General features: G+C 50.5%; 2 protein-coding genes across 3 annotated transcripts; both read left to right on the top strand.

The window, feature by feature from the left end:
• Positions 1 to 2,264: 2,264 nt before the first annotated feature.
• On the top strand, positions 2,265 to 62,733 carry LOC140404619 (profilin-1-like). 2 transcript variants are annotated; one of them, XM_072493223.1, is made up of 3 exons: positions 2,265 to 2,495; positions 38,795 to 38,964; positions 62,470 to 62,733. In XM_072493223.1, the coding sequence occupies exons 1-3, from the start codon at positions 2,370 to 2,372 to the stop codon at positions 62,498 to 62,500; spliced, it is 327 nt and encodes a 108-aa protein (XP_072349324.1). In that variant the 5' UTR covers positions 2,265 to 2,369; the 3' UTR covers positions 62,501 to 62,733. The 2 variants fall into 2 exon arrangements, with proteins under 2 accessions (XP_072349324.1, XP_072349323.1); XM_072493222.1 differs by having other exon boundaries at positions 2,271 to 2,495; positions 38,795 to 38,981.
• A 12,485-nt stretch (positions 62,734 to 75,218) lies between these two features.
• Positions 75,219 to 112,520, top strand: LOC140404794 (profilin-1-like). The gene is made up of 3 exons (XM_072493531.1): positions 75,219 to 75,475; positions 97,417 to 97,603; positions 112,164 to 112,520. Exons 1-3 carry the CDS (start codon positions 75,356 to 75,358, stop codon positions 112,262 to 112,264), a joined length of 408 nt encoding a protein of 135 aa, XP_072349632.1. The 5' UTR covers positions 75,219 to 75,355; the 3' UTR covers positions 112,265 to 112,520.
• Positions 112,521 to 115,729: the final 3,209 nt, after the last annotated feature.

Below are 115,729 nucleotides of genomic sequence, written 5' to 3'. Positions count from 1 at the left end.
CTCCCTAATCTTATTGAAACATCTATAACCAGGGACCTCCAACAACCATTTCTGCCCCTCTTCTATCCAAGTTTCCGTGATGGCCACCACATCGTAGTCCCAAGTACCGATCCATGCCTTAAGTTCACCCACCTTATTCCTGCTGCTTCTTGCGTTGAAGTATACACACTTCAACCCATCTCCGTGCCTGCAAGTACTCTCCTTTGTCAGTGTTCCCTTCCCCACTCCCTCATTACACGCTTTGGCGTCCTGAATATTGGCTACCTTAGTTGCTGGACTACAAATCCAGTTCCCATTCCCCTGCCAAATTAGTTTAAACCCTCCCGAAGAGTACTAGAAAACCTCCCTCCCAGGATATTGGTGCCCCTCTGGTTCAGATGCAACCCGTCCTGCTTGTACAGGTCCCACCTTCCCCAGAATGCGCTCCAATTATCCAAATACCTGAAGCCCTCCCTCCTACACCATTCCTGCAGCCACGTGTTCAACTGCACTCTCTCCCTATTCCTAACCTCACTATCACGTGGCACCGGCAACAAACCAGAGATGACAACTCTGTCTGTCCTGGCTTTTAACTTCCAGCCTAACTCCCTAAACTGGTTTATTACCTCCACACCCCTTTTCCTACCTATGTCGTTGGTACCAATGTGCACCACGACTTCTGGCTGCTCGCCCTCCCCCTTAAGGACCCTGAAGACACGATCCGAGACATCCCTGACCCTGGCACCCGGGAGGCAACATACCTTCCGGGAGTCTCGCTCGCGACCACAGAATCTCCTATCTATTCCCCTAACCATTGAATATCCTACAACTATTGCTTTTCTATTCTCCCCCCTTCCCTTCTGAGCCCCAGAGCCAGACTCAGTGCCAGAGACCTGGCCGCTAGGGCCTTCCCCCGGTAGGTCACACCCCCCAACAGCATCCAAAACGGTATACTTGTTTTGAAGGGGAATGGCCACGAGGGATCCCTGCACTGTCTGCCTGTTTGTTTTTTTCCCCCTGACGGTAACCCAGCTATTCTTGTCCTGTACCTTGGGTGTGGTTACCTCCCTGTAACTCTTCTCAATCACCCCCTCTGCCTCCCGGATGATCCGAAGTTCATCCATCTTCAGCTCCAGTTCCCTAACACGGTCTACAGACCCAGAGTCCTCAACCGTTCCTCATACGACAAGTTCTTCATTCCAGGGATCATTCTTGTGAACCTCCTCTGGACCCTTTCCAAGGCCAGCACATCCTTCCTGAGATATGGGCCCAAAACTGCTCACAATAATAATAATCTTTATTATTCTCACAAGTAGGCTTACATTAACACTGCAATGAAGTTACCGTGAAAAGCCCCTAGTCGCCACACTCCGGCGCCTGTTCGGGTACACAGAGGGAGAATTCAGAATGTCCAATTCACCCAACAAGCATGTCTTCCGGGACTTGTGGGAGGAAACCGGAGCACCCGGAGGAAACCCACGCAGACACGGGGAGAAGGTGCAGACTCCGCACAGACAGTGACCCAAGCCGGGACAGAGGGAAGATGAGAGACAGCTGGACCAGGGCTGTATCCAGGAGGGGCTCGGACTGGAATGTTCTGGGATGGTGATAATTGGCTTCCAACCATGTGTTCAACATGAGCCCAAAGGTTGGGGCGTTTATCATCGATTTGCCTTCTACCATCATCAGTTTTTTAGGCGAAAGGTGAGTTTTGAATCTCCCTTGTGGATTCAGTATTGAACCAAAATGTAGAAATGAACCTATTCCATTTCTACCAGGCTTTGCAAGAAAACTTTAAATTTGGAAAATCTCAGCTCCATCTTAAAGTGCAGCAGCACTTAAAAAAACAGCTTTGTTCCTTGTCTCCTCTTGGTTGTTTTTTGTTTAATTTTAATAATTTGCTCCCCAAAATCCTCCAAACTTTTATTTGAGGAATGAGCCGCGGGGAGGGTTTTTCCTGCCGAGACTTCTGTTGCCTTTTAAGGTAAAGAAGGAACTTTATTGGGGGTTTGGGGGGAGGAAGTCGCACCAAAACTTTGCCCCAGCAGAGGTTATGGCTCCGCTGCGGGAAGATAGTGCCAGGGTTGGGGAGGGGGATTAACAGGGGCCAGTGGCTGGGAGAGGGGCTGTGACCCGGCCAAGTTCAGGGAGCCGATCGTAAGCTGTTTGCTGGGGGGTGGGAGACTGGGGGTTGTTCTCGGGGGGAGGCTCGGGGGGGGGGGGGGGTGGATTGATACCAGGCTGAGTGCTGAAGACCCGCCCAGATTCCCAGCCTCTTCCTTGTTGAAATTGAGTTGAAATCGCTCAGCATCCTGACCCAGCAGTCACTCTGCGTGCCGGCTCTGCCTAGTGTGTCTCTGCGCTGCACAGAACTCTCGCTCTTACTCAGGATGTCTGGCTGGGATGGGTACATCGACAATATCATGGCCAGTTCCTGTGTGGCAGACGTCGCGATTTACGGGAAGGAGGGGAGCCTGTGGGTCGCTTTCAACGAAGGGGAGCTGAAAAACATTCCAGTAAGTGGCAGTCTCCAGCTACTCCGTCTAAACTCCAGCCTCACTCTCTGGGCACAGTAAGCAGTCTTACAGTCTTACAAGCAGGTTAAAGTGCAGCAGGTTTGTTTGGGATCTCTCTCTCTGTGTGGGGGAGCCCCACTCCCTGGGTTTAAACTTCCTGTGTCCACTCCCTCTTGAGGGAAAGGCAATTCCTTGATTCCTGGAGTTTCCGCCCTATCCAGAGGGTCTGACCCTCCTTTGGGGCAAATTCACCCCCCCCCCCCTCCTAGAAATTCCGTGTTAAGGGATTTTTAAAAATCTGCCTTCCAAATTTAGTGTAAAGTATTGAGAATCGCCCCTCCCCCTTCCCTCCTAATCGACATGTTGCTTTAGGGAGTGGCCCTGATGACTGAATCCACATTTCCATTCTGGCAACCTCCCTCCAACCTCCCAACAAATTAAAACTGCGCTGACCTGGGGGCAGCTTTGTTTAACCTTGTTCAGTCCCCCTCCCAGCCACTCTTCTGTTTTAAAAAAAAAACCCTTCCAGATGTGAGCCCAGTTTTAACTCCAGCTGTTTGAGCTGCTCTCTCTCTCTCTGAGGGGGGGGGGGGGGAGGGGAGAGGCAGCGAGTGTGGAGGAGGAGTGAGGGTTAAGGTTCAGTCAGGGCTTTCCAAGAGGAAATTGGATTAATATGTGTGTGAAGAATGTGCAGGATTACCTGGATAAGGCCAGGGAGTGGCATTCAGTGAATCTCTCTGAGGGAGAACTTGCCCAGACAGGAATTTGACGGGTGACTCTCCTCCTGACACCCCCCAAAATCCTGTCCGCCATCGACAAGGCACAAGTCAGGAGTGTGATGGAATACTCTCCACTTGCCTGGATGAGTGCAGCTCCAACAACACTCAAGAAGCTCGACACCATCCAGGACAAAGCAGCCCCGCTTGATTGCTCCCCCCCCCCTTCCACAAACATTCACTTCCCCCCACCACCGACGCACAGTGGCAGCCATGTGTACCATCTACAAGATGCACTGCACAAACTCTCCCAAGAATCCTTCAACAACACTTTTCGAACCCACTACCTTACCAGAACAGCAGACACCGGAACCATCATCACCCTAACTGGGAAATATATCTGCCGTTCCTTCACTGTCTCTGGGTCAAAAATTTTGAACGCCCTCCCTAACCGCATGGTGGGTGTACCTACACCACGTGGCTTGCAGCGGCTCAAGAAGGCAGCTCACCGCCACCTTAAGGGGCAGTTGGGGATGGATAATAGATTCAATTTAAAAAATGGACTGACTATCTTCTACTGTAATTGTTACTGTGTAGTTATCTATCAGTCTAATATCCACAAATGGGTGGCATGTGGCACAGTGGTTAGCACTGGGACTACGGCGCTGAGGACCCGAGTTCGATCCCGGCCCTGGGTCACCGTCCGTGTGGAGTTTGCACATTCTCCCCGTGTCTGCGTGGGTTTTGCCCCCACAACCCAATAGATGTGCTGGTTAGGTGGATTGGCCACGCTAAATTGCCCCTTAATTGGAAAAAGAAAAATAATTGGCTACTCTGAATTTTAAAAAAAATAATATCCCCAAGAGTTTTTGTGGGTTCAAAGAGAGAGGGAGTGGGATAGAAGCTTTGGGATGATGTGTTTTTGTGGGTGCAAAGAGAGGGAGTGGGATAGAAGCTTTGGGATGATGTGTTTTTGTGGGTGCAAAGAGAGGGAGTGGGATAGAAGCTTTGGGATGATGTGTTTTTGTGGGTGCAAAGAGAGGGAGTGGGATAGAAGCTTTGGGATGATGTGTTTTTGTGGGTGCAAAGAGAGGGAGTGGGATAGAAGCTTTGGGATGATGTGTTTTTGTGGGTGCAAAGAGAGGGAGTGGGATAGAAGCTTTGGGATGATGTGTTTTTGTGGGTGCAAAGAGAGGGAGTGGGATAGAAGCATTGGGATGATGTGTTTTCTTGATCATCAGAAACCCACTCGGGACTGAATCTATTGCTTGTCAGTTTGAGCTGGGATAGGAAGGCATTGGAATCTGTCTGGGTGGGGTGGGGAGGACTATGATGCAATCACTCGCCTGTCTCCCCGTCAGTATGATTTTCAAAGGCAGCTCCAGACTCGTGTGTTGAAATGATTGCAATGTGTAATTTAAAAAAAAAAAAAGTTTGCTCGAAGCTTTTCTCAAATTGTAGCTTTTTGCAATGTTTGACTGCAACCGAGCAATCCTCACATGGGGAACTCTGGCTCAATGCAGAGCTACATTCAGACTGAAATATATCGAACGTTGCGTTCTGCACCCTTAAATGTTGGATACAGGGCCAGCACGGGGGCGCAGTGGTTAGCACTGCGGTCTCACGACACTGAGGACCCGGGTTCGATCCCGGCTCCGGGTCACTGTCCGTGTGGAGTTTGCACATTCTCCCCGTGTCTGCGTGGGTTTCGCTCCCACAACCCAAAGATGTGCAGGGTGGGTAGGTTGGCCACACTAAATTGCCCCTTAATTGGAAAAAATGAATTGGGTACTCTAAATTTGAAAACAAAAAATATTGGATACAATTGGAATAAGAGAGACAGGAACATAGATACAATATTGCGTCAATAATGGGAAGGGGAGAGTAACGGTCGGTGGGTATGTTTCAGGCTGGAGGAAGGTTTGGAATGGTTGCCCCGGGGGGGGGGGGGGGGGGGGGTAATGCCACCCTTGCGTTATCTGATGATATATTAATGATCTAGATCTCGGTGTGCAGGGGACCATTTCCAAACTGGCAGGTGATACAAAACTTGGGACGTTTAGGAAAAAGCAGTTCCTGCTGATAAAAGGGATCTCAAACGAGACTTAGTGATTTACAAAAGAAGCAAATGTTATGTGAGGAAGAACGTTTTCGCAAGGAATGGTTGGGATCTGGAATGCACTTGCGGGAAGTGAGGTGGGGCAGGTTCAATCGAGGCATTCAAGGGGGTACTTGCTGATGTGACTGTTCATTCAATATGCAGCTGGCAAGGGAATAGCATTAAGTCTCAATGCTCATTTGGAGAGCTGCTGGGTGCCAATCCGATGGACTGAATGGCTTCCTCCTGTACCATAACAATTCTCCAGTGTGAAAGTAATAAAAACAGAAAATGTTGCAAATATTCCTCGGGTGTGGCAGACCTATGGTGGGAGACAGTCTTGAAAGGTGTGAGACCATAAGTTGGGCAACATGTGGTCTACTGGTTCGCACTGCGGCCTCACGGCGCTGAGGACCCGGGTTCGAATCCCGGCTCTGGGTCACTGTCTGTGTGGAGTTTGCACATTCTCCCCGTGTCTGCGTGGGTTTCACCCCCAAAACCCAAAGCTGAGCCGTGTAAGTGGATGGGCCATGCTAAATTGCCCCTTAATTGGAAAAAAAATAATTGGGTACTCTAAATTAAGAAAAATAAAATAAATAAGTTCAGAAGTTATGGGAGCAGAATTAGGCCACTCGGCCGATCGAGTCTGCTCCGTCATTCGATCATGGCTGATCTCATCCTGGACTTAACTCCACCGTCCTCCATGACCCTTCAACCCATTACCAATTAAAAATTTGTCTAACTTCTCCTTAAATTGACTCGCTGTCCCAGCATGCACCGCACTCTGGGGCAGCGAATTCCACAGATTCACAACCCTTTGGGAGAAGTAGTTTCTCCTCAAATCTATTTTAAATTTGCTACTCCGTATCCTGAGACTGTGACCTCTCGTTTTAGACCGCCCCACAAGAGGCAGCATCAGCTCCACGTCTACTTTTTCCGTACCTATTACCATCTTGTTTACCTCAATTTGATCTCCCCTCATTCTTCTAAACTCGAGAGAGTATCGGCCTAAACTGTTCAATCGCTCCTCGTACGACAAACCCCCTCATCTCGGGAATCAATCTAGTGAACCTCCTCTGAACTGCCTCCAATGCCACTCCATCTTTCCTCAAATAAGGGGACCAAAACTGTGCACCGTACTCTCGGTGTGGTCTCAGCAATGCCTTGTACAGTTGCAACAACACTTCCCTACCTTTACACTCTATTTCTTTAGCTATAAATGCCAACATTTCATTCACGTTTGGTATTATCTGCTGTACCTGCATGCTTGTTTTCTGTGGCTCATGCACACTTGCCCACATTAAACTCCATCTGTCACATTCATCCCATTTGACATTTTTGGGGTCCGTGGACCGAACCCTGGTGCACCCCACTAGTTACATCTTGCCATCCAGGAAAAGACCCATTTATTCCGACTCTGTCTCTTGTCCGTCAGCCAGTCTTCTGTCCAAGCTAATAAATTACCCCTAATCCCATGTGATCTAACCTTGTGTATTGTACAGGGCGTTGGTGAGGCCACACCTGGAGTATTGTGGGCCGTTTTGGGTCCTTATCTGAGGAAGGATGTTCTTGCTGTGGAGGGAGGACAGCGAAGGTTTACCCGGCTGATTCCTGGGATGGCGGGACTGTCAGACGAGGAGAGACTAAGTCGGTTAGGATTGTATTGATTGGAGTTTAGAAGAGTGAGAGGGGATCTCATAGAAACTTATCAAATTCTAACAGGATTAGACAGGGTGGATTCAGAAAGAATGTCCCCGATGGTCGGGGAGTCCAGAACTAGGGGTCATAGTTTGAGGATAAGGGGTAAACCTTTTAGGACCGAGGTGAGGAGAGATTTCTTCACCCAGAGAGCGGGGAATCTGTGGAATTCACTCCCACAGAAAGTAGTTGAGGCCAAAGCACTGTGTAATTTCAGGCAGGAATTAGATACAGCTCTTGGGGCTACAGGGATCGAGGGATATGGGGGGAGGGGGATCGGGGTATTGAACTGGATGATCAGCCATGATCATAATGAATGGGGGAGCAGGCTCGAAGGGCCGAATGGCCTCCTCTTATTTTCTATGTCTCTGTTAATCTTCTGTGCGGCCCCTTGTCAAATGCCTTCCGGAAGTCCAGATATACGACATCTACAGGATCCCCATGATCTACTTTGCTGGTTACATCTTCGAAGAAATGCATCAACATGATTTGCCTTCACAAATGCTGCCTCTCGTGGATAGAATTTATTTCCTTGAGAATTGATTTGAAGACTTCCGGTTGCGGCTACGCGGAGCTAAGCCGCACGAATCGGCAGCTCCCGCGAAGATGGTCTTTTGGGCTCGATAGAAGAGCCCCAACGGGACTTTTCACACAGCCAACCCGTGGGGAAGAGAGGAGAGAGGTTCCCCACTAACCTGTATGGACCGGACCCGCAGCGAAACGGCCAAAAAAACGGCACTGGGGCAGCGGGAGAAGAGGGGTAAAATAAACAAAATAGCGGCGGCCGGGGACAAAGAAGAGATGCAAGAATTCATCAAGCGCTGCTTCGAGGAGCTGCGCAAAGAAATGGTGGCGCCTATGCTGGCAATAATTGAATGACTTGGGGCAACCCAGAAAGCCCACGAGGTGAAGATCCAGGAGATCCAGGACAAAGTGAGTGAGAATGAGGACGAGCTCTTGGGCCTGGCGGTGACAGTGGAGCGGCACGAGGTGCTACACAAGACGTGGGCGGGAAGATTCGAAGACCTGGAGAACAGGTCGAGGAGAAACAATCTGAGGATCCTGGATCTCCCAGAAGGAGTGGAGGGGGCCGACGCCGCGGCATATGCGGGCACAATGATCGGGGCGCTGATGGGCGCAGAGGCCCCCCCGGGGTTGCTGGAAGGGGCGCAGCGGGTGCTGGCGAGGAAGCCCAAAGTAAACGAGCCGCCAAGGGAGATGGTGGTGAGATTTCACCGGTTCACGGACAGAGAGAGGGTCCTGAAATGGGCCAAGAAGGAACGGAGCAGCAAGTGGGACAATGCTGAGATTAGAATATACCCGGACTGGAGCACGGAGGTCGCTAAGCGGAGAGCGGGTTTCAACCGGGCCAAAGCGGTGCTGCATTGGAAAGGAGTGAAATTTGGAATGTTGCAGCCAGCGCGACTGTGGGTCACATATAACGGCCAACACCACTACTTCGAAACGCCCGAAGAGGCGTGAACCTTTATATTAACTGAAAAGTTGGACTCCAATTGAGGGTTTGTGAGGGTGGGGGGTATTTGAGGGTTGAAGTATGATGGTGGTTGTATATAGGGGGGCAAGCACGCACAGGGAATGTTATATGGGCTGGGGATGAGAGACAAGGCCGCAACTCTGGGGCAGCGAATTCCACAGATTCAGAACCCTTTGGGAGAAGTAGTTTCTCCTCAAATCTATTTTAGTCGGGGGGCGGGGCAGGCTCTGGAAAGCGCGGGGTTTTTCTCCCGCGCGCGGGAAGAAAGGTGGGAGGGGAAGCGTAGGAACGTCTACAGATGGGGAGATTCCCACACGAGGGGGGGGGGGGGGTCGTCAAAGGATGGCGGGGGAAGCCGGGGTCAGCTGACTTATGGGGGAGCAAAAAAGCTAGACCGGGATCTAGCGGGGGGAGGAGGGGAGAAACAGGGTTGCTGCTGCTGCACTGGCCGAAAGGGAATGGGACACAGAAGAGGTGGCCGGGACGGAGGTGAGGGGGAGATGGCTAGTCGGCGAGGGGGTGGGTGGGTGGGGGGGGTGGTGGTGTGTGAGGTGAGAGCCCCTCCAATCCGGCTGATAACTTGGAACGTGAGAGGCCTGAATGGGCCGGTGAAGCTGGCTCGAGTGTTCGCGCACATGAAGGGACTGAAGGCAGACGTGGTCATGCTCCAAGAGACACACCTGAAGGTGGCGGACCAGGTTAGGCTAAGAAAGGGATGGGTAGGACAGGTATTTCACTCGGGACTGGACGCGAAGAACGGGGGCGGCAATTCTGGTGGGAAAACATGTGTCATTTGAGGCCAAGACTATCGTAGCGGACAATGGAGGGAGATATGTGATGGTGAGTGGTAGGCTGCAAGGGACGTGGGTGGTGTTGTTAAATGTGTACGCCCCGAACTGGGATGATGCTGGATTTAGGAAGCGCATGTTGGGGCGCATCCCGGACCTGGAGGTAGGAGGACTGATAATGGGAGGGGACTTTAACACCGTGCTGGACCCAGCACTGGACCGTTCCAGATCAAGGACGGGAAAGAGGCCGGCGGCAGCCAGGGTGCTCGGGGTTTATGGATCAGATGGGGGGAGTGGACCCATGGAGGTTTGCAAGACCGCAGGCCAGGGAATTTTCTTTCTTCTCCCACGTGCACAAGGCTTACTCCCGGATAGATTTCTTTGTTCTGGGCAGGGCGCTCATCCCGAGGGTGGAGGGGACGGAGTATTCGGTCATAGGCGTTTCGGACCATGCCCCGCACTGGGTGGAAGTGGGGCTGGGAGAGGAGAGGGACCAACGCCCGCTGTGGCGGCTGGATGTGGGACTGTTGGCAGATGAGGTGGTGTGTGGTAAGGTAAGGGGGTGTGTTGAAAGGTACTTGGAGGCCAACGACAACGGGGAGGTGCGAGTGGGGGTGGTATGGGAGGCGGTGATCAGGGGCGAGCTAATCTCCATCTGGGCTCATAGGGAGAAGACAGAGGGCATGGAAAGGGAGAGGTTAGTGGGGGAGATTTTGAGAGTGGACAGGAGATACACGGAGGCCCCGGAGGAAAGATTACTTTGGGAGAAGCGACGGCTCCAGATGGAGTTTGACCTGTTGACCACGGGGAAGGCGGAGGCACAGTGGAGGAAGGCGCAGGGGGCGACCTAAGAGTATGGGGAAAAGGCCAGTTGGATGCTGGCACACCAGCTCCGTAAGAGGGCGGCAGCGAGGGAAATAGGGGGAGTCAAAGGTGGTGGGGGAGCCATGGCCCAGAGTGCAACGGAAATAAACAAGGTATTCAAGGCCTTCTATGAAGAGCTGTACAGATCCCAGCCCCCAGGAGGGGGGGGTGGGGGGGAGAGGAAGAAGAGGGGATGGGAAGATTCCTGGACCAACTGTGGTTCCCGAGGGTGGAGGAGCAAGAGGTGGCTGGTTTGGGGGCACCAATCGGGTTGGAGGAGCTGAGTAAGGGTTTGGGGAGCATGCAGGCGGGGAAGGCCCCGGGGCCGGACGGGTTCCCGGTGGAGTTCTACAGAAAGTACGTAGACCTGTTGGCCCCGCTACTAGTGAGGACCTTTAACGAGGCAAGAGAGGAGGGAACCCTGCCCCAGACTGTCGGAGGCAACAATTTCCTTGATCCTGAAGCGAGCCAAGGACCCACTGCAATGTGGATCGTCCAGGCCGATTTCGCTCCTTAATGTGGACGATAAGCTATTGGCAAAAGTGCTGGCCACGAGGATTGAGGATTGTGTCCCGGGGGTGATACATGAGGACAAGACGGGATTTGTAAAGGGCAGGCAATTAAACACTAATGTACGGCGGCTCTTAAACGTGATAATGATGCCATCGGAGGAGGGAGAGGCGGAGATAGTGGCAGCTATGGACGCGGAGAAGGCCTTTGACCGAGTAGAGTGGGAGTACCTCTGGGAAGTGTTGCGTAGGTTTGGGTTCGGGGGAGGGTTTATTAGCTGGGTTAAGCTCCTTTACAGAGCCCCGGTGGCGAGTGTAGTGACGAACCGGCGGAGGTCGGAGTACTTACGACTGTACCGAGGGACGAGGCAGGGGTGCCCTCTGTCCCCCCTGTTGTTTGCATTGGCGATCGAACCCTTGGCCGTATCACTGAGGGAGTCTAATAAATGGAGGGGGGTGGTCCGCGGGGGAGAAGAGCATCGGGTGTCGCTATACGCGGACGACCTGCTGCTGTACGTGGAGGACCCAATGGAGGGGATGGTGGAGGTCATGCAGACTTTGAGGGAGTTTGGGGAGTTTTCGGGCTATAAGCTCAATGCAGCGAAGAGCGAGCTTTTTATACTACAGGCAGGGGACCAAGAAAGAGGGATAGGGGACCTACCGCTGAGGAGGACGGAGGGGAGCTTTCGGTATCTAGGGATCCAGATAGCCAGGAGCTGGGGGGCCCTACACAAACTGAATCTGACGAGGTTGGTGGACCGAATGGAGGTGGACTTCAAAAGATGGGACATGTTGCCGCTCTCGTTGGCGGGTAGAGTGCAGTCGGTAAAAATGGTGGTCCTTCCGAGGTTTCTGTTTGTGTTTCAGAGCCTCCCCATCGTGATCACCAAGGGCTTTTTCAAGAGAGTAGGTAGGAGTATTATGGGGTTTGTGTGGGCGAACAAAACCCCGAGGGTAAGGAGAGGGTTCCCTGAGCGCAGTAGGGACCGAGGAGGGCTGGCGCTGCCAAACCTAGGGAGCTACTACTGGGCAGCAAACGTGGCGATGATCCGTAAGTGGGTTATGGAGGGAGAGGGGGCGGCATGGAAGAGGATGGAGATGGCGTCCTGCAAAGGAACGAGCCTGGGGGCGCTGGTGACGGCACCGTTGCCGCTCTCGCCATCAAAGTACACCACGAGCCCGGTGGTGGCGGCAACGTTAAGGATCTGGGGCCAGTGGAGACTGCATAGGGGTGCAGTGGGAGCCTCGGTGTGGTCCCCGATCAGGGGTAACCACCGGTTTGTTCCGGGGAAGATGGACGGGGGGTTCCAGGGCTGGCACCGGGCGGAGATTAGAACAATGGGGGACCTGTTCATCGACGGGACATTTGCGAGCCTAGGGGCACCGGAGGAGAAGTTTGAGCTACCCCCGGGAAATGCATTCAGATATATGCAGGTGAGGGCTTTTGTGAGGCGACGGGTCAGGGAATTCCCGCTGCTCCCGACACAGGAAATTCAAGACAGGGTGATCTCGGGTGTATGGGTCGGGGAGGGCAAGGTGTCGGAAATACACCAAGAGATGAAAGAAGAGGGGGAAGCGCTAGCAGAAGAGTTGAAGGGTAAATGGGAGGAGGAGTTGGGGGAGGAGATCGAGGAAGGTTTGTGGGCTGATGCCCTGGGTAGGGTCAATTCCTCCTCCTCATGTGCCAGGCTCAGCCTGATACAATTTAAGGTGGTCCACAGAGCGCACTTGATGGGGGCGAGGTTGAGTAGGTTCTTTGGGGTAGAGGACAGATGTGGAAGGTGTTCAGGGAGTCCGGCGAACCATGTCCATATGTTTTGGTCATGCCCGGCACTGGAGGGGTTCTGGAGAGGAGTGGCGGGAGCAATATCTCAGGTGGTGAAAGTCCGGGTCAAGCCAAGCTGGGGGCTAGCAATATTTGGAGTAGTGGACGAACCGGGAGTGCAGGAGGCGAAAGAGGCCGGCATTCTGGCCTTTGTGTCCCTGGTAGCCCGGCGAAGGATCTTGCTAATGTGGAAGGAGGCGAAGCCCCCCAGCCTGGAGGCCTGGATAAACGACATGGCTGGGTTCATAAAGTTGGATTAAGTTTGCCTTGAGAGGGTCTGCGCAGGGGTTCTACAGGCGGTGGCAACCGTTCCTAGACTATCTCGCGGAGCGTTAGAGGAAGGTCGGTCAGCAGCAGCAGCAACCCTGGGGGGGGGGGGAGGGGAGGGTGGGGGGGGGGGAAGGAACGAGAGATTGCTTGAGGGGACGGCCGAGCGGGGACAACATGGAGGGTGGGGGAAACTGGCATGAACGGGCGAGAGCCAGTGTATAAAGCTCTGTAAATATATCATCTTACCATGTATATATCTTAGGGCGATTTTGTGTTATTTTGTTACGGGGGGGGGGGGTTATTGTTTGTAAGGGGAAAAAATTGTTTTGTCTTGTTAAAAAACTTTAATTAATATATATTTTTAAAAAAGAGAATTGATTTTAACAATTTCCCAACAACAGATGTTAAACTAACTCGGTGTCATTTCCCACATTCTGCCTCCCTCCCTTTTTGAACCAGGGCGTTACCGTTGCATTTTCCCAATCCACTGGAACCTTTCCCGTGTCCAGGGAATCTTGGAATATTATAACCAATGGATCCACTATCTCCGCTGCCGCTTCCTTTAACATCCCAGGATGTCGGCCATCCGGGCCTGGGGACTTGTCTGCCCTCAATCCCAAGAGTTTGTTGAGGACCGTTTCCGTATTGATGCCGATTGTTCTCCGTTCCACCCTTTCTATTCCCTCTGAAATGCCCGTTCCTATCGGAATGGTACGAGTGTCTCCACCGTGAAAACTGAGGCAAAGTATTGATTTTGCATCGTTGCCATTTCTGTGTTCCCCACTTTTAACTCTCCAGTTTCATCTTCCAAGGGACCAACATCCAGGGCAGCACGGTATCATTGTGGATAGCACAATTGCTTCACAGCTCCAGGGTCCCAGGTTCGATTCCGGCTTGGGTCACTCTCTGTGCGGAGTCTGCACGTCCTCCCCGTGTCTGCGTGCGTTTCCTCCCGGCGCTCCGGTTTCCTCCCACAGTCCAAAGATGTGCGGGTTAGGTGGATTGGCCGCGATAAATTGCCCTTAGTGTCCAAAATTGCCCTTGGTGTTGGGTGGAGGTGTTGACCTTGGGTAGGGTGCTCTTTCCAAGAGCCGGTGCAGACTTGATGGGCCGAATGGCCTCCTTCACTGTAAATTCTATGAAACATTCACCTCAGCGACTCTCTTATCTTTTATGCACCTGTAGAAGCTTTTGCTATCTTTTTTATATTTTGCGCTTTTTTTTCATAATAATTATCATGACTTTTTTTTAATTACTTTTTTTATTATCCTTTGTTTAAGTTTGAAAATTTCCCAATCTTCCAGCCTGCCACTGGCCTTTGCAATTTGATATAACTTGGTTGTTGTCTTTATAATGTCCTTGACCTCCTCGTTTAGCCACGGATGTTTTTTCCCCTCTTCCCACCTTTTCTTCCTCACTGGGATATATTTTAGTTGTGAGGAATTGAGTATATCCTTAAACATCTGCCTCTGCTCATCAGCTGCCTTTCCTTTCAGCCTTCCTGCCCAGTCTGTACAGCCCAATCTGACCTCAAGCCTATGTAGTTTTCTTTGTTTAATTCCAGAACACTAGTGTGGGACTGCACTTTCTCACTCTCAAACCGTACAATGGTCACTACTCCCGAGTGGATCCTTAACGGCGAGGCCATCAAATGGCGGGAGAGGCCGGGGTCAGCAGGAGTCAACTGACTTACGGGGGGAGCAAAATGGCTAGTTGAGGATCTAGTGGGGGGGGGGGGGGGGGAGGGGGAGGTGGTGGGGAACTGGGTTGCTGCTGCATGGGCCAAAGGGGAGCTGGAAGTAGGAGAGGTTGTCGGGGCGGGGGTCCGCCGCCTGGGGGACTGGAGGGCGCGGGAGGTGCGGGCACGTGGCTGGCCTAGAAAAGGAGATGACTAGTCGGCGGGGGGGGGGGGGCGTGCGCGCGCGTGAGTAGCCCCCCCCCCCCCCCCCCCCCCCCCCCCCGATCCGGCTGATAACTTGGAATGTGAGGGGCCCGAACGGGCCGGTCAAGAAGGCCCGGGTGTTTGCGCACTTAAAGCAGACGTGGTTATGCTCCAGGAGACACACCTGAAGGTGGCAGGCCAGGTTAGGCTGAGAAAGGGATGGGTAGGACAGGTCTTTCATTCGGGGCTGGATGCGAAGAACAGAGAGGTTGCAATGCTGGTGGGGAAGCGGGTGTCGTTCGAGACACTGAATATTGTAGTGGATAATGGAGGTTGATACGTGATGGTGAGCGGTAGGTTGCAGGGGGTGCGGGTGGTACTGGTGAACGTATATGCCCCGAATTGGGATGATGCCGGATTTATGAAACGCATGCTGGGTCGGATTCCGGATCTGGAGGTAGGAAGCTTGATAATGGGGGGGGACTTCAACACGGTGCTGGACCCAGCACTGGACCGTCTAGGTCCAGGATGGGTAAGAGGCCGGCTGCGGCCAAGGTGCTCAGGGTGTTTATGGACCAGATGTGGGGGGGGGGGGAGTGGATCCATGGAGGTTTGCCAGGCCACAGGCCAGGGAATTTTCCTTCTTTTCCCACGTCCATAGAGCCTACTCCCGGATAGATTTTTTCATTTTGAGTAGGGCGCTAATCCCGAAAGTGGGGGGAACGGAATATTCGGCCATAGCCACCTCGGACCACGCCCCGCATTGGGTGGAGCTGGAGTTGGGGGAGGAGAGGGACCAGCGCCCGCTGTGGCGCCTCGATGTGGGACTGTTGGCGGATGAGGGGGTGTGCGGGCGGGTGCGGGGGTGTATTGAAAGATATTTGGAGGCCAACGAGAATGGGGAGGCCCAGGTGGGGATGGTCTGGGAGGCGTTGAAGGCAGTGGTCAGGGGAGAGCTAATCTCCATTAGGGCCCACAGGGTGAAGAGAGAGGGGAGGGAGAGGTTGGTGGGGGAGATTTTAAGGGTGGACAGGAGTTATGCAGAGGCCCCCGAGGAGGGGCTACTCAGGGAGTGACGGAACCTCCAGACAGAGTTCAACCTGTTGACCACAGGGAAAACAGAGGCACAGTAGAGGAAAGCGCAGGGGACGACGTATGAGTATGGGGAGAAGGCGAGTCGGATGCTGGCACATCAGCTTCGTAAGAGGGAGGCGGCAGCGAGGGAGATTGGTGGAGTTGGGGATAGAGGGGCGAATACGGTGCGGAGTGCGGTGAGAATAAACGAGGTATTTAGGGACTTCTATGGGGATCTGTACAGGTCTGAGCCCCCAGCGGGGGGGGGGAGGGGATGCGACGATTCCTAGATCAGCTGAGGTTCCCAAGGGTGGAGGAGGAGGAGGTGGCTGGTTTGCGGGCGCCGATTGGGCTGGAGGAGCTGGTTAAAGGATTGGGGAGCATGCAGGCGGGGAAGGCCCCGGGGCCGGATGGGTTCCCGGTTGAATTCTACAGGAAATACGTGGACCTGCTGGGCCCGTTGCTAGTGAGGACTTTTAATAAGGCGAGGGAGGGGGGGACCTTGCCCCCGGCAATGTCCAGGGCGCTGATTTCTTTGATTTTGAAGCGGGACAAGGATCCATTGCAATGTTGGTCGTATAGACCGATCTCGCTCCTCAATGTTGACGCTAAGGTGCTGGCTACGAGAATTGAGGACTGTGTCCCGGGGGTGATTCATGAGGACCAGACGGGATTTGTGAAGGGTAGGCAGCTAAATACAAATGTGCGGAGGCTCCTCAATATGATTATGATGCCCTCGGCGGAGGGGGAAGTGGAGGTGGTGGCAGCTAGGGACGCGGAGAAGGCCTTTGATCGGGTGGAGTGGGAGTATCTTTGGGAAGTGTTGCGGATGTTTGGGTTCGGGGAGGGGTTCATCAGTTGGGTCAGGCTGCTATATAGAGCCCCAGTGGCGAATGTGGCTATGAATCGGCGGAGGTCGGAGTACTTTCGGCTGTACCGGGGGACGAGGCAGGGGTGCCCCCTGTCCCCCTTGTTGTTTGCACTGGCAATTGAGCCTTTGGCCATGGCACTGAGGGAGTCCAGGAAGTGGAGGGGACTGGTCCGGGGGGGGAGAGGAACACCGGGTGTCGTTGTATGTCGACGACCTGTTGTTGTATGTGGTGGATTCAGTGGAGGGGATGGCGGAGGTCATGCGGATCCTTAGGGAGTTTGGGGTCTTTTCGGGGTATAAACTCAACATAGGGAAGAGTGAGCTCTTTGTGGTGCATTCAGGGGACCAGGGGAGGGGGATAGACGAGCTACCGCTGAAGAGGGCGGAAAGGAGCTTTCGGTACCTAGGGATCCAAGTAGCTAGGAGTTGGGGGGGCCCTGCACAAGCTCAGTTTGATGCGGTTGGTGGAGCAGGTGGAGGAGGATTTTAAAAGATGGGATATGCTGCCACTCTCTCTCTAGTGGGTAGGGTGCAGTTGGTCAAAATGACGGTCCTCCCGAGGTTTCTCTTTGTGTTCCAGTGCCTTCCCATTATGATCCCCAAGGCCTTTGTCAAACGGGTAAGCAGGAGCGTCATGGGATTTGTGTGGGCGAATAAGACCCCGAGGGTGAAGAGTTTTCTGGAGCGTAGCGGGGACAGGGGGGGCTGGCGCTGCCGAATTTGTGTGGCTAATATTGGGCAGCCAATGTGGCGATGATCTGTAAGTGGGTAATGAAGGGAGAGGGGGCGGTGTGGAAGAGGCTAGAGATGGCGTCCTGTGTGGGCACGAGCCTGAGGGCGCTGGTGACGGCACCGCTGCCGCTCTCGCCGACAAGGTACACCACGAGTCCGGTGGTGGTGGTGACGCTGAAGATCTGGGGGCAGTGGAGGCGACACAGGGGCGAGGTGGGAGCCTCGGTTTGGTCCCCGATTCGGGAGAATCATCGGTTTGACCCGGGAAGGATGGATGGGGGGTTTCGGAGCTGGCATCGGGCAGGGATTAGAAGAATGGGGGACCTGTTCATCGATGGGATGTTTGCAAGCCTAGGGGCGCTGGAGGAGAAGTTTGGGTTACCCCCCGGAAATGCTTTCAGGTACATGCAAGTGAGGGCGTTTGTGAGGCGGCAGGTGAGGGAATTCCCATTGCTCCCAGCACAGAGGATTCAGGACAGGGTGATTTTGGGTGTATGGGTTGGAGAAGGCAAGGTTTCGGCGATTTACCAGGAGCTGAAGGAAGAGGAGGAGGCCTCGGTGGAGGAGTTAAAGGGCAAGTGGGAGGAGGAGCTTGGGGAGGAGATAGATGAGGGTCTGTGGGCTGATGCCCTGAGTAGGGTTAATTCTTCCTCCTCTTGCGCCAGGCTCCGCCGAATACAGTTTAAAGTTACTCACAGAGCGCATATGACAGGGGTGAGGTTGAGTAGGTTCTTTGGGGTGGAGGACCGATGTGGGAGGTGCTCAGGGAGCCCGGCGAACCATGTCCATATGTTCTGGTCGTGCCCGGCACTGGATGGGTTTGAGGGGTTTTGCGAGGACTATGTCCAAGGTGGTGAACGCCCGGGTCAGGCCGAGCTGGGGATTGGCATTATTTGGGGTATTGGATGAGCCGGGAGTGCAGGAGGCGAAAGAGGCCGGTATTCTGGCCTTTGCGTCCCTGGTAGCCTGGCGGAGGATTTTGCTACTATGGAAAGATGCGAAGCCCCCAGTGTGGAAGCTTGGATCAATGACATGGGCAGGGTTCATCAAGCTGGAGAGGATAAAGTTTGCCTTGAGAGGGTCTGTGCAGGGGTGCACCTCAGGCGGTGGTAACCGTTCCTAGACTATCTCGCGGAGCGTTAGGAGGAGGTCAGCAGCAGCAGCGGGGGGCGGAAGGGGGGTGTTTCTTTTGGGGAGGTGTTTGGGTGAAGGTGTTTTTTTTCCCCCTATTTGTGTTTTTAAATGTTATATGGGGGTTATTGTATATGGGGGAAATCCAGTGTATTGTTGTGGTCTCGTTTCTTTCTTTTTGTTGGGGGGGGGGGTTTTGTTGAAAATTTGTCTAAAAATTTGAATAAATATATTTATTTAAAAAAAACTTGAGGCCATCAATTAATCCCTCATTGCACAACACCAAATCCAGAGTATCCTCCTCCCTGGTTAATTCCACAGGAAATGGTCTATAATGCATCCAAGAAACTCTGCATGCAGACTCCCCTTGCTAATTTGATTCCTCCAGTCTATGTGCATGTTAAAATCGTCCATCACGTTGCCGTACCTTTCTTACAAGCCCCCAGTATTTCCTGGTTTATGTTGTGCCCGCTGTTGCGCTGTATGGGGACCTGTAGATTACTCCTACCAAGGAGTTTTCCCTTTGCTATTTCTTACTTTTGCCCAGATTGATTCGACACCTTGATCTCTGGTGCTTCTGTCATTTCCCATTCCAACGCTGATCCCCTTCCTCACCAGCAGGGCGACACCAGCTCCTCCTCCTTTCAGTCTACCTTTCCGAAATACTGCATACCCTTGGATATTGAATTCGCAGACCTGGTCTCCCTGTAACCACGTTTCCGTAATCCCCACCAAGTCATACCCTATTGTTTCTATTTTCACTGTTCACTCATGCTAAGAAATATATAAATTTAGAGTACCTAATTCATTTTTTTGCAATTTAGCGCGGCCAATCCGCCTGCCCTGCACACTTTTTGGGTTGTGGGGGTGAGACCCACGCAGACACGGGGAGAATGTGCAAACTCCACACGGACAGTGACCCAGGGCTGGGATTGAACCCGGGTCCTCGGTGCCGTGAGGCAGCAGTGCTAACCACTGTGCCACCGTGCCGTTAACTCATCGCTTGTTCTGAGTGGTTCGTGTATTTAGATGCAAAGTTTTTAAATTTCCCTACTCTTCTATAATTCCTTGGTGCATAAAGACATTCGCCCGTTGTGTCCCTCCCCTTTTAGTTTCTGATAATCATCCTCATCGCTAAGCCAATTCCAAACCCAACTCCACTGGGCCGGTGCGTAGGATATCAGAGACCTGGGGCGGGATTCTCCGATCCCCCTCCGGGTCGGAGAATCGCCGGAGGCTGGCGTGGATCCTGCCTCTGCCGGTTGCCGAATTCTCCGGCACCGGATATTCGGCCGGGGTGGGAATCGCGCCGGTTGACCCCGCCCCCCCGGCTGGAATGCCTGTCCCGCCGGCGAGAATCAAACCACCTCTTTTACCGGCGGGACAAGGCAGCGCGGGTGGGCTCCGGGATCCTGGGGGGGGGGGGGGGGGCGCGGGGCGATCTGGCCCCGGGGGGTGCCCCCACGGTGGCCTGGCCCGCGATCGGGGCCCACCGATCCGCGGGCGGGCCTGTGCCGTGGGGGCACTCTCTTCCTTCCGCCTTCGCCACGGTCTCCACCATGGCGGAGGCGGAAGAGACCCCCTCCACTGTGCATGCGCGGGGATAATTTTAAACTCTCATCGGTTGTTGCCTTTGAAATTTTATTTATTTATTTATTCAACATAAATTTAAGAGTACCCAATTATTTTTTTCCCCCCAATTAAAAGTGGCAATTTAGCGCGGCCAATCCACCTGCCCTGCGCATCTTTGGGTTGTGAGGGTGAAACCCACGCAGACACGGGGAGAATGTGCAAACCCCACAGTGATCCAGAGCTGGGAATGAACCCGGGTCCTCAGTGGCGTAGGCAGCAGTGCTAACCACTGCGCCACTGTGCCGACCGCTTTGAAATTTCTATCCACATGGTGTTCCATCTCAGTCAACCGGGGTTCCCCATTGAATCCACTCCCACCCCATACCAGGAAACCCACAACGGGGAATCTCAATAAAACCCCACCACCATCTTTGGGTTGTGGGGGCGAGACCCACACAGACACGGGGAGAATGTGCAAACTCCACACGGACAGTGACCTGGGGCCGGGATCGAACCCGGGACCTCGGTGCCGTGAGGCGGCAGTTTTCTTGATGAGGAGAAAATTCTGACATGAGCGAGGCAGACGAAGTGGGAGGGGAGCCAGCGGAGGATATACCAGGACCAGGGAGTGGAGCTGGCCGAGCGGTGGGCTGCCTCCAACCGTACAAGGCTGCCATCCACCAGGAGGGGCTGCAGTTTGAGTTGATGTATCCTGCTTGTCTGTGGAATGTGTGGGGGCTAAAGGAAGCTGAGCGATTGGACGAGGCTGAGGAAGGGGGTGGGGTGGGCAGGTGTTCCATTCGGGGGGTGACTGGGCTGGTCAACAAGAGGGTGGTGGTTGAGGTCGGCTGTATCGAAGCTTACCCTGGGGGCAGGTACCCTGGGGGCAGTTTTGTGATGGTTAGCAGGAAGTTCAAGGGGACCCCTGTGGTGCGAGTGAATGTTTGTCCCAAACTGGGATGGGTGGATTTTTTTGAGGTGGGTTTTAAAAAAAAAAATAAAAAAAATTTTTATTCTCCTTTTTCACATTTTTCCAAATTTACACCCAACAATAATCAGTAACAATATGTCAATCCCCATGTCCATAACAAGTATCACATCCTCCCACCAAACCCCAAACATTAGCCCGCATGTTCACATAAACAAAAAGGAATCCGGAGTCACCCAGAGTCACCATTAACACACACAGCCCCCGCCCCCCTGTAATATTCGATGTGATCCAATTCTCGAAATTGAATATGGGGAAAAGCGAGGTGTTCCCGATAAACGCCAGGGGGCGGGAAAGGAGGCTGGGGGAGTTGTGGTTCCGGGCGGTGGGGGTGAGTTTCTGCTACCTCTGGGTACAGGTGACACGGAGTGGGGGCAAAACTGCATAAGTTGAACTTGGTGCACTTGGTGGAGGGAATGAAGGTGGACGTCACGAGGTGGGATGTGCTGCCCTCGTCTTTGGCAGGGTGGGTACAGGCGGTGCTGCCCGTGTCTTTGGCAGGGTGGGTACAGGCGGTGCTGCCCGTGTCTTTGGCAGGGTGGGTACAGGCGGTGCTGCCCGTGTCTTTGGCAGGATGGGTACAGGGTGGGCACAGGGCTGGTACAGGCGGTGCTGCCCAGGTTTCTGTTCATATTTCAGAACCTTCCCATCTGTGTTCCCGAGTCCTTTAGAAAGGTCAATGGGGTGTTTTTGAGGTCTGTGTGGGCGGGGAAGGCCCTGCGGGTGAGGGTGTTTCTGGAAAGGGATCGATTGAGGGGGGGGCTGGCTTTGCCGAGCCTATCGAATTACTTCTGGGCAGCAAACACCGCAATGGTTAGGAAATGGGCGGTGGAGGAGGGGTCAGACTGGGGGCGGTGGAGGGGGCGTCGTGTAGGGGGACCAGTTTGAGGGCACTGTTCTTGGCGTTCTCGCCATTCCCGCCGGTCCGATACTCCGTGAGCACGGTGGTGGTATCAGTGTTAACGGTTTGGAACCAGTGTCGGCAGCACGTCGGACTGGAAGGCAAGTCTCTGTGGGCGGCGATATGTGACGCCTGTAGGTTAGCGCCTGCGGGGCTGGACGCAGGGGGTCCCGGGGGTGACGACAGGTGAGGATAGAGCACTTCAGGGACTTGTTTGTGTGGGAGGAAAGTTTGCCGGCCTGGAGGAGCTCAAGGAGGTGAGAGTTTGCCGGCCTGGAGGAGCTTGAGGAGGGGGAGCTTGAGGAGGGGGAGCTTGAGGAGGGGGAGCTTGAGGAGGGGGAGCTTGAGGAGGGGGAGCTTGAGGAGGGGGAGCTTGAGGAGGGGGAGCTTGAGGAGGGGGAGCTTGAGGAGGGGGAGCTTGAGGAGGGGGAGCTTGAGGAGGGGGAGCTTGAGGAGGGGGAGCTTGAGGAGGGGGAGCTTGAGGAGGGGGAGCTTGAGGAGGGGGAGCTTGAGGAGGGGGAGCTTGAGGAGGGGGAGCTTGAGGAGGGGGAGCTTGAGGAGGGGGAGCTTGAGGAGGGGGAGCTTGAGGAGGGGGAGCTTGAGGAGGGGGAGCTTGAGGAGGTGAAAGTTTGCCGCCTGGAGGAGCTCGAGGAGGTGAAAGTTTGCCGCCTGGAGGAGCTCGAGGAGGTGAAAGTTTGCCGCCTGGAGGAGCTCGAGGAGGAGGAGCTCGAGGAGGGGGAGCTCGAGGAGGGGGAGCGTGAGGAGGTGTACCAGTTGCTGAAGGGAAAGAGGTTCAGGTAGCTGCAGGTGAGGGACTTTGTTAGGAAAGAGGTGCCGTCCTTTTCGGAGCTGCCACCTCCAATGCTGCAGGACAAGCTGTTGTCCGAGGGTGGCATTGGGGAGGGGAGGGTGGTGGATATATATGGAGAGCTGGTGGATAGGGAGGGAGCTCCTGTGGAGGAGGTCGGAGGCAAATGGGAGGAGGAGTTAGGGTTGAGGATGGAAGCCCTGCGGAGGGTGAATGTTTCCTCGTCGTGAGCGAGATTAAACCTCATCCAATTCATGGGGGACATGATGGTCCAGAGGGTGAGCCGGTTCTTTTTGAGGGGGGTGGAGTAGTGGTGTGGACGGTGTGCTGGAGGGGGGGCGGCAGGGAGAGAGGGGGCACTATGTGCATATGTTTTGGGCGTGTCTGAGGTTGAGGGGGTTTTGGACTCGGATTCAGATGTAATGTCTGAAATTCTCTGCACGGGTGGCTCCGAGTGCGGAGGTGGCGATACTCGGCGTGGCGGAAGACCCCCGAGTTCAGGCGAGCAGAGAGGCCCATGTCCTGGCCTTTGCCTGTCTGATAGCTCAGATAGTCAGCGGGACCCGGTGCAGCGAGGGTGTGAGTGAGTGGCAGAATCTTTGCACCTGGAGAAAGTTATTGATGGGTGGAAGTGGGGTTCACCCCGAGGTGGAAGCCTCGGGGACAGTTCCTGCAGATTGGAGAGTGGCTAATGTAACTCCACGATTTAAACAAGGGCAGAAATGCTGGAAAAGCTCAGCAGGTGGCAGCATCTGTAGGGAGAGGAAAGAGCTGACGTTTCGCGTCCTGGTGACCCTTTGTCAAAGCTGAGGCCCTCTCGACTTGAAACGTCAGCTCTATTCTCTCCCTACAGATGCTGCCACCTGCTGAGATTTTCCAGCATTTTCTCTTCGGTTTCAGATTCCCACATCTGCAGTAATTTGCTTTTATTTTAAAAGAGAGGTAGAGAGAAAACAGGGAATTATAGACCAGTCAGCCTGACATCGGCAGTGGGGAAAATTCTTGAATCCATTATCAAAGATTTTATAGCCGCGCACTTAGAAAGCAGTGGCAGGATCGAACAGTCAGCTTGGATTCATGAAGGGGAAACCTTCCTGAAACCTACTGGAATTCTTTGAGGATGTAACTAGTACAGTTGACAAGAGGGAGCTATTTGGACTTTAAGAAGGCTTTTGAAAAAGTCCCGCATAAAGAGATTATTACGTAAAATTAAAGGGCGTGGGATTGGGGGAAAATGTATTGAGATGGATAGAAAACTGGTTGGCAGAGAGGAAACAAAGAAGAGGAATTAATGGGTCATAAGAACATAAGAACTAGGAGCAAGAGTTTGCCATCTGGCCCCTCGAGCCTGCTCCACCATTCAATGAGATCATGGCTGATCTTTTGTGGACTCAGCTCCACTTTCCGGCCCGAACACCATAACCCTTAATCCCTTTATATCTTCAAAAAACTATCTATCTTTATCTTAAAAACATTTAATGAAGGAGCCTCAACTGCTTCACTGGGCAAGGAATTCCATAGATTCACAACCCTTTGGGTGAAGAAGTTCCTCCTAAACTCAGTCCTAAATCTACTTCCCCTTACTTTGAGGCTATGCCCCCTAGTTCTGCTTTCACCTGCCAGTGGAAACAACCTGCCCGCATCTATCCTATCTATTCCCTTCATAATTTTATGTTTCTATAAGATCCCCCCCCTCATCCTTCTAAATTCCAACGAGTACAGTCCCAGTCTACTCAACCTCTCCTCATAATCCAACCCCTTCAGCTCTGGGATTAACCTAGTGAATCTCCTCTGCACACCCTCCAGTGCCAGTACGTCCTTTCTCAAGTAAGGAGACCAAAACTGAACACAATACTCCAGGTGTGGCCTCACTAACACCTTATACAATTGCAGCAGAATCTCCCGAGTCTTAAACTCCATCCCTTTAGCAATGAAGGACAACATTCCATTTGCCTTCTTAATCACCTGTTGCACCTGTAAACCAACTTTTTGCGACTCATGCACTAGCACACCCAGGTCTCTCAGCACAGCAGCATGTTTTAAGATTTTATCATTTAAATAATAAGCCCTTTTGCTGTTATTCCTACCAAAATGGATAACCTCACATTTGTCAACATTGTATTCCATCTGCCAGACCCTAGCCCATTCACTTAGCCTATCCAAATCCCTCTGCAGACTTCCAGTATCCTCTGCACTTTTTGCTTTACCACTTATCTTAGTGTCGTCTGCAAACTTGGACACGTTGCCCTTGGTCCCCAACTCCAAATCATCTATGTAAATTGTGAACAGTTGTGGGCCCAACACTGATCCCTGAGGGACACCACTAGCTACTGATTGCCAACCAGAGAAACACCCATTAATCCCCACTCTTTGCTTTCTATTAATTAACCAATCCTCTATCCATGCTACTACTTTCCCCTTAATGCCATGCATCTTTATCTTATGCAACAACCTTTTGTGTGGCACCTTGTCAAAGGCTTTCTGGAAATCCAGATATACCACCTCCATTGGCTCCCCGTTATCTACCGCACTGTTAATGTCCTCAAAAAATTCCACTAAATTAGTTAGGCACGACGTGCCCTTTATGAACCCATGCTGCGTCTGCCCAATGGGACAATTTCCATCCAGATGCCTCGCTATTTCTTCCTTGATGATAGATTCCAGCATCTTCCCTACTACCGAAGTTAAGCTCACTGGCCTATAATTACCCGCTTTCTGCCTACCTCCTTTTTTAAACAGTGGTGTCACGTTTGCTAATTTCCAATCCGCCGGGACCACCCCAGAGTCTAGTGAATTTTGGTAAATTATCACTAGTGCATTTGCAATTTCCCTAGCCATCTCTTTTAGCACTCTGGGATGCATTCCATCAGGTCCAGGAGACTTGTCTACCTTTAGCCCCATTAGCTTGCCCATCATTACCTCCTTGGTGATAACAATCCTCTCAAGGTCCTCACCTGTCATAGCCTCATTTCCATCAGTCACTGGCATGTTATTTGTGTCTTCCACTGTGAAGACCGACCCAAAAAACCTGTTCAGTTCCTCAGCCATTTCCTCATCTCCCATTATTAAATCTCCCTTCTCATCCTTGAAAGGACCAATATTTACCTTAGCCACTCTTTTTTGTTTTATGTATTTGTAGAAACGTTTACCATCTGTTTTTATATTCTGAGCAAGTTTACACTCATAATCTATCTTACTCTTCTTTATTGCTTTTTTAGTAGCTTTCTGTTGCCCCTAAAGATTTCCCAGTCCTCTAGTCTCCCACTGATCTTTGCTACTTTGTATGTTTTTTCCTTCAATTTGATATTCTCCCTTATTTCCTTAGTTAGCCACGGTCGATTGTCCCTCTTTTTACCGTCCTTCCTTTTTGTTGGTATAAACCTTTGCTGAGCACTGTGAAAAATCACTTGGAAGGTTCTCTACTGTTTCTCAACTGTTTCACCATAAAGTCTTTGCTCCCAGTCTACCTTAGCTAGTTCTTCTCTCATCCCATTGTAATCTCCTTTGTTTAAGCACAAAACACTAGTGCTTGATTTTACCGTCTCACCCTCCATCTGTATTTTAAATTCCAACATATTGTGATCGCTCCTTCCGAGAGGATCCCTAACTATGAGATCCTGAATCAACCCTGTCTCATTACACAGGACCAGATCTAGGACCGCTTGTTCCCTCATAGGTTCCATTACATACTGTTCTAGGAAACTATCGCGGATACATTCTATTAACTCCTGCTCAAGGCTGCCTTGACCGACCTGGTTAAACCAATCAACATGTAGATTAAAATCCCCCATGATAACTGCTGTACCATTTCTACATGCATCTGTTATTTCTTTGTTTATTGCCTGCCCCACCATAATGTTACTATTTGGTGGCCTATAGATTACTCCTATCAGTGACTTTTTCGCCTTACTATTCCTGATTTCCACCCAAATGGATTCAACCTTATCCTCCATAGCACCGATGTCATCCCTTACTGTTGCCCGGATGTCATCCTTAAATAACCGAGCTACACCACCTCCCTTACCATCCACTCTGCCCTTCTGAAAAGTTTGATACCCTCGGATATTTAACTCCCAGTCGTGACCATCCTTTAACCATGTTTCAGTAATGGCCACTAAATCATAGTCATTCACGATGATTTGCGCCATCAACTCATTTACCTTATTCCGAATACTACGAGCATTCAGGTAAAGTACACTTATGTTGGCTTTTTTACCTCTGTTCTGAATCTTAACACCTCGATCAGTAACCTCTCCTAAGTTATATTTCCTCTTAACCTTTCTCCTAATTTTCCTTGTCGTTGAACCCATATCTTCCTGTAACAACCTGCCGCGTCGCTTACCATTAATGTTTTCACTTCCCGTTTTATTTCTTTTAGTATTACTGGTCCTATTCACTGAGCTCCCCTCAGTCACTGTACCTTGTACTGTCGCCCTTCTTGATTTTTGACTATGGCTTCTCTGCCTTACACTTTTCCCCCTTACTGCCTTTTATTTCTGTCCCTGTTTTACTACCTTCCAACTTCCTGCATCGGTTCCCATCCCCCTGCCACATTAGTTTAAACTCTCCCCAACAGCTCTAGCAAGCACACCCCTAGGACATCGGTTCTAGTCCTGCCCAGGTGCAGACCGCCCGGTTTGTACTGGTCCCACCTCCCCCAGAACCGGTTCCAATGTCCCAGGAATTTGAATCCCTCCCTCTAATTTCAAATTGGCAGCAGTGACTAGTGGGGTACCACAGGGATCGGTGCTGGGACCCCAGCTATTCACCACATATATTAATGATTTAGATGAGGGAACAAAATGTAATATCTCCAGATTTGCAGACGACACTAAGCTGGGTGGGAGGGTGAGCTGTGAGGAGGCTGCAGAGATCCTTCAGTGTGATTTGGACAAGTTGAGAGAGTGGGAAAATGATTGGCAGGCGCAGTATAAAATCATAGAATTTATAGTGCAGGAGGAGGCCATTCGGCCCATCGAGTCCGCACCAGCCCTTGGAAAGAGCGCCCTACTCAAGCCCATGCCTCCTCCACCCTATCCCCTGAACCCAGTAACCCCAATTAACTTTTTTAGACACTAGGGGCAATTTATCACGGCCAATCCACCTAAGCCGCATATCTTTGGACTGTGGGAGGAAACCGGAGCACCCGGAGGAAACCCACGTACACACTGGGAGAGAGTGCAGACTCCGCACAGACAGTGACCCAAGCCGGGAATCGAACCCGAGTCCCTGGAGCTGTGAAGCAACAGTGCTAACCACTGTGCTACCGTGCTGCCCACAATATAGTGTGGATAAATGGGAGGTTATCCACTTTGGCAACAAAAACGAGAAGGCAGAATATTATCTGAATGGCTGTAAATTAGCAGCGGGGAATGTGCAACAAGACCTGGGTGTCTTCGTACACCAGTCACTGAAGGTAATATAATCGCTTTTTGTCACAAGTAGGCTTCAATGAGGTTACTGTGAAAAGCCCCTAGTCGCCACATTCTGGCGCCTGTTCGGGGAGGCTGGTACGGGAATTGGACCCGTGCTGCTGGCCTTGTTCTGCATTACAAGGCAGCTGTTTAGCTCACTGCTAAGCCAGCTACTTTTTTGCACGCAGGTGCAGCAGGCGGTAAAGAAGGCTAATGGTATGTTGGCCTTCATTGCGCGAGGATTCGAATACGGAGCAGGGATGTGTTGCTGCGATTATACAGGAGCCTAGGTGAGGCCACACCTGGAGTAGTGTGGGCAGTTTTGGTCTCCTTATCTGAGGAACGATGTTCTGGCTCTCGAGGGAGCGCAGCGAAGGATGTTCTTGCTCTCGAGGGAGAGCAGCGAAGGATGTTCTTGCTCTCGAGGGAGAGCAGCGAAGGATGTTCTGGCTCTCGAGGGAGCGCAGCGAAGGATGTTCTTGCTCTCGAGGGAGAGCAGCAAAGGATGTTCTTGCTCTCGAGGGAGAGCAGCGAAGGATGTTCTTGCTCTCGAGGGAGAGCAGCGAAGGATGTTGTTGCTCTCGAGGGAGAGCAGCGAAGTATGTTGTTGCTCTCGAGGGAGAGCAGCGAAGGATGTTCTTGCTCTCGAGGGAGAGCAGCGAAGGATGTTCTTGCTCTCGAGGGAGCGCAGCGAAGGATGTTCTTGCTCTCGAGGGAGAGCAGCGAAGGATGTTCTTGCTCTCGAGGGAGAGCAGCGAAGGATGTTCTGGCTCTCGAGGGAGCGCAGCGAAGGATGTTCTTGCTCTCGAGGGAGAGCAGCAAAGGATGTTCTTGCTCTCGAGGGAGAGCAGCGAAGGATGTTCTTGCTCTCGAGGGAGAGCAGCGAAGGATGTTCTTGCTCTCGAGGGAGAGCAGCGAAGTATGTTGTTGCTCTCGAGGGAGAGCAGCGAAGGATGTTCTTGCTCTCGAGGGAGAGCAGCGAAGGATGTTCTTGCTCTCGAGGGAGCGCAGCGAAGGATGTTCTTGCTCTCGAGGGAGAGCAGCGAAGGATGTTCTTGCTCTCGAGGGAGAGCAGCGAAGGATGTTCTTGCTCTCGAGGGAGAGCAGCGAAGGATGTTCTTGCTCTCGAGGGAGAGCAGCGAAGGATGTTCTGGCTCTCGAGGGAGCGCAGCGAAGGATGTTCTTGCTCTCGAGGGAGAGCAGCAAAGGATGTTCTTGCTCTCGAGGGAGAGCAGCGAAGGATGTTCTTGCTCTCGAGGGAGAGCAGCGAAGGATGTTCTTGCTCTCGAGGGAGAGCAGCGAAGGATGTTCTTGCTCTCGAGGGAGAGCAGCGAAGGATGTTCTTGCTCTCGAGGGAGAGCAGCGAAGGATGTTCTTGCTCTCGAGGGAGAGCAGCGAAGGATGTTCTTGCTCTCGAGGGAGAGCAGCGAAGGATGTTCTTGCTCTCGAGGGAGAGCAGCGAAGGATGTTCTTGCTCTCGAGGGAGAGCAGCGAAGGATGTTCTTGCTCTCGAGGGAGAGCAGCGAAGGATGTTCTTGCTCTCGAGGGAGAGCAGCGAAGGATGTTCTTGCTCTCGAGGGAGAGCAGCGAAGGATGTTCTTGCTCTCGAGGGAGAGCAGCGAAGGATGTTCTTGCTCTCGAGGGAGAGCAGCGAAGGATGTTCTTGCTCTCGAGGGACAGCAGCGAAGGATGTTCTTGCTCTCGAGGGAGAGCAGCGAAGGATGTTCTTGCTCTCGAGGGAGAGCAGCGAAGGATGTTCTTGCTCTCGAGGGAGAGCAGCGAAGGATGTTCTTGCTCTCGAGGGAGAGCAGCGAAGGATGTTCTTGCTCTCGAGGGAGAGCAGCGAAGGATGTTCTTGCTCTCGAGGGAGAGCAGCGAAGGATGTTCTTGCTCTCGAGGGAGAGCAGCGAAGGATGTTCTTGCTCTCGAGGGAGAGCAGCGAAGGATGTTCTTGCTCTCGAGGGAGAGCAGCGAAGGATGTTCTTGCTCTCGAGGGAGAGCAGCGAAGGATGTTCTTGCTCTCGAGGGAGAGCAGCGAAGGATGTTCTTGCTCTCGAGGGAGAGCAGCGAAGGATGTTCTTGCTCTCGAGGGAGAGCAGCGAAGGATGTTCTTGCTCTCGAGGGAGAGCAGCGAAGGATGTTCTTGCTCTCGAGGGAGAGCAGCGAAGGATGTTCTTGCTCTCGAGGGAGAGCAGCGAAGGATGTTCTTGCTCTCGAGGGAGAGCAGCGAAGGATGTTCTTGCTCTCGAGGGAGAGCAGCGAAGGTTTACCAGACTGATTCCTGGGATGGTGGGACTGACGTACGAAGAGAGATTGAGTCAGTTAGGATTGTATTCGCTAGGGGCAGCATGGTGGCGCAGTGGTTAGCACTGGGACTGCAGTGCTGAGGACCCGGGTTCGAATCCCGACCCTGGGTCACTGTCCGTGTGGGGTTTGCACATTCTCCCCGTGTCTGCGTGGGTCTCACAACCCAAAGCTGTGCTGGGCAGGTGGATTGGCCGCGCTAAACTGCCCCTTAATTAGAAAAAAATAATTGGGCATTCTAAATTTAAAAAAAAAAGTATTGGATTCGCTGGAGTTCAAAAGATGAGGGGGGGTTCAGAGAGAAACTTCAAACAGGACTGGACAGGGTCGATGCAGGAAGGATGTTCCCGATGGTGGGGGGGGACTGGACAGGGCCGATGCAGGAAGGATGTTCCCGATGGTGGGGGGGGGACTGAACAGGGTCGATGCAGGAAGGATGTTCCCGATGGTGGGGGGGACTGGACAGGGTCAATGCAGGAAGGATGTTCCCGATGGTGGGGGGGACTGGACAGGGTCAATGCAGGAAGGATGTTCCCGATGGTGGGGGGGACTGGACAGGGTCAATGCAGGAAGGATGTTCCCGATGGTGGGGGGGACTGGACAGGGTCGATGCAGGAAGGATGTTCCCGATGGTGGGTGTGTCCAGAACCAGGGGGCACAGTCTGAGGATTCGGGGGAGACCATTTAGGACAGAGATGAGGAGACATTTCTTCACCCAGAGAGTGGTCGGCCTGTGGAATCCGTTACCACGGGAAGCAGTTCGAGGCCAAAACATTGTCTGTTTACAGGAAGCAGTTAGATATCGCACTGAGGGCGAAGGGGATCAAAGGATATGGGGGGAAGCGGGATTGGGCTATTGAGTTGGATGATCAGCCATGGTCATAGGCGGAGTGGGCTTGCAGAGTTGAATGGCCTCCTCCTGCTCTTTCTCTGTTTCAACTGGACAGAATAGAGTGATAGAATGAGCGACGTGAGTCAGAGCCTTTCCCCACCCTCCTGAACATTGTTTCTATTCAAATAATCATCTGATGCCTTCGAGCAACTGGATTGAACCTGCCTCCACCACATGTCCAGACCCCAGAGCACTCGCCGGGTGGGGCTAAAACATTTCTCATCAGATTTTCTTCTTTTACAAATCCATTCCCTCTTGTTCTTGATCTTTTACACCAGGGGACAGTTCCTGCACATCTACTTCCACGTCCCTTCATGATTCTTTCAAATAATATATATTTTTACTGAAAATGTTTTCATTATGAACAAAATAACATGATCTAAAACAGAAAGCAGGGGACATAAATTTAAGACGAGTGGCAGGAGGTTTAGAGGGGATGTGAGGAAAAGCCTTTTTTTCCTCCAGACGGGGGGTGGGAGTCTGGGACTCGCTGCCTGAAAGGGGGGTGGAGGCAGAGACCCTCAGAACATTGAAGAAGTATTTAGGTGTGCACTCGTGTTGCCAGGGCAGACACTGCGATGGGCCCAGTGCTGGGGAATGAGATTAGAATAGTTACGTAGTTGTTTTTGACTTGCGTAGACTAGCTAGGCTTAAGGGCCCTTACTGTGTTGTAGGACTCTGAGATGCTTCAAGAAAGAACACTATTGTCAATCAAGAACATACCCAATCTTAACACCCCCCCCCCCCCCCGCCAACATTAAACTAAAACCCCCTTAACTGACGGCAACTTTCTTTAAAAAAAAAAGAAATGATTGGCCGCCACCTTGGGTTGAGTGCTTCTACCGTTCCCTTTCTGCTGTACTTTCCAAAATGTAGCAATGCCACGGGGTCACCCAACCAGGCAGAGAAATGGCAAATGGAGTTTAACCCGGACAAATGCAAGGTGATGCATTTTGGTCGATCCAATTCAGGTGGGAGCTATAAAATCAATGGCAGAACCATCAGGAGCAGAGACACAGAGAGATCTGGGCGAGCAGGTCCACAGATCCTTAAGTGGGCAGCACAGGTGGAAATGGTGGTAAAGAAAGCATATGGCATGCTTGCCTTCACAGGACGGGATATAGAGTATAAAAGCTCAAATTATATACAATTTTCAGAATGTTGGTGAGGCCACATTTGGAATACTGTGTCCAATTCTGGTCACTGCACTACCAGGAGGACGTGGAGGCTTTGGAGAGAGTACAGAAAAGGTTTACCAGGATGTTGCCGGGTATGGAGGGTATTAGCTATGAGGAGAGATCAAATAAATTGGGATTGTTCTCCCTAGAGAGACGGAGGCCGAGGGGCGACCTGATAGAAGTTTATGAAATTATTCTGGGTGTAGATCGGGCGAACAGTTGGAGGCTTTTTCCCAGGGCGGAAATGACAATTACAAGGGGGAACAGGTTCAAGGTGAGGGGGGAAAGGTTCAGTGGATATGTGCGGGGGAAGTTTTTACACAGAGTGGTGGTGGCCTGGAATGCACGGCCAAGTGAGGCGGTTGAGGCAGATACATTAGCGACCCTTAAGACTTATCTGGATAGACACATGAACAGACTGGGTATAGAAGGATACAGGAGGTTGGTCTGGATAGGACACGTGATTGGCGCAGGCTTGGAGGGCCGAAGGGCCTGTTCCTGTGCTGTATTCTTCTTTGACCCCCTCAACTCAAAATCTGCAACATGTTTTTAAAATATTTCTATTGAAATTTTAACAATTTTTAAACAAAGTTTACACAAAAACCAAATACTAATAATCAAAAGAGTAATGACCCCCCCCCCCCCCCCCCCCCAAACAGTGACCAACTCTTTTAAGTACCTCAAACAGCTGCCACCGAGGGTAAAACCCTCTCAGTGAACTTCTTTTACAATAAATTCATTTTTTCCAATTAAGGGGCAATTTAGCGTGACCAATCCACCTACCCTGCACGTCTTCGCGTTGCGGGGGCGAAACCCACGAAAACAGGGGGAGAATGTGCAAACTCCACACTGACCCAGAGCCGGGATCGAACCCGGGACCTTGGCGCCGTGAGGCAGCAGTGCTAACCCACTGCACCACCGGCTAAGCAGGGGCTGTTTAGCACAGGGCTAAATTGCTGGCTTTGAAAGCAGACCAAGGCAGGCCAGCAGCACGGTTCAATTCCCGTAACAGCCTCCCCGAACAGGCGCCGGAATGTGGTGACTAGGGGCTTTTCACAGTAACTTGATTTGAAGCCTACTTGTGACAATAAGAGATTTTCATTTTCACCGTGCTGCCCTCTCTCACGGAGAACTCCAGGGCAGCACGGTAGCATTGTGGATAGCACAATTGCTTCACAGCTCCAGGGTCCCAGGTTCGATTCCGGCTTGGGTCACTGTCTGTGTGGAGTCTGCACGTCCTCCCCGTGTCTGCGTGGGTTTCCTCCGGGTGCTCCGGTTTCCTCCCACAGTCCAAAGATGTGCAGGTTAGGTGGATTGGCCATGATAAATTGCTCTTAGTGTCCAAAATTGCCCTTGATGTTGGGTGGGGTTACTGGGTTATGGGGATAGGGTGGAGGTGTTGACCTTGGGTAGGGTGCTCTTTCCAAGAGCCGGTGCAGACTCGATGGGCCGAATGGCCTCCTTCTGCACTGTAATTTCTATGTTAATCTATGAACTTGACCTTCCTGAGGTCGCCCAGCTCCGCCGGGGCACTTGGCAGTGTAGCCGACCTCCAGCCCAAGAGGATCTGGCAAAATCCAGAGCTCCTGTCCCTCACCGGAGCTCCGGCACATCCGAGACGTCGGAAATCACAGCCAGTGGGCACGGAACGTTGACACGGTATCAAAAAAGCACCTCCAGAAGGCCACTAGCTTCTAACAAACCCATATGACTAATCCTATCCCAAATAATTGTTTCCAGAAGCTTCCCCAACCTCTTGATGTTAAACTGACTGGCCTGTAATTGCTGCGTTTGTCAGAAAACCTTTTGTGAATAAGGTTGAAACATTTGAAATTCTCCAGTCCTCTGGCACCTCCCCTGGGTCTGAAGAAGACAGGAAATGACACCTAGCGCCCCATTTCCATTGTCACTTCCTTCGATATCCTTGGATGTGACTTATCCAGTACCGGTGCCTGGTCAACTTTCGGTACCCATTGGCAGCTAAGAATTTGGAATCCGTTTCGACAACACTTTGGACTGGGGGGGGGCATGTCTTTACTGCCACAGAACATGGGTTTGCACCGTCAGGGCTGGAGGCAATGTCCAGGGTCTGGAGGAGAAAGTGGAAGTTGAGAGGTTCAGGGTTTTGTTTGTGGGAGATAGGTTTGCGGGTCGAGAGAGATGGAGGAGTAATTTCAAGTCCCAGAGCGAGTGTATTTATTTGGGTATTTGTAGGTCAGGAACTTCATTCGTGAAAAGTTGTCCTCGTTCTCCCAGTTGCAGAGACTCACACTGATAGATGGGAGACTATAACGCTGCTACCAAGCGACACAATGGGGCCAAGGAAGATCTCCAATATATAGGAGTGTTTGCTGGAGACTGGGAAAACCTCACTAGAAGAGGTGAAGTGGGAATTAGAGCTGGACCTGGTGCTAGAGGGAGGGGTGTGGAGTGAGATCCTGCGTAGAGTGAACTTTACCTTCTCCCGTGCTAGGTTGAGTCTGTTGCAGTTTGAAGTGGTACATTAGAGTGCACTTAACTAAGACGTGTATTAGTGGGTTCTTCGTGTATTCGTGGGTTCTTCCCTGAGGTGGAGGACCTGTGTGAGCGTTGTTTAGGGGGGCCTGTGAATCACACTCACTCACTCACACACACACACACACACACACACACACGCTCAGGTCCTGCCCCAAGCTGGTTGGGTTCTGGGTCTCCATGTTGAAGATCGCTGGGGCCAAACTAGAGCCGTGTCCGCTGGTGGCGATGTCTAGGGTGTCGGACACCCCGGAGCTCCTTGAAGTGGGGGGAAAGGCTGACATCTTGGCCTTTGAGGGAATGTACCCTGACCGGGAATGTTTAACACCCTGCCCATCCTCGAGCAAGACTCCTGTTATCACCACAAGATCAATCTGTGTCTCGATCTTATTTACTGTACTCCACGCATTCCCATGTGCACAATAACCCTGATTCTCTCCTTGTTAACTTACTGTGGAGATGCCGGCATTGAGAACTGAGGAAGGAGCAGTGCTCCGAAAGCTAGTGATTCGAAACAAACCTTTTTAAAAAAAATAAATAAATGTAAGAGTACCCAATTCATTTTTTTTCAATTAACCGGCAGTTTAGCGTTGCCAATCCACCTACCCAGCACATCTTTGGGTTGTGGGGACGAAACCCACGCAGACACTGGGAGAATGTGCAAACTCCACACGGACAGTGACCCAGAGCCGGGATCGAACCTGGGACCTCGGCGCCATGAGGCAGCAGGGCTAACCCACTGCGTCACCGTGCTGCCCCAATTCGAAACAAACCTGTTGGACTTTAACCTGGTGTTGTAAGACTTCGTACTATTAACTTACTGTTATCCTGGTTTCTGCTATCTGATCCTCCCAGTATTTTGTACGTCCTGCTATTCCTCGCTAATATCTCCTCTTGATTTCTACACCCCTGCCGAGTTAGTTTGAAGGCCTTCTTGAGAGCACTAACAAAATGCACCACAAGGAACTCAGTCCCAGCTCTGCAATGGTGCCATCGTCCCCAGGGATCTGCGTCATTTTTGCAGCCATGCATTCACCTGCCTCATCCTCCTACCTCTGTCCTCACTTTCACATGACGCTGGGCCTGATCTACAAATTATTGCAATTGAGGTCCTGCCTAATTTTCTACCGAGCCTCCCATGGTGCCAGGATCAAGAAGGTCACGGAGCGGCTGCAGGACATTCTTCTGGGGCAGGGTGACCTCCGGAGGTCGTGGGGCAGGGTGACCTCCGGAGGTCGTGATCAACCTTTGTATCAATGATTGAGGTAGGAAGGGGGGGGATGAGGTCTTGCAATCAGAATTTAGGAAGCTAGGCAGGACCTCCAATGTAATAATCTCGCGATCTAGAAATGGCAGTCTGTTGCTCTAACGAATGAATCCGCCATCGCGATTGCTCTTCCCTCCTCCTCCTGTCCAGCTGAGTTGCTTGTGATGCCACAAACCTGCCTTTAGCTGCACTCCCTGTTCGACCCTCTATAACGAGCTGCAGTGTGACTGACTACTTCTCTGAAGGTGCTGTCCACATAACTCCACCCTCCCCGATGTCAGTGAAATGTGAATGCATTGGGTGAAGAGTATTTATCGGACCTCAAACTCCTCCCAAATGTTTTTTTTTTTTTTTTTTTTTTGTTCAAGGTCTGAACTGACTAAAAGTGTCACAAGAAAAAGGCACCAAAGTTATTTCCAAGAACAAGAGCCAGGAAGGGGTGGGGACTCCATTGTCACTTAGTGGCGAAACCCACGCAAACACGGGGACAATGTGCCACACAGACAGTGACCCAGAGCCGGGATCGAATCTGTGAGGTACCCTCAATAATGATGCTTGGAGATTAAACTGTAAAGAAGGCTTTATTAGACTAATAACTATACTACAGCAAGAGACGACGAGAGCTGACTGCTACACAGACCATGAGGCAGGCCTTTATGTATGGCTCCCAGATGGGCGGAGCCAGAGGCGGAGTCCCCAGGGTTCCAAGCCCGGTCTTAAAGGGGGCATCACCTTACATGATGATAAGGCAGTAACCGTTCATCACAACCTGTTACCTCGTCGCCGTGAGGCCACGGTGCTAACCACTGTGCCACCGTGCTGTCCCGGTTCCAACAATTTTGCTGGAGAACAATTAAACTAAATTAAATAAACCTGAGGGACAAACTAAAAGGAGCAGCCTCTTAAAAGGAGACTTGGGGCTGCAGGAGGCCCTTAGATCCCCGATCCAGGCAGTGGGTGACCATTTACGGTAGGTTTACGAGGAATTTAGCGTGTCCAATCCACCTAACCTGCACATCTTTGGACTGTGGGAGGAAACCGGAGCACCCGGGGGAAACCCACGCAGACACTGGGAGAACGTGCAGACTCCGCACAGACAGTGACCCGAGCCGGGAATCGAACCCGGGACCCTGGCGCTGTGAAGCCCCAGTGCTAGCCACCATGCTGCCCCATTTGGAGTCCATCCTGGGTTGTCCTTGAGAAGGTGGTGGTGTGCTACTTGCTTGAACCAATGCTCTCCCTGTTGTTTAGCATTTTGTTTCCATTCCTCCATCGAACGTATTCGAGCTTGACTCCCTTCAAAAGGTTCTAGGCCAGCCCCCCCCCCCCCCCCCCCCCCCCCCCCAGCCTGTTCACGTGGGGCTGGGAACGTTTCAACGTCTCCTCACTCGAGGGGCCGCCAAGCACATTTTTGGGAGACCAGTTTGGCACGAGATTTAACATTACAAAAAATAACCCAGTCTGAAAAGAAACCACTTTTCATCGAGGGATTTCTGGTTGGACAAGCCTGTCCTAAGCTTGTAGGTCGATGACCTTCTGACTGGGGCAAGAGGAAGGGTTTGGGTACCTGCGGCTCCCAGACTTTGGCAGGAAGTACTACACGTGAACATGGAGCCGGGGCCCCGAGAAGCCATTTCCGGGGTGTCGGACCGAGCGGCTGGTGGGTGTGGGGGCAGATGTTTTAACCTTCGCCTCGCTGATTGCCCAGAGGTAGGTCCTGTTGGGGTGGAGGTCAGCTTCACTGCCCTGCGCCTTGGCGTGGTGGGGGGGGGTCGACTGGAATTTCTGACTCTCGAAGGTGAAGTTTGAGCTGAGGGGGGTTGAGGGAACGGTTCTCCAATTCATGGGGACTGTTTATTATGCAGTTCAGAGAATTGGTTGCCATCGGACATGAGGGTGGGGGAAAGGGGGTGTTGGGGTTATTGTCATTGATAACACTGCTTACTGATTGACTGTTATTTTCGGTTTAGTTTGAATGTAGCTTCCATTGAATGTTTACTGCACAGAAGGAAGCCATTTGGCCCATTGGGTCTATGCTAGCACCCCCCCCCCCCCCCCCCCCCCGGTAATCCATCCTGCTCTATTCTCACTGGCCTTGTGATGTTTTCCTTCACAGATTATGATCCAGTTCCCTTATTTTTGTTATAAATTTACAGTACCCAATTCATTTTTTCCAATTAAGGGACAATTTAGCGCGGCCAATCCACCTGCCCTGCACATCGTTTGGGCCGTGGGGGCGAAACCCACACAGACACGGGGAGAATGTGCAAACTCCACGCGGACAGTGACCCAGAGCCGGGATTGAACCTGGGACCTCGGTGCCGTGAGGCAGCAGTGCTAACCCACTGCACCATCGTGCTGCCCTGCCAGTTCCCTTTTGACCACCTCAGTTGGGAGCTTCCCCCAGCGCCCAGGCCCTGGCAGTGTATTGAAGATCTAACCCCTGGCTACATGGAAGTGGTATTTGCTCATGTTTGCTGATTTCTAACCAACGTTAATGTGTTACAGGCAAAAACAATTGCAGATCTGCAGAACAATAAGGATGCCATATACGAGAGTGGCGTGGTGTTGGGGAACAAGAGATATACCCTTGTTAATGACCAATCGAATGCTTTGAACTGGGTTTGCTTCAAGAGCAAGGCGTGCAAAGAAGACGAACAGAAGTACAGCGCAATAATGTACGTGACCGTAAAAAGTAAGTTTGCATCAAAAAAAAAGTTCTAACAAGATATCGTTCACACCATTTCCAATTTAACAGTGCAATTGTGTTGTAGCTTTGGATCACTTTCGTTGCTTACAATGTACATGTCCAGGAAACGTCTTGAGAAATGTTAGGAAATCTCTATCTCACTGACCTCCTTTGTCTGACTTTGAGCAATGAATGATTTCTGCCCCCGCCCAATAATCGCGGGCGGCGGTGTTTGTAACATCTTTTACAAATGGCCGGCCCAGGGTTGTAACTTTTTCAGTATCGTTCTCAGCTGCTGGGGTAGCTTGAACAACCCGACATTTATTACCCATTGCTGGTTGTCCTGGTAACAGCTGCTACCTTGAATCGCGGCCGTGTGCTGTACTTGCAAGGAGCGTTTCCAGGGCTTTGACCCTGTGTGATCCCGGCTTGAGATTCTTGCCTCGTTTGTCAAGTCTGATGTCATTGGTTTTAATAGTAAATTTAGCGACACGATGACTTGCTTTTAGAACCATTACGGTACAGAAAAGTCCATTCAGCCCATCCACATTATTGGGGACAAAAATATGGAACTGGCTCATTTTAATCCCACTTTTCCAGCACCTGCATCGCAGAAGCCATTCGGCCCATCGAGTCTGCACCGGCCCTCTGAAAGAGCAGCCTACTGAAACCCCCCCCCCCAACACTCCGCCGATCCACCTAATCTGCACAGCTTTGGACCTTGTCCGCAGCCGTGAAGGTTCGAGGACCGTCGGATGCAAGTTCACCTCTCGTCCTTTGACCGTTCACCTTGAATCAATGTCCCCTGGGAGCTGACCCCTCAGCTTGGTGGGGGGAGGGGAGGGGGAGGGGGAGGGGGAGGGGACGGGGAAGAGGGGAAAGAGTGCCAGTCTTTCCCATCGAACCTGTAGAAAAACATCCCCTGAGAAGCTTCATAACGTAGTCGGACAAATGTGTGCAGTATTTATCGACTGCATTAATTACGTGTGTGTGGACTGCAGCCGGCTAATTGAAATGCTAGAAGCTGGGATCTAAATTTGAATCCGCTGAATTAAAAACATTTTTTATTTTTTTTTTTTTGAAGCAAGGAGTTAGACGTGGACAACAGGAGACTGGGTGTAGATGTTAACGGGTAAAATCTGGTGAACTCTGTTTGGGTTTCCCCGAGTGACTTTGCTCCTGACCTGCCTCACAATCTTGGTTCAAAAATGGATAAAAGAGCTGAGGTGAGATGAGATCAGTTATCCTCCCTGACCTCTAGGGGTGTCCCTGGTTTCCCACAAGGAACGTTTGTGCCAAAAAAAGTGTCGGGCAATGAACACCTCTGCCAACGAATCTAACCATCTGGGTCTTCTAGACCAGAACTGGGTTTGCTCCGGGTGCTCCGGTTTCCTCCCACAGCCCAAAGACGTGCTGTTAGGTGGATTGGCCGTGATCAATTACCCCTTGGTGTCCAAAAAGGTTAGGTGGGGTTACGGGGATAGGGTGGAGGCGTGCGCTTAAGTAGGGTACTTCTTCCAAGGAGTCACCTATCAATGGCCCCTCAGCCATGCCGCGTAATCCGCGTGCGAGTGAGCAGCGCCGGTCGCCATTCCAGTGTAAAGAGTGATTCCCGCCCCCGCGCCAAACGCGATTTTGGCGCTGGGCTGCGGAGAATACCGCTCCCGTTTGCTCTCCCACCAATCTGGAACAGAATTTGGTAAGAAGCAGGAATGGCCAGCCAATTATTTTGTAATTTGTAAAAGCAGGGGCGTCATTCTCCGCCGGCGGGAGTCTCCGTTTTGCCGGCGCCCGGGGGTTTCCCGACGGCGTGGGGCTGCCCCACAATGGGAAACCCCATTGACCGGCCGGTGTTACGGAGACTCCCGCCGGCCGGTCGGGGCAGAAATGTGGCGGGGCGGGTAGGAGAATTTCGCCCATGATATCTGAAAGATGAACAGGAAATGCTGGATAAACTCAGCAGGTCTGACAGCTCGTTTTGGAGGGAGGGAGAGAGAGTGACGGAGTTAACACTTTGAATCCAAATGACCCTTAGAACATAGAACAATACAGCGCAGTACAGGCCCTTCGGCCCACGATGTTGCACCGAAACAAAAGCCATCTAACCTACACTATGCCATTATCATCCATATGTTTATCCAATAAACTTTTAAATGCCCTCAATGTTGGCGAGTTCACTACTGTAGTAGGTAGGGCATTCCACGGCCTCACTATAGAACATAGAACATGCTGTGAGCTCAGTCGACATTTGATGGCGGCAGAGGGCCCGCTAGTATGAAAAGGAAGATCGCCAATGGGTTAGGAGGGGGGAGAGATCAGGTGACAAATGGGTGATGGAACTGACTACTTTGAGCCAAGTACGGAGATGGCGCGAGAGTTGGAACAGCCAGTTTCTGTGTGGGGGCTGCAAAATAAAGGGTAAGTGAGGGAGGAGAAAATTGGCCGATGGGATTTCATGTGGTTTTGTCCAATCTGAGGACGAATTGGGAAAAAAAATATTATCTAAATGTAGAGAGAATGCAGAATTCCGTGTTACGGGGATTTGAGAGCTCGGATAGCTAGTCATTTGGAAGGCAAATTGAATGTTGATCTGAATTGCAAAGGGATGGAGAATAAAACCCTGCTACAGCTGTGCTGCATTGGTGAGGCTGCGCCTGAAATCGGATATAAGAGGAGGAGGCCACTCGGCCTCTCGTTCCTGCTCTGCCTTTCTGGGGGTGATCTCCAACCCTGTATTCCATCGACCCCCTGGAATGTTCACGTTGCCCCAGCTGTAAATCTGTGCTCCCAGTTTATCCACAGCACACGTTAGAACATAAGAACTAGGAGCAGGAGTCGGCCATCTGGCCTCTCGAGCCTGCTCCGCCATTCAATGAGATCATGGCTGATCTTTGTGGACTCAGCTCCACTTTCCGGCCCGAACACCATAACCCTTAATCCCTTTATTCTTCAAAAAAATATCTATCTTTATCTTAAAAACATTTAATGAAGGTGCCTCAACTGCTTCACTGGGCAAGGAATTCCAGAGATTCACAACCCTTTGGGTGAAGAGATTCCTCCTAAACTCAGTCCTAAATCTACTTCCCCTTATTTTGAGGCTATGCCCCCTGGTTCTGCTTTCACCCGCCAGTGGAAACAACCTGCCCGCATCTATCCTATCTATTCTCTTCATAATCTTTTATGTTTCTATAAGATCCCCCCTCATCCTTCTAAATTCCAACGAGTACAGTCCCAGTCTACTCAACCTCTCCTCGTAATCCAACCCCTTCAGCTCTGGGATTAACCTAGTGAATCTCCTCTGCACACCCTCCAGTGCCAGTACGTCCTTTCTCAAGTAAGGAGACCAAAACTGAACACAATACTCCAGGTGTGGCCTCACTAACACCTTATACAATTGCAGCAGAACCTCCCTAGTCTTAAATTCCATCCCTCTCGCAATGAAGGACAAAATTCCATTTGCCTTCTTAATCACCTGTTGCACCTGTAAACCAACTTTTTGCGACTCATGCACTAGCACACCCAGGTCTCTCTGCACAGCAGCATGTTTTAATATTTTATCATTTAAATAATAATCCCTTTTGCTGTTATTCCTATCAAAATGGATAACCTCACATTTGTCAACATTGCATTCCATCTGCCAGACCCTAGCCCATTCACTTAGCCTATCCAAATCCCTCTGCAGACTTCCAGTATCCTCTGCACTTTTTGCTTTACCACTTGCCTTAGTGTCGTCTGCAAACTTGGACACATTGCACTTGGTCCCCAACTCCAAATCATCTATGCAAATTGTGAACAATTGTGGGCCCAACACTGATCCCTGAGGGACACCACTAGCTACTGATTGCCAACCAGAGAAATACCCATTAATCCCCACTCTTTGCTTTCTATTAATTAACCAATCCTCTATCCATGCTACTACTTTCCCCTTAATGCCATGCATCTTTATCTTATGCAGCAACCTTTTGTGTGGCACCTTGTCAAGGGCTTTCTGGAAATCCAGATATACCACATCCATTGGCTCCCCGTTATCTACCGCACTGGTAATGTCCTCAAACAATTCCACTAAATTAGTTAGGCACAACCTGCCCTTTAAGAACCCATGCTGCGTCTGCCCAATGGGACAATTTCCATCCAGATGCCTCGCTGTTTCTTCCTTGAAGATTCCAGCATCTTCCCTACTACCGAAGTTAAGCTCACTGGCCTATAATTACCCACTTTCTGCCTACCTCCTTTTTTAAACAGTGGTGTCATGTTTGTTAATTTCCAATCCGCCGGGACCACCCCAGAGTCTAGTGAATTTTGGTAAATTATCACTCGTGCATTTGCAATTTCCCTAGCCATCTCTTTTAGCACTCTGGGATGCATTCCATCAGGTCCAGGCGACTTGTCTACCTTTAGCCCCATTAGCTTGCCCATCACTACCTCCTTGGTGATAACAATCCTCTCAAGGTCCTCACCTGTCATAGCCTAATTTCCATCAGTCACTGGCATGTTATTTGTGTCTTCCACTGAAGACCGACCCAAAAAACTGTTCAGTTCCTCAGCCATTTCCTCATCTCCCATTATTAAATCTCCCTTCTCATCCTCGAAAGGACCAATATTTACCTTAGCCACTCTTTTTTGTTTTATGTATTTGTAGAAACGTTTACCATCTGTTTTTATATTCTGAGCAAGTTTACTCTCATAATCTATCTTACTCTTCTTTATAGCTTTTTCAGTAGCTTTCTGTTGCCCCCTAAAGATTTCCCAGTCCTCTAGTCTCCCACTGATCTTTGCTACTTTGTATGTTTTTTCCTTCAATTTGATACTCTCCCTTATTTCCTTAGATATCCACGATTTTCCCTCTTTTTACCGTCCTTCCTTTTTGTTGGTATAAACCTTTGTTGAGCACTGTGGAAAATCGCTTGGCAGGTTCTCCACTGTTCCTGAACTGTTTCACCATAAAGTCTTTGCTCCCAGTGATGCAGCCATTGTGATTTCAGGCCAATGGTCGGTTTTGAAATTCCGATGTTCTGCAGTTTGACTGCATTGCTTAGAGGATCTAATTCCTGCTGAGATGATGCGTGTCTCCTGTTATCTCCCATTGTCTCCATAGGAGATGGCAATTAGTTTATTGACATCATTCATGCTTTTTACGTGGCTTTGTCTGGAACAGTGTGTGATTTGATTCTTTCCCTCTCTTAGTATACCTGCAAGTCCCTACTTACCCCAGTGCAGGTGCCCTTGCCCCCAAATAGAACTTACATATACCACACCAGTCTTGGAGTTGCCCATTCATTTTTCTGCTCTTATCTGCCCTTTGCCAGTTTGCATGTGGGTCCAGAGATTTTTAAAATATTCATTGATGGCAAATGGGTACATCCAGTGCTGTTGGTGGGCGAGGGGGGGGGGGAAAGTTCCAGGATTTTGACCCAGTGACAGTGAAGGAACGGCCGATATATTTCCCAGTCGGGGTGGGGAGTGAGTTGGAGGGGAACCTCCAGGTGGTGGGGTTCCCAGGTATCTGCTGCTGTTGTCCTAGATGGTAGAGGTCGTGGGTTTGGAAGGCGTTGTCTATGGCAGGTACACACGGCCGCCGCTAACCGGTGGTGGAGGGAATGAGGTGTTCTGGATGGTGTTGAGCTTCAAGTGTTATGGAGAGTATTCCATCACACTCTTAACTTGTGCCTTGTAGATGGTGGATAGGCTTTAGGAAGTCAGGAGGTGAGTTACACTGCAGGATTCCTAGCCACTGACCTGCTCTGGTAGCCACAGTACAAAGAACAAGGAAAGGTACAGCACAGGAACAGGCCCTTCGGCCCTCCAAGCCCGTGCCGACCATGCTGCCCGTCTAAACTAAAATCTTCTGCACTTCCTGGGTCCGTATCCCTCTATTCCCATCCTATTCATATATTTGTCAAGATGCCCCTTAAACGTCACTATCGTCCACCACTTCCTCCGGCAGCGAGTTCCAGGCACCCACTACCCTCTGTGTAAAAACCTTGCCTCGTACATCTCCTCTAAACCTTGCCCCTCTCGCCTTAAACCTATGCCCCCTAGTAATTGACCCCTCTACCCTGGGAAAAAGCCTCTGACTATCCACTCTGTCTATGCGTCTCATAATTTTGTAGACCTCTATCGGGTCGCCCCTCAACCTCCGTCGTTTCAGTGAGAACAAACCGAGTTTATTCAACCGCTCCTCATAGCTAATGCCCTCCAGACCAGGCAACATCCTAGTAAATCTCTTCTGCACCCTCTCTAAAGCCTCCACATCCTTCTGGTAGTGTAGCAACCAGAATTGAACAGTATACTCCAAGTGTGGCCTAACTAAGGTTCTATACAGCTGCAACATGGCTTGCCAATTCTTATACTCAATGCCCTGGCCAATGAAGGCAAGCATGCCGTATGCCTTCTTGACTACCTTCTCCACCTGTGCCCCTTTCGGTGACCTGTACAACTAGATCTCTCTGACTTTCAATACTCTTGAGGGTTCTACCATTCACTGTATATTCCCTACCTGCATTAGACCTTCCAAAATGCATTACCTCACATTTGTCCGGATTAAACTCCATCTGCCCTCTCTCCGCCCAAGTCTCCAAATGATCTAAATCCTGCTGTATCCTCTGACAGTCCTCATCGCTATCCGCAATTCCACCAACCTTTGTGTCGTCTGCAAACTTACTAATCAGACCAGTTGCATTTTCCTCAATCATTTATATCTACTACGAACAGCAAAGGTCCCAGCACTGATCCCTGTGGAACACCACTAGTCACCCCTCCAATCAGAAAAGCATCCTTCCATTGCTGCTACTCTGCCTTCTATGACCTAGCCAGTTCTGTATCCATCTTGCCAGCTCACCCCTGATCCTGTGTGACTTCACCTTTTGTACCAGTCTACCATGAGGGACCTTGTCAAAGGCCTTACTGAAGTCCATATAGACAACATCCACTGCCCTACCTGCATCAATCATCTTTGTGACCCTTCGAAAAACTCTATCAAGTTAGTGAGACATGGCCTTCCCTTCACAAAACCGTGCTGCCTCTCACTAATACATCCATTTGCTTCCAAATGGGAGTAGATCCTATCTTGCAGAATTCTCTCCAGTAATTTCCCTACCACTGACGTAAGGCTCGCTGGCCTGTAGTTCCCGGGATTATCCTTGCTGCCCTTCTTAACAAAGGAACAACATTGGCTATTCTCCAGTCCTCCGGGACATCACCTGAAGACAGTGAGGATCCAAAGGTTTTTGTGAAGGTATTTATATGTCTGGGTCCAGTTCGGTTTCTGATCAGTGGTAATCCCAGGATATTGGTAGCGGGGGATTCAGCGATGGCAATGAATATTATGGGGTGGTAGTTAGACCCTCTCTTGTTGGAGACGATCATTGCCTGGCATGTGGGTGGCACAGTGGTTAGCACTGCCACCTCAGTGCCAGAGACCCGGGTTCCATTCTGGCCTCTGGTGTGCAGATTCTGCACGTTCTCCCTGTGTCTGCGTGGGTTTCCTCCGGGTGCTCCGGTGTCCTCCCACGGTCTAGAAGATGTACAGGTTAGGTGGATTGACCATGATAAATTGTCCCTTCGTGTCCAAAGGTTGGCTGGGGGTAGGACAGTGAGCCTGGGTAGGGGGCTCTTTCAGAGGGCGGGGCAGACTCAATGGGCTGAATGGCCTCCTTCTGCACTACTGGGATTCCATCATTCCGATGTGTGGGGCTTGATTGCCAGTCCCCTGAACATTATCCAGGTCCAGCTACATTTGAAAATTGGTTGCTTCAGTATCTGAGGAGTGGTGAATGGTGCTGAGCATCGCGAAACAGTTCCCCTGACCTTCTGATGGAAAGAATGTCATTGAAACAGCTGACGATGAAGACACTACCCTGAGGAACTCCTGCAGTGATGTCCTGGCACTGAGATGAGGTGCCTCTGAGAAATCCTCCTCCTCAGTGCCCGGAACGACGAAAAAATCTCCAAAAAGAAGAAACATCCTCTGCACATCCATCCTGTCAAGACCCATCCGGATCCCATGTGTCAATCGAGTCGCCTCTTACTCTTTTAAACTCATGGTTAGCACTGCTGCCTCACGGCGCCGAGGTCCCAGGTTCGGTCCCAGCCCCGGGTCTACGTGTGGAGTTTGCACATTCTCCCCGTGTCTGCGTGGGTCTCCCACCCCCCACCACCCAAAGATGTGCAGGGTAGGTGGATTGGCCACGCTAAATTGCCCCTTAATTTGGAAAGAAAATTAATTGGGTACTCTTAAATTTATATTTTCCAAAAAAAACCCTCTAGTTTTAAAAAAAAAAAAAAATTTTATTAGACTACCCAATTTTTTTTTCCAATTAAGGGGCAAATTAGCGTGGCCAATCCACCTACCCTGCACATTGTTGCTAACTTTTGGTTGGCTCTTAATTCGTAATTTGCTCTGTCTGTTTAACCTTTGCTCTAGAGTTGCCAGGTATCTTTATGATACCACCACGAGGTTCAAGTACTGATCAATAACTCAACACACAATTAGTAAGATTCCAATCAAAACACATTTATCATACACAGTAAATCACTACTCCTGCATAAACTCTACTTTTCTAGACTATTCTTTATCACCAAAAGTGATACTTATAGATATCATAGAATTTACAGTGCAGAAGGGGGCCATTCGGCCCATTGGGTCTGCACCAGCTCCTGGAAAGAGCACCCTACCCAAGGTCAACACCTCCACCCAATACCCGTAACCCCACCCGACACTAAGGGCAATTTTGGACACTAAGGGCAATTTATCATGGCCAATCCACCTCCCCTGCACATCTTTGGACTGTGGGAGGAAACCGGAGGAAACCCACGCACACACTGGGAGGATGTGCAGACTCCGCACAGACAGTGACCCAAGCCAGAATCAAACCTGGGACCCTGGAACTGTGAAGCAATTGTGCTATCCACAATGCTACCGTGCTGCCCACTAAGTGAAACTATACTTCGCTTCGGACTGGCCCACCAGGTCAGGGGAACAAATGGCCTTTTGTTCAGGTCCTGAGTCTGCAGGATCCAAAAGCTGGTATGGATTGGTAGCGAGGAGCGCCTATCTCTTAGCGTGCGTTGACTGGAGACTTACTTGGTTGATGCGGCAGCTGGGCAGGTCACTGTCAAGGGTTGATTCGCGTTGCTGAGTGAGGACGATTTGGCAAGAAGGACGATTTGAACTTGGGGGCTTTACTTTATAGTCCCCAGGGGCTTCCCGCCTTCGGGGCGGACCCTGTACCTGGTTCTAAATGACTGGACTGCGTTCCGATCACTTGGATCGATTTCTCCAATACTGGAGTTGTTCCCTGATCGCTGGGCGGTCCCTAAATGTCTGTTGGCCTTCCTTTGTCTTGGCTCCTGCTGGCGCCGAGGAGTCTGGCTTGGTTTTATTCAGCTTAATTGTTGCAATTGTGCCTTGGCATCGCTCATTACTATGCAGATGGCTGCTGGTTTCAGTGCTGTCTGGTTTTTGCAAGTTTCAATACACATGATTTCTGCACTTGCTAGGTTTTGCCTGGGTTGGCTGAATTTCCCTTTAGTCTTTGCGGTTCTCCATTTTAAGTCGGGAAGTGGCCAACCCAGGTGGCTACACGCCCTCCTTGTGATCCCTAACGCGAAGTGTGAAGCATCACATAACTGCATTGTCTTCATTCCCTGACCCAGCGAGCACTCTTCCGTGGCCTCTACACTGACCATAACTATGCAATAAAAATTTTAACTAACCATTCTAACTGGCGCTATGTCAGACAGGGACATGCATTACAACACAAAAAAAAGGTACCTCTAACTATCTCAATAAACTACACTCACTAAAACATTCAGTCATATTAATTTCCTAAACAATACAAAATAATAGCAGCATTTACATTTTTCCTCTGGCTTGGCAGTCAAGCACAGGGGTGTACAATATTCACATTTCTTTATTTACAAAAGATGCAACACAAATGGTCTTTATTGTAGATCAAGGGGTTTGGGGGCCTGGTGAAAACTGAAAATAGGGGCTCTCATTCTGTATACCGGGGTGCGAGCACGGTAGGCTCTCCTTCTCCATGTCCTCATGCGGATAGTCTGCACGATGCTGCAGAGTATCGCCAACACTAATAGGGATTCGACTACGTAGGAAAGGGAGTCCCACGTTATGAGCTTATCACACCATGATGGTGTGGTGTTGCCTGTTACTGGGCTCTGGGTGCTATGGGGAAGTGAATCATTGACGGCCGGGGGGGGGGGGGGGTCAGGGGGTTCGCGTTCGCGCGCAACCGAATACACATTATAATGGTGGTGATCAACACGGAGGATGTCCTCATTGTTCTTCTTCTTTCTCTTCTCTTTTCTTTCCTTGGGGCTTCTGGAGTTCTGTGGGATCAAGCATAGTTTCTGTTACTATCTTGGTTAATATCTCGTCTGTTAGTATGTCTGCCCTTCAGTGCCAATTCTCCGTATATAATTTGTCACCATGTGTGACTCCCTCATTTTTAAATTAAAAAAAAAAAAAAACCAACTAATATTCCGGACACGACACACTTAAAAATACTGAAACAGTGCGAGCCGTCGCGCAGGCTGTGCGATTTACCATCCAAATGTGTGAGGATGTAAATACAAAGAACAAACAAAGAAATGTACAGCACAGGAACAGGCCCTTCGGCCCTCCAAGCCCGTGCCGACCATACTGCCCGACTAAACTACAATCTTCTACACTTCCTGGGTCCGTATCCTTCTATTCCCATCCTATTCATATATTTGTCAAGATGCCCCTTAAATGTCCCTATCGTCCCTGCTTCCACTACCTCCTCCGGTAGTGAGTTCCAGGCACCCACTACCCTCTGCGTTAAAAACTTGCCTCGTACATCTACTCTAAACCTTGCCCCTCTCACCTTAAACCTATGCCCCCTAGTAATTGACCCCTCTACCCTGGGGAAAAGCCTCTGACTATCCACTCTGTCTATGCCCCTCATAATTTTGTATACCTCTATCAGGTCGCCCCTCAACCTCCTTCGTTCCAGTGAGAACAAACCGAGTTTATTCAATCGCTCCTCATAGCTTATGCCCTCCATACCAGGCAACATTCTGGTAAATCTCTTCTGCACCCTCTCTAAAGCCTCCACATCCTTCTGGTAGTGTGGCGACCAGAATTGAACACTATAGGGGTGGCAACCTAAGGGTTGCTCGAAAACAAAACACAACCTTTTGAACCAAGAGTGCCAGAATGAGGTGCGTATGGGCCGCGACGGGTAAGAATTGGATGGAATCCCCGGGTAGGACGGCGATCAATGCCGTATGTGCTCTACCCGAGCGTAGTTGACCAGAGGGGGGGGGGGGTCCTCAGGCAGGGCAGAGACCAACGCCGTTTCTCCACTGCCTGAGCAACCGGCAAGAACGGGCAAAAATGTAGTCACCGTGGGGGGGGGGTGGGGGGGGGGTGGGGGGGGGGTGGGGGGGGGGGGGGTGGGTGGGGGGGGTGGGTGGGGGGGGGGGGGGGGTGGGTGGGGGGGGGGGGGGGGGGGGGGGTTGCCATATTGGTTCTACCTTCGAACCAGAAGAGCAGTTGTGAACGGGGGTCTGGTAGGCTCTCAGCGGTTTCTGCCGTTAAGCGTGCTGGTAAGTTTTCACAGGTTTCGGCCGACAAATATGGCGTGTGGCCGTGGAACTTCCGAGTGCACAAACAACACTTAACAATAACACTAACAAACAACATGCTGCAGGTTCCATCAGAATACAGGACATCGTCAATCACATTTGGGCTGGGGTGTAATTAGCATATGGAGGCAGTGTAGTGTGGCCGAAGAAGAGAGGAAGGAGGAGTGAAACAAAAATGAAGTGGCCTTGCTGAGGTGTCCCTGCCAGAAGAAGTGGTGGGTAAGCGCTCACAGTTTGCATGGGGCAGCTGGGACCTTTGTAGCTGCTGTGGGTGGTGTTCTCTTTCATATCTGGGGGCTAGTCTAGCTGGTGGGGGTCTCCTGCAATCTCGGGCAAAGTGTCCTGACCGCCCACAGTTGTAACATGACCCCTGGGGCACATCAGGTGGAGCAGGCTCTCTGGTGCATTGTTCCCTTGGGTATGGTTCCCTGGGTGGGGGGTCGGCGCTGTTGGTGTCTTTGCTGGTTCGGGGGGCATTTGTGGGCTGATTCCGTTGCTGTTTCAGGGGGGCTTGACATTCTCGTGCGTAATGTCCTAATTGTCTGCAATTGTAACATTCTTGAGCTTTGGGCTGGGGTTGGCTGTTCCTGCCCTCATTTACCCATGCAGGGTTCTGGTGTGCTTTAACTGGGTTCATTTCAACCTGCTCTTCATCGGGTGCTTATAAATTCGGTTTTGTTTTGGACAGATTGCTCCCAGTGGCGGGACATAAGAACATAAGAACTAGGAGCAGGAGTAGGCCATCTGGCCCCTCGAGCCTGCTCCACCATTCAATGAGATCATGGCTGATCTTTTGTGGACTCAGCTCCACTTTCCGGCCCGAACACCATAACCCTTAATCCCTTTATTCTTCAAAAAACTATCTATCTTTATCTTAAAAACATTTAATGAAGGAGCCTCTACTGCTTCACTGGGCAAGGAATTCCATAGATTCACAACCCTTTGGGTGAAGAGATTCCTCCTAAACTCAGTCCTAAATCTACTTCCCCTTATTTTGAGGCTATGCCCCCTAGTTCTGCTTTCACCCGCCAGTGGAAACAACCTGCCCGCATCTATCCTATCTATTCCCTTCATAATCTTATATGTTTCTATAAGATCCCCCCCTCATCCTTCTAAATTCCAACGAGTACAGTCCCACTCTACTCAACCTCTCCTCATAATCCAACCCCTTCAGCTCTGGGATTAACCTAGTGAATCTCCTCTGCACACCCTCCAGTGCCAGTACGTCCTTTCTCAAGTAAGGAGACCAAAACTGAACACAATACTCCAGGTGTGGCCTCACTAACACCTTATACAATTTCAGCAGAACCTCCCTAGTCTTAAACTCCATCCCTCTAGCAATGAAGGACAAAATTCCATTTGCCTTAATCACCTGTTGCACCTGAAAACCAACTTTTTGCTACTCGTGCACTAGCACATCCAGGTCTCTCTGCACAGCAGCATGTTTTAATATTTTATCATTTAAAAAATAATCCCTTTTGCTGTTATTCCTACCAAAATGGATAACCTCACATTTGTCAACATTGTATTCCATCTGCCAGACCCTAGCCCATTCACTTAGCCTATCCAAATCCCTCTGCAGACTTCCAGTATCCTCTGCACTTTTTGCTTTACCACTTATCTTAGTGTCGTCTGCAAACTTGGACACATTGCCCTTGGTCCCCAACTCCAAATCATCTATGTAAATTGTGAACAGTTGTGGGCCCAACACTGATCCCTGAGGGACACCACTAGCTACTGATTGCCAACCAGAGAAACACCCATTAATCCCCACTCTTTGCTTTCTATTAATTAACCAATCCTCTATCCATCCTACTACTTTCCCCTTAATGCCATGCATCTTTATCTTATGCAACAACCTTTTGTGTGGCACCTTGTCAAAGGCTTTCTGGAAATCCAGATATACCACATCCATTGGCTCCCCGTTATCTACCGCACTGTTAATGTCCTCTCAAAATTCCACTAAATTAGTTAGGCACGACCTGCCCTTTATGAACCCATGCTGCGTCTGTCCAATGGGCCAATTTCCATCCAGATGCCTCGCTATTTCTTCCTTGATGATAGATTCCAGCATCTTCCCTACTACCGAAGTTAAGCTCACTGGCCTATAATTTCTGCCTACCTCCTTTTTTTTTTCTTTTTTTTAATTTTTTTTAAACAGTGGTGTCATGTTTGCTGATTTCCAATCCGCCGGGACCACCCCAGAGTCTAGTGAATTTTGGTAAATTATCACTCGTGCATTTGCAATTTCCCTAGCCATCTCTTTTAGCACTCTGGGATACATTCCATCAGGTCCGGGAGACTTGTCTACCTTTAGCCCCATTAGCTTGCCCATCACTACCTCCTTGGTGATAACAATCCTCTCAAGGTCCTCACCTGTCATAGCCTAATTTCCATCAGTCACTGGCATGTTATTTGTGTCTTCCACTGTGAAGACCGACCCAAAAAACCTGTTCAGTTCCTCCGCCATTTCCTCATCTCCCATTATTAAATCTCCCTTCTCATCCTCTAAAGGACCAATATTTGCCTTAGCCACTCTTTTTTGTTTTATGTATTTGTAGAAACTTTTACAATCTGTTTTTATATTCTGAGCAAGTTTACTCTCAAAATCTATCTTACTCTTTATAGCTTTTTTAGTAGCTTTCTGTTGCCCCCTAAAGATTTCCCAGTCCTCTAGTCTCCCAATGATCTTTGCTACTTTGTATGTTTTTTCCTTCAATTTGATATTCTCCCTTATTTCCTTAGTTAGCCACGGTCGATTGTCGCTCTTTTTACCGCCCTTCCTTTTTGTTGGTATAAACCTTTGCTGAGCACTGTGAAAAATCACTTGGAAGGTTCTCTACTGTTTCTCAACTGTTTCACTATAAAGTCTTTGCTCCCAGTCTACCTTAGCTAGTTCTTCTCTCATCCCATTGTAATCTCCTTTGTTTAAGCACAAAACTCTAGTGCTTGATTTTACCTTCTCACCCTCCATCTGTATTTTAAATTCCACCATATTGTGATCGCTCCTTCCGAGAGGATCACTAACTATGAGATCCTGAATCAATCCTGTCTCATTACACAGGCAGGGACAATCTTTTTAAAACCCACTTTTCGTTGTGCGCTTCTTCCGAGGGGTCATAATTGGTACAGGCCTTTTGTCCTGCCTCTGTGGCATGGGAGATAAGGGTGCGGGTCCATTTGGCCATACCGTCTTGGGACAAATGGGCGCGGTCTAAATTGCCGAAAACGGCTGTAAAATGAATCCACAGGCGTCCAGCAAACGCTGTGGGGTGTTCTGTCTTTTTCTGCTTGCACTTTTCAGGCCTTCTACCGGGTCACCTCTGTTGTAGCCGATCGCATCTAGGATCGCTGTGTGCCTCTCTGCAAGGGTGCCTCCTCCTACATTCTGTGGGCCGGGAAGGACTGCTATGACTGAAGAGTCTACACTCAAAACTGTGAGCTTCACATGCTCTCGCTCATCCAGGCCATACATGGTCGCCTGCTGCTTTACTCTAGCGAAGAAGTGGTGGGGGTCTGAGGTGGGGAGGAACGGTGTGATTTTCTCGCATGCGTCCTGTAATTGGGTCACGGTTAAGGGGTGGTATAAAGAAATTCTGTATCTCCGTCCGATGTGACTGTGCGGTGGGTGGTTACTGGATTCATTGGTGCCTGAACTATCTGCGATATGGATGGTTGGGGCGCTTTCCTCTTCTGGGGCTTTCTTTGCGCACATGTTCCCTGAACATATATATGCGCGGTCTCATTTAATTCTTCCCAATCCGGGCCGTCTTCAGTATCTAACTGGGATCCAAAGGTGCTCTGGAATCCATTCTGAACTGAAAGCAAAGACTGCAGTTCTGCAATCTGCTTCCAGCACTTTGCATGATCTAGTGAGCTTTGTCTCTGCTCCGTGGTGGTAGCATGGAGTGCTCGTAATGCTGCTTTCAGGTCGCTACACTGCCTTTGCAATGCCTCTACCTGTTTCTCTGTTTCCTCTCTTACCAGGAGTGCACGTTGCGTGTCCTGATGGGCCTTTTCGTACTGTGTCTGGAAGCTGCTTAGGTGCGCCAAATAAGACTGGTGTGCCCACTTGGCATCATCCACCTCTCCGTCCTTTGCTGCTAACTTCCTTCTCAACTCTGTTCTCTTTCTCAACCTCACTTACATCGACCTTGCTCATTCGATGTACTCCTTCTATCTCTTTACGGAGCGTCCGAACAACCTCCTCTGTGCCTCGCAATTGTGCCACACAGGACACGATTGCCATAGGCTTGTGAGCTTTTCCCAAGCTTTCCTTATAAATTTCTGACCGGTTCTCCCACCAAGTATGGCCTATACTCCTGGGTCCTGTTTCCTCATTGTCACAGAATTCGCTTCAAAGGGGCCATCCTTTCCCTTTTGAGGTACTTTCTGATTTCCTCTTCCCAAACGGGACACTGTCCTACTCTACTGCTGCTAGTCGCTGCGACCACGAATTCTTCAGGGTTCATGAGGCGTCGCATTGCCATCTTTCCTCTCTAAATACTCTTAAAATTTGGAACGAGGGGTACTAAGGCAGTGCTGTAATTAGGGGTACGGCTTTCGCTATTTTCCGGAATACAAACTCCCGACAGTTTGTCGTAACACAAATCTATCAGTTTTACCTTATCCCTGTTAGTTATGCATGCATTAACACACTTCTGAATTATGAGGATTGATCAGAACTGCTTGAACACTTGTGGTTTTTCTGTTCCCAATTGGATTTCTAATTCAAATTTTGGGTTCTCCCGGAGTGGTTAAGCCACTTCTGAGTCGGGTCCCGTCAGGATGTCGCCAGTAATATGTTGCTAACTTTTGGTTGGCTCTTAATTCGTAATTTGCTCTGTCTGTTTAACCTTTGCTCTAGAGTCGCCAGGTATCTTTATGATACCGCCACGAGGTTCAAGTTCAAGTACTGATCAATAACTCAACACACACAATTAGTAAGATTCCAATCAAAACGCATTTATTATACACAGTAAATCACTACTCATGCATAAACTCTACTTTCTAGACTATTCTCTATCACTAAAAGGCCTATACTTAGCTTCGGAATTGGCCCACCAGGTCAGGGGAACAAATGGCCTTTCGTTCAAGTCCTGAGTCTGCAGGATTCAAAAGCTGGTATGGACTGGTAGCGAGGAGCGCCTATCTCGTAGCGAGCGTTGACTGGAGACTTACTTGGTTGATGCGGCAGCTGGGCAGGTCACTGTCAAGGGTTGATTCGCGTTGCTGAGTGACCCTGCCAAGAAGGACGATTTGAACTTGGGGGCTTTACTTTATAGTCCCCAGGGGCTTCCCGCCTTCGGGGCGGACCCTGTACCTGGTTCTATATGACTGGACTGCGTTCCGATCACTTGGATCGATTTCTACAATACTGGAGTCGTTCCCTGATCGCTGGGCGGTCCCTAAATGTCTGTTGGCCTTCCTTTGTCTTGGCTCCTGCTGGCGCCGAGGAGTCTGGCTTGGTTTTATTCACCTTAATTGTTGCAATTGTGCCTTGGCATCGCTCATTACTATGCAGATGGCTGCTGGTTTCAGTGCTGTCTGGTTTTTGCAAGTTTCAATACACATGATTTCTGCACTTGCTGGTTTTTGCCTGTGTTGGCTGAATTTCCCTTCAGCCTTTGCGGTTCTCCATTTTAAGTCGGGAAGCGGCCAACCCAGTTGGCTACAACATCTTTGGACTTGTGGGAGGAAACTGGAGCACCCGGAGGAAATCTACGCAGGCGCGGGGAGAACGTGCAGACTCCGCACAGACCGTGACCCAGCGAGGAATCGAGCCCTGGGTAAACGTTGGACAGAGGGCTTGTTTTCACTGGAGTTTAGGGGATGACCTGATTGAAGTTCTAGATCCTGAATGGTCTAGACTGGGTTCATGTTGACAGGATTTTCCTCTTATGGGTGACTGGGGTGGGGGGGCATGTTTTCAAATTTTTAAAGGTCTCCCTTTTTAGAATCGAGATGAGGAGAAATGTTTGGAGATATCGGACTCTGACACTCTGCCTCAGAAGGTGGTGAAAGCAGTTGACAGAATATTTTTTTTTCCAACAAACATTTAATGAAATGAAAATAAATCGCTTATTGTCACGAGTAGGCTTCAGTGAAGTTACTGTGAAAAGCCCCTAGTCGCCACATTCCGGCGCCTGTTCGGGGAGGCTGGTACGGGAATTGAACCGTGCTGCTGGCCTGCCTTAGTCTGCTATAAAAGCCAGCGATGTAGCCCAGTGAGCTAAACCAGCCCCTTTTATTCAGGCATTTATGGTTTTAGAACGACAGACACAAATTAAAATGTGACCATAATTCCGTGCATAACCCCCCCCACCCCCCCAAAAAAAAAACCAACACACACAATTCCCAAATCCCACCACCTCTCACCGTTCCCGCCGAAGGTTCCCCCCCCCTTATTGAATCTGCAAATAGTTTAGTTTTCCCCGAAGAAGTTGATAAACGGCTGCCACCTCCGAACGAACCCTAACGTTGATCCTCTCGGGGCGAACTTCATTTTCTCAAGCCTGAGAAAGCCGGCCATGTCGCTGAGCCAAACCCCCGATTTCGGGGGCTCCGAGTCCCTCCATGCTAGTAAGATCCGTCTCCAGGCTACCAGGGAGGCAAAGGCCAAACCGTCTGCCTCTCTCTCGCCCCCTGGACTCCCGGGTCTTCCGGCACTCCACAAATCGCCACCTCCGGACTCGGCGCCACCCTCGTTTTTAGCACCGTGGACATGACATCCGCAAACCCTGCCAGAATCCCCTCCGCTTTGGGCATGCCCAAAACGTGTGGGCATGATTTGCGGGCCCTCCCACGCACCTCACACACCTGTCCTCTACCCCAAAAAACCTGCTCATCCGGGCCACCGTCATGTGTTCCCGGTGAACCACCTTGAATTGTATCAGGCTGAGCCTGGCACATGATGAGGGCGAGTTGACTCTGCTCAGAGCATCCTCCCACACATCCGCCTCTACCTCCCCTCCCAGCTCATCCTCCCATTTACGCTTTAGCTCACCTAACTGGGTTTCCTCCCACTCCTTGCGTTCTTCATAGATTTCCGATACCTACCCCTCCCCCACCCCCATTCTAGAGACTCACAGAATATTTTTAAGGTGTCGTGGAGTTGGTGTTAAAATTCACATCAGCCGTGATATTGAATGGCGGGGCAGTTTGGGGGGGGGGGGGATGGCCAATTGCTCTGATTTTTGCGTGTTGATATGTCCCACATCTGGGGCGTCATTCTCCGACCCCCCGCCGGGTCGGAGAATGGCCGTTGGCCGCCGTGAATCCCGCCCCTGCCCCCGCCGAAGTCTCCGGTACCGGAGATTGGGCGGGGGCGGGAATCGGGCCGCGCCGGTTGGCGGGACCCCCCGCTCAATTCTCCGGCCCGGATGGGCCGAAGTCCCGCCCAGAAATTGCCTGTCCCGCCGGCGTAAATCAAACCTGGTATTTACCGGCGGGACAAGGCGGCGTGGGCGGGCTCCGGGGTACTGGGGGGGGGGGGGGCGCGGGGCAATCTGACCCCGGGGGGTGCCCCCACGGTGGCCTGGCCCGCGATCGGGGCCCACCGATCCACGGGCGGGCCTGTGCCGTGGGGGCACTCTTTACCTTCCGCCTCCACCATGGCGGAGGGGGAAGTGACTCTCTCCACTGCGCATGCGCGGGAACCTGTCAGCGGCAGCTGACGCTCCCGCGCATGCGCCGCATTTCCGTGCCAACTGGCGGGGCAACACACGCCATTTCCGCCAGCTGGCGGGGCGGAAATTCCTCCGGCGCCGGCCTAGCCCCTCAATGTTGGGGCTCGGCCCCCAAAGATGCGGAGCATTCTGCACCTTTGGGCGGCGCGATGCCCGTCTGATTGGCGCCGTTTTTGGCGCCAGTCAGCGGACATCGCGCCGTTGGGGGAGAATTTCGCCCCTGGAGACTGGATTCTGTTCTTAGCGTCAGATCTCCAATGGGCAGGTTGGGCTTGTGGGGGATGGTGCTGAGGTTGAAGGATTTAAAATCAGGGCAGATTGCACCGACTAGAGTTTTATTTCCTTGAGGATTATGGGGTAATTTAATTCCGGGGTTACAAAAGGAATTGATACGTTTCGGCAGAAAAGGGGCAGAGACTTGAGCTGTTCATGCATTCAGCAACAGAGGAATTAGGAGCAGATGTCGGCCATTCAGCCCCTCGAGCCTGCTCCGCTATTCAATCAGATCCTGGCTGCTCTCTCCCTGGTCTCAAATCCACCTCCCCACCTGCTCCCCAGATCCCTTTCAAATCCGAAATGTATCTATCTCCCTCTTGAAACATTTAATGACTCCGACTCCACCGCACTGTGGGGGCAGCGAATCCACAAATTCACCCCCCTCTGCGAGAAGTAGTTCGTCCTCATCTCCATCCCAAATCTACCGCCTCTCGACCTTTATCTGTGACCGCTCATTCCAGATTGCTCCACAAGGGGGAGCATTTGGTCTACGTTTACTTTATCAATCCCCTTTAGTATTTTATAAAACTCGATCAGATCCCTTCTCATCCTTCTAAACTCCAGAGAGTATAAACCCAAACTGTTTAATCTCTCCTCATCCGTCATCCCGTTCATCCCCGGAATCAATCTGGTGACCCTCTGAACTGCCTCCACTGCCACCACATCCTTCCTCAAATAAGGAGACCAGAACTGGACCCAATACTCCAGATGTGGTCTCACCCACACCCTGTACAATTGCAACAACACTTCTCTACTTTGTACTCCAGTCCTTTTGCAATAAACGCTAACATTCCATTTGCCTTTTTAATTACCGGCTGTACCTGCAAACCCACTTTCTGCGATTCGTGAACACGGACACCCAGATCTCTCGGCCCAGACACATTTTGAATCTAGATTTCCATTTTGATAATTTGCCTTTCTATTTGTTTGGCCAAAATGAATTACCTCAGACTTACCCAATTAAACTCCAATCTCCGAGCCTATCTATAGCCGTCTGTAAAACCTGTATCTCCTCTTCACTGCCGACCTTCCCACCTATTTTAGTATCATTCGCAAATTTTGCTGTCACTCTGTCCCTGCCTGCAGATCATTTGTACAGATTGTAACAGTTGAGGTCCGAGGACTGACCCATGCGGCACCCCGCTAGTTACAGTTCACCAGATAGAAAAGGACCCATTTATCCCGACCCTCTGCTTTGTCAGTCAGCCAATCCTCAATCATGTCTTGTACTCTACCCCCAATCCCCTACGATCTCACCTTCTGGATCAGTCTTTTATGCGGCACCTTGTCAAACGCCTTCTGGAAGTCTAGATATACCACATCCACAGGTTCCCCATTATCCACCCTGCTGGTTACGTCCTCGAAGAACTCCAAGTTTGTCAAGCATGACTTCCCCTTCATAAAACCACGCTGACAATGGTGGATCGAGCTTTGTCTTTCCAAATGTTCAGTCACCTCCTCAATGATTGATTCCAGCAACTTCCCCACCACAGAGGTCAAGCTAACCAGCCTATAGCTTCCTACTTCTTTGCCTCTCTCCCATTTTGAATCGGGGCGTCACATTAGTGTGTTTCCAATCCACTAGGACCCTTCCAGAATCCAGGGAATTCTCAAATATCATAACCAATGCATCCATTATCTCTGCTGCCACTTCCCTTCATACCCTAGAGTGCAGGCCATTGGGTCCTGGAGACTTATCTGCCGTTAATCCCATTGGTTTATTCAATACCGTCCCCCTAGTGATCGTTATTGCACCAAGTTCCTCGGCATGAACTGCAGTTTTTGGAAATGTTTTATTATTCTCTCCCGCGAAGACCGGGCCAAAATATTGGTTCAGTGCCTCAGCCATCTGTGTTCCCCTTTATTACCTCATCAGTATCGTCCTCCTAAAGGGCCAACATTTACTTTTGCTATTCTCTCCCTCTTTATGTACTTATAGAAGCTTCTGGTATCAGTGTTTATGGTTTCTGCTAGTTTCCTTTCTCAGTTCATCTTGGCTATTTTGGTTTTAGTTTTAGTAACCTTTTGCTGAACCTTAAATTTGTCCCAAACCTCCAGCTTACCGCTCGCTTTTGCAGCCCGGTATCCCCTAGTTTTTGCCTTTATGCCCCCCTCGACTTCCTTGTTTAGCCATGGAACGTTTTCCTCCCTTTTACAATTCTCTTCCCGAACAGGCGCCGGAATGCGGTGACTAGGGGATTTCACAGTAACTTCATACTTGTGACAATAAAAGGTTATTATTATTAAGTACTCTAGTATGAAGATTATCAGGACCTGGAGATTTATCCGCCTTCAATCCCATTAATTTCCCCCAAACCATTTTGCTACTAATTTCCTTCAGCTCCTCACTAAATCTTGAGTTTCTGAGACCCTTGGGCGGGATTCTCCAATCCCGCGGCGGGTTGGGGAATCAGCGGGGGTGGGGCGCGGATCCCGCGATACCGCTCCGACGCCGGGCTGCTGATTATCCGGCGCGGTTGCTGCGGCGCCGGTCTGGGCCCCCCCCCATCCCGAGCCGAGTCCGTACGTACACACGCACAGCCAAGAGTAGACCATCCGCCCCTCAGCCCTGCCCCGTCACTTCATAAGGTCATGGCTGACCTGATTTTTAACCGTGACTCTACAATCCCATTTTAGCACCCCGACAGCAACTCGCACCCCTGTGCCAATAATCTTTCAATTCCGTCTCGAGAATCTATCTAGCTCTTCCTCAAATATATTCAGTAAGAAGTCTTACAACACCAGGTTAAAGTCCAACAGGTTTGTTTCGAATCACTAGCTTTCGGAGCGCTGCTCCTTCCTCGGGTGAATGAAGAGGTGGGTTCCAGAAACATTTATATAGACAAAGTCAATGATGCAAGACAATACTTTGAATGCGAGCATTTGCAGGTAATTAAGTCTTTACAGATCCAGAGGGAGGGGTAACCCCAGGTTAAAGAGGTGTGAATTGTCTCAAGCCAGGACAGTTGGTAGAATTTTGCAAGCCCAGGCCGGATGGTGGGGGGCAAATGTAATGAGGCATGAATCCCAGGTCCCAGTTGAGGCCATATTCATGTGTGCGGAACTTGGCTATAAGTTTCTGCTCGGCGATTCTGCGTTGCCGCGCGTCCTGAAGGAAGCCGGCATCTCCACATCAAATATATTCAAAGACACTCCCTTCACTGCCTTTTGAGACAGGAACTTTCCAAAGGCACCATGATGCTCAGAATCAAATTCTCCCAACCTTTGTCCGCGAGGCAGCAGTGCTAACCACTTCGCCCTTCCCAAAGGAATTTACAGAACAGCGAGTCTCACTTTACACGTCTGTCCCCTCTGTCTCTGGCCCCTGTCTCTGGCCCCTGATGATGATAATAATCGCTTATTGTCACAAGAAGGCTTCAATGAAGTTACTGTGAAAAGCCCCTAGTTGCCACATTCCGGCGCCTGTTCAGGGGAGGCCGGTACGGGAATTGAACCCGCGCTGCTGGCCTTGTTCTGCATTACAAGCTTGTCTCGTGTCTCCTTTCGCTAGCTTGGTGCAAGCCCCAAGATCGTTTCCGTCCTGGCTCGGGGTTTCCTGGTGCTAGCTGCCGGTGGGATTTTTCATCCTGCCACAAGTCCGTAGATCTCCGCGGCGTTGGAACGTTCCGGTGATGGCGGCAGCTCTGCGTCACGCCAGGCCTGGTTGGGCTATGGCGAGGCGAGGGTCGGTCAGTTTGCTGCTGCTTTACATTCCCAGTTTGAGGGGGCCTGGCACTGGGATCTTGCTGTTCCAACAATGCAGCTGTGCGTGGAATGTGGGTCCCAGTTTTATACCTGAGGTTACGTCCTCCGTCCCTCCCGAGGAGGGGGAGTTTTGTTTAATGTCCGACCGAGGGTATCAGCTTTATGTTCGTCCTAACCTCCTCCTCCGTCTCTTTCAGCACTAATTTTCGTTGTGGGCAGTACTGCTGAAGTGCAGGGAAGCGCTTTGCTGGAGTCCTTGGAAGGAGTAGTGAAAGCTTTTCAGAACTTTCAGTACTGATGGTGATGCCTCCACTTGGGCAGTGAGCTGAATGTTGCTGCCTCACTATTGCGACAGGGAGACTGAAGATGCTGCGATGTATATCCTAACACAATTCCCACTGCAATGACCCATTTTTGTACCATTCATTAACTTGTGGTGACATTAAAAATTTCAAAATCTACATCCTGTTGTGTCCCTTTTCCTGTTTTTAATATCCAGTGTTACTGTCTGATGGTCAAATCTCGAGTCAATAAACCTTTGACAAACCGTCTAAACGATTGCTTTGGTCCAATGGTAACTGAGTGTGAGTTGTCCCCACACAATAAGGGGAGACGGAGATCATGGAGCAGGGATAGTGTACCCGTGTGCCTGACCACAAAGCAGATTTTAAACCACGACCGGACTAACCTAAGGGGGGTGACTGAGCCAGAGTCGAGTTCGCGCGTTCCCCCCCCCCCCAGCCTCTCTCCTCCTGTTTTGTTTCAAATGTGGTTCTGAATCCACTCGCCCAGCCTCTGCGGTCCCCAGTGGGCACTGAAGGCTTCCCAGATGCGATGGGCACGAGCGAGCTGCCTTGGCAGGGGTACCTGGCAGTGAATGTAACCACAAAAGAGAGACCGGCAGTTGGGATAGACGACCCACTCGATTGCTCACTGCCTGGATATATGAGTAGCCAAGAGGAAGCCCTCTCTCTCTTCCCCGCCCCCTCTGCATCCCGAGTCCAGACATCCGTGAGTGAGTCCAAATACTGAAAGGGGGCAGCCTGGGAAAGCCTGTGCTGTTATGGTCTCCACAAACGACGCAGGCATGTTGGGAGTCCGTGTGCTCATGCAAGCTCTGGTTGGACGGGATCACTGCATGCAGGACCCTCTGTCCCATCACCCCGATTTAGTTAAGGACATAGGAGCGGAAGTAAGGCCATTCGGCCCATCGAGTCCACTCCGCCATTCAATCATGGCTGATTAAAGGGGAGGATTCGTGTGCTGAAGCTCTCCATCGAGAGCCTCCAGGTGGCAATCAGGCACGTCGGGACGTGTCTGCGCTGCAGCTGAGGGCAAGGAGGATGAATGAGTGCAGCGGCCGACCAGGTTAAATGGCGCGGAGGGTATTCGCATGCAACAACCCTGATTACGGGGCGCTGGTGCCCAAGGGAGTGTTAAGGGCTTGGGGACAATCTCTCTGAGTGAACACTCCGCTCGGAGTCCACGGCATACCTCAAGACCTCCTTTCCCTGAGGGTTGAGCAGGACCAAGTAACTGGGTGGGGTCGGCCGTGAGTTCAAAAGATGTCATCCAGTCTCCCAGTGAGCCGGAGAAGACACAGCCAGAGTGAGTCACAGCAAAGAGTGAGTTTGGGAATTTGAAGCTAGGTGGGAATTCGAAGCTGGGTGGGGAGGAGGTGCTTTTTAACCCTGGTAAGTGACTGGGAAGTAGTTTTTCTTTTCATTGTCTTATTTATTTATTTTTCCTTTCGTTTTTTGGAGTTGTAGTTAAGTTAACCTGAGGTTTAAGACATGGCAGGAGATCCCAGACCGGTGTCATGCTCCTCGTGTGCGATGTGGGAGCTCAGGGACACGTCCACTGCCCCTGGCTCCTTCACGTGCAAGAAGTGTGTCCAGTTGCAGCTCCTGTTAGACCGCTTGACGGCTCTGGAGCTGCGGATGGACTCACTTTGCAGCATCCGCGATGCTGAGGACGTCGTGGATAGCACGTCTAGCGAGTTGGTCACACCGCAGGTGAAAGGTACTGAGGGAGATAGAAAATGGGTGACCAAAAGACAGAGCAAGAGTAGGAAGGCAGTGCAGGTGTCCCCTGCGGTCATCTCCCTGCAAAACAGATATACCGCTTTGGATACTGTTGAGGGAGATGGCTCACCAGGGGAAGGCAGCAGCAGCCAGGTTCATGGCACCGTGGCTGGCTCTGCTGCGCAGCTGGGCAGGAAGAAGAATGGCAGGGCTGTAGTGATAGGGACTCAATTGTAAGGGGAATAGACAGGCGGTTCTGCGGACATGTGCCAACGCACAAATTGACCGCCTCCAAGCCCTCCACGAAGACTTCTGCCACCCGGGGGTCACCCGATTCTACCATTTTATAAAGTCCCGCAACCTCCCCTACTCTGTGGAGGCGGTCCGTACAGTCACCAGGAACTGCCACATCTGCGCAGAGTGCAAACCGCACTTTTTCAGGCCGGATAGAGCGCACCTGATCAAGGCTTCCCGCCCCTTTGAACGCCTCCGTTTGGATTTCAAAGGGCTGCAACGCATACTTCCTGAACGTGGTGGACGAGTACTCTTGTTTCCCCTTCGCCATCCCCTGCCCCGACATGACAGCGGCCACAGTCATTAAAGCCCTTGGCACCATATTCACACTGTTCGGTTCCCCCTCGTATATCCATAGCGACAGGGGGTCCTCCTTCATGAGTGACGAGCTGCGCCAGTTCCTGCTCAGCAAGGGCATAGCCTCGAGACTCCAGGATGGTATGTTGCCTCCCTGGTGCAAGGGTCAAGGATGTCTCGGAGCGGCTGCAGGACATTCTGAGGGGGAGGGGAGGGGGGGGGGGTGTTGAACAGCCAGCTGTCGCGGTGCACATAGGCACCAACGATATAGGTAAAAAACGGGACAAGGTCCTACAAGCTGAATTTGGGGAGTTAGGAGTTGAACTAAAAAGTAGGACCTCAAAGGTAGTAATCTCAGGATTGCTACCAGTGCCACGAGCTAGTCAGAGTAGGAATGTCAGGATAGATAGGATGACTAGATAGGACGTACATTAAAAAGCAAGAGGGTAGCCAGGGAAAGGGTTGGCCCACTGAAGGATTCGCAAGGGAATCTGTGTGTAGCCAGAGGAAATGGGCGAGGTACTAAATGAATACTTTGCATTAGTATTCACCAAAGAGAAGGAATTGGTGGATGTTGAGTCTGGAGAAGTGTGTGTAGATAGCCTGGGTCACATTGAGATCCAAAAAGACGAGGTGTTGGGCGTCTTGAAAAATATTAAGGTAGGTAAGTCCCCAGGGCCTGAGGGGATCTACCCCAGAATACTGAAGGAGGCTGGAGAGGAAATTGCTGAGGCCTTGACCGAAATCTTTGGATCCTCGCTGTCTTCAGGGGATGTCCCGGAGGACTGGAGAATAGCCAATGTTGTTCCTTTGTTTAAGAAGGGTAGCAAGGATAATCCAGGGAACTACAGGCCGGTGAGCCTTGCGTCAGTGGTAGAGAAATTACTGGAGAGAGTTCTTCGAGACAGGATTTGGAAGCAAATGGAAGTATTAGTGAGAGGCAGCATGGTTTGGTGAAGGGGGGGCGTATCTCACTAACATGACAGAGTTTTTCGAAGAGGTCACAAAGATGATTGATGCAGGCCGGGCAGTGGATGTTGTCTATATGGACTTCAGTAAGGCCTTTGAAAAGGTCCCTCATGGTAGACTAGTAGGGGGATGGGAACCGATGCAGGAAGTCGGAAGGTAGTAAAACAGGAACAGAAACAAAAGGCATTAAGGGGGAAAGTGTAAGGCAGAAAGGCCAGAGTCAAAAATCAAAAAGAGTGACAGAACAAGGTACAGTGACTGAGGGGAGCTCAGAAAAAAGGATTCCAGGAAACCTTTGCATCAAAGTTAGATGAGGAAGACTGGCCTGATTGGGAAGAATTGAGTGAGACAGCACAGAGAAATGTTCAGGAAACATGAGCGCAGGGAAAGCCCCAGAAGAGAGAAGCGCCCCAACCCCCCACAGATCAGATAGTTCAGGATCCAATGAACCCAGTCATCACCCACCGCACAGCCACATCAGACGACACAGAATTTATGTACACCACCCCCTTAACAGTGACCCAATTACAGGACGCATGCGATAAAATCAAACCGTTCCTCCCCACCTCAGACCCCCACCACTTCTTTGCCAGAGTAAAGCAGCAGGCGACCATGTACGGCCTGGATGAGCGAGAGCATGTAAAGCTCACAGTTTTGAGTCTAGACCTTTCGGTCGTAGCAGCCCTTCCCGACCCACAGAATGTAGGAGGAGGCACCCTTGCAGAAATGCACACAGCGATCCTAGATGCGATTAGGTATAACCGGGGTGACCCCGTAGATGGCCTCAATAAGTGCAGGCAAAAGAAAACCGAGCACCCCACAGCGTTTGCTGGACGCCTGTGGATCCATTTCGCAGCAGTTTTCGGAGACTTAGACCGTGCCCATTTGTCCCCAGACAACATGGCGAAATGGACCCGCACCCTTATCTCCCATGCCACAGAAACAGGACAAAACGCTTGTGCCAATTATGATCCCTCAGAGGAGGCTCACAATGAGAAATGGGTCGTAAAAAGATTGTCCTGCGAACAGGATAAAGCCAATACATAGCGTTAGCATCCGTTCGGATCAGACGGACCTGAACGGAACGGACTGACGGTGTTTGGGCTCCCCCAGTTGGGTCTGCGACACCCTTTGGGATAGGTCCGGACGACCGGTCGTTGCAGCAAAAATTCGGGGACAGCCCATCGAATTTCTCTGGGACACAGGAGGGTCCCGCACCACAATAAATTCCTCCACCATGTTTCAAAAGGACACGTGGCCCACTACAGCCACCATCACCCTCAGCGGCTTTACAGGCCACTCACAGCAGGGACACATCACAGCCCCTGTACCCATTCAAATCGGCAACATCACCACCAGGCACCCCGTGGTTTTAGTCGATCAACCCCACACAGCAGAACACATTTTGGGAATTGACTTTATGAATTCCCACAACCTATCCTTTGATCCAGTCAATCAATGTGTCTGGAAAATGGCAAAATCCGCGAGAGCCCCGCAACGTTCACCATAGGAGAATATGCAAACAAGATTAGCGCAGTAGGCGAGTTTTGGTTTGACCCGACTGCGATTAGCACAGACAAGCAGGTTAGGGCAGTTCTGCAGAAGCACAGGACAGCATTCGCGACCCACAAACACGACTGTGGCCGGATGACTGGTTCAGTACAAATCACAGGACCTGACCCTAGACCCCAAAAACAGTATGGATTTCCCCACGAGGCAGAGGGAGAAATCGCAAAAGTTATCGACAGCTTATTAGAGCAAGGCGTACTCAGATCAGTAGCCTCCACTAATAATGCCCCGATTTGGCCAGTGAGAAAGCCCGATGGATCATGGCGACTGACCATCGATTACCGGGAACTCAACAAAGTCACCCCCGCAGCAGCCCCCACAGTAGCCACAAGTCCAGAGACCATGCTCAGGCAGGGACTCAACTCACAATACTTCAAGGTTTTGGATATCAGTAATGGATTCTGGTCCATTCCATTGGCAAAGGCGTGCCAGTACAAATTTGCCTTCACCTTTAAAGCTCAGCAGTACACGTGGACATGCCTGCCACAAGGATTCCACAATTCCCCCTCCATTTTCCACCGACAGCTGGCAAATGGTTTAGCCAAGTTTTCTCGACCCGAATGTCTGGTCTAATATGTAGATGACCTACTACTGCAGACAGGCACCAAGGCAGAGCACATTGAGCTTCTGTCTGAACTCCTGGAACTCCTACAGAAAATTGGATGTAAAGTTAACCCCAAAAAGGCCCAGATTTTGGAGAACAAGGTGCTATATTTGGGTACAATTATCACGCACGGTAAACGCGAGATCGAGCATAAAAGGATTGACTCGATCGCTAAATTGCCCCTTCCCCAGAACGTTTCAGCCCTCTGGTCATTTTTAGGACTGGTTGGCTACTGCCGAAACCACATTGACGGTTTCGCCAGCAAGGCAGCGCCCCTCTCAGACCTCCTAAAGAAAGGAGCCCCCTGGGAATGGCTTCCGCAGCATACGGATGCTGTGGACTCGTTGAAAAGAGCACTCAGTGCAGCCCCCGCACTACAGGTTCCAGACCCGCTTTCCCCCTATGCTATAGAGGTAGCTAGCACCGACCGCACCCTTTCGGCCGTGCTCCTCCAGGAACGGTACGAACAGTTAAGGCCCGTGGCTTACGCCTCCAGAGTTTTAGACGCTGTGGAGCAGGGATTTTCAGCCTGTGAGAGGCACCTGCTCACAGTTTTCTGGGCAGTACAATATTTTTCATATGTAACTGGACTAAATCCCATCACAACCCTCACGGAACACACACCCGCCCAACGTTTACTGGACGGACGACTTAAGGATGGTACAGTCAGCCAGATTAGAGCAGCCAGATGGACCCTTCTTTTGCAGGGACGGGACATCACCGTTAAAAGGACAAAGATCCACACTTTTTTAGCCGATAACCTACAGTACCCAGGAACCCCCCATGAATGTGACATTATCTCACCGCACCACAACACAGGCCCCTTTATTGCTAAAACACCCCCCAGAAAGATAGGTAGTTCAACCCAGAGCCCCCAGCCCACAGACATGTGCGAACCCATTAGGATATATGTGGATGGATCTTCCACAATATTAGAAGGGAAGCACATAACAGGATGCGGCATTTACGTCGAGGACGCGCAGGGATGTGCCCTAGAAGAAATAGCAATAAAACTTCCAGGACACTTAGGCGCGCAGGCGGCAGAACTTGCGGCCATCGCATACATAGTGGAACACCCAGATTCCTTCCCCAGCCCAGCAGACATATATTCAGACAGCCTCTATGTCTGCAACAGTCTTACGGAATTCCTACCCCTGTGGAAAGCAAGAGGATTTGTTTCCGCAGACGGAAAACCCCATCCCTCAGCCCATTGCTCCGCCACATTTTAGAGAGAGTACAGAACAGGACTTTTGGTATAAGTCAAAGTTCGAAGTCACCATCGTTCCTCCCCCCCTGGAAATGTAAAAGCCGACGCACTGGCTAAAGCAGGTTCCAGGCATGGATATTTTTGGACACCCCCCGAAAGCGCACCAGTGAATGCAGTTCAGGTCTCGCAGACTAAGATCGAGGATCTAGTGGAGGCCCAGAAGCAGGTCGGCAATCTCAGGGAGATTTTAAAAGGAAACTATCCAGCACCCTATGAGAGGTTTAAAAATGCTCTGACCACACATGACGGTGTTAAAAGACACCCTTTATGTGGTTCCTGAACAGGACAGGAATCAGCTGATTTGTTTGTTCCATGACGGTCATGGACATCAGGGAATTGATCCCACTACAGCCCACCTCAGGCAGCTCTGCTGGTGGCCGAGTTTGAAAGAAGATGTAATGCACTACATTGAGAATTGTCTTATCTGTGCCCAGAACAACCCGGACAGATACGCCAAAAAGGCTCAGCTCAGTCACACCCGACCCGTTAATGGCCCCTGGACTAACCTCCAGATTGATTGTATTGGACCATTGCCCCCTTGCAGGAATGGTTATAAATATGTACTCGTGGTGATAGACACGTTTACAAAATGGGTGGAAGCATTCCCAGCCAGAACGAACATGGCAAAGACCACAGCCAAGATCCTCACACACCACATCTTTACGAGATGGGAACTCCCCCGCAGCATTGAATCCGACCGAGGTTCCCATTTTACGGGACGTGTCATGAAGAACATCCTCACGATATTTGGCATTACCCAAAAATTCCACATTACATACCACCCTCAGTCGAGTGGTATCGTGGAGCGCATGAATCAGACCCTAAAATCCACCCTCATAAAAATGGTCCAGAAAAACAACACCACTTGGGACTCAGTCCTCCCTTTTGCGCTGATGTTTTTGCAAAATACAGTTTCAACTTCTACAGGTTACACTCCACACACCCTCATGACCGGACGCCCCATGAAAGGCACAGAATTTTTATTGGGGTTAGATTTGACCAGCCCCGAAGTGACGGCCCTCACACACGAGAAAGCAGTCGAACAATTAGTGGAGAATGTTCAAACGGCTCAGCGAGCAGCCGCAGCGAAATTGGGCACGAGAAAGAAACAGAGCAAGGCTTGTTTCGATAAAACAGTGCATGCGACTGAGTTCAGTGTAGGACAGCAAGTCATGCTCTCCGTATACAACCCCAGCACATTCCTGTCACCTAACTATTCGGGTCCGTACTCCATTGCAGACAAAGTAAGCCCTTCCGTCTACAAAATAAAGTACCCCAATGGAAGGACTGCTTTAATGATGGTGGCAGCAGTCATGTCGGAACAGGGGATGGCGAAAGGGAACCGGGAGTACTCATCAATCACGTTTAAGAAATACATGTTGTGGTCGGTGGAGGGGAGGGGCCCATTGAAATCCACGCTGAGGCGTTCAAAGGGGCGGGAAGCCTTCACCAGGTGCGCTTTCTCTGGCCTGTAGAAGTGCGGCTTGCACTCCGCGCAGATTTGGCAGTTTCTGGTTGGCCCTGACCTGCTCGATGGAGTGGGGCAGACTGCGGGTTTTAACAAAGTGGAAGAACCGGGTGACCCCCGGGTGGCAGAGGTTGCCGTGGAGGGTCCGGAGGCACTTGTGCCGCGGGACAGGGCATCAGGAGGCTCGTTGAGCTTCCCGGGACGATACAAGATCTTGTAATTATAGGTGGAGAGCTCGATCCTCCACCGTAAGATCTTATCATTCTTAATTTTGCCTCGCCGTGCATTGTCAAACATGAAGGCTGCCGACCGTTGGTCAGTGAGGAGAGTGAATCTCCTGCCGGCCAGGTAATGCCTCCAATGCCGCACAGCTTCGACGATGGTTGGTGTCGTGGCCCTGCTGGTCGTGGCCGCAGATGGTGACATTGCCGAGGTATGGGAATGTGGCCTGCAGACCGTACCGGTCCATCTCCCGTTAGAAGACCGAGACCCCATTTGTGACACCAAAGGGAACCCTTAGAAAGTGGTAGAGCCGCCTATCTGCTTTGAATGCAGTGTACTTGCGATCGTCTGGGCGAATGGGGAGCTGGTGTTAGGCTGGTTTAAGGTCGACTGTGGAGAAAACCTTGTATTGCGCTATCTGGTTGACCATTTCAGATATGCGGGGGAGAGGGTACGCGTCGAGCTGCGTATACCTGTTGATTAGCACAATCAATGGGCTGGTTAGCACAGGGCTAAATTGCTGGCTTTGAAAGCAGACCAAGGCAGGCCAGCAGCACGGTTCAATTCCCGTACCAGCCTCTCTGAACAGGTGTCGGAATGTGGCGAATAGGGGCCTTTCACAGTAACTTGATTTGAAGCCTACTTGTGACAATAAGCGATTTTTCATTTTTTTAATGGTCTGACTGTAGTCTATGACCATCCTATGTTTCTCCCCGGTCTTTACAACCACCACTTGAGCTCTCCAGGGGCTGTTGTTGGCCTCGATAATGCCTTCCTTTAGTAACCGTTGGACTTCCGACCTAATGAAGGTCTGGTCCTGGGCACTGTACCGTCTGCTCCTGGTGGCGACGGGTTTGCAATCGGAGGTAAGGTTTGCAAACAGGGAAGGCGGGTCGACCTTGAGGGCCGCAAGGCCGCAGACAGTGAGGGGTGGGTATGGGGCCGCCGAATTTAAACGTTAAACTTTGCAGGTTACACTGGAGGTCCAGTCCCAGGAGTGTGGCAGCGCAGAGATGGGGGAGGACGTAGAGATGGGGGAGGACGTAGAGTCGGAAGTTATTGAACTCCACGTCCTGGGCCGTGAGGTTGGCTATGCAGTACCCCTGGATCTCCACAGAGTGGGACCCAGAGGTCAGGGAGATCTTTTGTTTAATCGGGTGTACAGCGAGGGGGCAGCGTCTTTCTGTATTGGGATGGATGAAGCTCTCCGTGCTCCCAGAGTCGATCAAGCAGGATGTCTTGTGCCCGCTGATGAGTACTGACGTTGTAGCGGTTGAAAGCGTTCGGGGCCGAGACTGGTCCAGTGTCACTGAGGCAAGTTGTGGCAGACGCTGAGAGATCTCGCCGGGCGATACACGGCCACCTGAGTCAGGGTCCTGAGACGTCATCCAAGGTGGCTGCCCCCATGGATCGCACATGGTCGTCTGGGAGATCTCATCAGGCGATACATGGCCAGCCGAGTCGGGATCCTGAGACGTCATCCAAGATGGCTGCCCCCAAGAATCGCACATGGCCTGTGAGGAGAGGAATGGCAGCGGGCCCGGTTCGCCTGTGGAGACAGCGGCGGCCAACCGGGCCTGGCATCTTGCCACGAGGTGCCCCTTCTTCCCGCAGCCCTTGCAGATTGCGGATCGGGCCGTAGGCGTTGCCGGGGGGTTTGTTTTGCCTGCAGAAATAGCATCGGACCCCCCTCCCGGGATTTCCTGGCTGCCGCATTGCACAAGCTTGTGGGGAATTTAGGGGTGCTTTGGAATCAGCCGCGGGTGGGGTCCACCCTGTCCATGCGGGTACCGCGCGGTCGGGAACGTAGGCCTGGGCGTTGCAGGAGGCTACATCTAGGGAATGCACAGGTTTCTGTGCCTCTTTAAGCTCTAGCGTGTCGTCTTCTAAAATCATGCTGGATGGTAGAGGACAGCATGCCCGCAACAAAACGGGCAGGACGGTAGCATAGTGGTTAGCACAAATGCTTCACAGCTCCAGGGTCCCAGGTTCGATTCTGGCTTGGGTCACTGTCTGTGCGGAGTCTGCACATCCTCCCCGTGTGTGCGTGGGTTTCCTCCGGGTTCTCCGGTTTCCTCCCACAGTCCAAAGATGTGCGGGTTAGGTGGATTGGTCATGCTAAACTGCCCATAGTGTCCAAAATTGCCCTTAGTGTAGGGTGGGGTTACTGGGTTATGGGGATAGGGTGGAGGTGTGGACCTTGGGTGGGGTGCTCTTTCCAGGAGCCGGTGCAGACTCGATGGGCCGAATGGCCTCCTTCTGCACTGTAAATTCTGTAAAAAGCATCCCATATTAAGGGTTCGGTGTGGTCATTGGCTGAGACATATGGACAGTTATAGTTTCTACCTAACACTATAAATGCGCGGTAAAAATCGTCCAGTGATTCCCCTGGGATCTGCCGTCTGGTAGCTAAACGATGCCGAGCGTATACCTGATTCACAGTGCGGACGTGGTGCTCTTTTAACAAAGTCATTGCGTCCTCGAAACCGTCCGCGTCTTCAATAAGCGTGTAGATTTCTGGGCTCACCCTTGAGTGGAGGACTTGCATTTTCTGTTCCTCCGTCGGGGCCGTCCTGATGTACCCGTTGAAACTATCAGCCAATGTTTAAAAGTTGCTGCTGCACTTGCCGCGTGGGGGCTGATTTGTAGACACTCTGGCTTGATGCGGAGAGCAGCCATTCTTCAATTTTGTTCATTAAATTGATGCACGATCAATCACACTGAAGCGAGATTGTAGTCCAATTGAAGTCTTTAATGAACAAGTAGTTACCCCAGCAGCTCCGGGACAGAATGACTGCTGTGGGTGAAACACAGACTCTTGGTTCCGTCCAGGCAGGTTCTACCACACATACTACAGTATAAGGTACATCGCACCTAGGTACCGCGATACCCCTAATATAGCCTACCACATTCAGTATTGAACCAAAATCTAGAAATGAATCTATTCCATTTCTACCAGGCTTTGCAAGAAAACTTTGACTTTAAATTTGGAAGATTTCACCTCCAGGTAAAGAAATGCAGCAGCCGTTTTTAAAAAACAATTTTGTTCCTTTTGGTTGTTTTATAATTTGTTGAGTTGTTTTTTTTGAGGAATGAGCCGCGCGCGTATTTTCTGCCGAGACTTCTGTTGCCTTTTAAGGTAAAGAAGGAACTTTTGTAGCCATCTGGGATGGCCACGTCCCGATTACAAAATGGACACTTGCAAAGAATGCAGGGAAAATTAGACAAGACCGAAAAAGCAAGCAGGTGCAAGGTCTGCCTGTTGATTGGAGCTATAGCTCTCAGACAGGACCGGTACTGCAGAACCACCTACACAAGGCAACATTTAGGTAAACAATGCCAAGACAGACACCCCGGCGCCAGAGGAGACTAAAACAAAGCAGACCAATGTCCACCTAGGACACGCCCAGCAACCAGGGAACCCACCCCTCTATTGGAGGAAAATCGATAAGGACAATTGGGAAATGGCCCAATTAATTGGGGCCAAGTTCGAGGCCCGCCCAAAAGCACGCGAAGCCCCTTTTGGGGTATAAAAAGGATTCCCCAAGAGAGGATCACTCTCTTGGCCTTGGCTCTCAACGAGGAGAGACCTGCCTAGCAGCTACGCCAGACCAAGTAAGATCCAAGTCAACGCATGCTACGAGATAGACGCTCCTAGTTGCTACCCTGTAAACAGCTCAACCCAGCAGCCTCAGAACCGAGCAACGGCCATTGTTCCTCTGACTGAGTGGGCACCCGAAGCTAAGTCTAGGCTTTTATAAATAGTGATAGGTTAGGCTGTAGAATTTTATGCATGAGTAGGTTTGACTGTGTGTAAATAAATGAGCATTGCTTTTGAACTTACTAACTGGTGTATCGAGTCTTTGGTCAGTATTCGGTTCTGAACCTTGTGGCGGTGTCGAGAGATACCTGGCGACTCCTGAGCAAACGTAATTAAACAGCCAAATTAAGAGACAACAGCAAGTTAGCAACACTTTATTGGGGGTTTGGGGGAGCAAGTCGCACCAAAACTTTGCCCCAGCAGAGGTTGTGGCTCCGCTGCGGGAAGATAGTGCCAGGGTTGGGGAGGGGGATTAACAGGGGCCAGTGGCTGGGAGAGGGGCTGTGACCCGGCCAAGTTCAGGGAGCCGATCGTAAGCTGTTTGCTGGGGGGTGGGAGACTGGGGGTTGTTCTCGGGGGGAGGCTCGGGGGGGGGGGGGGGGGGTGGATTGATACCAGGCTGAGTGCAGAAGACCCGCCCAGATCTCAAGCCTCTTCCTTGTTGAAATTGAGTTGAAATCGCTCAGCATCCTGACCCAGCAGTCACTCTGCGTGCCGGCTCTGCCTAGTGTGTCTCTGCGCTGCACAGAACTCTCGCTCTTACTCAGGATGGCTTGGAATGACGTAATTTTACTGCTGATGGTGCCGCTTGTTCGAGATGCTGCAATTTTCGGCAAAACGGGCGAATGTTGGGGCGCTTATCAGCAAGGGAACTTCAAGAACATTCCAGTAAGTCCCAGAGAAACCTGTGTAAACTCCAGCCCCGACTCTGTAATACCCAGCCCCAACTCTGCAAACCCCAGCCCCAACTCTGCAAACCCCAGCCCCAACTCTGTAAACCCCAGCCCCAACTCTGTAAACTCCAGCCCCAACTCTGTAAACTCCAGCCCCAACTCTGTAAACTCCAGCCCCAACTCTGTAAACTCCAGCCCCAACTCTGTAAACCCCAGCCCCAACTCTGTAAACTCCCGGCCCCAACTCTGTAAACTCCAGCCCCAACTCTGTAAACCCCAGCCCCGACTCTGTAAACTCCAGCCCCAACTCTGTAAACCCCCAGCCCCAACTCTGCAAACCCCAGCCCCGACTCTGTAAACCCCAACTCTGTAAACCCCAGCCCCGACTCTGTAAACCCCAGCCCCGACTCTGTAAACCCCAGCCCCGACTCTGTAAACTCCAGCCCCGACTCTGTAAACCCCATCCCCGACTCTGTAAACCCCATCCCCGACTCTGTAAACCCCAACTCTGTAAACTCCAGCCCCAACTCTGTAAACCCCCAGCCCCAACTCTGTAAACCCCAGCCCCGACTCTGTAAACCCCAGCCCCAACTCTGCAAACCCCAGCCCCAACTCTGTAAACCCCCAGCCCCAACTCTGTAAACCCCAGCCCCAACTCTGTAAACCCCAGCCCCAACTCTGTAAACCCCAGCCCCAACTCTGTAAACCCCCAGCCCCAACTCTGCAAACCCCAGCCCCAACTCTGCAAACCCCAGCCCCAACTCTGTAAACCCCCAGCCCCGACTCTGTAAACTCCAGCCCCGACTCTGTAAACCCCAACTCTGTAAACTCCAGCCCCAACTCTGTAAACCCCCAGCCCCAACTCTGTAAACCCCAGCCCCAACTCTGTAAACTCCAACCCCAACTCTGTAAACCCCAGCCCCAACTCTGCAAACCTCCAGCCCCAACTCTGTAAACTCCAGCCCCAACTCTGTAAACTCCAGCCCCAACTCTGCAAACCCCAGCCCCAACTCTGCAAACCCCCAGCCCCAACTCTGCAAACCCCACCCCCGACTCCGCAAACCTCCAGCCCCAACTCTGCAAACCACAGCCCCAACTCTGCAAACCCCCAGCCCCAACTCTGCAAACCCCAGCCCCGACTCTGCAAACCTCCAGTCCCAACTCTGCAAACCCCAGCCCCAACTCTGTAAACTCCAGCCCCAACTCTGTAAACCCCAGCCCCGACTCTGTAAATCCCAGCCCCAACTCTGTAAACCCCAGCCCCAACTCTGTAAACCCCAGCCCCAACTCTGTAAACCCCAGCCCCAACTCTGTAAACTCCCGGCCCCAACTCTGTAAACTCCAGCCCCAACTCTGTAAACCCCAGCCCCGACTCTGTAAACTCCAGCCCCAACTCTGTAAACCCCCAGCCCCAATTCTGCAAACCCCAGCCCCGACTCTGTAAACCCCAACTCTGTAAACCCCAGCCCCGACTCTGTAAACCCCAGCCCCGACTCTGTAAACCCCAGCCCCGACTCTGTAAACTCCAGCCCCGACTCTGTAAACCCCATCCCCGACTCTGTAAACCCCATCCCCGACTCTGTAAACCCCAACTCTGTAAACTCCAGCCCCAACTCTGTAAACCCCCAGCCCCAACTCTGTAAACCCCAGCCCCGACTCTGTAAACCCCAGCCCCAACTCTGCAAACCCCAGCCCCAACTCTGTAAACCCCCAGCCCCAACTCTGTAAACCCCAGCCCCAACTCTGTAAACCCCAGCCCCAACTCTGTAAACCCCCAGCCCCAACTCTGTAAACCCCAGCCCCAACTCTGCAAACCCCAGCCCCAACTCTGCAAACCCCAGCCCCAACTCTGTAAACCCCCAGCCCCGACTCTGTAAACTCCAGCCCCGACTCTGTAAACCCCAACTCTGTAAACTCCAGCCCCAACTCTGTAAACCCCCAGCCCCAACTCTGTAAACCCCAGCCCCAACTCTGTAAACTCCAGCCCCAACTCTGTAAACCCCAGCCCCAACTCTGCAAACCTCCAGCCCCAACTCTGTAAACTCCAGCCCCAACTCTGTAAACTCCAGCCCCAACTCTGCAAACCCCAGCCCCAACTCTGCAAACCCCCAGCCCCAACTCTGCAAACCCCACCCCCGACTCTGCAAACCTCCAGCCCCAACTCTGCAAACCACAGCCCCAACTCTGCAAACCCCCAGCCCCAACTCTGCAAACCCCAGCCCCGACTCTGCAAACCTCCAGTCCCAACTCTGCAAACCCCAGCCCCAACTCTGTAAACTCCAGCCCCAACTCTGTAAACCCCAGCCCCGACTCTGTAAATCCCAGCCCCAACTCTGTAAACCCCAGCCCCAACTCTGTAAACCCCAGCCCCAACTCTGTAAACCCCAGCCCCAACTCTGTAAACCCCAGCCCCAACTCTGTAAACCCCCAGCCCCAACTCTGTAAACTCCAGCCCCAACTCTGTAAACTCCAGCCCCAACTCTGTAAACCCCAGCCCCAACTCTGTAAACCCCAGCCTCGACTCTGTAAACCCCAGCCTCGACTCTGTAAACCCCAGCCCCGACTCTGTAAACCCCCATCCCCGACTCTGTAAACCCCCAGCCCCGACTCTGTAAACTCCAGCCTCGACTCTGTAAACCCCAGCCCCGACTCTGTAAACCCCCAGCCCCAACTCTGTAAACCCCAGCCCCAACTCTGTAAACTCCAGCCCCGACTCTGTTTACCCCCAGCCCCGACTCTGTAAACCCCAGCCCCGACTCTGTAAACCCCAGCCCCGACTCTGCAAACCCCCAGCCCCAACTCTGTAAACCCCCAGCCCCAACTCTGTAAACCCCAGCCCCAACTCTGTAAACCCCAGCCCCAACTCTGTAAACCCCAGCCCCAACTCTGTAAACCCCAGCCCCGACTCTGTAAACCCCAGCCCCGACTCTGTAAACCCCAGCCTCGACTCTGTAAACCCCGACTCTGTAAACCCCAGCCCCGACTCTGCAAACCCCAGCCCCGACTCTGTAAACCCCAGCCCCAACTCTGCAAACCCCCGCCCCAACTCTGTAAACCCCAGCCCCAACTCTGTAAACCCCAGCCCCAACTCTGTAAACCCCAGCCCCAATTCTGTAAACCCCAGCCCCGACTCTGTAAACCCCCCAGCCCCGACTCTGTAAACCCCCCAGCCCCGACTCTGTAAACCCCCAGCCCCGACTCTGTAAACCCCAGCCCCAACTCTGTAAACCCCAGCCCCAACTCTGTAAACCCCAGCCCCAACTCTGCAAACTCCAGCCCCAACTCTGTAAACCCCAGCCCCAACTCTGTAAACCCCAGCCCCAACTCTGTAAACCCCAGCCCCGACTCTGCAAACTCCAGCCCCGACTCTGCAAACTCCAGCCCCAACTCTGCAAACTCCAGCCCCGACTCTGCAAACCCCAGCCCCGACTCTGTAAACCCCAGCCCCGACTCTGTAAACCCCCATCCCCGACACTGTAAACCCCCGGCCCCAACTCTGTAAACCCCAGCCCCAACTCTGCAAACTCCAGCCCCAACTCTGTAAACCCCGACTCTGTAAACCCCAGCCCCAACTCTGTAAACCCCCAGCCCCAACTCTGTAAACCCCAGCCCCAACTCTGTAAACCCCAGCCCCGACTCTGTAAACCCCAGCCCCAACTCTGTAAACCCCCAGCCCCAACTCTGTAAACTCCAGCCCCGACTCTGTAAACTCCAGCCCCAACTCTGTAAACCCCAGCCCCGACTCTGTAAACACCAGCCCCGACTCTGTAAACTCCAGCCCCAACTCTGTAAACCCCAGCCCCGACTCTGTAAACCCCAGCCCCGACTCTGTAAACCCCCAGCCCCAACTCTGTAAACTCCAGCCCCGACTCTGTAAACTCCAGCCCCGACTCTGTAAACTCCAGCCCCGACTCTGTAAACCCCCAGCCCCAACTCTGTAAACCCCAGCCCCTACTCTGTAAACCCCAGCCCCGACTCTGTAAACCCCAGCCCCGACTCTGTAAACCCCCAGCCCCAACTCTGTAAACCCCAGCCCCAACTCTGTAAACCCCAGCTCCAACTCTGTAAACCCCAGCCCCAACTCTGTAAACTCCAGCCCCACTCTCTCCCCCTCTGTCGGAGCTCCCGCCCCCCATTCTCTCTCTGTGGAGGCCCCCATCCCGCCACTGTCTCTGTGGGACTGCCCCCCACCCCATACTCTCTCTCTGTGGGAGCCCCCCACCACCCACTGTCTCTCGGTGCGAGCCCCCCCCCCACCCCACCCCACCCTCACTCTCTCTGTGGGAGCCCCCTCCCCACTCTCACTCTGTGGGAGCCCCTCACTCCCCACTCTGTCTCCGTGGGAGCCCCCCCACCCCCCACTCTCTCTCTGTGGGAGCCCCCCCCACGCCCCCACTCTATCTCTGCGGGGCCCCCCACCACCCACTCTCTATCTGTGGGAGACCCCCTACTCTCTCTCTGTGGGAGACCCCCCACTCTCTCTCTGTGGGAGACCCCCCACTCTCTCTCTGTGGGAGACCCCCCCCCCACTCTCTCTCTGTGGGAGCCCCCCACCACCCACTGTCTCTCTGTGGGAGCCCCCCCCCCACACCCTCACTCTATGTCTGTGGGAGCCCCTCCCACCCCACTCTCTCTCTGTGGGAGAACCCCCACTCTCTCTCTGTGGGAGACCCCCCACTCTCTCTCTGTGGGAGACCCCCCACTCTCTCTCTGTGGGAGCCCCCCACCACCCACTGTCTCTCTGTGGGAGCCCCACACTCCCCAGTCTATCTCTGTGGGAGCCCACCCCCACTCCCTCTCTTGGGAGACCCCATCCACCACTCTCTCTCTGTGGGAGACCCTCCCCACTCTCCCTCTGTGAGAGACCCTCCCCACTCTCTCTCTGTGGGAGCCCCCCACCACCCACTGTCTCTCTGTGGGAGCCCCCCCCCACACCACCACTCTCTCTGGGAGTCCCCCACCCCACTCTCTCTGTGGGAGCCCCCCACCCCCCACTCTCTGTGCGAGCCCCCCCCCCCCCCGCACACTCACTGTGAGAGCCCCCCACCCCCCACTCTCTCTCTGTGTGAGCCCCCCCTCCACACTCACTCTCTGTGGGAGCCCCCCACCCCCCACTCTCTCTGTGTGAGCCCCCCCACCCCCCACTCTCTCTGTGGGAGCCCGCCCACCCTCCACTCTCTCTCTGTCGGAGCCCTCCCCTCCCCCCCCCCCACTCTCTCTGTGGGAGCCCCCCCACCTCCCAATTTCTCTGTGGGAGTCCCCCTACCCTCCACTCTCTCTCTGTCGGAGCCCCCCCCCCACTCTCTCTCTGTGGGAGCCCCCCCATTCCCCACCCTCTCTCTGTGGGAGACCACCCCCACTCTCTGTGGGAGCCCCCCACCACCCCCCACTCCCCACTCTCTCTCTGTGGGAGTGCCCCCCACCCACCCCACTCTCTCTCTATGGGAGACCTCCCCCACTCTCTCTCTGTGGGAGCCCCCCACCCCCCCCCCCCACTCTCTCTCTGTGGGAGCCCCCCACCCCCCCCACTCTCTCTCTGTGGGAGTGCCCCCCACCCACCCCACTCTCTCTCTGTGGGAGACCACCCCCACTCTCTCTCTGTGGGAGAGCCCCCCACTCTCTCTCTGTGGGAGTGCTGTTGCCAATTCGCACCGGAGACGCTATTAATGTTGCTCTTTTCATGAGTGGAATACTATCCCACCAGCGTCATCAATAATGTTGCCAGGTCTGGGGTATCTACTTTAGTCAGATATTAGTCTGACCGTTATTAATGAGGATATTGCTTTCAGAGTCGCCAGGTATCAAATGATACCACCACAAGGTTCAACCGGATATCGATCAAGCATCAACAACCAGTCAGTTATTTAAGTTCAAGAATAGTTTATTTACACACAAGATTAACTCACACATGCAACACAGAAACACTACAAGCTAAATTATACCTAACACTACAACAACCTGTACTTAACGTCAGGCACCCGGCTTTGGCAGAGGAACAAGGCCTTTGTTTGGATCTGGAGTGGCTGGGTCTGGAGAGGCAACTTCGGTTCTGCTGGGCTCATCCGTCTGGTAGCGATCGTTGATCTTGAACTTGCTTCTGGTGGTGGTGCAGGTGGCTTCAGGTATAGGCCGGGCCGAAGAGGTCCGGTGTGCCAGGGCCAAAAGAGGTCGAACACATGGCAGTGTCTCTCTTTATCCTTCGAAGGTTTCGCGCTCTTTCGGGCGGTCATGAGCTTTGGACCCAATAATTCGGCAGCTTCGATTACTGCCTTCGATTTGAGCCAATAAAGGGGCGGGTGCCTTGATGGCTGGGCGTGTCCTGAGCGCCCATTGACCATGGCTGTTTGGGCTTCCTGGGTGAAGGGAGTGGTGCCGATGTGTCTGGATCTGTATCTGATACCTGAGTATCAGTCCTTTGCCCTGGGGAAATGGGCCATTAGAATGCAAATCGACTCGGGCAGTACTGTCTGGTTCCCTGTTTGCAAATATACATTTAGGCTCTGAGTTTGCCTGAATCCTGTTGGCCATATTTCCCTTGAGCCTTTGCAAGTGTCCATGTTTCCTTTGTAAGTGGCCATCCCAGATGGCGACAGTCCGTCCTCTTGATCCTAAATGTGAAGAGTGGTGGATCACAATACTGATCCTTCATCTGTTCTTTGGTGTGCTGGGTACCGTTGGTCAAGGACAGGTTCTATACGACTCTGTCCTATGTATTGGAGCATTTACCATTTTATTTCCAATGCATCACACATTTATAAATTCTAAGGGGGCACTATAACATTTCATCATTCATTTAACGTCTTTACACAAGGGGAACCTCTAACTGTCCTTACCTAAACTACACTTATGCTGTTGGCAAATAACAAAAGGAACTTATATTACCGTAAAAAAAATGTAAACAACAGCAGCATCACATTTCTGCCCAACTCATTACATTTACAAAAAACGCAAACTTTATTCATCAGGGAAAGGGGTTCAAAATGCTTGTGGGGTCTGTTGAATTCCACTGGAAGGGGCTCGGAGTGCATATATCTGGGAGCGGGAGGCTCGCCTTCACCATTTTCGAAGTCTAAGTGTCTGAAGGACACTGCAGAGTATTGCAATTACCAATAGGGCTTCTACCGTGTATGAGAGGGAATACCATTTTACGATGTTTTCGCACCATGTGGGGGTGTCAATGTTTATTTTCATGTGAGGTGTGGTGTCCGGGCTCAGGGTCTCGTATTGTATGGTCATGTTTGGGGCCAGTGTGGTGTGAGTTCCAGGGACCGTCGACGCGCGCGACTGCAGTGATCCAACGATGATCATAATGGAGGTCATCACTTCTGTCTTCATCTTGTCTTTTTGTTCCTTGTATCTTCGTCTATTCCTGGGGGTTGAAACAATATTTGTTCTTACTTTTGTTTAATATCTCGTTTGTCTGTCTTTCTCTCCTTAACTTCAATTGCCCATTAGAATCATCACCACGTGTGACTCCCTCATTTTCTTTTTGAAATGACCACTTTGGAGATAAGACATCCGGAAAAAACATTATTTCAAAGAACAAGGAATCTCGCAGCTTGAGGGTGATGCGTTGAGTGGACGGACAGTTTCTCTGGCCAGTGTTGAGGTAGTTTGCATACAGCAGCAAATTCTGTTCCAACCAAGTGTGTCAAACATGTAAATAGCAGGTGGGGTAGCGACCCAGAGTCGCTGAAAGTAAAGAGCCGTGTGCAGAGGCTGTGCAAAGAGCATCCTTTAAACCACATGCAAAAAAGAACAGATCAGGGGAATCAAAGACTTGCCAGAACATTAGAACATTACAGCGCAGTACAGGCCCTTCGGCCCTCGATGTTGTGCCGACCTGTGAAACCACTCTAAAGCCCATCTACACTATTCCCTTATCGTCCATATGTCTATCCAATGACCATTTAAATGCCCTTAATGTTGGCGAGTCCACTACTGTTGTAGGCAGGGAATTCCACACGCTTACTACTCTCTAAGTAAAGAACCTACCTCTGACATCTGTCTTATATCTATCTCCCCTCAATTTAAAGCTATGTCCCCTCATGCTGGACATCACCATCCGAGGAAAAAGGCTCTCACTGTCCACCCTCTCCAATCCTCCGATCATCTTGTAAGCCTCTTATTAAGTCACCTCCTAACCTTCTTCTCTCTAACGAAAACAGCCTCAAGTCCCTCAGCCTTTCCTCATAAGATCTTCCCTCCATACCAGGCAACATTCTGGTAAATCTCCTCTGCACCCTTTCCAATGCTTCCACATCCTTCCTATAATGCGGCGACCAGAATTGCACGCAATAGTCCATATGCGGCCGCAGCAGTTTTGTACAGCTGCAACATGACCTCATGGCTCCGAAACTCAATCCCTCTACCAATAAAAGCTAACACACCGTACGCCTTCTTAACAACCCTCTCAACCTGGGTGGCAACTTTCAGGGATCTATGTACATGGACACCGAGATCTCTCTGCTCATCCACACTGCCAAGAATCTTACCATTAGCCCAGTACTCTGTCTTCCTGTTATTCCTTCCAAAATGAATCACCTCACACTTTTCTGCATTAAACTCCATTAGAGACAGTAAATAGTTTTTAAAAACGTTTCCAAATCAGTGATGGGAACATGAGGTGCGTATGAGCCGCGGCAGGGCAAGAATGGGTGGAATCCCCGGGTAGGGCGGTGATCAGTGCTGTTGCTCCACTACCCAAGCGTGGCTGACAGAATACGCAGGGGGTCCTCGGGCAGGGCGGCGATTAGTGCCGTTATTTCACTGCCTGGGTGACCTTACACGAGCGGAAAGAATTTGTAACATATGGACTCCGACTGTGCAGACGAGTAATCATGACTGCATCAAGATATTTAGTGGAGGGGCGACATTAATTAAACACCCGAGACCCGAAGAATAAAGTGTATAAAGAAATTCCAGAAATCAAGGTGGGCAGGCGCCATCAGAAAATAGGACACCGTGAATCTCAATCGGTTCCTTTTTCTCATCATCTGGACACCTCAGGGTTCCATTTCAAAAAGCGTCGTAAAAGGGCTACCATAACGGGAGTCAGATTCTGAGTCATCGCCATCTCCCGGTTGCCAAACACGTGTCTGGCATTTTTGTGCCGTGGCCCCGTGGGCCGTCGTGGGATGCGAATCGTCGTTCCGTATCAATCGACAAGAGTTATTGCGGTGCCAATGGGGAATTCTTTGGTTAGAAGGGGCGGTAGCTGCAACGGGCAAATTTCTGTCGTCGGGCGGTGGTGGTGGCTCTGGCTGTGACAATGAAAGGGGGTATGAGGTGCCAAACATACCTTGGTCAGGGTTCCTGGGGCTGGAGCGACTGGGGCCTGGGCAGTTGTGCCATTGGTCGTTGATTTCAAATAAATCTGGAGTGCTGTCGCTAGCGTCCGAACCAAGTTCAAAGTGGAAAGTCGTTCCTGGGGCGGACACAAGGTCGGGTCTGTGGACGTGCTGTCCTGGCTGGGGAAGGGTCGCACTAGGTTGTCAGTGGGTGGGGCATAATCATCTGCTATTGCCAGGGAGACGCGGTGTGAGTGGCTGCACTGGGTTCCATAAACCTTAAGTTGGTTGATATGAAAATGAGAGTTTGGCTCAAGATAGAATAGAACTTTATGGGAAAACAGAATGTCAAATAGAGCTTTGTGTAAGCTGGAATGTCAAGGCAGGCTTTGTAGCAAGCTTTGTAATCATTTCTGCTTTTGCACCAGATAAATTGCAGTAACGGCCTTGGGAATGGTTGCTAACTTTAAAGATAACTATGACTGAGCCGAAAGCACAGACAGAATGCCAGGGGGCTGTTCTCAGAAAAGAAAGTGTCATAAAATGTATATAAACTGCTGTTGGATGTATTAACTTTGGCTTGCTGTTGTACCTCTCCGAGATACAGTGGTGTAGCTCCGGCCGAGAATAAACATACGATTAAGAAACTTGGTGTTCGATCATTTCATCCGGACTGAAGGGAAACAAATTCTCATTTGGTGGCAGCGGTGGGATCTCAACGAGCCTCGCCAGGAGCAGTCGGTGTAACTGACAGATCGTGTCCGGAGGCAAAGGAAGGATCGGGCCCCCAAATGTGAGTACCCTTGTTACCACTTTGGTTTCCCCCTCCGCTGTACCGAGTGCGACCTGGTCCTACCGTCAGTTTCTGGAGAGACTCTTACGAGATCCAGGTCAGTCCGGCGAACCCGTTAGAGACAGGGTTAGAGGCCCGTTAGAGGTTAGAGTCCTCTTCGAATCAGGGTTAGAGGCCCGTACGAGGTTAGAGTCCTCTTCGAATCAGGGTTAGAGGCCCGTGCGCGAGGGTTAGAGGCCCGTGCGCGAGGGTTAGAGGCCCTCGGCTGAAGAAAGGTGCTTGGCTGATGATGATCCTTCTGGTTGCTTGATACCTTCGCGATAAAAGGTTGCCCTTAAAACAAGTGATTGTCTCAACCAGTGTCTTGACTTGTTCGACACTCCGGGTTGACTATTGGCTACAGCGGAGAACGGATAACTCCGTCTAAATTATAGTACTTCCCATCAGGTGCAGGTGACGCCTTAAAGTCCACAATAAACAGGGTTTCACCATCGCGTACCCTGTCGGAACACTCAAACAATTGGCTAAGCCTCCTGATTGGATAACGGGGCAGGATAACCCCGTTTAAAATCTTGATTGAATAAGCGATTTAGGATCGCCATCAAAATTAAATAGGTAACCACAAGGATCATCCGAGGATAGGAGACAATGGGTAAATCTCTGGATAGCACCTCTGATAGTGGAAGCGCGCTTCAGACTCTTTGCGAACAGTATCCGGAACATTCTAAGCAGCTGCGGCGGTTGTCGGGGGAATTGCATAAGAATTTGGGAAAGGGGGAATGGCCCCTGGGAGGATCAAAAGATTTGCCTCCGGTTATAGAGGCACAGCAGATTATTTGGCAACATAACCGTAGCTCCACGGCTAAGAAATTGATTGAGTTATGGCGGGAGTACTGCCAAAAATTTAAAAATACATCTTTATTGGCTAGTTGGCAGGCTAACGCTTTAAAGTTGGGTATTGAATTAACAGAAGGGGGAATTGTTAAAACTGCGCAGGTTTTGAGAAAGGAATGTGTCCACCATAGAAAAAGGCCTAAGTCTGTAAAAAAAAAAAACATTTCTAAATCGGGACCGTGCGGACAAATGGCCGGCCTTGCCTTGACCAAGGGAGACGATGAGGATGACCCTGAAAATTGGCAATATAGGGGACGACTGACCGTTCCCCCGCCACTACCACCGCCTCCACCTTACATTCCCCCCTGACCATAAAACCATCCTGACTTTCCATTAGGATATGTTATTTTATATACCGAGGGGCTTACTTTATCTGAAATCAAGTAGGGTCCTGCAAATTTAGGGGAGAGGAATGAACTGGGGTTATGTAGGGAAGCCATCACCTGCTGACCGGCTGTATATTCTACTGGGTGTACTGTTTTATCAAAGCAGGTCTTACTCTGCTTTTTTCTAGCGCCTAGTCGGACAGCTGCAGTGAGCTGGGCTGCCTTAATAATTTCCGTAAGAAGTCTTACAACACCAGGTTAAAGTCCAACAGGTTTGTTTCGAATCACTAGCTTTCGGAGCGCTGCTCCTTCCTCACCTGATTCGAAACAAACCTGTTGGACTTTAACCTGGTGTTGTAAGATTTATTACTGTGCTCATCCCAGTCCAACGCCGGCATCTCCACATCATTAATAATTTCCATTGTCTGTTGGACTGCTTTTTCGTGGGTGAGGGCGGTGACCGTGGGGCTGGTCAAATCAAGTCCTAATAAATATTCAGTGCCTTTCATGGTTCGTCCGGGCATAAGAGTGTGGGGGGTGAAACCTGTGGAACTTGATACTGTGTTCCTAATAAACATCAATGCAAATTGAGAACTGTGTCCCACGTAGTGTTGTGCTGTTGCACCATTTTCCTGATAGTCGCTTTTGGGGTTCTGTTCATCCGTTCCACAATGCCGCAGCATTGTGGGTGACAGGCAATATGGAATTTTTGTTTTATCCCAACAGTCGTTAAAACATTCTGCATCGCTCTTCCTGTCACATGTGAACCTTGATCCGATTCAATGCTGCGGGGGAGTCCCCAGCGTGTAAATATTTGCTGTGTTAAAATCTTGGCTGTTGGCTTAGCCGTGTTTGTCCTGGAGGGAAATGCTTTCACCCATTTTGTGAAGGTGTCGATCACCAACACATATTTGAAACCAGTTCTGCATGGGGAGAGGGGACCAATATAATCTAGTTGTAAATTCGTCCATGGGCCATTAAGGGGGGTGGGGGGGTCTTAACTGACCTTTCCTGGAGTATCTTTTGGATTATTTTGAGCGCAAATTAAACAATTTTCAGTATAATGTGTGACGTCTGCTTTTAAATCGGGCCACAAGCACAAAGGTCTTAAGTGGGCAATGGTGGTTCCTATCCCCTGATGTTCGTGTCCGTCATGAAATTGACAAATAATCTGGTTCCTGTCCTGGATGGAGAGCACATAAATTCCATTCTTTAAAATTATTCCGTCCTGTACCGTCAGTGTGTCTTTGAATTTGTCATAGGGGGCTGGGGAGTTACCGTTTAGAACTTGCTGAAGAGTGTCGCCTGCCTTTTGGGCCTGTGCTAAATCTTGGATATTTGTCTGCGAGACCTGGACTGCGTGTACTGGGGCACTCTCGGGGGGGGTTGCCAAAAGTGACTGTGTCGTGATCCTGCCTTTGCTAGGGCGTCTGCTTTTACGTTACCGGGTGGGGACGAACGATGATGGCTTCTGACTTTTATTATGCCATATGTGCGGTCTTTCGCTGTTTCAAGAATGTGCTTCAGTAATGGCGCTGAGGGTCGGGGTTTACCGTTGGCGGATATGAATTCTCTAGATTCCCACAGGGGCAGGAATTCTGTCAAACTGTTACAGACATATAAACTGTCCGAATATATATCTGCGGGGGTCGGGAAAGAATCTGGGTGCTGCACTATATATGCAATTGCTGCTAATTCGACTGCCTGCGATCCTAAGTGACCTGGTAATTTTAGCGATATCTCCTCTAATGCGCGTCCCTGCGCGTCTTCCACATATATGCCACATCCTGTAATCCTTTTTCCATTATCTTTAAAAACATTTTTTTACAGTACCCAATTCATGTTTTCCAATTTTAGGGGCAATTTAGCGTGGCCAATCCACCTACCCTGCACATCTTTGGGTTGTGGGGGTGAGACCCACGCAAACAATGGTAGAATGTGCAAACTCCGCACGGACAGTGACCCAGAGCCGGGATCGAACCTGGGACCTTGGCACTGTGAGGTAGCAGTGCTAAGCACTGCGCCACCGAGCCGCCCCTTTTTCCATTATCAATGGTGGAGGAGCCATCTACATAAATTTTTAAAGAGTTATCTGTGGTCGGGGGATTCTGTGCTTTACTACCTATGCGTGGGTGAAGCGATTTTGGAATAAAAGGTCCAGTGTGGTGCCTGGCTGCAATGATCTGGTCCTCATGTGGGGTTCCTTCATACTGCAAGTTATCTGCTAACAATGTGTGTGTCTTTGTCCATTTTACTGTGATGTCCCTTCCTTGTAAGAGTGGGGTCCAGTGCGTTGCTCTAATCTGGCTAACTGAACCGTCCTTTAACCTACCATCTAACAGTAGCTGTGTCGGGGTGTGCTCGGTTAGAATCGTTACGGGGTTGAGGCCTGTGATGTATGCGAAGTACTGAACAGCCCAAAAAACTGCGAGCAAGTGTCTTTTGTAGGCTGAAAATCCTTGCTCCACTGGGTCCAAAACTTGTGAGGCATAGGCTACGGGTCCTAAAGGATGGTGCCTTTCTTGGAGTCATATGGCCAATAGGGTTCGGTCGGTGGTCGCTACTTCTATGGCGTATGGGGAGTGTAGGTCTGGTACCTGCAAAGCGGGGTCTATATCTAGGGCACGTTTTAATGCATCAATGGCATCCGTATGCTGTGGAAGCCATTCCCAAGGGGCATTCTTTTTTAGGAGCTCGGAAAGTGGGTCTGCCTTGGTGGCGAAACCGTCTATATGGTTCCTGCAGTAACCAACCAGTCCTAAAAATGACCATAGTGCAGTGACATTATGGGGCAAGGGCAATTTAACAATCAAATCCATCCGTTTTTGCTCTATCTCTCTTTTTCCCTGTGTGTTGACTGTGGTTTAATAAAAGACCTTTTCTTTTAGGATTTGGGCCTTTTTCGGGTTGACTTTAAATCCAATTGAGTGTAGGAGCCCTAATAATTCGGAAAGAAGCGAAATGTGCTCTTCCTTGGCATCAGTTTGGAGGAGCAAGTCGTCCACATACTGAATGAGGCATTTTAGGTCGGGAAAATTTGGATAATCTATTTGCCAATTGTCGGTGAAAAATGGAGGGGGAGTTGTGGAAACCTTGCGGAAGGCATGTCCACGTATATTGCTGTCCTTGGAACGTGAAGGCGAATTTGTATTGGCAATTCTTATCGAATGGAATGGACCAGAAGCCATTGCTAATGCCCAATACCGTGAAATACCTTGACTGTAGTCCCTGCTTCAGCATTGTCTCTGGACTCGTGGCAACGGTGGGGGCTGCTAATGGAGTTACTTCATTGAGTTGTCTGTAATCGATGGTCAGTCTCCATGAACCGTCTGGTTTCCTTACGGGCCAAATTGGGGCATTGTTTGTTGAGGCTGCGGGCCGAATTACACCTTGGTCTAGCAAACTTTCAATTACTTTTGCAATTTTTCCCTCGGCATGCTGTGGGAAGCCGTATTGTTTCTGGGGCTTGGGTTCGGGACCTGTAATGGCGACTGTTCCAGGAATTTTTCCACAATCGTGCTTGTGCCGGGAGAAGGATGCTTTGTGTTTCCTTAGGACCTCTCTAATCGGCCAATCTGTACTACTGGCTTGCGGATCAAACCAATAGTCGCCTACTGAGCAGATTCTATGTTCGTAGTCTCCTGCAGTGAGCATGGCGGAGGCTGTCGCTGTTCTAGCCATTTTCCAAACACACTTATTCACGGAGTCAAAGGAAAGGTTGTGTGAACTCATGAAGTCGATCCCTAAAATGTGTTCTGCTGTTTGGGGCAAATCTACTAAAACAATGGGGTGCTTGGTATTAACATTTCCAATTTGAATATCTATGGGGGCCGTAATATATCCCTGCTGGATATGTCCTGTAAATCCGCTAAGAGTGATAGTGTCTGTAGAGAGCCATTTATCTAGCTGAAACATTGTGGAGGAGTTTAAAGTGGTGCGGGACCCTCCTGTGTCCCAAAGGAACTCTACGGGGTGTCCCCAGACTGTGCCTGTGACTCCTGGTCTACCTGACTTGTCCCAGAGTGCGTCGCAGACCCAAGATGGGGAGTCCGAACACCGCCAATCTGTGCTATTTATGGCAGAATTGTCTGTGCGGGCGCTAATACTGTGTATCAGCCGTCAACCACCACCCGTTGTCTTCTTCCAGCTAGCCAATTTCTGATCCAAACTGCTAAATCACCCTGAATCCCATGCCTCCGTATTTTCAGCAGTAGCCTACCGTGGGGAACCTTATCAAACGCTTTACTGAAATCCATATACACCACATCAACTGCTTTACCCTCATCCACCTGTTTGGTCATCTTCTCAAAGAACTCTATAAGGTTTGTGAGGCACGACCTACCCTTCACAAAACCGTGTTGACTATCTCTAATCAAATTATTCCTTTCCAGATGATTATACATCCTATCTCTTATAAACCTTTCCAAGATTTTTCCCATAACAGAAGTAAGGCTCACTGGTCTATAGTTACCGGGGTCGTCTCTACTCCCCTTCTTGAACAAGGGTACAACATTTGCTATCCTCCAGTCTTCTGGCACTATTCCTGTAGACAAAGATGACTTAAAGATCAAGGCCAAAGGCTCAGCAATCTCCTCCCTAGCTTCCCAGAGAATCCTAGGATAAATCCCATCCAGCCCAGGTGACTTATCTATTTTCACACTTTCCAGAATTGCTAACACCTCCTCCTTATGAACCTCAAGCCCTTCTAGTCTAGTAGCCTGAATCTCAGTATTCTCCTCGACAACATTGTCTTTTTCCTGTGTGAATACTGACGAAAAATATTCATTTAGCACCTCTCCTATCTCCTCGGACTCCAAGCACAACTTCCCACTACTGTACTTGACTGGCCCTACTCTTATCCTAGTCATTCTTTTATTCCTGACATATCTATAGAAAGCTTTAGGGTTATCCTTGATCCTACCTGCCAAAGACTTCTCATGTCCCCTCCTGGCTTTTCTTAGCTCTCTCTTTAGGTCCTTCCTAGCTAACTTGTAACTCTCGAGCGCCCTAACTGAACCTTCATGTCTCATCTTTACATAAGTCTCCTTCTTCCTCTTGACAAGTGTTTCGACTGCTTTAGTAAACCACGGTTCCCTCACTCGACCACTTCCTCCCTGCCTGACAGGTACATACTTATCAAGGACATTATCATAGAATTTACAGTGCAGAAGGAGGCCATTCGGCCCATCGAGTCTGCACCGACTCTTGGAAAGAGCATCCTACCCAAGGTCAACACCTCCACCCTATCCCCATAACCCAGTAACCCCACTCAACACTAAGGGCAATTTTGCACACTAAGGGCAATTTATCATAGCCAATCCACCCAACCTGCACATCTTTGGACTGTGGGAGGAAACCGGAGCACCCGGAGGAAACCCACGCACACACGGGGAGGATGTGCAGACTCCGCACAGACAGTGACCCAAGCCGGAATCGAACCTGGGACCCTGGAGCTGTGAAGCAATTGTGCTATCCACAATGTTACCGTGCTGCCCCTAACATGCAGTAGCTGTTCCTTGAACAAGCTCCACATTTCCATTGTGCCCATCCCCTGCAGTTTTCCTCTCCATCCGATGTATCCTAAGTCTTGCCTCATCGCATCATAATTGTCTTTCCCCCAGATATAACTCTTGCCCTGCAGTATATACCCATCCCTTTCCATCACTAAAGTAAATGTAATCGAATTGTGGTCACTATCACCAAAGTGCTCACCTACCTCCAAATCTAACACCTGTCCTGGTTCATTACCCAGTACCAAATCCAATATGGCCTCGCCTCTCGTTGGCCTATCTACATACTATGTCAGGAAACCCTCCTGCACACATTGGACAAAAATGGACCCATCTAATGTACTCGAACTATAGCGTTTCCAGTCAATATTTGGAAAGTTAAAGTCCCCCATAACAACTACCCTGTTGCTTTCGCTCCTATCCAGAATCATCTTTGCAATCCTCTCCTCTACATCTCTGGAACTTTTTGGAGGCCTATAGAAAACCCCTAACAGGGTGACCTCTCCTTTCCTGTTTCTAACCTCAGCCCATACTACCTCAGTAGATGAGTCCTCATCAAATGTCCTTTCTGCCACCGTAATACTGTCCTTGACTAACAATGCCACCCCTCCCCCTCTTTTACCACCTTCCCTGAGCTTACTGAAATATCTAAATCCCAGCACCTGCAACAACCATTCCTGTCCCTGCTCTATCCATGTCTCCGAAATGGCCACAACATCGAAGTCCCAGGTACCAACCCATGCCGCAAGTTCACCCACCTTATTCCGGATGCTCCTGGCATTGAAGAAGACACACTTTAAACCACCTTCCTGCCTGCCGGTACACTCCTGCAACTTTGAAACCCTACTCATGACCTCACTACTCTCAACCTCCTGTATACTGGAGCTACAATTCAGGTTCCCAAGCCCCTGCTGAACTAGTTTAAACCCTCCCGAAGAGCATTAGCAAATTTCCCCCCCAGAATATTGGTACCCCTCTGGTCCAGGTGCAGACCATCCCGTTTGTAGAGGTCCCACCGACCCCAGAATGAGCCCCAATTATCCAGAAATCTGAAACCCTCCCTCCTTCACCATCCCTGTAGCCACGTGTTCAACTCCAGTTGTGCAATGCACTCCAGCACCTTCAACCAAATGAACTGCTGTATCTGACGAGGTCCTTGACCTCCCTTGGTCATTCACAGCAACTGACACTTCAGAATGGAATGGTAAACATCATTTTAGTCTCCGTTGTTTTGCATTCCAGGTAATTTGGGAACCCGGGTTCAAATGTCACCACTGCAGATGGTGACATTTAAATTTAATGAAAATCTGAAATTAAATGTCTAACGACCATAAACCATTGTCGATTTATCATTGCAAACCCACCTGGCTCACTAATGTCCTTTAGGGAAGGAAATCTGCCGTCCTTACCCGTTCTGGCCGACATGTGATTCCAGACCCACAGCAATGTGGTTCACTCTCAAACCTCCCCGTCAAGAGCAATTTGGGTTGGGCAATAAATGCTGGCTCAGGCTGCGACTCCCACATCCCATCAATGAATAAAAACGTTTTGAACGTTACTGCCAAACATGACGGGTAAAAAAAGTTCTCTTCAAACTCAAGACAGTTTAAAAAAAAATTTAGAGTACCCAATTAATTGTTTCCAATTAAGGGGCAGTTTAGCGCGGCCAATCCACCTACCCTGCACATCTTTGGGTTGTGGGGGCGAAACCCACGCAGACACGGGGAGAATGTGCAAACTCCACACGGACAGTGACCCAGAGCCGGGATCGAAGCTGGGACCTCGGCGCCGTGAGGCAGCAGTGCTAACCCACTGCGCCACCGTGCTGCCCGAAACTCGAGACACTTGTCACACACTGCATCCCTCCGATTCCTGACAGACAACACTCAATTCGGTAAAGACCAATTGGCATAACTCTGCGCACACATCACGAGCAACCTCCTAAATCCACACTCCCAACGGCCTGGCGCAATGGCCAGTTCGCTCAGCCAAACATCTTCAAGAGAAATGGGCTTGGGATCACACGGACTACTGTGTTGCACTCGGCCTGTGAAATCTGCCAGCACGGTGTTAGACGTTTTAGTTGCTGTGAAATGAAGAGTCTAAAGTTCTTGTTCCTTTTCACCAAACACCATTTATTTCACTTCCACAGCCTCTGCACAAAACTCTTAACAACACACCACCTGACAGAGGCCACCTGAAGCCCCTTTACATATCAGTGTCAATTAATGGATACTTAACATAAATGAAACAACTAATTGCAATGTCTCTTAACTCAAGACTTAACACACAGGGTCCACCCTTGTCAGCACAACAACGTTTTCTCGGCGCACTCGGACAATGATTCCTACTGCTTAAGGCTCTGTCGCAGCACCGACCTCGAGCCAAAGTGAATCATTCCCTCGTGCAAGAGAGAGTGAGAAACTAAACTGGTTTGAGATCAAGATAACCACAGACCCGACCTGTAAACATCTGGTCAGAATCTAGACTGCACGTGGCAGTGGTACATGGCAATGCCATGAACGGTAACCAAACAGTTGTGGTCGCCTCAGAGGATGCCCACTATGTACACAACCAGTGCCACCTCCCTACAGGTATCGGAACCAGTGCCAACAGGTGAGCCAGCCACCCGGCCTGTGGCAGACACCTTCAGAGGCCAAGGCAACGAGCCCTGCACTGGCGGAATATCCCGTGTTGCCAACTCTTGAGGACACCGGCCACCGAAAGATCTCGCCACTATCACCCGGTGTAACTGTGCACTCTGACCATCTGGCTAACCAAACACAAGATTCCAGGCCTCGTTTACCAACCATCTTGGAGACTGAAATCAAACAGTCCGATCTCTCTCTGCCTCCAATGGGGGTGGGGCCTCATTGTATATGTAAACAGTGTGGTGGTATGTATTAAGAACTAGGAACAGGAGTAGGCCATCTGGCCCCTCGAGCCTGCTCTGCCAGTTAATGAGATCATGGCTGATCTTTGTGGACTCAGCTCCACTCTCCGGCCCGTATACCATATCCCCGAATCCCTTTATTCTTTAGAAAGGCATCTATCTTTTTCTTAAAAACGTTTAAAGAAGGAGCCTCAACTGCTTCACTGGGCAAGGAATTCCAGAGATTCACAACCCTTTGGGTGAAGAAGTTCCTCCTACACTCCGTCCTAAATCTACCTCCCCTTATTTTGAGGCTATGCCCCCTAGTTCCGCTTTCACCCGCCAGTGGAAACAACCTGCCCGCATCTATCCTATCTACACCCTTCATAATTTTATATGTCTCAATAAGATCCCCCCGCATCCTTCTAAACTCCAATGAGTACAGTCCCAGTCTACTCAACCTCTTGTCATAATCTAATCCCCTCAACTCTGGGATCAACCTAGTGAATCTCCTCTGCACTCCCTCCAGTGCCAGTACGTCCTTTCTCAGGTAAGGAGACCAAAACTGAACACAATACTCCAGATGCGGCCTCACCAACACCTTATACAATTGCAGCATAACCTCACTAGTCTTGAACTCCATCCCTCTAGCAATGAAAGACAAAACTCGATTAGCCTTCTTAATCACCTGTTGCACCTGCACACCAACTTTTTGCGACTCGTGCACCAGCACACACAGGTCCCTCTGCACAGCAGCATGTTTTAACATCTTACCATTTAAATAATAATCCATTCTGCTGTTATTCCTCCCAAAATGGATAGCCTCACACTTGGCAACATTGAATTCCATCTGCCAGACCCTAGCCCATTCACCTAACCTATCCAAATCCCTCTGCAGACTTCCGGTATCCTCTGCACTTTTTGCCTTACCACTCATCTTAGTGTCGTCTGCAAACTTTGACATATTGCACTTGGTCCCCAACTCCAAATCGTCTATGTAAATTGTGAACAACTGCGGGCCCAACACTGATCCTTGAGGGATCCCACTAGTTACAGGTTGCCAACCAGAGAAACACCCATTTATCCCCACTCTCTGCTTTCTGTTAGTTAACCAATCCTCTACCCATGCTACCACTTTACCCTCAATGCCATGCATCTTTAGTTTATGCAGCAACCTTTTGTGTGGCACCTTGTCAAAAGCTTTCTGGAAATCCAGATATACCACATCCATTGGCTTCCCATTATCTACTGCACTGGTAACGTCCTCAAAAAATTCTACCAAATTAGTCAGACACGACCTACCCTTTGTGAACCCATGCTGCGTCTGCCCAATGGGACAATTTCCCTCCAGGTGCCCCGCTATTTCCTCCTTAATGATAGGGGTAGTACAGTACCTGTGAAGCCGAGAGGCTATTGGCTGACAGGTCCCGGGTCCTGTTTGGATCTGCTGCCTGCAGGCGCCGCCCTGAAGGCAGAGTTTAAGAGCTCGAGTTCTCCCAGCAGCCGCATTCTGCAACTGAGCTGCTGGGGAACAAGTCTTGCTTAATAAAGCCTCGATTGACTTCATCACTTCTCAACGTGAGTGAGTAATTGTTGCGCTACAAGTAGTTAGCTTGTTAAGTGCATGTTCCAGTGGCCTGTACATCATTTCCTCCTGCGCATATTGTTGCATCTCAATGCCACCTGGTGTGCGAGCTTGATGGGGACGGTGTGGACCGAGTGGTCACCTGATGGGGGCGGTGTGGACCGAGTGGTCACCTGATGGGGGCGGTGTGGACCGAGTGGTCACCTGATGGGTGAGGACAAGAATGGTGTTGTTCATGGATCGGTTATTCCTGAACTCAACTGCTTTGTTGACAGTCCTTTGTAGTCGGTGATTCTGGAAAGCACCATATTCTCCAATGCTACCTGCTGGTGTTCTCAAATTTCCAGTCTCCACGGGTTATTTTGGGTTTAGTCTGTATTTAGCTTTCATGGAATGGTTACTGTACAGAAGGAAGCCATTTGACCCATTGTGTCTATGCTAGCCCCCCTTGAAGTAATCCACCGTGTGCCACTCCCCTGCTCTATCCACACTGGCCCTGCGATGTTTTCCTGCACAGATTATGATCCAGTTCCCTTTTGACCGCCTCCGTTGGAGCTTCCCCCAGTGCCCAGGCCCTGGCAGTGTATTGAAGATCTAACCCCTGGCTGCATAGAAGTGGTATTTGCTCATTTTTGCTGATTTCTAACCAGTGTTAATGTGTTACAGGCTGCAGATATTGTAGCTGCGCAGGGCGACCGATCTAAATTACTAGCGGAAGGGCTGCATTTGGGGAACAGAAAATACACCCTTGTTCAAGACAACATGGATAGGGAGGGTTGGATGGCGTTGAAGAGCGAGAGCAATGCAGAAGACGAAAAGAGATACAGCGCCATAGTCTATCTGACTGCACAAAGTAAGTTTGGGATTAAAATGATGTATTTGCTCATGTGATAACGAGATGTTGGTCATATGATTCTCACATTCGAATCATAGAAAATAGGAAGAGGAGACTATTCGGCCCTTCGAGCCTGCTGTGCTATTCAACATGATCAAGGCTGATCCTCTGTACTCCAGCGCTCCCCCTGCCCCGTTCCCCTCAACATCATTCAGAGGCTAGAAATCTATCTATTTCCTTCTTAAATACATTCAGTGACTCGGTCTCCACAGTCTCCTGTCGTAGAGAATTCCACCCTGTGAGTGAAATGGTTTTGACACATCTCAGTCTGAAATGGCTTGCCCCATATCTTGAGACTGATCAATTCAAGGATATTGGAGGGAATCTATGTATGGAACCAGAGGAAATGGGCGAGATACTAAATGAATACTTTGCCTCCGTATTCACCGAAGAGAAGGACTTGATTGATGAGGAGTAGAGGGTAGAGTGTGTAGATATTCTGAGTCATGTTGATATTAATATAGAGGAGGTGTTGGGCATCTTAAAAAGCATTAAAGTAGATAAGTCCCCAGGACCTGATGGGATATACCCCAGAATACTGAGGGAGGTAAGGGAGGAAATTGCTGGGGCCTTGACGGTAATCTTTGTATAGAACATAGAACATAGAACAATACAGCGCAGTACAGGCCCTTCGGCCCACGATGTTGCACCGAAACAAAAGCCATCTAACCTACACTATGCCATTATCATCCATATGTTTATCCAATAAACTTTTAAATGCCCTCAATGTTGGCGAGTTCACTACTGTAGCAGGTAGGGCATTCCACGGCCTCACTACTCTTTGCGTAAAGAACCTACCTCTGACCTCTGTCCTATATCTATTACCCCTCAGTTTAAAGCTATGTCCCCTCGTGCCAGCCATATCCATCCGCGGGAGAAGGCTCTCACTGTCCACCCTATCCAACCCCCTGATCATTTTGTATGCCTCTATTAAGTCTCCTCTTAACCTTCTTCTCTCCAACGAAAACAACCTCAAGTCCATCAGCCTTTCCTCATAAGATTTTCCCTCCATACCAGGCAACATCCTGGTAAATCTCCTCTGCACCCGCTCCAAAGCCTCCACGTCCTTCCTATAATGCGGTGACCAGAACTGTACGCAATACTCCAAATGCGGCCGTACCAGAGTTCTGTACAGCTGCAACATGACCTCCCGACTCCGGAACTCAATCCCTCTACCAATAAAGGCCAACACTCCATAGGCCTTCTTCACAACCCTATCAACCTGGGTGGCAACTTTCAGGGATCTATGTACATGGACACCTAGATCCCTCTGCTCATCCACACTTTCAAGAACTTTACCATTAGCCAAATATTCCGCATTCCTGTTATTCCTTCCAAAGTGAATCACCTCACACTTCTCTACATTAAACTCCATTTGCCACCTCTCAGCCCAGCTCTGCAGCTTATCTATATCCCTCTGTAACCTGCTACATCCTTCCACACTATCGACAACACCACCGACTTTAGTATCGTCTGCAAATTTACTCACCCACCCTTCTGCGCCTTCCTCTAGGTCATTGATAAAAATGACAAACAGCAACGGCCCCAGAACAGATCCTTGTGGTACTCCACTTGTGACTGTACTCCATTCTGAACATTTCCCATCAACCACCACCCTCTGTCTTCTTTCAGCTAGCCAATTTCTGATCCACATCTCTAAATCACCCTCAATCCCCAGCCTCCGTATTTTTTGCAATAGCCTACCGTGGGGAACCTTATCAAACGCTTTGCTGAAATCCATATACACCACATCAACTGCTCTACCCTTGTCTACCTGTTCAGTCACCTTCTCAAAGAACTCAATAAGGTTTGTGAGGCATGACCTACCCTTCACAAAGCCATGCTGACTATCCCTGATCATATTATTCCTATCTAGATGATTTCAATCTTGTCTCTTATAATCCCCTCCAAGACTTTACCCACTACAGACGTGAGACTCACCGGTCTATAGTTGCCGGGGTTGTCTCTGCTCCCCTTTTTGAACAAAGGGACCACATTTGCTGTCCTCCAATCCTCATAAAAATCAAAGCCAAAGGTCCAGCAATCTCTTCCCTGGCCTCCAGAGAATCCTAGGATAAATCCCATCAGGTCCCGGGGACTTATCTATTTTCAGCCTGTCCAGAATTGCCAACACCTCTTCCCTACGTACCTCAATGCCATCTATTCTATTAGCCTGGGGCTCAGCATTCTCCTCCACAACATTATCTTTTTCCTGAGTGAATACTGACGAAAAATATTCATTTAGTATCTCGCCTATCTCTTCAGACTCCACACACAATTTCCCATCCCTGTCCTTGACTGGTCCTACTCTTTCCCTAGTCATTCGCTTATTCCTGACATACCTATAGAAAGCTTTTGGGTTTTCCTTGATCCTTCCTGCCAAATACTTCTCATGTCCCCTCCTTGCTCGTCTTAGCTCTCTCTTTAGATCCTTCCTCGCTACCTTGTAACTATCCATCGCCCCAACCGAAACTTCACACTTCATCTTCACATAGGCCTCCTTCTTCCTCTTAACAAGAGATTCCACTTCCTTGGTAAACCACGGTTGCCTCGCTCGACGCCTTCCTCCCTGTCTGACCGGTACATACTTATCAAGAACACGCAGTAGCTGATCCTTGAACAAGCCCCACTTATCCAGTGTGTCCAACACTTGCAGCCTACTTCTCCACCTTATCCCCCCCAAGTCACGTCTAATGGCATCATAATTGCCCTTCCCCCAGCTATAACTCTTGCCCTGCGGTGTATACTTATCCCTTTCCATCATTAACGTAAACGTCACCGAATTGTGGTCACTGTCCCCAAAGTGCTCTCCTACCTCCAAATCCAACACCTGGCCTGGTTCATTACCCAAAACCAAATCCAACGTGGCCTCGCCTCTTGTTGGCCTGTCAACATATTGTTTCAGGAAACCCTCCTGCACACACTGTACAAAAAACGACCCATCTATTGTACTCGAACTATATCTTTTCCAGTCAATATTTGGAAAGTTAAAGTCTCCCATAATAACTACCCTGTTACTTTCGCTCTTATCCAGGATCATCCTCGCCATCCTTTCCTCTACATCCCTAGAACTATTAGGAGGCCTATAAAAAAACTCCCAACAGGGTGACCTCTCCTTTCCTGTTTCTAACTTCAGCCCATACTACCTCGGAAGAAGAGTCCCCATCTAGCATCCTCTCCGCCACCGTAATACTGCTCTTGACTAGCAGCGCCACACCTCCCCCTCTTTTGCCTCCTTCTCTGAGCTTACTAAAACACCTAAACCCCGGAACCTGCAACATCCATTCCTGTCCCTGCTCTATCCATGTCTCCGAAATGGCCACAACATCGAAGTCCCAGGTACGAACCCATGCTGCCAGTTCCCCTACCTTGTTTCGTATACTCCTGGCATTGAAGTAGACACACTTCAAACCACCTACCTGAACACTGGCCCCCTCCTGCGACGTCAAATCTGTGCTCCTGACCTCTATACTCTCATTCTCCCTTACCCTAAAACTACAATCCAGGTTCCCATGCCCCTGCTGCATTAGTTTAAACCCCCCCCCAAAGAGCACTAACAAATCTCCCCCCCCAGGATATTTGTGCCCCTCAGGTTCAGATGTAGACCATCCTGTCTGTAGAGGTCCCACCTTCCCCAGAAAGAGCCCCAGTTATCCAAAAATCTGAATCCTCCCGCCTGCACCATCCCTGTAGCCACGTGTTTAAATGCTCTCTCTCCCTATTCCTCATCTCACTATCACGTGGCACGGGCAACAACCCAGAGATAACAACTCTGTTTGTTCTAGTTCTGAGCTTCCATCCTAGCTCACTGAAAGCCTGCCTGACATCCTTGTCCCCTTTCCTACCTATGTCGTTAGTGCCAATGTGGACCACGACTTGGGGCTGCTCCCCCTCCCCCCTAAGGACCCGGAAAACACGATCCGAGACATCACATACCCTTGCACCTGGGAGGCAACATACCAAACGTGAGTCTCTCACGCTCCCACAAAATCTCCTATCTGTGCCCCTGACTATAGAGTCCCCAATTACTAATGCTCTGCTCCTCTTCCCCCCTTCCCTTCTGAGCAACAGGGACAGACTCCGTGCCAGAGGCCCGTACCCCATGGCTTACCCCTGGTAAGTCCCCCCCCCCACAAGTATCCAAAGCGGTATACTTGTTTCTCAGGGGAACGACCGCAGGGGATCCCTGCACTGACTGCTTTTTCCCAGTCCCTCTTACAGTTACCCACCTATCTCCAATCTTTGGTGTGACTAATTCCCTGAAGCTGCTATCTATGACCCCTTCTGCCTCCCGAATGATCCGAAGTTCTTCCAACTCCAGCTCCAGTTCCCTAACTCGGTCTTGGAGGAGCTGGAGATGGCAGCACTTCCTGCAGGTAAAATCAGCAGGGACACTAACTGCATCCCTCACCTCAAACATCCTGCAGGAGGAACATTGCACTCCCTTCCCTGCCATTCCTCCAAACTTCTACCAAGATCTGGCTTTTAATAAAATTAAATTTTTATAAAAAATAATAATAATATAATAAAATATGGTACTTACCTCAGACCAATGGGTTTTATTATTAGGTTAGAGGAGGAGGGTGGGTGGGAGACACTACACGTGTAGTGTCTCGGGTTTCCTCTCCACCAGAATTTATTGGTGGTATCCTCATTGGCTACAAGTAAAGTTCCAGAGGACTGGAGAGTAGCCAATGTTGTTCCATTGTTTAAGAAGGGCAGCAGGGATAATCCAGAAAATTATAGGCCGGCGAACCTTGCGTCAGTGGTAGGGAAACTATTGGAAAAGATTCTCACAGATTAGTATTACTCCCATTTGGAAACAAATGGACTTATTAATGATGGGGAACATGGTTCTGTGAAGGGGAGGTCGTGCCTCACTAATTTGATCGAGTTTTTTGGTTAGTAAGTTTGCAGATGACACCAAGATTGGTGGCATAGTGGATAGTGAAGAAGGTTATCTAGGATTGCAACGGGATCTTGATCAATTAGGCCAGTGGGCCGACGAATGGCAGATGGAGTTTAATTTAGATAAATGTGAGGTGATGCATTTTGGCAGATCGAATCAGGCCAGGACCTACTCAGTTAATGGTATGGCGTTGGGGAGAGTTATAGAACAAAGAGATCTAGGAGTACAGGTTCATAGCTCCTTGAAGGTGGAGTCGCAGGTGGACAGGGTGGTGAAGAAGGCATTCGGCATGCTTGGTTTCATTGGTCAGAACATTGAATATAGGAGTTGGGACGTCTTGTTGAAGTTGTACAAGACATTGGTACGGCCACACTTGGAATACTGTGTGCAGTTCTGGTCACCCTATTATAGAAAGGATATTATTAAACTAGAAAGAGTGCAGAAAAGATTTACTAGGATGTTGCCGGGACTTGATGGTTTGAGTTATAAGGAGAGGCTGGATAGACTGGGACTTTTTTCCCTGGAGCGTAGGAGGCTTAGGGGTGATCTTATAGAGGTCTATAAAATAATGAGGGGCATAGATAAGGTAGATAGTCAACATCTTTTCCCAAAGGTAGGGGAGTCTAAAACTAGAGGGCATAGGTTTAAGGTGAGAGGGGAGAGATTCAGAAGGGCCCAGAGGGGCAATTTCTTCACTCAGAGGGTAGTGAGTGTCTGGAATGGGCTGCCAGAGGTAGTAGTAGAAGCGGGTACAATTGTGTCTTTCAAAAAGCATTTAGATGGTTACATGGGTAAGATGGGTATAGAGGGTTATGGGCCAAGTGCGGGCAACTGGGACTAGCTTAATGGTAAAAAACTGGGCGGCATGGACTGGTTGGGCCGAAGGGCCTGTTTCCATGCTGTAAACTTCTATGATTCTATGATTCTAAGTGACATACTTCATAGAACAGTACAGCACAGTCCAGGCCCTTCAACCCACGATGTTGTGCCGACCATTTATCCGAATCTAAGATCAACCTAACCTACACCCCTTCAATTTACTGCTGTCCGTGTGCCTGTCCAAGAGTCGCTTAAATGTCCCGAATGACTCTGACTCCACCACCTCCGCTGGCAGTGCATCCCACACACCCACCACTCTCTGTGTAAAGAACCTACCTCTGACATCTCCCCCATACCTTCCTCCAATCACCTTAAAATTATGTCCCCTCGTGACAGTCATTTCCGCCCTGGGGAAAAGTCTCTGGCTATCCACTCTATCCATGCCTCTCATCACCTTGTACACCTCTATCAAGTCACCTCTCTGCCTTCTTCGCTCCAGTGAGAAAAGCCCTAGCTCCCTCAACCTTTCTTCATAAGACATGCCCTCCAGTCCAGGCAGCATCCTGGTAAATCTCCTCTGTACCCTCTCCAAAGCATCCACATCCTTCCTATAATGAGGCGACCAGAACTGGACACAATATTCCAAGTGTGGTCTAACCAGGAATTTATAAAGCTGCAGCAAAACCTCACGGATATTAAACTCAATCCCCCTGTTAATGAAAGCCAACACACCATACGCCTTCTTAACAACCCCATCAACCTGGGTGGCAACTTTGAGGGATCTATATACGTGGACCCCAAGATCCCTCTGTTCCTGCACACTGCCAAGAATCCTGCCTTTAACCCTGTATTCAGCATTCAAATTCGATCTTCCAAAATGAATCACTTCACATTTATCTAGCTTGAACTCCGTCTGCCACTTCTCAGCCCAGCTCTGCATCCTGTCAATGTCCTGCAACAGCCCTCAACACTATCCACAACTCCCCCAATCTTCGTGTCATCGGTAAACTTACTAACCAACCCTTCCACTTCCTCATCCAAGTCATTTATAAAAACCACAAAGAGCAGAGGTCCCAGAACAGATCCTTGTGGGACACCACTGGTAACCGACCTCCAGGCGGAATACTTTCCATCCACTACCACTCGCTGTCTTCTTTCGGCCAGCCAATTCTGTATCCAGACAGCCAAATTTCCCTGTATCACATGCCCCCTAACTTTCTGAATGAGCCTACCATGGGAAACCTTATCAAATGCCTTATTGCAATCCATATACACCCCATCCACTGCCCGACCTTCATCAATGTGTCTCGTCACATCTTCAAAGAATTCAATGAGGCTTATGAGGCATGACCTGCCCCTCACAAAGCCATGCTGACTATCTTTAATCAAACTATGTTTTTCTAAATAATCATAAATCCTATCTCTCAGAATCCTTTCCAATATTTTGCTCCCCACAGACATAAGACTGGTGGATCTGTAATTCCCAGGGATTTCCCTATTCCCTTTCTTGAACAGGGGAACAACATTCGCCTCCCTCCAATCATCCGGTACTACTCCAGTGGAGAGTGAGGACGCAAAGATCATCGCCAACGGCGCAGCAATCTCCTCCCTCACTTCCCATAATAACCTTGGATCCATCCCGCCAAGCCCAGGGGACTTATCTATCCTGATGCTTTTCAAAATTTCCAGCACATTCTCCTTCTTAACATCAACCTGTTTGAGTCTATTAACCTGGTTCATACTGTTCTCATGAGCAACAAGGTCCCTCTTTCTCATGAATACTGAAGCAAACTATTCATTTAGGGCCTCCCCCATCTCCTCAGACTCTGGACACACATTCCCTCCACTATCTCTGATTGGCCCTACTCTCACTCTGATCATCCTCTTATTTCTCACAAGTGTAGAATGCCAGGGCAGCACGGGGCGCAGTGGTTAGCACTGCTGCCTCACGGCGCCGAGGTCCCGGGTTCGATCCCGCCTCTGGGTCACTGTCCGTGTGGAGTTTGCATATTCTCCCGTGTTTGCGTGGGTTTCACCCCCACTACCCAAAGATGTGCAGGGTAGGTGGATTGGCCACGCTAAATTGCCCCTTAATTGGAAAAAATGAATTGAATACTCTAAATTTATATAAATAAATAAATATAAATAAGTGTAGAATGCTTTGGGGTTTTCCCTAATCCTTCCCGCCAGGGCATTTTCATCCCCCCTTCTAGCTCTCCTCAATCCATTTTTGAGTTCCTTCCTGGCTACCTTGTAACCCTCTGGAGCCGAGCCAGATCCTTGCTTCCTCAACCTTACGTAAGCTTCCTTCTTCCTCTTGACTAGAAGCTCCACTTACTTCTCTTGTCATCCAAGGCTCCTTCACCTTACCATTCCTTCCTCGTCTCAGTGGGACAAAACTATTCAGCACTCGCAGCAAGTTCTCCTTAAACAATCCCCACATTACTGTTGTGCATTTCCCCAAGAACAATTGTTCCCACTTTATGCTCCTCAGCTCCTGTCTAATAGCAGTATAATTTCCCCTCCCCCAATTAAATACCTTCCCATACTGTCTGTTCCTATCCCTCTCCATGACTATGGTAAAGGTCAAGGAGTTGTGGTCACTGTCACCGAAATGCTCTCCCACCGAGTTATCTGACACCTGGCCTGGTTCGTTGCCGAGCACCAAGTCCAATATGGCCCCCCCCATAGTCGACCTACCTACATGTTAGTCAGGAATCCTTCCTGTACACACATGAGAGAATCTGCACCATGCAAACTATTTGCACTAAGGAGGTTCCAGTCAATATTAGGGTAGTAGAAATTTCCAATGACAACAACTCTGTTACTTCTGCACCTTTCCAAGATCTGCCGCCCAATCTGTTCCTCCATCTCTCTGCTGCTTTTGGGGGGTCTATAGAAAACTCCCAATAAAGTGACTGCTCCTTTCTTGTTTCTGACCTCCATCCACACTGACTCAGTAGACAAACCCTCCTCAGCGACCTCCTTTTCTGCAGCTGTGGTACACTCCCTAATTAACAGTGCCACTCCCCCTCTCCTCTTCTATCTCCCTCCATATTCTTCTTAAAACATCTAACAACCATTCCTGCCCCTGTGAAATCCATGTCTCCGTAATGGCCACAACATCGTAGTTCGAAGTACTGATCCATGCTCGAAGTTCATCTCCCTTATTCCTGACACTCCTGGCATTGAAACAGACACACATTAACCCATTCCACTGAGTGCAACTTTGCCCCATCAACTGTCTATCCTTCCTCACAGATTTGCTGCGTACTATTTCTGCCTGTTCAACAGCTACCCTATCCTCTGATCCATAGCTCTGGTTCCCATCCCCCTGCCAAACTAGTGACAAAGATGATAGATGAGGAAACGGCAGCAGATGTTGTTTACACGGACTTCAGTAAAACCTTTGACAAGGTACCTCATGGCAGACTGGTACAAAAGGTGAAGTCACACGGGATCAGAGGAGAGCTGGCAAGTTGGAGACAGAACTGGTTTGGGCACAGAAGACAGAGGGTAGCAGTGGAAAGGTGCTTTTCTGAATGGAAGGCTGTGACTAGCGATGTTCCACAGGGGTCAGTTCTGGGGCCTTTGTTATTCGTGGTGTATATAAATGTTTTGGAAGAAAATGTAGCTGGTCTGATTAGTAAGTTCGCAGCCGACACACAAATTGGTGGAGTTGTGGATAGTGCAGAGGATTGTCAGAGGATACAGCAGGATATAAACTGGTTGGAATCCTGGGCGGAGAAATGGCAGATGGAGTTCAATCCGGACAAGTGTGAGGTAATGCACTCTGGAAGGTCCAATGCATGTAGGAATTACACAATAAATGGTACAACTCTTGCGAGTATTGACAGGCAGAGAGATCTGTGCATGTCCACCGATCACTGAAAGTGGCAACACGTGGAGAAGGTGGTCAAGAAGGCATATGGCATGCTGGCCTTTATTGGTCGTGCCATTGAATATAAAAATTGCAAGAAATGTTGCAGCTGTACAGGACCTTAGTAAGGCTTAAGTTTGAATATTGTGTCCAATTCTGGTCGCCACACTACCAGAAGGATGTGGATGCTTTGGAGAGGGTACAGAAGCGGTTTACTCAGATGTTGCCTGGTATGGAGGGCATCAGCTATGAGGAGAGGTTAAATAAACTCAGTCTGTTCTCACTAGAAGGACGGAGGTTGAGAGGCGACCTGATAGAGGTCTACAAGATTGAGTGGCAGAGACAGAACAAAGAACAAAGAACAAAGAAATGTACAGCACAGGAACAGGCCCTTCGGCCCTCCAAGCCCGTGCCGACCATACTGCCCGACTAAGCTACAATCTTCTACCCTTCCTGGGTCCGTATCCTTCTATTCCCATCCTATTCATATATTTGTCAAGATGCCCCTTAAATGTCCCTATCGTCCCTGCTTCCACTACCTCCTCCGGTAGTGAGTTCCAGGCACCCACTACCCTCTGCGTAAAAAACTTGCCTCGTACATCTACTCTAAACTTTGCCCCTCTCACCTTAAACCTATGCCCCCTAGTAATTGACCCCTCTACCCTGGGGAAAAGCCTCTGACTATCCACTCTGTCTATGCCCCTCATAATTTTGTATACCTCTATCAGGTCGCCCCTCAACCTCCTTCGTTCCAGTGAGAACAAACCGAGTTTATTCAATCGCTCCTCATAGCTTATGCCCTCCATACCAGGCAACATTCTGGTAAATCTCTTCTGCACCCTCTCTAAAGCCTCCACATCCTTCTGGTAGTGTGGCGACCAGAATTGAACACTATACTCCAAGTGTGGCCTAACTAAGGTTCTATACAGCTGCAACATGACTTGCCAATTCTTATACTCAATGCCCCGGCCAATGAAGGCAAGCATGCCGTATGCCTTCTTGACTACCTTCTCCACCTGTGTAGCCCCTTTCAGTGATCTGTGGACCTGTACTCCTAGATCTCTTTGACTTTCAATACTCTTGAGGGTTCTACCATTCACTGTATATTCCCTACCTGCATTAGCCCTTCCAAAATGCATTACCTCACATTTGTCCAGGTTAAACTCCATCTGCCATCTCTCCGCCCAAGTCTCCAGACAATCTAAATCCTGCTGTATCCTCAGACAGTCCTCATCGCTATCCGCAATTCCACCAACCTTTGTGTCGTCTGCAAACTTACTAATCAGACCAGTTACATTTTCCTCCAAATCATTTATATATACTACAAAGAGCAAAGGTCCCAGCACTGATCCCTGTGGAACACCACTGGTCACAGCCCTCCAATTAGAAAAGCATCCCTCCATTGCTACCCTCTGCCTTCTATGGCCTAGCCAGTTCTGTATCCACCTTGCCAGTTCACCCCTGATCCCGTGTGACTTCACCTTTTGTACTAGTCTACCATGAGGGACCTTGTCAAAGGCCTTACTGAAGTCCATATAGACAACATCTACTGCCCTACCTGCATCAATCATCTTAGTGACCTCCTCGAAAAACTCTATCAAGTTAGTGAGACACGACCTCCCCTTCACAAAACCGTGCTGCCTCTCACTAATACGTCCATTTGCTTCCAAATGGGAGTAGATCCTGTCTCGAAGAATTCTCTCCAGTAATTTCCCTACCACTGAAGTAAGGCTCACCGGCCTGTAGTTCCCGGGATTATCCTTGCTACCCTTCTTAAACAGAGGAACAACATTGGCTATTCTCCAGTCCTCCGGGACATCCCCTGAAGACAGCGAGGATCCAAAGATTTCTGTCAAGGCCTCAGCAATTTCCTCTCCAGCCTCCTTCAGTATTCTGGGGTAGATCCCATCCGGCCCTGGGGACTTATCTACCTTAATATTTTTTAAGACACCCAACACCTCGTCTTTTTGGATCACAATGTGACCCAGGCTATCTACACCCCCTTCTCCAGACTCAACATCTACCAATTCCTTCTCTTTGGTGAATACTGATGCAAAGTATTCATTTAGTACCTCGCCCATTTCCTCTGGCTCCACACATAGATTCCCTTGCCTATCCTTCAGTGGGCCAACCCTTTCCCTGGCTACCCTCTTGCTTTTTATGTAAGTGTAAAAAGCCTTGGGATTTTCCTTAACCCTATTTGCCAATGACTTTTCATGACCCCTTCTAGCCCTCCTGACTCCCTGCTTAAGTTCCTTCCTACTTTCCTTATATGCCACACAGGCTTCGTCTGTTCCCAGCCTTTTAGCCCTGACAAATGCCTCCTTTTTCTTTTTGACGAGGCCTACAATATCATTCGTCATCCAAGGTTCCCGAAAATTGCCGTATTTATCTTTCTTCCTCACAGGAACATGCCTGTCCTGTATTCCTATCAACTGACACTTGAAAGCCTCCCACATGTCAGATGTTGATTTGCCCTCAAACATCCGCCCCCAATCTATGTTCTTCAGTTCCCGCCTAATATTGTTATAATTAGCCTTCCCCCAATTTAGCACATTCATCCTCGGACCACTCTTATCCTTGTCCACCAGTACTTTAAAACTTACTGAATTGTGGTCACTGTTACCGAAATGCTCCCCTACTGAAACATCTACCACCTGGCCGGGCTCATTCCCCAATACCAGGTCCAGTACCGCCCCTTCCCTAGTTGGACTGTCTACATATTGTTTTAAGAAGCCCTCCTGGATGCTCCTTACAAAATCTGCCCCGTCTAAGCCCCTGGCACTAAGTGAGTCCCAGTCAATATTGGGGAAGTTGAAGTCTCCCATCACCACAACCCTGTTGTTTTTACTCATTTCCAAAATCTGTCTACCTATCTGCGCAGAGCGGAGAGTCAGATGCTCTTTCCTCGGGTAGGAGTCAAGTACTCGGGGACATAGGTTTAAAGTGTGTGCGGAAAAGTTTAGAACAGATGTGTGAGGCACGTTTTTTAGACAGAGGGTGGTAAATATTGGAACGTGCTGCCTGGGAAGGTGGTGGGAGCTGGTACGATTGTGGGATTTCATAGAATTTACAGTGCAGAAGGATGCCATTCGGCCCATTGAGTCTACACCGGCCCTTACAAAGAGCACCCTACTGAAGCCCATGTATCTACCCGATCCCAGTAACCCCCACTTAACTTTTTTTGGACACTAAGGGGCAATTTAGCATGGCCAATCCACCTCACTTGCACATCTTTGGACGGTAAGAGGAAACCGGAGCATCCGGAGGAAATCCACGCAGACACGGGGAGAACGTGCAGACTCCGCACAGACAGTGACCCAGCGGGGAATCGAACCTGGGCACCTGGAGCTGTGAAGCAACAGTGCTAACCACTGTGCCGCCGTGCTGCCCCATTTAAGGGACATCTGGACAAATATATGAATAGGGTGGGAATGGAAGGATACGGATTCCGTAAGTGGAGACGGTTTTAGTTTAGGCAGGAACCATGGACGAAAGGCCTGATCCTGTGCTGTTTTGTTCTTTGTTCTAGACCTTCCAGCCAGAGGAAATAATATCCCTCCATCCAGTCTGTCCAGTTCTGTCAGAATTTTATACATTTCGATGCAATCCCCTCTCATTCTGCTAAACTCCAGTGAATACAGCCCCAGTCGACCCAATCTCTCCTGGAAGGACAGTCCCACTATCCCAGGAATCAGCCAGGTGAACCTTCGCTGCACACTCTATAAATATATCCTTTCTAGGTAAGGAGACCAAAACTGCACACTATACTCCCGGTGTGGTCTCACCAGGGCCCTGTACAGCTCCAGTAAAACATCCCTCCTCCTGTACTCAAATCCTCTTGCAATGAAGGCCAACATACCATCTTGCTGCACCTGCAAGCTTGCCTTCAGTGACTGGTGTACAAGGACACCCCGATCCCGTTGTACATCAGCATTTCACAATCTATCACCATTTAAATAATACTCTGCCATTCTGATTCTCTCTCCAAACAGGATAACGTCACACTTATCCACGATACGCTGCATCTGCCACATATTTGACCGTTACCTGTCGATCAGTCACCTGCAATCCTCTTTACATCCTCCTCAGCACTCACCTTCCCATCAAGTTTCATGTCATCAGCAAACTTGGAAATATTACGTTTGGTTCCCTCGTCCACACTGGGGTCCCCGCACTGATCCCTGCAGGACCCCACTAGTCACCACCAGTCACTTCTCCCTGTGTCTGCGTGGGTTTCACCCCCACAACCCAAAGTTGTGCAGGGTAGGTGGATTGGCTACGCTAAATTGCCTCTTAATTGGAAAAAATAATAATTGGGTACTCTTAAATTTTTTTAAAAGATACTACACTTGTTGTAACAGGGGCTGGTTTAGCACAGTGGGCTAAACAGCTGGCTTGTAATGCAGAACAAGGCCAGCAGGGCGGATTCAATTCCCGTACCAGCCTCCCCGAACAGGCGCCGGAATGTGGCGACTAGGGGCTTTTCACAGTAACTTCACTGAAACCAACTTGTGACAATAAGCCATTTTCATTTTCATTTCAGTAACTCTGAATTCTAGATTCTCGCGAGGAAATTTCCTCAATTCGGGAAACTGCTCTTCAGTGTTTGGTGGAAATGTGGAACTCGGAACAGTTTTAGACCTGAGGTTATGTTCTCTGTCCCTCGGAGAAGTGAAATGAAATGAAATGAAAATCGCTTATTGTCACAAGTAGGCTTCAAAAAATGAAGTTACTGTGAAAAGCCCCTAGTCGCCACATTCCGGCGCCTGTTCGGGGAGACTGGTACGGGAATTTGTGTGGGAATTTGTATGAGAATCCCCCCCCCCCCCAGTGGGAATTTGTCTTGTTTGCGTCATACAGAGAGTAACAGCTTTGTGTTCATCCTAATCTTGTTCTTTGTCCTTCAGCGGTAACTATCGTGGAGGCCAAATCCTCGGACACATCCCGAGAGGCATTGCTGAGTGTAACAAGAAAAATTATTCACTACTTATGGTCACTGGCTTACTGATGGTGATGCCTCCACTTGGGCAGTGAGCTGGATGTTGCTGCCTCACTATTGCGACAGGGAGACTGAAGATGCTGCGATGTATATCCTAACACAATTCCCACTGCAATGACCCATTTTTGTACCATTAACTAACTTGTGGTCACGTTAAAAATATAAAATCTACATCCTGTTGTGTCCCTTTTCCTGTTTTTAATATCCAGTGTTACTGTCTGATGGTCAAATCTCGAGTCAATAAACCTTTGACAAACCGTCTAAACGATTGCTTTGGTCCAATGGTAACTGAGTGTGAGTTGTCCCCACACAATAAGGGGAGACGGGCCAAGCGGTATTGTCACTGGACTAGTAAGCAAGACCCAGAGTAATGCTCTGCGATCCCGGGTTCGAATCCTGCCACTGCAGATGGGGAAATTTGAATTTTAATAAAAATCAGGAATTAAAAGTCTAACGATGGCCATGAAACCATTGTCGATTGTTGTTAAAAACCCATCTGGGTCACTAATGTCCTTCAGGGAAGGAAATCTGCCGTCCTTACCCGGTCTGGCCTACATGTGACTCTCAGCAATGTGGTTCACTTTAAACTGATCTCTCGAGACTCCCTCCAGGGCAAGAAATGCTGGCACAGCCTGGCACACCCTCCAGGGCAATAACTGCTGGCACAGCCTGGCACACCCTCCAGGGCAATAACTGCTGACACAGCCGGCCACACCCTCCAGGGCAAGAAATGCTGGCACAGCCTGGCACACCCTCCAGGGCAATAACTGCTGGCACAGCCTGGCACACCCTCCAGGGCAATAACTGCTGGCACTCCCTCCAGGGCAATAACTGCTGACACAGCCGGCCACACCCTCCAGGGCAAGAAATGCTGGCACAGCCTGGCACACCCTCCAGGGCAATAACTGCTGGCACAGCCGGCCACACCCTCCAGGGCAATAACTGCTGACACAGCCGGCCACACCCTCCAGGGCAATAACTGCTGACACAGCCGGCCACACCCTCCAGGGCAATAACTGCTGACACAGCCGGCCACACCCTCCAGGGCAAGAAATGCTGGCACAGCCTGGCACACCCTCCAGGGCAATAACTGCTGGCACAGCCGGCCACACCCTCCAGGGCAATAACTGCTGGCACAGCCTGGCACACCCTCCAGGGCAATAACTGCTGACACAGCCGGCCACACCCTCCAGGGCAATAACTGCTGGCACAGCCGGCCACACTCTCCAGGGCAATAACTGCTGACACAACCGGCCACACCCACGTCCCATAGACACATTTATTAAAAACCAGATGTTGGGGTGAAAGATCACTGAGCTGAAATGTTAAAATTGTCCTCAGGTCCCTGACCACAAACTAGATTTAAACCACTGCCTGACTGAACCTGGAAGGTGTGACTGAGATTTACAGACAAGAACATAAGAACTAGGAGCAGGAGTCGGCCATCTGGCCCCTCGAGCCTGCTCCACCATTCAATGAGATCATGGCTGATCTTTTGTGGACTCAGCTCCACTTTCCGGCCCGAACACCATAACCCTTAATCCCTTTATTCTTCAAAAAACCATCTATCTTTATCTTAAAAACATTTAATGAAGGAGCCTCAACTGCTGCACTGGGCAAGGAATTCCATAGATTCACAACCCTTTGGGTGAAGAAGTTCCTCCTAAACTCAGTCCTAAATCTACTCCCCCTTATTTTGAGGCTATGCCCCCTAGTTCTGCTTTCACCCGCCAGTGAAAACAACCTGCCCGCATCTATCCTATCTATTCACTTCATAATCTTATATGTTTTTATAAGATCCCCCGCATCAGTTAGGCCCCATTTAGAATACTGTGAGCAATTTTGGGCCCCACACCTCAGGAAGGACATACTGGCACTGGAGCGGTCCAGCGGAGATTCACACGGATGATCCCAGGAATGGTAGGCCTAACATACGATGAACGTCTGAGGATCCTGAGATTATATTCATTGGAGTTTAGGAGGTTGAGGGGAGATCTAATAGAAACTTACAAGATAATGAATGGCTTAGATAGGGTGGACGTAGGGAAGTTGTTTCCATTAGCAGGGGAGACTAGGACCCGGGGGCACAGCCTTAGAAAAAAAGGGAGTCACTTTAGAACAGAGATGAGAAATTTCTTCAGCCAGAGAGTGGTGGGTCTGTGGAATTCATTGCCACAGAGGGCGGTGGAGGCCAGGACGTTGAATGTCTTTCAGACAGAAGTTGATAAATTCTTGATTTCTCGAGGAATTAAGGGCTATGGAGAGAGAGCGGGTAAATGGAGTTGAAATCAGCCATGATTGAATGGTGGAGTGGACTCGATGGGCCGAATGGCCTGACTTCCGCTCCTATGTCTTATGGTCCTTTTAAATTCCAACGAGTACAGTCCCAGTCTACTCAACCTCTCCTCGTAATCCAACCCCCTCAACTCTGGGATAATCAAGTGAATGTCCTCTGCACACCCTCCAGCGCCAGTACGTCCTTTCTCAAGGAGACCAAAACTGAACACATTACTCCAGGTGTGGCCTCACTAACAGCATAACCTCCCTAGTCTTAAACTCCATCCCTCTAGCAATGAAGGACAAAATTCCATTTGCCTTCTTAATCACCGGTTGCACCTGTAAACCAACTTTTTGCGACTCATGCACTAGCACACCCAGGTCTCTCTGCACAGCAGCATGTTTTAGTATTTTATCCTTTAAATAATAATCCCTTTTGCTGTTATTCCTACCAAAATGGATAACCTCACATTTGTCAACATTGTATTCCATCTGCCAGACCTTAGCCCATTCACTTAAACTATCCAAATCCCTCTGCAGACTTCCAGTATCCTCTGCACTTTTTGCTTTACCACTTATCTTAGTGTCGTCTGCAAACCTGGGCACATTGCCCTTGGTCCCCAACTCCAAATCATCTATGTAGCACAGTGGGTTAAACACCTTATACAGTTGCAGCATAACGTCCCTAGTCTTAAACTCCATCCCTCTAGCAATGAAGGACAAAACTCCTTCTTAATCACCTGTTGCACCTGTAAACCAACTTTTTGCGACTCATGCACTCGGACACCCAGGTCCCTCTGCACAGCAGCGTGTTGCAGACAGCACAAGGCCACAAAAGAGAGGGGGCAGGATTCTCCATTTGAGAGACTTAAGTGCTGCTGCCAGTTGAGCAGGTGTGCTCCTTCACAACCGAAGAATTGGCGTGAGACCCTCCCCGATTCCAGTGCCTGTGAGGGGCTAGCACCGGAGCCGAGAGTAAGTCTCTCCGCATGTGCCAAAACCGGCCCGAGAATGGCCGGGTCCTGGGATGCGCATGGCTGACGACCTGCACCGGTCGCGCCATACAACATGGCACTGACCATTGGCCACCGCAACTCGCCAACCCCCTGGCCACGCCAGCTCTAAAAGAGTATCCAGCGACACGGATCCTGGCCGAGTGCGGCGCCGCTGGACACAGTCCACAGCCGTCACACCGGG

Source organism: Scyliorhinus torazame, chromosome 31 (genome assembly GCF_047496885.1).
Source record: "Scyliorhinus torazame isolate Kashiwa2021f chromosome 31, sScyTor2.1, whole genome shotgun sequence".
Classification (NCBI taxonomy): domain Eukaryota; kingdom Metazoa; phylum Chordata; class Chondrichthyes; order Carcharhiniformes; family Scyliorhinidae; genus Scyliorhinus; species Scyliorhinus torazame.
The sequence above is the reverse complement of the archived record's forward strand: the minus strand, read 5'-3'. Positions and strand labels throughout refer to the sequence as shown.

Bases quoted from the DNA above. Each gene is read 5' to 3' on its own strand.
- LOC140404619 (XM_072493222.1), top strand. From the start codon at position 2,370: ATGTCTGGCTGGGATGGGTACATCGACAATATCATGGCCAGTTCCTGT. The intron at 2,496-38,794 runs GTAAGTGGCAGT...AATGTGTTACAG, and splicing joins GGGAGCTGAAAAACATTCCA to GCAAAAACAATTGCAGATCT. The intron at 38,982-62,469 runs GTAAGTTTGCAT...CGTCTCTTTCAG, and splicing joins AATGTACGTGACCGTAAAAA to CACTAATTTTCGTTGTGGGC.
- LOC140404794 (XM_072493531.1), top strand. From the start codon at position 75,356: ATGGCTTGGAATGACGTAATTTTACTGCTGATGGTGCCGCTTGTTCGA. The intron at 75,476-97,416 runs GTAAGTCCCAGA...AATGTGTTACAG, and splicing joins GGAACTTCAAGAACATTCCA to GCTGCAGATATTGTAGCTGC. The intron at 97,604-112,163 runs GTAAGTTTGGGA...TTTGTCCTTCAG, and splicing joins AGTCTATCTGACTGCACAAA to CGGTAACTATCGTGGAGGCC.